At 46.1% G+C, this 121,896-nt stretch overlaps 25 protein-coding genes and 1 non-coding gene across 41 annotated transcripts in view; 11 read left to right on the top strand and 15 right to left on the bottom strand.

Annotated features, from left to right (window-relative positions):
* Positions 1-2,102: 2,102 nt before the first annotated feature.
* On the bottom strand, positions 2,103-26,522 carry LOC121589627 (Y+L amino acid transporter 2). 6 transcript variants are annotated; one of them, XM_041908692.1, is made up of 7 exons: positions 25,572-26,522; positions 10,343-10,384; positions 5,487-6,003; positions 4,840-5,190; positions 4,541-4,709; positions 4,090-4,290; positions 2,103-3,924 (listed from the first exon to the last, which is right to left on the bottom strand). In XM_041908692.1, the coding sequence occupies exons 3-7, from the start codon at positions 5,954-5,956 to the stop codon at positions 3,529-3,531; spliced, it is 1,587 nt and encodes a 528-aa protein (XP_041764626.1). In that variant the 5' UTR covers positions 5,957-6,003; positions 10,343-10,384; positions 25,572-26,522; the 3' UTR covers positions 2,103-3,528. The 6 variants fall into 6 exon arrangements, with proteins under 6 accessions (XP_041764626.1, XP_041764629.1, XP_041764624.1 ...); XM_041908695.1 differs by lacking the exon at positions 10,343-10,384; XM_041908690.1 differs by lacking the exons at positions 10,343-10,384; positions 25,572-26,522 and adding an exon at positions 7,738-7,789.
* On the top strand, positions 10,968-11,735 carry LOC121590716 (secreted RxLR effector protein 161-like). Its single transcript, XM_041910620.1, has one exon. The coding sequence runs from the start codon at positions 10,968-10,970 to the stop codon at positions 11,733-11,735; it is 768 nt and encodes a 255-aa protein (XP_041766554.1).
* Positions 26,523-26,762: 240 nt separating the features above from the next.
* LOC121591130 (catenin alpha) lies at positions 26,763-34,448 on the top strand. 6 transcript variants are annotated; one of them, XM_041911525.1, is made up of 10 exons: positions 26,763-27,471; positions 27,757-28,655; positions 28,757-29,593; positions 30,425-30,497; positions 30,643-30,710; positions 30,805-30,986; positions 31,086-31,326; positions 31,439-31,555; positions 31,930-31,935; positions 32,638-34,448. In XM_041911525.1, the coding sequence occupies exons 1-10, from the start codon at positions 27,318-27,320 to the stop codon at positions 32,800-32,802; spliced, it is 2,742 nt and encodes a 913-aa protein (XP_041767459.1). In that variant the 5' UTR covers positions 26,763-27,317; the 3' UTR covers positions 32,803-34,448. The 6 variants fall into 6 exon arrangements, with proteins under 6 accessions (XP_041767459.1, XP_041767458.1, XP_041767460.1 ...); XM_041911524.1 differs by having other exon boundaries at positions 31,086-31,332; XM_041911526.1 differs by lacking the exon at positions 30,425-30,497 and adding an exon at positions 29,930-29,996 and having other exon boundaries at positions 31,086-31,332.
* A 31-nt stretch (positions 34,449-34,479) lies between these two features.
* Positions 34,480-37,588, bottom strand: LOC121591133 (endoplasmic reticulum metallopeptidase 1-like). Its single transcript, XM_041911534.1, has 2 exons — positions 35,978-37,588; positions 34,480-35,902 (listed from the first exon to the last, which is right to left on the bottom strand). Exons 1-2 carry the CDS (start codon positions 37,442-37,444, stop codon positions 34,670-34,672), a joined length of 2,700 nt encoding a protein of 899 aa, XP_041767468.1. The 5' UTR covers positions 37,445-37,588; the 3' UTR covers positions 34,480-34,669.
* Positions 37,589-37,691: 103 nt separating this feature from the next.
* LOC121591132 (endoplasmic reticulum metallopeptidase 1-like) lies at positions 37,692-41,135 on the bottom strand. Of its 2 annotated transcripts, none has more exons than XM_041911533.1 (5): positions 40,908-41,135; positions 39,190-40,779; positions 38,603-39,127; positions 38,332-38,540; positions 37,692-38,226 (listed from the first exon to the last, which is right to left on the bottom strand). In XM_041911533.1, exons 2-5 carry the CDS (start codon positions 40,681-40,683, stop codon positions 37,740-37,742), a joined length of 2,715 nt encoding a protein of 904 aa, XP_041767467.1. In that variant the 5' UTR covers positions 40,684-40,779; positions 40,908-41,135; the 3' UTR covers positions 37,692-37,739. The 2 variants fall into 2 exon arrangements, with proteins under 2 accessions (XP_041767467.1, XP_041767464.1); XM_041911530.1 differs by having other exon boundaries at positions 40,913-41,135.
* A 1,196-nt stretch (positions 41,136-42,331) lies between these two features.
* Positions 42,332-43,424, bottom strand: LOC121591134. The gene is made up of 2 exons (XM_041911535.1): positions 43,210-43,424; positions 42,332-43,048 (listed from the first exon to the last, which is right to left on the bottom strand). Exons 1-2 carry the CDS (start codon positions 43,241-43,243, stop codon positions 42,810-42,812), a joined length of 273 nt encoding a protein of 90 aa, XP_041767469.1. The 5' UTR covers positions 43,244-43,424; the 3' UTR covers positions 42,332-42,809.
* A 1,592-nt stretch (positions 43,425-45,016) lies between these two features.
* On the bottom strand, positions 45,017-47,156 carry LOC121588838. The gene is made up of 2 exons (XM_041907247.1): positions 46,157-47,156; positions 45,017-46,056 (listed from the first exon to the last, which is right to left on the bottom strand). Exons 1-2 carry the CDS (start codon positions 46,947-46,949, stop codon positions 45,749-45,751), a joined length of 1,101 nt encoding a protein of 366 aa, XP_041763181.1. The 5' UTR covers positions 46,950-47,156; the 3' UTR covers positions 45,017-45,748.
* Positions 47,157-48,215: 1,059 nt separating this feature from the next.
* On the bottom strand, positions 48,216-49,645 carry LOC121589142 (protein apnoia). Its single transcript, XM_041907812.1, has 3 exons — positions 49,357-49,645; positions 48,742-48,875; positions 48,216-48,653 (listed from the first exon to the last, which is right to left on the bottom strand). Exons 1-3 carry the CDS (start codon positions 49,475-49,477, stop codon positions 48,522-48,524), a joined length of 387 nt encoding a protein of 128 aa, XP_041763746.1. The 5' UTR covers positions 49,478-49,645; the 3' UTR covers positions 48,216-48,521.
* A 3,556-nt stretch (positions 49,646-53,201) lies between these two features.
* Positions 53,202-55,902, top strand: LOC121589113. Its single transcript, XM_041907765.1, has one exon. The coding sequence runs from the start codon at positions 54,893-54,895 to the stop codon at positions 55,727-55,729; it is 837 nt and encodes a 278-aa protein (XP_041763699.1). The 5' UTR covers positions 53,202-54,892; the 3' UTR covers positions 55,730-55,902.
* On the bottom strand, positions 55,901-67,789 carry LOC121589112 (acyl-CoA Delta12-desaturase). The gene is made up of 5 exons (XM_041907763.1): positions 67,628-67,789; positions 61,684-61,880; positions 61,445-61,604; positions 57,171-57,693; positions 55,901-57,072 (listed from the first exon to the last, which is right to left on the bottom strand). The coding sequence occupies exons 2-5, from the start codon at positions 61,840-61,842 to the stop codon at positions 56,685-56,687; spliced, it is 1,230 nt and encodes a 409-aa protein (XP_041763697.1). The 5' UTR covers positions 61,843-61,880; positions 67,628-67,789; the 3' UTR covers positions 55,901-56,684.
* Positions 67,790-74,854: 7,065 nt separating this feature from the next.
* On the top strand, positions 74,855-78,469 carry LOC121589476 (TBC1 domain family member 5). Its single transcript, XM_041908420.1, has 7 exons — positions 74,855-75,507; positions 75,615-76,154; positions 76,228-76,278; positions 76,342-76,599; positions 76,683-76,825; positions 76,912-77,402; positions 77,481-78,469. Exons 1-7 carry the CDS (start codon positions 75,425-75,427, stop codon positions 78,078-78,080), a joined length of 2,166 nt encoding a protein of 721 aa, XP_041764354.1. The 5' UTR covers positions 74,855-75,424; the 3' UTR covers positions 78,081-78,469.
* A 35-nt stretch (positions 78,470-78,504) lies between these two features.
* On the bottom strand, positions 78,505-79,616 carry LOC121589477 (putative tripartite motif-containing protein 75). The gene is made up of 2 exons (XM_041908421.1): positions 79,370-79,616; positions 78,505-79,280 (listed from the first exon to the last, which is right to left on the bottom strand). Exons 1-2 carry the CDS (start codon positions 79,479-79,481, stop codon positions 78,961-78,963), a joined length of 432 nt encoding a protein of 143 aa, XP_041764355.1. The 5' UTR covers positions 79,482-79,616; the 3' UTR covers positions 78,505-78,960.
* A 264-nt stretch (positions 79,617-79,880) lies between these two features.
* On the top strand, positions 79,881-81,129 carry LOC121591081 (probable prefoldin subunit 5). The gene is made up of 4 exons (XM_041911450.1): positions 79,881-80,179; positions 80,255-80,385; positions 80,448-80,526; positions 80,617-81,129. Exons 1-4 carry the CDS (start codon positions 80,078-80,080, stop codon positions 80,797-80,799), a joined length of 495 nt encoding a protein of 164 aa, XP_041767384.1. The 5' UTR covers positions 79,881-80,077; the 3' UTR covers positions 80,800-81,129.
* On the bottom strand, positions 81,005-82,050 carry LOC121591079 (glutaredoxin 3). Its single transcript, XM_041911448.1, has 3 exons — positions 81,920-82,050; positions 81,410-81,844; positions 81,005-81,331 (listed from the first exon to the last, which is right to left on the bottom strand). Exons 1-3 carry the CDS (start codon positions 81,967-81,969, stop codon positions 81,154-81,156), a joined length of 663 nt encoding a protein of 220 aa, XP_041767382.1. The 5' UTR covers positions 81,970-82,050; the 3' UTR covers positions 81,005-81,153.
* Positions 82,051-82,296: 246 nt separating this feature from the next.
* On the top strand, positions 82,297-83,545 carry LOC121591078 (3-hydroxyacyl-CoA dehydrogenase type-2). The gene is made up of 2 exons (XM_041911447.1): positions 82,297-82,423; positions 82,503-83,545. Exon 2 carries the CDS (start codon positions 82,599-82,601, stop codon positions 83,364-83,366), a length of 768 nt encoding a protein of 255 aa, XP_041767381.1. The 5' UTR covers positions 82,297-82,423; positions 82,503-82,598; the 3' UTR covers positions 83,367-83,545.
* Positions 83,546-83,553: 8 nt separating this feature from the next.
* LOC121591075 (alanyl-tRNA editing protein Aarsd1-A) lies at positions 83,554-85,082 on the bottom strand. The gene is made up of 2 exons (XM_041911444.1): positions 85,068-85,082; positions 83,554-84,975 (listed from the first exon to the last, which is right to left on the bottom strand). Exon 2 carries the CDS (start codon positions 84,847-84,849, stop codon positions 83,587-83,589), a length of 1,263 nt encoding a protein of 420 aa, XP_041767378.1. The 5' UTR covers positions 84,850-84,975; positions 85,068-85,082; the 3' UTR covers positions 83,554-83,586.
* Positions 85,083-85,207: 125 nt separating this feature from the next.
* LOC121591082 (40S ribosomal protein S28) lies at positions 85,208-85,819 on the top strand. The gene is made up of 2 exons (XM_041911453.1): positions 85,208-85,540; positions 85,632-85,819. Exon 1 carries the CDS (start codon positions 85,289-85,291, stop codon positions 85,484-85,486), a length of 198 nt encoding a protein of 65 aa, XP_041767387.1. The 5' UTR covers positions 85,208-85,288; the 3' UTR covers positions 85,487-85,540; positions 85,632-85,819.
* A 1,166-nt stretch (positions 85,820-86,985) lies between these two features.
* Positions 86,986-88,207, top strand: LOC121591077. Its single transcript, XM_041911446.1, has 3 exons — positions 86,986-87,264; positions 87,353-87,805; positions 87,877-88,207. Exons 1-3 carry the CDS (start codon positions 87,245-87,247, stop codon positions 88,205-88,207), a joined length of 804 nt encoding a protein of 267 aa, XP_041767380.1. The 5' UTR covers positions 86,986-87,244.
* Positions 88,208-88,224: 17 nt separating this feature from the next.
* Positions 88,225-90,049, bottom strand: LOC121591080 (protein lin-37 homolog). Its single transcript, XM_041911449.1, has 3 exons — positions 89,961-90,049; positions 89,014-89,167; positions 88,225-88,942 (listed from the first exon to the last, which is right to left on the bottom strand). The coding sequence occupies exons 2-3, from the start codon at positions 89,054-89,056 to the stop codon at positions 88,347-88,349; spliced, it is 639 nt and encodes a 212-aa protein (XP_041767383.1). The 5' UTR covers positions 89,057-89,167; positions 89,961-90,049; the 3' UTR covers positions 88,225-88,346.
* LOC121591074 (transmembrane protein 245) lies at positions 89,374-94,492 on the top strand. Of its 4 annotated transcripts, none has more exons than XM_041911439.1 (7): positions 89,374-91,116; positions 91,185-91,436; positions 91,507-91,685; positions 91,748-92,148; positions 92,214-92,375; positions 92,559-92,606; positions 94,169-94,492. In XM_041911439.1, exons 1-7 carry the CDS (start codon positions 89,670-89,672, stop codon positions 94,362-94,364), a joined length of 2,685 nt encoding a protein of 894 aa, XP_041767373.1. In that variant the 5' UTR covers positions 89,374-89,669; the 3' UTR covers positions 94,365-94,492. The 4 variants fall into 4 exon arrangements, with proteins under 4 accessions (XP_041767373.1, XP_041767375.1, XP_041767376.1 ...); XM_041911441.1 differs by having other exon boundaries at positions 93,725-94,262; XM_041911442.1 differs by lacking the exon at positions 94,169-94,492 and adding an exon at positions 93,408-93,817.
* Position 94,493: 1 nt separating this feature from the next.
* On the bottom strand, positions 94,494-100,626 carry LOC121591076 (1,5-anhydro-D-fructose reductase). Its single transcript, XM_041911445.1, has 8 exons — positions 100,563-100,626; positions 98,001-98,111; positions 97,719-97,899; positions 97,297-97,481; positions 95,394-95,510; positions 95,159-95,274; positions 94,826-95,077; positions 94,494-94,744 (listed from the first exon to the last, which is right to left on the bottom strand). The coding sequence occupies exons 2-8, from the start codon at positions 98,076-98,078 to the stop codon at positions 94,714-94,716; spliced, it is 960 nt and encodes a 319-aa protein (XP_041767379.1). The 5' UTR covers positions 98,079-98,111; positions 100,563-100,626; the 3' UTR covers positions 94,494-94,713.
* A 1,353-nt stretch (positions 100,627-101,979) lies between these two features.
* Trnaa-cgc lies at positions 101,980-102,051 on the bottom strand. The gene has a single exon. It is a non-coding gene; the product is annotated as a tRNA-Ala (tRNA).
* Positions 102,052-106,095: 4,044 nt separating this feature from the next.
* LOC121588959 (homeobox protein engrailed-2b) lies at positions 106,096-107,953 on the top strand. The gene is made up of 2 exons (XM_041907440.1): positions 106,096-107,150; positions 107,252-107,953. The coding sequence occupies exons 1-2, from the start codon at positions 106,733-106,735 to the stop codon at positions 107,677-107,679; spliced, it is 846 nt and encodes a 281-aa protein (XP_041763374.1). The 5' UTR covers positions 106,096-106,732; the 3' UTR covers positions 107,680-107,953.
* A 1,018-nt stretch (positions 107,954-108,971) lies between these two features.
* On the bottom strand, positions 108,972-119,775 carry LOC121588236 (adenylosuccinate synthetase). Its single transcript, XM_041905955.1, has 8 exons — positions 118,871-119,775; positions 116,023-116,125; positions 111,744-112,023; positions 111,501-111,575; positions 111,227-111,357; positions 110,991-111,145; positions 110,726-110,910; positions 108,972-110,635 (listed from the first exon to the last, which is right to left on the bottom strand). The coding sequence occupies exons 1-8, from the start codon at positions 119,096-119,098 to the stop codon at positions 110,392-110,394; spliced, it is 1,401 nt and encodes a 466-aa protein (XP_041761889.1). The 5' UTR covers positions 119,099-119,775; the 3' UTR covers positions 108,972-110,391.
* Positions 119,776-121,006: 1,231 nt separating this feature from the next.
* LOC121589974 overlaps positions 121,007-121,896 on the top strand; it is a 904-nt gene continuing 14 nt past the window's right edge. Inside the window, exons 1-3 of the mRNA XM_041909279.1 lie at positions 121,007-121,193; positions 121,262-121,389; positions 121,471-121,896. The exon at positions 121,471-121,896 is cut by the window's right edge and continues 14 nt beyond it. Of these exons, the coding sequence (XP_041765213.1) occupies positions 121,190-121,193; positions 121,262-121,389; positions 121,471-121,695 (357 nt within the window). The 5' untranslated portion in view covers positions 121,007-121,189 and the 3' untranslated portion in view covers positions 121,696-121,896. The remainder of the gene's footprint in view (positions 121,194-121,261; positions 121,390-121,470) is intronic.
* The window catches only part of LOC121589973, a 4,927-nt gene continuing 4,418 nt past the window's right edge, over positions 121,388-121,896 (bottom strand). For both annotated transcript variants that reach the window (XM_041909278.1, XM_041909277.1), the window contains exons 3-4: positions 121,796-121,873; positions 121,388-121,726 (exon numbers count right to left, since the gene is read on the bottom strand). In XM_041909278.1, coding sequence (XP_041765212.1) covers positions 121,649-121,726; positions 121,796-121,873 — 156 coding nt within the window. In that variant the 3' untranslated portion in view covers positions 121,388-121,648. The remainder of the gene's footprint in view (positions 121,727-121,795; positions 121,874-121,896) is intronic.

Raw genomic sequence — 121,896 nt, 5'->3', positions numbered from 1 at the left:
GATCAGAACTGAAGCTTACGTAAAAACTCCCAAACAGTAATAATAAAATAATTTGTCTTGTAATGATTCTACAGTCATTGTTAATTTTGGAAGGTACAATTCACTAATTCGCTTGTAATTTAAAACTTAATTGAGGCATCCGATCTTTCAAGGACTGCTAATTTGTACACCCACCACCACTGTGAGGCTAATTGCCTCACCCTAGCAACGAGCAACAATGCCACTAAAATGCCAACGATCACCAGAACCAGATCACCAACGCCCCCACCATGCAGTTTACTTCTTTTGGTCGCATAAATCATCTCTGATTAACAAGATCGGTTTGTTTTTCCTTTCCGTGACTGTTCCATTCTCACTCAACCCACACGCTCAAGGATTGTTGCAGCGTTGACTTCTTCACGGCAATTCAGATTGACGGTCGTTTGAGCATGTGCCCTTTTTAACGATGAGACAGAACTCTTGAGGCTCACGTTTGCACGACGAAAGAAAAGAACAAATTATCGCCCAAAGGTGCGGTGGAATTTTGCATTGTTTCTCCCATAAATTCCCAACTGACACTAATCATCGCATGTGCTAACGAAGGTAAAGAAGGAGATCATAAAAAAACACATTGATGTGCTATTTCCATACTAGTTTCAAAGTAAATCAGTCAACAACATTATGGTGTATAGAGTTTCAAGTTGCATAAAATCCAATTTTATGTTTAAATAGTAATGTTTGCAGAAATGACGAACATTAAACATTTGCTCACAGATGGAGTCGCCTGGTGTATTACTGCAACATGCGATGTGAAATTATACTGTTGCTACACAAGAGAAAATGTTGTTATCTGTGGCAATACTAATTCGTTATCTTGTATTGGTACGAGTGATAGTAAAGACAACACTTAAGCTATGACGTAACTTCTTCTTCTTTGGCTCAACAACCGATGACGGTCAAGGCCTGCCAACCCACTTGTGGGGTTGGCTTTCAGTGACTTATTGATTTCCCCCCATAGCAGGATAGTCAGTCCTACGTATGGCTGCACGGTCTATTCGGGGCTTGAACCCATGACCCAGCTATGACGTAAACAGCGATAAAATTCCTATTTAAGATACTACAATGTGTAATGTATCAGTGAAAATTAATTTAGAGAAGTCACACGACTGCTTCAATCATTGTGTTTTAATCTGCCAAAACCACTTCCTGACCGGTCACATTCCCTACCATACCGTAACACGGATTGTTAAAATCTCACATTCAGCATGTTCGTGCCCGAGGAGAAAGAACGCCTGTAGTACTGGCCCGAACAAGCGAGAGAACAAATATTGCCATCCACACACGGAGATAGAGAGAAAAAGAGAGAGAGCACGGTCACCGTAAAGCACACAAACTGTAAATATTGTATTGTATTTTCAAAACCTCGCTCTGACCTACTGAGAGAACCGTCCACAATGTGGATCATGGCCGGATATGAAATACATAATGTTGCGTTCGCTTCATGGCGCAAACGAGGAGGACAGAGAAAAGGCTAAGCTGAAAAACATGAACCACGGCTGCGTTCCACCGCACCGCACAAACCAGGCCGGGACAGGAGACGGGTGTGTTTACACCGCGTACGGATAGCCACCATCGCGCGATGGTGCCCTACCCTTGACGGAAGACGCTCTCTCTCGCCTATTTGCACGGTATTTCTGTGCCTGCCTTTTACACGCACGGTAAGACGTCGTATCACATACATTTTTACACACCCAAACAGATATTTTCGCCGCTCGATAGTGGCAGCGCAACAGCGTAAAGGAAGAAGGACAGTACACGCCTCGACGAGGTCGATGGGGTGGTGTTGTGCTGTAACTTTCATAATCGATCGAAATTATCGCACACCTTATTGTATAGGCAAGGAATAGACATGGAGACATGTCAATAATGAATTGATCGGAATCGGAACCTTCGTTTCACTTGCATTTGAGTCGGGGAGAACTGTTTGGGGAGAAAACCTTTCGAACTTTAACAATAATTGCATGCATGATGTAAAAAAGCAAAGAAACGTTACAAAGAAACACGAGCGAGTACTACATTTAATTCATCAAAATCAACACAAATTGAAAATCAGCACAATAACGTTCCTTAACAGTAATTTATTTCCTTTGCACCATGTGCAGCATATCATTTGTGGACAAATACAGAGACATCTCCGCTGCGGAAGACAGATACAAGTGTGTGAGACAGCGGGAGAGGGTGAGTGTGATCGAAGGTTTAATCTTCTTTCCCGTTCCCCTACACGTGCTACGTCGCGGTCAATCTTTTGGCGCTTATATTGAGTCTCAGTGGTTCCCTTCAAATGTCTTAGCGTTACTACCCAGATTCTGGGGGAAAAATTGCTCGTTTCTCGATTGCATTCACCTTAGCCATTAGTCTTCCTACACATGAGCTGTTAACTTTTCTTTTCGGAACAAACGTTTGAGTACACATGAGAGTCTTGGTATTGCGATATCTAGCAGAGTTTAAAAGCTTAAGATAAACAGAAAACCTTCATACATTATTGCTGCCAATTATAATCTCTTACGTATCTTTCACGTTACCAACAACTTCTCCCGTCAGTTGTCGTGCTGTGTACACGTATGGCCAAACACACTCGTCAAAGAGTTGAGAATTATGTTTTCCGCAATTTCAGCAACACGCGAATGAATCTAATGAATATGATAATTTTACGTAGTAACACAATCAAGATATGAGCAAACTGCCGTTGAATAAAGTATGCATCTGTTTCTGCTGATTCTGTCAATGCAAGTCCCTGCCACACGTAGCCCTAGCAGTGCATCTCTTTGAAACCCATTTTCAGATCTTAATTTTGCACATTTTGTATTTTGATTTAAAATGATAGATGCTACAAGCGTTGTAAAAAAGTTTGTACGAAATTGGTAAATTAAAATCGTGCGGATTAAGCGGATAAAAAGACGGACGTAAAGTAGCTATGTTCAATACTATGTGGTTGTACGGCAAGGGTTGATGGCTGGAAAATAGTTCAGATTAAAACAACGTAAAAGAGACACAGTTGCAAAACGGTCATGGATGAGATTCTAAGGTTCTATCTTTAAGCTGTAGTCACAGTTTTTCCCTCTGAGATGTAGCAAGATTCCTTTTCTGAGATTAATGGATGATACATTCAACAATTGTCAAAATGCTTTTAAATGCTATAGTCAGTGATTGTGTCTTGCTATTGAATAAAAATTGGGTCTTTAAAATGTCGATAATAAATGCCAGCATGATAAATTCTAAGTGTTAAACTATAATAAGCATTCCGCCCAACTGCTGCTGCTGCTACAATGTTGCCAATCCCTTACACGCTAAGAACACATTGTAATAGATGTCTTTTCTCTCACCATGACCACCATCTGCTTCTACTATACAGTAACATATCCTATGTAAAACCCCAAACGTAGATAACACGATGCAAATCAAAAAGTGTCTGATTGCGCCTGATTGTTGCCGATGAACCGATATCTGGCCAGTAGTATTGTCAGCAGTAGCGGAATCTCCCGAATTAACTCACTCGTCCGCATCGACCTCCTCCTTGGCCGTCATGAACATTTTCTGACAAAATTGCGTTACCCGTGCGAGCGCATCCGTGAACGCTTTCGGCTTATTCTTCCAAGCCACTCCGACGTAGTACACCGGAATGCCGGCCAGTGTTAACGCGACGCCCATGCCCACCTCGTAAGGGGCCACGTAGCAGGGCACGATCAGCAGAAACGCGCAGATGATGACGAACACCGTCGGCACCCAGAGGGGCACCCGGATCGGACGATGGATGTCGGGCCGGGTGTAACGGAAGTACAGCACCGCACTGACCGACAGCATGATGAAGAACGACTCGACTATACTGCTGTAGGTGATAAGGACGTACACGTCGCTAATAAACAGATACAGCAGCGACAGTGCGCACTGTAATGACAGCGGGAGAAAAAAATCAGCAAACGAAGCTAGGAAAGGTACACCGCGCACGATGTGTGTCCAGAAGTGAAAGGGACCCTCCTTCTCCTCCACCCCAAAGGTACCCTCTCAAATCTTTTCCACCGTTTGCGCGTGCACGGGAATGTGTATGCTCACCAGAAACACGAGCGATGGCATCGGCGTGAAGCGGTTGACATTGATATGGGACAGAATTTCGGGCATGTGACCATTGCGCGCACCGACGAAGCACATGCGGGAAGATGTCATAATGTGCACGGAGAGCCCACCGAACGCGGCTATTGCCACCAGAATGGGCATCACAAACGCCCCATAGCTCATGGCTCGCTGGGCGAACGTCTACCGGAACATAATCGCGCCGAGCGACGAGGATCGCCCCGTACATCAACAATCGAATCCAATCGAAAGGAGACAGCGAGAAAGAGAAGGAAAAAAATTGATCAAAAACGGAAGACTCAGCAGCACCGCTACCTGCGCGGGGATGTCAGGTGGACCGGACCGGCTACACATAACATCAACGGAGGCAGCATATACCGGGTGAGTCTCGGTACGATTGAAGGGTTGAACAAAACAAAAAGATCGCACTTACCACGGCAATGGCGTCGGAGGCCAAAATGGCTTGCGGTGTCAGGACGGCCACGTACGCCATGTTTGCCAGCACATAGATGGCCGTCACCAGGGGCAGGGAAATATAAATCGCCCGGGGCAGATTCTTGTACGGGTCGCGCAACTCCTCGGTCATGAAGTTGAGATAGTTCCTACAGGTTGAAGGGGAGAGTTGGGTAGGGTCGATTAAAGTCAGCCGAAACGTTGAAGGATAGCGCGGGACAACGCAAGCCCTACTTGGAACACACTTGGAGCCTGGCCCTTCGCACACAGCACACTCACCAGCCAGCGTAGGAGAAGATGCCCGAATAGAAGGCAACTGAGATTTTGCCCGGGTCGGTTTCCGTGCCGTCGAACGCGTTCTCGAAATTGTCCATGCCACCTTCGGCCATCGCCATCCAGACGACGCCAACCACTATCACCAGCACCAGTGCACCGATCTTGGTGAACATGAACACGTTTTGCATCTTGGTCGTCACCCGCACGTCGTAGGCGTTGATGTAGGTGAGGGCGCAGATCGTAACGGCAGCGAACAACTGCAAACCTATCGTCGGGACGGAGCAACCAGCTGCGAACAGTGGCTGAAACACGTAGCTCGCAAACGTTAATCCCATGATCGCATTCGTGCTCGGGCTGGAGAAGCACAGCCGCGGTAAAGTGGCACGATCATTTGAGCAAGACGAAACAGATCAACGCCCCCCCGCAAATCAAGGACAGCCAGGGGATGAAATATAAGAAGAAGAAATTCGAACATTAGAACCAACGCGCTCACTACGCCACACGTTCCACTTTAGAGTCGAGGATCAGCGTTCAGAATCATAATATGATGCGGCTCGCAAGCTCACTCCACAGAATGGCACACACAATTCTTGTTCATGATCCTGGCTCTAAAATTCCGCTCATGCACCTTTTCACTATTGCACACTTACACAAATATCACAGTCGCATCCCAAAGGTAAAGAAAGGCTGGCAGCGGCCCGTAAGCTTCGTAGATGTAAGCGTAGTCACCGCCCGATTTGGGAATAGCCGTGCCCAGCTCGGCATAGCAGAGGGCGCCAATCATCGACAGCACGCCGCACAACACCCAGATCACGAGTGACGTACCGACCGAGCCCACCTCCTGCAGGACACCCTTCGGCGAGATGAAGATACCCGAGCCAAGGATGATGCCTAAAATGATGGCAACACCCTCCAGCAGCCCAAGCGATTTCTTCATCTTCACCTTGTCCGGGTCCGCCGGGGCGGACGATTCTGCCTTCTCGGTCGACGCCATTGTGCTGTGACCATCGTCCGTGATGGAACCGAAATCTGTTGCGACCGAGCCAACGCTCGGTGACACTAGCTGGTCCTCGGTCGGAGAATGCAGCTCCAACACTGCGTTTCGTTGCTTCAGCGGCATTGTATGGCCAACGTGGCGGAAACTACTGTTTGTGGGCTCGGGATATACTTCAGAGCAAGGAGAAAAAAATAATGAAAATAAATAAATTAACATAGAAAGCATAAACAAACACGGCACGGTCAAGTTTTGTTCAAGCTACGCACAAGTTTGCTGTCACAGTGTGCATTGCGCACTAGAGAACAAGTATAGGTGCGATGGGCTTCTGCACAAAACACTTTCGGTTGCGAATGACTTGAACTTGAACAAATGCTGATCTAACCGAAAGCTCGCGCAAAATATACACCACAGCACTACCGCAATGTACACTATTCACGAACCTACCCGAAAACTGTAACCGTAAACCAAAACCATAAACTGTCGATTCACAAAAGTTTGCTTTTTAGAAGAAAGGGCTCATGCATTACTAAACCATTCAAGCGAGAGCTAACGACACCAAGAACGTTTGCCACGAACAACGCCTGTTTAACGCGTTGTTTCATCTTGCGTTCATGACTACACACTGGTAGGCTTCTATCTCGCGGGACACTTAATTTGATAATTGCTTCCTAATCTTCTGTTCAGACCACATCATGCCAGATCGATGGCACGAGCGCCCGGCCAGAGAACACGTAAAGCTAGACAGAATCTTACGTCCTCGACCTTCCGTTTGAACCGTTTACAACTCTTCTTGTGTTGTCACTAGCGGAAGGGTCTGTCCTTGTACACTATTGCCTTATCTGCGCAACTCCGATTGTGCTCCGCACATCTTAACGTTAGACAGATGCAGAAACCTACCAGAAAGTAGAACGAAGAACAACCTGGGGATGTACGGTGATTGCTGGTTTCGATTGTAGAATGGCAATATTTTACGAATTCAAAATCCCAAACCCACCTTTACACGTGAGAAGTACAGCTCACACTGCTCAATGTGAGAGCAACACACTTGTACGTGATGTACAACGATAGCTGACAACACAGAATGTATGTACAGTGTTGAGCTTTGCCATTACGGGGTGCTAAACAGAAAGATGACAATGTTTGTTTCTACAACTGATTTCTATCTAATTGATATCACTTCACTGCAAGCGGACGTACGAACGTTCACAGTTGTGAAAACGAGGTAAAGCAATACAAGATCGTTCAATGTCTTGAATTTTGGCGGCAGTAAAGAGCGTACGGTTGAACATTATCAGATTCTTTTTTTTTTTCATTTAGGTTTTAGTACATTCAACCCACAAGACAGTTCCTGCTTTACTTGCGGCTAGACATAGCGTGTCTGTCTACCGGCAGGAACAATCTTTGCAAGACTTCATGCGCAGTGAAGTGAAGTGAGTGAGAACTTCCAAGGTCTCGGTCCCCCCTAAGTCAGCCAGCAAGACAAGCAGCACGGGAAAGGGTATGTTAATTGCATTTCTACTGAATCATACACAATTTCTATTTGCCACATAATTTGGCGAGTCAACTGATAAATTGGTTATCGCTCGGAAGCTAACGACGCATTGCTGGCGGCTAACAGTGTACGTCAAAAAGTGTGCCGAGATTAGGACATTGCATGACTCTTGATTGTTTATAGGTCAACCGGAACTTTTATTTCAACCAGAGAGAGGTTTTGAAAATTCAAAAAGAGAATATTTGATGATAACAGAGATTAAGCACATAAACGTGACACCGTGACACTATGCTAACTTTGCCCACTTGACGCAACAACACCATAACCAAACATAGATTCCAAAACTGAATCTTCCTGTTACAATGCACGTTTGGTAACGAAAAGATAACTTTTAAACTAAATCATAACTTACAAAAATTCATTAAATAAATACACCACACTTTCCACTGACGGTCGATCACATACTGATCAAGACATTTAATCAAGAAGCCTTCCCGCCCATCGGTTGGCAGCTAACAGTGGCACAGGGGTTGTTTGTTCAGTTTCAAGTTCCATCGTAGAAAGCAACGCCAAACGTTGTCACTAAACCACTGAGACCAATTAGGCAAACCAACAAATATCACAAAGTTAAATATCAGCTGTCAGCCGTTGGGAACACTGCTTCACTCTCACTGAAGAGAGTCAGGGCATGGTGCATCGTGTGAAGAATGGGATGAAATTCTGTATCAATTAAAAATTCCATTCACGCCTCAAGTTCGTGGGCGTGATGATACCGTGTGGGCCGACTTTATGAGACCTTTCATTCAAACTCACCATTGATGCCCCTTGAAGGGGGAATATTTGAAGTTGTGTTCAACTATTTTGCTGGAAACCTCTCAATGAGAAGGCAAGGTCGATTATTTGATCTCATTGATTTCAACGTTAAATAGTAGATATCAGTAATAGGTATTAAGACGAATGTTTCTAGGATTTAAAACAGAATTAAAAAATTAGTAATTCAAAAAGAAACACGCAAATTTATAAATATGTTACATAAACAAAACAGAAAAATTTCATGAATGAACGTTCCTTGAGAACATTCTTAGACCACCACTGCTTGAAGATCGATCATCCAAACAGGTCAGATCTAACTCAGCCATTTAGTTAAATTCTTTACCCAGCACTTTATCCAACGGTCGAGTAAAAAGGACGGAGAGACTGAGACCATACGGAAAATAGGACAAGGCTTTCTCCATGACCCGTTTTTGATTGCGCTGGTACGGTTTTCTTCTCTGTCAAATGAACGACCACATGCTCCAAACCACCCCACCGACTGCGATGTGATACTACGGGAAAAAATACACTTTTCGTAGACCATTTCACTGTGTTTAGATTTATGCGCAACATTCAACAGTGACACGTTTGGCAGCTTCCCTGCATGCGTGATTATCCGTACACCAACCTCCCACCCCATTGCTCCTGACTGCACAATGTGTATGCGCTCTGCCGTAATTAATTGATTCATTCCCTGTCTAGGTGTTTGTGTGTGTGTGCGTGCTGGGAAGCGATGAACAGAGGCGATGAGATGGAACGAGCATTTCTCGCTCGCGCTCGAAGCACTATGATCGCCGGATGCATACGTCCAATCAAATCGGTTCCGATCACCAGCCGAAATGCATACATTTCATGCGACCGCCGCCCACTCTTTACCTCCCCTGTTCTCAAGTGGACGCCGTGCCCGATGAAAGTGCAAACGCGGGAGTGGGTGTTGTAGTGGTGATATGAATTGCAAATCTACCTTCTACTAAAACAAGCACAACCCTTGTCTTTGTACACCACCCTCTCTCTCTCATTCTCTCTGTCACACACACTCTCCCTCATCCCCCGATGTCCATGCTTGGGCATCAATTATTCCGGAATGCACCAGCGAAACGGCAAACAAATGCATTTGTTGCAACAAGCTATCACCCACCCCCGACGGAATGACTAACCAAGGCTACCTCACCCATTGAACAAACCAATCGCTGCTCGCCATCGCTGAGTCCTTGTGTCCACAGCCACAGCATCCGTCCCGTGGTCGCCCTGCCATTGCCCTACAACCCAATAACTATTGCAAACGGGCTCAACGATGCAGTTATTTATTGCCGACTTAATTGCTGAAGTCATTATCATTGATTTTATTTGCATGCATTTATAATGCGCCTCTGTGTGTAAGTGAGATTTATCGAAAGGCAAAGCGATGGTAGTATGATCGTGTCAACACAGCGGGCGGCCATCGCAACATTGGCAGCGAATGTAGCGGCGGGCGCGCCCCGTGCGCCCAACACCATTGCTGCGGTGGCATTATTTATCCTTCGACGATGGAAAGGACCTACACCAAAAGGAAAGCAGCGAAATCAGCACCCTGACCTATACGGGTCTGGTGCTCCAACCTGCTGCAGTTTATCGTTTCCCATTCCCGGTGCGATTTCCCCCGTGTTCCCCGATAACGCATTTGGGGTAAAATTCGTTAATCATGGGTTGTCTTTAATTTGTGCTTTAGCTTTTGTTTCTCTCCGTGCCTTGCAGTCCCTGTCAGTACAGAATACTCGGTGCGCGCCGGAGAAAGCGAAGTGAATAAACATTCGTAAGGTATGAATAAATGACAGACATTCCTCCCGGTGTGGATACAAATTGGCCTCATTTGTTGAAACACTCTGAAACACTGACGATTAAGTTACAATAACAGCAGGTATGGGGGAGATTGTCAGCAAGTGCGAGGATGGATGCTTTTTAATAAATTATTATGATGCTTATGCAATTCCTTCACTCTTTTCATTTTCTTTTTTTTATTTTATACGGCCCAGTGTAGTTAAGATCGATGAATTTAATGATTAATATGTACTGACAAAACAGGAAAGATTGTCAAAAAGTAGCATAGAACATTATGATGTTAAATGTTCAAGACAAATAACACATTATGTTTGCTTGAAACTCATAGACCATACTGAGTGTTATGTACAGCAATAGTTAATATACAGTTTGTTTTATAATAATACCTGGATCTTTTCTGCAGTTTCCAATTCCTGATGAAGGTGTAGCTGTAAATGAGAAAACAAAGATCAGTAGAGGTTTGAAGATTATGATGAAACGTACGCTCCCGTGGTACGGTATTGTTCGCTGCGATACCTTTTTGCCCTGGCTATCAAGCATGATCTGATGATAGATCAAATGGATGCAGTAACAGCATTTCTGCAAGGAGATCTTGATGAAGATATTTACATGGAGCAACCACCTTGCTTCGTTGATGGACAGCGGAAAACGTTGGTATGTAAACTTAACAAAGCTATTTATGGTTTGAAGCAGGCGAGCCGAGTTTGGAACAACAAACTGGATGCAGCATTACAACGGTTCGGCCTGATACCAACTCAGTACGATCCTTGCGTGTATGTAGGTAGCGAAGGAGGTAAGATCATTATCGTTGCTATATACGTTGACGACATGATGATTTTTAGCAACGATGTGGCATGGAAAAAGCAGCTGAAGAAACATCTTTGTAGTTGTTTCCGTATGAAGGATTTAGGAGCAGCACAGCACTGCCTAGGTATAAGGATTCAACGGACAAAAGAAACCATCAAGTTGGATCAAGAAATCTACATAGAATCTATTTTAAAGAGGTTCAATATGGATAAATGTAAACCAGTGGCAGTTCCAATGAACAACAGTGAGAAGCTGACCAAGGAAGAAAGTCCGAAGAGTAACAATGAAACTGCTGCGATGAAAGATGTGCCGTATCAAGAAGCCGTTGGGTGTTTGATGTATTTGGCACAAAGTACTCGACCAGACATTCTGTACGCGGTGAACATGCTGAGTCGATTCAACAAAAATCCAGGACAAAAACACTGGAACGGAGTGAAGCATGTTATGCGCTATCTTCGAGGGACTTCTAATTTTAAATTGGTTTACAAAAAAAATGTAGATTCGAAAATTATCGGTTACTGTGATGCTGATTGGGGATCTGATCCAGATGAACGAAAATCCACCACTGGCAACATCTTTATGGCGCAAGGAGGAGCAATTTCATGGATGTGCAAGAAGCAACCGACGGTAGCCTTATCTACGTGTGAGGCTGAATACATGTCTGTATCGGCGGCGGTACAGGAAGCCTCATGGTGGCGCGGACTTTCTGCGAAACTGGCGAATGCGGATGAAGTGATTGAAATTCGTTGTGACAATCAAAGCTGCATTGCGATCGCGAAGAATGGTGGGTATCATCCACGAACGAAACACATTGATATTCGTCACCATTTCATCAAAGATGCTCTCAGCCGTGGGATTGTCACTCTAGAATATGTTAGCACGGAGGACCAGATTGCAGATGGACTTACTAAACCATTGCAACGGACTAAATTCGAGATTAGTCGCGAGTTAATGGGTATCTCTGAGGCTTGAGGAGGAGTGTTGAAGAGCAAGCCTTGAGTAAAATAGTAGGCTATGATTATTAATGTAAGATTCTAGAAATATAGTCTTGTTCCAACCAGCAACCTTTACACAGCTACTCTCTACAAATCCTTAAAATCCACAAGTTTATAGCCCATGTTAAATAAAACATGTTACGTACATTATAAAAAAAAACATTTTAATCGTTTTTAAGATCCCCTCCCTCTTGTTTCAAATGTTTTTTTTTTTGCAATAGTATTAATGTAAGCTGTAAGCATTTTGGCATTGGATTAATTTAATTATTTATAAACAAAACCTTTTGAATTAGGATGATTAAATTACCGACCAGCTCCATCCGCAGCATGCATGTAGCTCAATTACATGCTTTCATTGCGCTGTATCCTATTATCGCCCCGTTCTAAGTATTGGAAATTAGATCATACTTCCCTGAGCATTGAAAACATTACCACGATAGAGGCACCTGTGCTCCCACACTCAGATTGTAATCTGCGAAACGGCAAAGATATACCATAATCATCTGCTTGGCTTACTACTACCCTTGCAATACGGCAGATACTCAACGTCGTCATCAGCATCCTCGCCCCAGTGCGCTTGTGATGGGTGTTTCGAAGGGATAATTAAAATGTAAAACAGCGGGGGTTCGTTTTGTACCTTTCGCTGCTTTCATCTCCTTCTTCTACCTCGTCTGTCGTCACAGGATATCGCTATCTATGAAATGGGAGATGCCATCCAGCCCAAACCCCGACATGCCCAGCCGTGCAGAATGTTTGCGAGTACGCAGCAAAACCTGTAGCGAACGCCTGTCAGCATAAAACAACGGAACGGATTTACGTCAGACACGGACAACGTGAGTGACAAGCACTGGCGCTAGAGAGCGGCAGGACGACAGGGATAAGCGCGTTCTATTCCGAGAGCAGTTTGTCTCTCGGCCGAATTGGCATATGGTACCGTCGCGTGATGATGCTCCAAATCGACCCGTCAAACGCAGCCATATAATGGGACGTGTACATTCCAGCGTAGCAGGTGATTCCCTTGAAACGGAAGGTGAAGGGGACTCCTACGTACTCTGGTAGCCGTCGACAGCCGTCGAGTGCAGCCATTGCATTGCAAACATGCTCAAACCACAAACAGCCCATTTCACTGGCCCCAAGCCGAACACTTTCGTGCGGTTGACACCACGGAGTAATGGTGCACCGACGGCTATGCTAACGCCAGATATCTCGAACGCGGCAGCAACTCTGTTGTCGCTATGGTTCATATCTTTTTGTCGGTTGAATGATGAGTTGAAAATATTCGTTGAACCTATTGCTTCAGCGTACCGGACGCTTTTCGGCCAGTGGTGTGTCCTATCCGTGTGAACATGTACCGGCTCGATCGGTGAAGGCAATTTAATACAGGGATATGTGAACTTTGGTGGATCTGTACAGCAAAGTAAAGATAGTAGCTTGCATTTGGAAATGGAAATTAATCACACGTCCGCCACATCGATTCATTCGTATCGAAATGATGAAAGCGTCGAGTATGCATTTAAGCCTTTCAGTAGAAGGTACAGCGCCGCAGGACCTAATAACATGTCCGTCAAAACTTGTACGTGGCCAGGACGTGCTGACTATGACTTTTATGCAATGAGCGTATTTAATCAGCATTGTATAACTGACAAATAGATAGCTAGCCAAGCCTCTCCACAAGAAGCATAGACTGGTCGCGATCTAGATCGACTACGTTTATGTGATGTGATCCCAATCAAGATCGTTACATAATGATGATGGACATAATGATGGACGATGATGGGCCCACCCTTTCCTCATCATATGTTAGTGTAGATGTACCAAAACTATAATTCATATTATAATGAAAATAAAAACTAATGATTACGGCATACGCCGTGACACCAACCACTTTTCATCTAAGAAATTTAAAAAAAAGTATGAAATCAAATCGTATCCGAATTCTCAGAACCAGCCGTTAGCATGTTCCATCGTCTGGTATCGATATTTCTCAGAATTTCTAAAGATAGCCCTTTCAAGTGAGAAATAAAAAAGAAACATCCTTGGCAATCACCTTTTCCGTGTAAACGGTGCGTCCTCTAGCACCCGGTTGCCTTTACCATTTGTAAAAGAGCTTACTTAATTTTACGCAAAAATAAAATAAAACCTTCAACAGCAGAAAAACGGCGGCTTGCGGTTCTCAAAGCAACGTTCGCACACCATGCCCAACATCTCGGGCGTACACGTGCCAGCTTCTACTGTCTGGAACTCTGGCATTCCGGTAAACAGTTCCCGGAACATCGCGTCTTTTCGCGAGCAGTTGCTCACAGTGTTGTGTTTATATTTCAGCCTCACAGTAACAACCAACTGCTGGTGCCAACGGCAGCCGATGAAATGAAATTGGATTTATAGAACGCGTTATGTCAGGGAATGATGGCATCTGGCAGGCGGCGGCAACACACCGCGCCTAAATGTTTGTAAATTCAAGGCCAGGTAAAGGTCACAGCACATAAAAAAAAGGATCACACAAAGACGCTGATGTACTGGTACGAAGGCACGTGTAGTGGAAAGCATTCCGTGCTCCAAGGAAAAATAACAAATTGGTGTACTCTCTGCCTAAACATACGTTTTCACCTTTCCCTTTCTTACTGGGTTGTGTAACCTTTGCACGGTGTCAGCACGTGTCGGCCATAGCAGATACGCTAGATTTGCTAGAATTATTTTAGCACTTAACCGGAAATTTGTTATTTCCCTTTTACAGAGAGTTACCAATCTAAAATGGAAAATTGAAACTCGTTCTAGTGTCTAGGAACAGAAGTGGGCTGCAGTATGTTGCAATGGTTACAAAATTGTACCAATATCTTTTCATCTAACGACAAACGTTTGTGTTAAACAAACATGCTGCCACAATTTTCCTTGACTTTGTGGAGTTCGTTATTTGGACAATAGAATACACTAATGGTGCTGGATCTCTAATTCCAAATGGGTGGTGGTCACAGTAAACATAGTCCGATACCCAAAGGCACCATATAGCCTGCACAGTTCACCTTAACCTCACTAGGAAGGTAAACTGTTGTGTACACCACTTTGTACACACCGCTTCACTGAAGGGCACAAGGGCGGACACACCGTCGATAGACCACTCCACCGATACCTTTGGCGGCCTCCACCGACTCCACCAAACTCCAACGAACTCCTCCTCTTTCTCCACCCCTCAGTTACTACTCCGAGTGCGAGGGCATTCAATTCTCGATCGTCATAGAAGCGCCAAACGATGGGGGGAGGAGGACCGTGCCTGCCCGGTCCGGTGTGTATGAAGCGCGGGTTAACGCGTTTGCATACCCAAGCGCGAAGCACTAGCAGCGGAGGAGAGATGACCTCGACCTGGTGGTCTTTTTTTCCTCCCTCTTTACCCCACCACTGCCCCTTCGGGTTTGGTGCCCACCCGGAGGTGTATTACTGTTGCTCTGTCACACTCCCTCTGTCGTACGAAGTTGGAAACCTTAGCAGTGCGCAACCCTGAACTATATAGTCGGTAGAAATGCCATCAGCGACGTTTAGAGTTCGTCAAACGTGCGTTCATTTGCACTGCGGCGTTGGCAACCTCCCCCCATCTTGCACGCTGGGAACAATCAATGATGATGGCGAGTTAGGGGAAAGGCATCATCTCTAGCTACACATTTAGAATCGTAGGGCAAGTTTCATCAACCTCGCCCACCGTTTGGAGTATTGATTCACATCACAAAGGACGAGAAAGAAGAGATCCATGCGAGAGAGGTTTCGAAAAAATGCGGTACACGAGAGCCGTGAGTGTCTGCGGTCGCTCAACTCATCTCGGGCATGTGGTGGAACGGTTTTCGCTACAAATCTTCTCCAATGCTGTACTTTCTCCGGCAAATGTAACCTAGGTAAACAGTGTAAGCTGCAAACATGCTTTGCGCCTTGAAGTGAACCTTATGCTATTGGACTTTGTTATTGAGTATAATCTGATTCTATCGTTAGAATCGCTTTGAAATGTTAACAGCACGCGAAGTTATTATTCATCCGCAATGACTCAGCGCAAAACACCACTCGACTATCTAAGGTAGCCATCAAACCATCGAGATTGTACAGATGTGTAAGCCCACACCGCGCGAGTATGCAACGAGTGCAACGGTATGCTCGCACCCACACAGATGGGCGATAGGAAATATGTTTGATTGTTTGCATATGTACGACCCCCTTCCCCCGGAGCAGTGAAGCATGCTCCACTTTGTTTGATGTAGGTTTTCCGGATCAAGGATTTAGGCCTTACACTGTGCGGTGGAAGGCGAGCAGCAGAGAGCTGACAGGCAGGAATGGAACCAATGTCACACACCCTAACGAGTTGCGATGGGAGGAAATTTATAATTCATGCCTTTGTTAATTGTGCTTCATTGCATCCGACGACGAGAGCCGAGACAAACGAGAGACGAGCCGGTCGCCATTTCCTTGCTGCGAAATGCGACACACACGAAAGCTGTCAGAAAGGCAAAGGAATTTAAATTGATGGGTTATGTAATGTATGCCGTTTTAACGGTGGGTGAGCTATGAGATTTGCTCTGCGTTCATAGAGTCTTATTGGCGTGTAGTAGACACGCTAAAACATATGTAAAACGTTGCAGTGTAGACAGTTTTGGTTGGTTTAAATATACAATAAATCGAAGCTATATTTGATTGATTTCATTCCCAATCAATTAATCGCAACGCTATTTTGTTATTGTATTTAAAAACAACGCCGGTCTGGTGGTACAGTCGTCAACTCGAACGGCTTAACAACATGCCCGTCATAGGTTCAAGCCCCGAATAGACCATGCCCCCATACGTAGGACTGACTATCCTGCTATGGTAACAATAAGTCACTGAAAGCCAAGCTCACTTTCACTAGTGGGTACAGGCAGGCCTTGACCGACTGCGGTTGTTGTGCCAAAAAAGAAAAAAAAAAGAAGAAGAAGATTTAAAAACAACGAAAAGTTATACCATTTTTATCTACCGCCATGCGTTGGAGAAGCCGAACTAAGACACCGGAAATGAACGTTTAACCAGCAGACCTTACACACAAACCGGCTGCACACAAATTACGCACCATTCGTTCGGTTGCGCTCGGTAGCATCAGCACGTCATGTTTGCCGCCACCGCCGCCGCCTGTCAACCGAATTATGGTTCATTCAGATAAACCTTGACCCGTATCTGGACAGCGGGGAACAGCCACGGCGGAATGTCATCCCCTAGGCAAGCGGCAAGGCGCGCGGCAGCGGGTAGCGTGCAAGGACAAATTTACCATAAACGATACGATTACATCGCACGCAACACCGTTACCGTCAGAGATGGCAGCGTTAGTAACAGTCGTTTCAAGTTCCGTTGAACTTTTCCTCCGAAAATGTGTACTCAACTGCAAGTGAAAGCTTAATGAGAACGAACATTTACCACAGAACAGGAAAAAGAATGACTAACCAAGGGAAATCTACCCGAAAGTAACATGATATGTAGGGAGGAAGCAAAAAACTGATCGATTAAACATGCGCCCGAGGACGGAATGGAAGCATGTAAAGTGTAAAAAATGAGTCATGCATCGGAAATAAAAGCATGACCTTTTACACATAAGTCTCGATATTCCCAATGTATAAAAGACGAGTTGCCATTGTGAACGTAGGATATAAATCAAACCAAAAGCGTTTCAGTAAAGGACTCCAAGTGCTAAAGTAAGCAACTGCTTTTCGAACAAAAACTGTAACATCCGTTGATCGGGAAGCGCGATTGACGTATCTAGCGATCTAGCAACAGTCGTAAATCGTAGCCCACCCACAGAAGCGTGCCGATCATTAAGGTGACCATCATCAACGACACTAATTAACATGAATGGGCAACATTCACGCCGTTACGGCTGTTCTCTGGCTCACGTTCGAAACGAGTTGAGCGACAAAATCACTGACCCAATGACCAAAATTGGAAGTGCCATTCAGGACGTCCGTTGCATGTTTATTTTTTATTTTTTGCACACAAATGTCACACCATTTTGGTGATTCCCATTGATTTCCTTCACGATTTGTAGCTGAGCCGTAAATTAATAAAGGCTTTGCTCTCTGACAGGACAAGATGTAAAGTTAAAGTGACAAATGATGCACAACCGCAGATTCCCCGTCATTGATGAGTCGATGTAAGTGTGTTGAAAGGGGATTGAAGTCTACATACAGGTGATGAAGCTCATTTCTTATTACTGTCCATTGATTGTCATGATTACAAAAACATTCATAAAAATTGGTAAAATATCATATAAAAATTAATTATAACACTATCTGCACAACGCCTTGAAACAAGTCACCTCTTTATCTGTCCGATAAACATTAATTCACAGCAATGAGCTATTATTTTTTAGCCCTATATTTATCACCCGTCTGACACGTGGCGAAACGATATGTCACTCGAGTTCAGATATTCCCCAGTAAGTTATTTCACAGTCCCCATTTCTTCTTCTTCTTCTGCACATGTTGGGAGCATCTGTGACAACAATGACGGAGCGTCGCGAAAGCCGCTCAGGGGCGGCATAGCAAGTAGCATAAGCATCCAATTTAGACAGTCACCAAAAAAAACCCTGCACACACCGCGCCACCAGCAACGAGGAGCGGTTGAATTAAAAAATCATTGACCTAGTCTCAGCCTCAATGGCAACAACAGCAGCGGCAGCAGCAGCAGGCCCCCTCCTGACATTTTTCGTCGCGATCGTCGGGGCCCGATCTCCTCGGTCGTCGCTTTTTCGACAGGTTGCTGGCTGCTCGCTGCTGCGGACACCGTAGCGAACCGGTGCCGGCCTGAGGCCACGGCACGAGTCCAAGGCGCCGCCGTTTCATGCTGCCTTTCGCACGCGAGCTCCATTTCACGAACGTGGACATGCTGCAGCCATGTCGTGTACGGTCGGTGGCGGTGGCAGCGGCGGCAGGTCATTGCTAAATTATGTCGCCTCTTAAGTGAGTGTCCAAAATATTCAGCTGTTTGTTGTTGCTGCTGCTGAATAGAGTCCAAAAGAAAAGGGAGACAACATCAAAATGCAACGTACGTACCGGCGAGAATGGACAAGAAAAAGACAAAGAACCAGATACGCGAATCGAGCCGTGATAGAAGTGAATGTTTTGTCCGAAAATGTCCTTAAAATCAAACGTACATACGAGAACCGAAGAACAGGGGATGGAGGTAAGAGAGAAACCACATGAGATAGTAGCGCTGGCCTTAGGATCGCCACGAGGCCGTAACAAATTTCACAGATTCACACTATCAAATATATTTGAATGACGTCAGTCACCGTCTGATGATTAATATTAATTAAGTGATTTAAGATGATTGCGTTTCTGTGCAAATTAGGCGCATTGCTTTGCATCATTATGCATGTCATCTATCATGAAGCGCTTATCAAAATCGGTGATTTTATTTATGTGCATGTAGCAATGATTTTGTGAGGCATCAATAACTCATAATTCTATTTGTGTGTCTTTCTATTTCATAGCATTTTTTATTTCTCTACCGAATTGGCACATCACACAGTCTAGTCTCTTGTCGTGCACTATCAGACAGAAAAGTTCATGAACACTGTTCGCAGCTAATCAGTATGCACTTTCACCAAGCTATCCATCGCAAAAAGATCACTCAGAAAACGTTGCGAATGTGCAGCTGCAGGATCTTTAGCTACACCATCACCGCCAATCCAATCGTATGCCGGAAGCTTTCCATCCGAAAACCGGGGGCAATGCAAATATAGAGCAGCCTACCGCCCACCAAACTGCAATTGCAATCGTTAAGCAGCGCACCGGGCGATGGAAAGAACAATGTTGAGAAAGGGAACAACAATCCAACGCAAACGAATGGCGGCGGAGTGGTCGGGCATATGACGCGGTTTAAAATGGGAACCAATAATAACCACTTTGGGACAGAATAATTCGATCTCTGCATTTTCTCCCGCCGAGTGGCCAGTGTAGTACAAAGATTGGCTACTGTTTGGGTCAGTCCTACTTGTTACGCTGACTTTTACGGTTCGTGTGTTATTACAGGGGTCCCCCAGCACGATCGAGAAACACGTTGCAATGTAAAATTTTATTCAAAATACTTGTTTCTTAACCAAGCTGAAATGTTTCGAGTATCAAATATGCCAGCAAAACAGTGTTATTTTAGTGTTTTAAAGTAATTTGGAAATGTAAACACATGCTAAATAAAAGGCAAAAAATTAACCAAACAGGTTTGGCATAAAGTATTTTTGTCAATTGACAACTGCTGTCGGTCAAGGCCTGCCTGTACCACTAGTGAGCTTGGCTTTCAGTGACTTATTGATTACCCATTATTGATGTTGAGAGTCCTACGTATGGGGGCACGGTCCATTCGGGGCTTGAACCCATGACGGGCATGTAGGTAACATCGCAACACCGCACTATTTCAATTCTGAATACATGGATTGTATACTCGAAATGTTTACCAACAGTAAATGCAATCCCAACAACCCTGCAACCGTATCTTGGCACGCGTATTCGCAGGAGCGCGATTTTCGCGTGGGTGGCGCGTGCCAAGGCGCTGCAATGCAAGCAACGCCACAGATGCATGTTCTGTTATTGCCCTCACCCATCCCTTTGCCGCACCTCTTTCCTTTGTGCGCTCGTAAGAAACTCCCTTGCGCAGCGCAGCATTTTCGTTGTTTGATCTCGTATTTTAGGTCGATTTCGAAAGAACTGATCTACGAAAGAGGCAGCGTACGAGACACAGGCGCGCATAGAGCGGTGTGGCGCAATCATCTTGGTGGCTTGCCTAGTCCTATCGCAACTTGTCCCGCAACGCTGGAAACAGTACACCAGGCGGGGGGGGGGGGGGTATTAGTGTAAGCCTTTCCAACAAAAGACCAAACTCATTCCCGAGTACGGCAGCAGCGAGTGCAGCGAAAAGATTAAAGTACCCACCACCGCCGTCAGCAGCAGCATTTGCTCCGGCTTGCGACCCAAAATACACGGCTTCGCGTTCGGCTCGAGACCCGTGCCGCGCGGACCTCATCGCGAGCTATGCGCGCTACCGTATTTGAATTGGCCAATGTTGCAACGTTGATTGATTGAAATGCACATGCAGTTGGAAGCGGTTTGCGGTCGATTTGCTACGATTGTGCTGACCCGACCGGGGTAGTAGCGCAGAAAGCAAAACGGTGCAGCGAAACTGTGCACTGTTTCCTGCTCGCTACATAATTTATCTCACAACGACACACACACACACACACAGGGGCAGGGACGCATGGGTAGGGTGGTTGGAGATTTTGGATCATTGTTGGCGCGCGCACCAGACCCCGCCGTGTCGTGTGGGTCATTGGAGCAATTCATACGTCTAACGTTAATGGTTAATAGCTAATCTGGGTCAAACTAGCGCTTTCCAGCAAACATATAAAAAGGAAACAGCGAGATGAAAAAAACGAATGCATGACACATTACATAAGTGTAATTGAAGCGACCACGATAATTTTCTGTAATCCGTTCTCAGCATAGGCTGTCCTGGAAAGCACATTAAGCATAGAAAGCGTGTCGCATGATTGGCAAAGTATGGCAATCATTATGCGGAAATCAAGCGAAATACATGCCAGCATGTTAATAATATGCGTGACCGAAGTCGGGGACGTACGACGACAATACGATAGCTGATTGAGTAGCTAATCGTCTATCCATCTGTCTGACAAGGGACAATTTCCTCACCGCATGGCTTAGAGATACTACTAATTTTGTATCAACAAATAACTAAACCATCCGTTTTCAAGAACCTCATCGTTGATGGTGCTTTCATCACGACACAGGTGACCTCAATTCGTGAAATGACACTCGAGCTAACTTTACTAATAAGATCCGTGTTTCGGACTGACTGACTGATGCTGTCACTGATGCCAAACGGTCCGTCAGATTTCTTCATCGGCAGTATCCGCTTATTGGTTTATGTTTCGCGGCTCGGCATTGGGTTTCAAGATACACACAGGATAAGTCCGTGCATCGGTCATTTTGATGGTATGGCACATGTAGATTGCAGGGAGCAATAAAAACATACGCACCAGTCCTTTTCCTGGGCACATATTTGTTCCTGCCCCGCCGGTTGTTTCGCCCACTGGAGGGATGCTCTTGTGGCGCTCGTCAGTGGTTGTTGAGTGTACGTAACTTGTGACCTACATTTTACCAGCTGTTCATTCTAGTGCGGAAAATGTGGTGCTATGCTATGCACACAGATTTCCATGTACACTATTTATTCGTACAGTCTGCTGCCTAGATACGCGGTTTATGGCGTCTGCGTAAGTCGAATATTACGATGTTCGGCTAATACATCTGGATAAATGGGTATTTTTGATTGACATTGGTACTTTTGCACACTTAACCATTTAAATTCCCCGAAATACTCCATACTCGATATACGCGATTTCGTGATACGTGATATTCTGAATTTGACAGTTCGTTGAGCTAATTTTACTGATTAGACACATCAATTGTCAAAGGCAAAACAAATTTCTTTTTGGTTGAATTTCAAAAACCATATTAAATGACAAATTTGTAATCTTCGGTTGATATCGGATCCAATAACAAATTTAGTGACTAAAACCTACGACTTCAAGCAAAATTACACGAAAGATCGCTATAATTATAATTCGAGATACGCGATTACCTCCAGTCCGCATTAATAGCGTATATCAGGGAATAAATGAATTTAATACGATTCATGCAGAAGATGAAGATATTTTAGGCTTTTAAGAGGTTTAAAAATTCTGTCAAAAAAGCAATTTATCTTGCTCCTTTTCCCTTCTTTCAAAATAGCGAATTCCAATATGGAATAAAGTCCCAAACCTATTAATATAGTTAAAAAAAACACAATAGTTGTTAAACAAAAATCGATGGTAGGAAACCAAATAATTTTTTTTGTCTTAGATTTATCTTTCTTCGTTTATCTTTTTGTGGAATTAAACTGTTCGGTTAAACAGCGCCACCTGCCCTGCCTTGAAGTTTGACAGCGATACACAGCATGAACATAAGCAGTGTGTGTGTATTATAAAATTCTAAAATTAAAAAAAACCGCGTGCGCCCTCGTTTACATTCTTTTCAAAACTCTCCACGCGCAACTTTACTGCGCCCCGCCGCAAATCGGAAACCTACCACCACCAACCCCGGGGCATGTCAATCGCCCATTGATAGCGACCAGTGCCAAAGTGGCAAAAACAAAAACCTTCGATTGGAACGTTGCGCGAAGGATGACAAACGATCCTGTGACCTGTTTTTGCGATGAACCCGTGGGCCGTGGCGGATTAGAACTCCGCCCCGCCACACACTGACGGGGCGTTTGGATCCGTTTGACCTAATTTGAACAGCGACGTAATAGCCAAACCGGGAGCGACGTCCTCGAGAAAACATCGCCCCGCCGACAAAGTGTGTCAACTGGCATGGCAATGAGAAATCATGATTATTCTATGCGACGTACAGCACCACTGTTGTGATGGGCTGGGCGGTATCTATCGTTCTCGGATGCCGCTATCGATCCACAGTGCACGGTGGATTACAAATGCATGAGCAGAGTATTCGAAAAGGGAATCAAATTTACTTTCCTATTGCCGATACTGCGATAAGGGAGACGGGATGCTAGAGGATGCTAGAAACATTTGGCTGTTTTCAGCGGTGATACTTGTGTTGTGCCGATTTTGAGTTGATTTCTTAAACATATTAATATATTCTGCCATAACAACTATAGTCTGCAGGCTGCAAAACACCGCTGGAGCTATTTTTACATCCATATGTATCAGATTGTATAAACCAAATCACAATCGTTGAGCGGTCCTCCTTGACAGAAAAGTTGTGTATGTTGATATGTTTGCCTTCTTACCTGCTAGATTTTTACGATTGGTTGAAGTAATGAGGCTATAACAAAAATAACATTTATTATGTTTCTTGCACGCAGTGTTGTATTTACGAGCAGATATTAAAAGTGTGTCTGGATGGCTGGATGTAATGTCTTTTTACAGAAAATATCTCATTAACAGAAATATAACAATCTTAAAACAGTAAGAAAAATATAAAATTATCAGCCGCAAAAAATATATGCCTGCGCCAACGCAACAGACAAAAAATTGCATTCAACCGTAGGCTGCATTTAACTACAGGTTAGTTTATACGGCACATGTGTATGTGTCAATGCCCTTTTATGATACATCATTTGCCGTGTCTGTGCTTCCTTCTCGTGAAGCAAAACAAGCAGGAGGAGGTACATGCCAAAATCTTCTGCAAAACCGGTCTGAAAACGCTACATCTCCTGCAGGGTTTATGCATTCCTGCGCACTGTAATCGGAAGGGAATGGCAGTTCAACATCTGCCTGCAGGACTTTATACCTGCAAACGCTTCGTTTTAAGCAATAAAATAAAAAACAAGTAGACGGCGAACAAAATACTCCTTATTTTCCCTTGTCTGAATGAGACGCTCTAAAGGGAAGACAAAAATTATGTACGATAACTCTAGTGGCATTTAGAGGTTGCATTGGATGCAAATGCTGCGTGGGAATAACGCATTATCCATACATAGGTTGAATGTGCATTCAGTGTGTACATAATTCGCATGAAAATCGCAATACGATGTAGACGATACGACATAGGGTGGAATGAAACTGTTATTTTAAGAATAAGCTTGTTTTCGATATTTTTTCGCCATATGACAAGCGCTAGGTATCATATGGCGATTATATGATTCATACAATAGCGAAGTAATATCTAGTTCATCGGTTCGTTTATGCTCCTTGGTCAAATATAGAAACAGATGGATTTTTTTTTTTGTTTCTTTTTAATCCTCCTATGGGTTGCAGTAGCGTGGAAGAAGACAACAGCTGAACATATGTGGAGCTTTTGGTATTGTTTCATTCACATTCTGCTTCAAAATAGACAGAAGCACATTTCAATGTTGATCATCAGCAGTTTTGTCCTCAATTTAAATATCAGTTAGCAAGTATTACTACCACATTTTGTATAAAAACAAATGCAGGCATGTAAGATTGTTTCCCCGTGCGTATTGGTGTGATACATTGATTGAACTTAATCCCAATCTCGATTACATTGCCAACCTTGATAAAATAACACCCAGCGAGACCGTACTACATGCGTCAGAAAAAATATTCCCAGCGGTTCGATACGTAAAACGTGTCAAACCGGTACCGCGCCGGGGAATCATCTCATGTCTGCCGTGACAGTTGGCGCATGACCAATAGGGACCAGGAAATAAAAACGTTGGCTGCACCAGCCGTGTAATGACACCAACAAGAAGCATGCGGCAACCGCGCCATCTTCGCCAGTGAACCGCGTAGCGAGGTTGTGGGGGAAGTTTTAGCGATAGCTAACTCGCGGCCGCCAGCACATTCGTCTGCTTCCGCCTCGCGAGAATCACTTGCTAGAGTCAAAGATCAATTGCTTCTGCTTTCAATGCATTCGGACGTATGTATTTTCTTTGCCACTTCCTTTAACGGGACAAGATAACGCCCTACTATAGTTGCCGTGGGACCTGTGCATTGCCTTGGTACAGCAGTACCGGTTTGTTTACGGTGAGACACATTTGCCCTCGACCGGGTTCCAGGTGACCTTCCTACTAGTATAGTTATTGTTTCCGTACTACTACCGTAGGCCCTTTATGTGTATATCTGACTCTTTCACACGCTCTTTGCATTTTGCGCACAGGCCATCCTTTTCCCCAGGACACCGACAGACCGTTTTCTGCCCCAGCACCATGTGCTCTCGAATATCCTTAAAACACAATTACACCTTAAGCATAGATCACGATGCTAACCTTCTACACCAGCACTTACCTTATTATTTTCCCTGGTCTAGTGGGCTTTGCTCGTTCGGTTCGTTGAGTTGAGTTCTCACATGCACAACACTTTTACCCTTGCTAATGTGTGGCAGCAGTTCCTTTCGCAACTAGTATCAACTATTTGCGTGAGATGTGTTTCTTTTTCGCTGCTTCTTCTTTCCTTCGGCAAATTATACCTTTCGGCGCCGTAGACACGCAATGTTGCAAACTCACGGGCAATGAATTAAAATAAACCTTCCCGATGTCTGGGAAGGGGAAAAACTACTGAACCGCGTGATGCACCAGACGGACGATGGTTTTTGTGCTACGCGGGCCAAATGAATGAACAATCATCAGCGCACACACACACACCACTTTTCTACGCTGCAGCAGGTTCGCCGGCCGGGCAACTGTCCGTGCGCATCTGTCCGAGAAGAACGGAACGTCGGGTCGATTTTCTCACCTCGTCGCACACGGGTACGCACCTACGCAACCAGACTTCCCGACCGTTCCTGGCGGGGGGTCCGAGACAGTGAATGTGGCTCTCTTCTCTTTGTCGCCGTCCTGGATGATATTTGCACCGTAATATCACGGACCCAACGCGATCGATTACGGCGAGCGAGCGCGAAACCAGTCCAGACGCCACCCAAATCGAACGGGGTTCCTTTGATCCTTTATATGGAAGCGTTTTTCCTTCTCCTATGCACCGTTGTCGCAGAGCAGAATTTTCCTCGTGCGTTTCCACGCTTATTAGAAAGACGGAAAAGTGGTGCGGATTGCCCCACGCGGTACTTTTTCCGAAAAGGAAACACTTTCTACCACATTACTCAACTTCACGCCCCACACTCACATACACACACACACACAGTTTCCGGAAAGGATGACGATAGAATTTTTAACGTAAAGACTCCTTTTTCCGACTTTTCCGATTCTTTTTTTCTGAAACACGGCGCTTGACAGACGGTTGCATTTGACAGCGGTGTGTTGTGAAAAAAAGGGGAAACGTCAAACGCGAGTTTTGACCAGAACGATGTCCAGACCCACTGTCCAAGATGGCTGGTTCTCTTGTGCGCTGCTTGTGCCCATAGTAACAAACAGGAGCAAGCGAGAGGCCAAGTGTGTCAAACTGAGCTGGAGGATGATGATATTTTCACTACCTCTCTTTTGCTCCTCGCTAACGATGCTATCGCCTTCTCGCCTACTCTCGCAGCGATGACAAGAGTCAAAGTAAATTTCTCAAACCTTTGCTCCGCGTCACACCCTTGTGTTTGGTGGTGAAAAAGTGAGTTTTTAGGAAGCAAAACCATCGCGAAAGGTACTTTCATAGTGAAAAGTACGCAAATTAAAGGTTTGTGCTTCGATTAACATCAATACCCAGCGGTAGTAAGTGTTGGTCGCTGGTAAAACTCGGAAAACATAATCGCACAGAGCGCGCGTGCGTGTGTGTGTGTGAAAAAAGCATTCAAGCACAAGCATACAGAGAGTGTAGGAAGCAGTGTGCTGCTGCTGCTGGAGGGTGACTAATCTGATGTGAATTCTGCTGCATTTCGTGTGGAACGCGCTGTGCTGTGTGTGGGGGCAAACAAAAGCCCATCAACGTCGGTCCGAACGCCAGAGCTGAGCTTTGCAACAAAGGCGAGTGTCCGAGTGCGTGTGGGATTTCGGAGTGAAATTGTGACGGTCGCGAGTCCCTCCCCGAGAACACCACTTTCTCGATTAGACAACGACCACGACGACTGGTGGCAGAGGTGTTCCGGGCGCAATGGAAACGCTATCAAATTTCGGCCAAGTGGCCCTGAAATGGGACCCAAAGAACTTGGAAATTCGCACAATGTCGGTAGAAAAAACACTCGAACCGCTGGTACTGCAGGTGACCACCCTCGTCAGCACAAAGGGTCCGAGTAAGAAGAAAAAAGGTGAGTAACGGTTCGCCTCCCTCCGCCCCCCACATGAAGTGTTAATCCAGCTCTGAGATGGGCTTTTGTTAGGCTGCATTTGGAATCGCTCATGCGGAATTCCCACCCCACTCAGAAAAGGCTATTGATTGACATTTTATTGCAACATGGAATTGGATAGTTGCCATTGGTTTGATCCCCTCGTTAGTAATGTTCTGTTCTGGCTTTTTCTTCTTTCTTTTCTCTTCCTTTCTACACCCATCACCCTCCCCTACTGCCTGACACTGGCTGGCCCTTTCCCCACAGGCAAATCGAAACGCGCAAGTGCGTTGGTTGCTGCCGTCGAGAAGGCTACCGACATTTTCATCGAGCGGGGCGAACAGATTGCCTATGAAAACCCGGACATTACGCAGGAGATGCTGTCGGCGGTGGAGGAGGTCCGCAAAACGGGTTCCGCGATGAGCATTGCCGCTCGCGAGTTTTCCGAGGATCCGTGCAGCTCGCTCAAGCGGGGCAACATGGTGCGTGCGGCCCGAAATCTACTGTCCGCGGTGACGCGCCTCCTCATCCTGGCCGACATGGTGGACGTCCATTTGCTGCTAAAGTCACTGCACGTTGTCGAGGACGATCTGGACAAGCTGCGAAACGCTTCGTCGCAGGATGAGCTGATGAACAATATGCGTCAGTTTGGCCGTAATGCGAACGAGCTGATTAAGCAGGCGGCCAAACGGCAGCAGGAGCTGAAGGACCCGCAGCTGCGGGACGATCTGGCGGCTGCCCGGGCCGTGCTGAAGAAGCACTCCACCATGCTGCTGACTGCGTCGAAAGTGTACGTGCGCCATCCGGAGCTGGATCTGGCAAAGGTGAACCGTGACCACATTCTGAAGCAGGTGTGCGAGGCGGTCAACACGATAAGCGATGTGGCGCAGGGCAAGTCGTCGCAGCCGCAGGATGTGTATGTTGGCGCTGGCGAGTTGGCAGCCGCGTTGGATGACTTTGACGAGGGCATTATAATGGACCCGCGGGCATACAACGAGGTGCGCTCTAGGCCGTCGCTTGAGGAGCGGCTGGAGAGCATCATCAGTGCGGCCGCACTGATGGCAGACGCGGACTGTACGCGCGACGAACGGCGCGAGCGCATTGTGGGAGAGTGTAATGCCGTACGGCAAGCACTGCAGGATCTGCTTTCGGAGTACATGTCGAATGTAAGTAAGAGGCTCACTAGCTAAGACACTGGCACGTTTGTTTTACTACTAGAACGCTGTAAGGAATATGTAATATCGATTGTTTATTTCATGTTGCTCAGATGGGTACGAAGGATCGCACGCCGGAACTGGAGCGAGCAATCGGTCATATGTACCGGAAAACGAAGGATTTACGCCGTCAGCTGCGCAAAGCGGTCGTCGATCACGTGTCGGATTCGTTCCTGGAAACGAACATGCCCCTGCTGGACCTGATCGACGCAGCGCGCGGCGGCAACGAGAAGCTCGTCCGTGAGCGGGCCGATATTTTCACCAAGCACGCGGAAAAGCTGGTCGAGGTGGCAAATCTCGTGTGCAGCATGTCGAACAATGAGGACGGCGTGAAGATGGTTCGATATGCAGCGGACCAGATCGAAACGCTCTGCCCGCAGGTGATCAATGCAGCGCTCATACTGGCCGCCCGACCCAACTCGAAGGTTGCGCAAGAGAATATGGAAGCCTACCGGCAGGCGTGGGAGAACCAGGTGCGCATTCTGACCGAAGCCGTCGACGATATTACCACGATCGATGATTTCCTGGCCGTGTCGGAAAATCATATCCTGGAAGATGTGAACAAGTGTGTGCTGGCGCTGCAGGAGGGCGATGCGCAGGATCTGCGCAACACGGCCGGCGCAATTCAGGGACGTTCGGCGCGTGTTTGCAACGTGGTAGAGGCGGAGATGGACAACTACGAACCTTGCATCTACACCAAGCGCGTCCTGGAGGCGGTGAAAGTGTTACGCGAACAGGTGATGTCTAAGTTTGCGCAGCGTGTCGATGTGGCCGTTGATGCGCTGTCCTCGAACTCTCCAAAGGATGTGGATGAGAACGATTTTATCGATGCGTCACGACTGGTATACGATGGTGTGCGTGAAATTCGTCGTGCCGTGCTGATGAACAGGGTAAGTCAATAGATTTCCATTGCGCTTTTCCCTCCGTTACCCTTTCCCTAATTCACTACAACATCTCATTGATTTGTATTTCAATGATCTGAAGGTTTTAAAGGTCTGTAAAGTATGCTTAATGATTTGATTCATTACTTCATAGAATTGGGCCAATTATCTTCTTCATATTCACAACGTTCGTTCGGATGAATTATTTGATTCATTACTTCATAGAATTGGGCCAATTATCTTCTTCATATTCACAACGTTCGTTCGGATGAATTACTCTTTCTACAAAAATTGCCCATCTTTATAAAATCTTTTTTAATTATTCCCCAATATTTTGCTCTTAAGGACGAGGAAGATTTGGATCCTGAAGATATTGAAGACGAACAGTACACACTTGAAACTAGAAGCAAATGTAAGCAAAATATAGGCCGACACCTTCTTTCTAGTAGAACGAATGTTTACCTTACTGCCTATGTCCGTGTGTATTGTAATCTGTGTACTTAGTGATGATTTAAACGTAATGTTATTTTAGTATTGTTTTGTGATCCCCATTCTCAAGAACCCTTACCATTGTGTCACTATCTTTTACAACAATGCCATTTCATTATTGTTTATTCTTTTTTCGTTTCGTTCCATGCCATTGATTAAATGCATTGCCTGTGTATATCCTTCAACAAAACGTGTGGAAATCATTTCATTACTGCTTGTACTCTCTTGCAATGATTTTCATCCTGTTTCACGTTGTGTGTGTGTTCCTGCATTCGTTGTCCTTTGTGTGTGTTTATGCGTTTATGTGCCTGTTTTTGTGTTGTCTATGGTTACAATTGCATGGAAAACCAGAGTTCCGATGAGTTGGACACCGATACGGAATTCGAACCAGTCGAAGATATGACCATCGAAACGCGCAGTAGATGTAAGAACATGTTTTATGTGTTTTCTTAGCTAGCGTAATGAATGTTAACCCCCGTAGCATTATGTATGTTGCTTCTGCATGTTTAAATTCTATTATCATAGCTACACCAAAACTAATATGTTACACACTTCATCTTCCATGACAGCGAGCGCACATACCGGAGATCAAACTATTGATGAGTATCCAGAAATTAGTGGCATTACAACTGCTAGAGTAAGTTTTATTCTATTTTCTACATTAATGTTTAGTTATCGTCCATCGTTCGCAAATGATCTTACTAATTGCACGCTGATTAATATCTTTATAGGAGGCAATGCGTAAGATGAACGAAGAGGATAAGCAGAAGATTATGCAGCAGGTCGAACTGTTCCGCCGTGAAAAGTTGACATTCGATTCGGAGGTAGCCAAGTGGGACGACACTGGCAACGATATCATCTACCTTGCCAAGCACATGTGCATGATCATGATGGAAATGACGGACTTTACGCGGTACGATACGAAACCCATGCACACACATACATGTCACACTCACATCATCAGCGATCGATCTTGTTTCAACGATTTTAAATGACTTCCTCTCTTGTGCAGCGGACGTGGCCCATTGAAAACGACGATGGATGTTATTAATGCGGCGAAGAAAATTTCGGAAGCGGGCACCAAGCTGGACAAGCTGACGCGCGAAATTGCCGACCAGTGCCCGGAAAGCTCGACCAAGAAGGATTTGCTCGCCTACCTGCAGCGTATTGCCCTGTACTGTCACCAGATTCAGATCACCTCCAAAGTGAAAGCTGATGTGCAGAACATTAGCGGTGAACTGATCGTGTCAGGGGTAATGGTGAAATTATGTTCCGATTTTTCTTTAGTTGAACGATCTAATCTACCCTTGACCTCTCTCTTTTTTTTATTACCCGGTTTTTTGTACGCTCCGGTTCTCTTTACAGTTGGACAGTGCGACCTCGCTGATTCAGGCAGCGAAGAACCTGATGAATGCCGTCGTGTACACGGTCAAGTACTCGTACGTTGCTTCCACGAAGTACACACGACAGGGAACTGTTTCGGTAAGTGTGTTCATGGGAACAGAGTGATTTCTGGGTTTGTGGGAGGAGTGTTTCATACTAGCTAATATCGACTGAATTGTATCTGTAATCTGTAATCTGTCATTACCCGCGTCTCCTCGGTGATGGTTACAGAACATCATTTAACTGCTATCAGATTAACTCATAATACTTTCTTCGCAATTTTTCTCCCTTAAATCCGATCTGATCGTTAAATATTAAACAACCTCACCGTGCAATTCACGCAACTCGGCTCCTCTTTATACGTACATATGATGCGACATATTAAATTTCAACAATCTATCACAACTTCCAACCATACTAAATTGTGTGTTCCATCCATGGATGTATTTTTATGCGAAATTTAACAATTGTAGAATTACGTAAGTTCACACAATCATATCCAAAGATTCTCTTCTTGAGCGTACAGTTGATTATTTTTTTTTAATTGCTGTTAGTTTCGTCTGCTAGAGATGAAACTATATTTGTTCAAATTGCATACATGTTTTAGCTAATTCAATCTTCTTGTTCATTCATATCTACATTATTCCACCAAACCATCAATACGCTCATGAGTTGTCAAGATAATTGTCCATAATGTGGTGGAATATTTCTCCATATTACGGATAGTGATTGTTTCATTAATCCCTTGGTTGTTATTATAAAGTTAAGAATTTGTTCTAATTTGCTGTATAAAAAATCGCTTGTTTAGCTTCTTGCATTTCTACATACTTCTCACACAGAATGTCGCAAAGAAAAACATTTTCATCTCATATTTATTACTAGTGAATAGAATAGTATAGCTAAGAATTTTAAAGCATAAGAATCATTTTGCAAAGTATTGCATTTCCATTCATGATATTAGCTTGTGTTTTTTACAACTCACGCTTTGATTCATGGTAAAAATTTACTATTTCTCCAACATATTCATATTCATACACTTACGCTTTCCATTTGACTATTTTTTACATCTCATATCTCATGTCTGTTGTGTCCGATAGTGTGTTGAATGTTTTAGTCTTCTTTGTAAAAATTTCTTTTCTTTTTATTTATAATAACCGGTTTTATCCTCATTTTTACTACAGTCTCCTATTGTTGTGTGGAAGATGAAGGCGCCGGAAAAGAAGCCCCTTGTGCGTCCGGAAAAACCTGAGGAAGTGCGTGCCAAGGTGCGACGTGCATCGCAGAAGAAAACTCAAAACCCCGTACATGCACTGTCGGAATTCCAGAGTCCGACGGATGCCGTCTAAGCATGAGCAAACGTAAATGTTTTATAAAAACGCTAAAACTGAACAATGATAGCGCATAAAAGACAGGTAAAAAAATAGGCAGCGGTTGTTTTGTTACTTCAAAATATGCTACAACGTATGGCTCCATACATGGCTCCATGCATTTCATATTTGTTGTAGCAGAGAAAGAAGCTGTAGGAAGAACAATGTGTACGCGGAATAGATACAATACCACAGCACATGTTGAATTCATTTGTGTGAAGAAAAATGAAGAAATAATCAACCAAAAGGGACATTCGAACAGAAGGATCTGCCAGATCTGGCAATATCGGGAATCAAAAATTCTTCAACGAATTGCGTGTGACATGGTTGCCACAAGAAGATTTTCACTTTTTCACAAGCAACTTGGTCACCATTGAAACTAATTTTACGGGGTTATGTGTATTTGCAATTTTATCTTTTTATTTATTATCCTTTATTCGTTCCATTTTCTACATTCAATACGCCGCATGTGAAACAGAACACTATTCAAGGTAAAGCGCAATTGGTGACACATGCATCGCGTGAGAAGGGAAGGAGGAGTACACACTCGCTTTTATACACCTCTATTTTATTAGCAGTAAGAGTATATAATTATATCAGTATTGTCCCGTTAACACAGTCTCGTTAGTTTTGGCCCCATAAACGCCGCAACCATAAATGATAGAATCTGCACACAGGGAAGAGCAAGCGCAGTGTTTGTTGCGTGTAGCGCAAGTGTATGGCCAAAATTGATTAGGAATTATAATGAATTTCGCGGTAAAACAAAAAATATTCTAATCATCGAATGTGACTCTCTATCTCTCTGATGCTCACCGAGTCGCCGAGTTTGTAGAGGAATTGTTCCGAGGTAAGGTGAAGACAGCAACGCTCAAAGTACAGCACCAGAGACACGGGCTAGAGGATCTATACTATAATGTACATTGAAAACGCTCATCGAAATTATTGCATCGCATTTGCAAAACTCATAGTATTGGCGTGACGATGAAACACGTGCAGCAAACCCCAACATTTTAATGAAAACTACTAGAAACTCCTCAACAAGGGGGTTTGGGAGCGAGCACGCACTCCTCCCAATGCAGGCTTCCGTGAGGTTCGTGTAACTCATTTTCAACTACCACCATCAATTAGACCTCGAGATAGTATACACTCCAACGTTCCACAGCACTGTACGTAGTCGTATTTAGCCAGCAGCGTTCTAGAGTTTCCATATATACACACCTACTTCTTAAAGCTATGATATATACAAAAATATACACTACTCCTCCTACGGGTAGCATAAGCAGGCCCGAAGCGGTCGGGAGATTTTAACGACACGGCATTACCTACACAGAAAACAAAATGCATAAACATAAACTCTCAAATACACACAGACACATTCTATGACGTTATATTGACCGATTGTAGCAGTAGGCAGAACTCTGAAAAACTGAGCTGATGGGAGAGGCTGTGTGTTTGAAAGAGCTTTTATGTTAACATGTTAAAGGAGAACAAATGACTCTAACACTCATGATGTAGAACTTATTAGAGAGAAGGCAATGGTGCGCAAAGATGCATTTGGAAACGACAGCGGTATGTGTGTGCGTGTCTGGAAAATAAAGTGTAATTGAGTAACATGTTAGAAGAAATCTGATTGTTTGCAAATATTTCTCTTTATTTTCTTCATAAGCAGTGTGGGGTATTGAGCGCGCTCAGTTCCTTTTTTATTTCAGTCATGTGTCAGTCGAAGGTACTACTAGTTACTTAATTAACCCACTGCCCCCGGGATGAGAAAGAGTTGCGGTTTGCTTGAGCAAAATTAGTGTACCACTGTGTAACAATCCCATTTAAATTATATTTAAAAAATGTATTAAAAAGTGTAAACATTCACCACGGTCACGGCAGGTACAACGTGTGCCCAACTTGGGAACGATGCCACGAATCGACTGAATTCCTCCGTGAAGTGCTCATGGTACTCCCAGAAGTTTGATGTAACACTGATGTCCACCAACGGTTCTACCGTGTCCGACTTCCTATCGGTTTCCAGATCCAGTATCAATGGTACTGGCTCTCCGGCGAGACCATGGGTGATGAGTAAAAAGTACGCTTTGTGACCAGCGGCTGCCAACTTTACCGGCACTTCCGGTGTGAGATTCCAGCCAGTGAGCCGCACATTGCGTCTCGGGCGCACGAGTATGGTTGATTGAAAACTTCCGTTGAGACTGATCGTAAGCTTTATGCTAGATCCGTTTGCATTACGGCGAACGGCTTCCCAGCGATCGAGTGAGAGTTTCACCATATCCGGAGTGTGTGGACGGTTCGACTGCGGTGACCAAAGTGAGGTGAAACGTATAGCTGAGCCGGGCATACCGCAAAATACTTCCCGCTTGCATTCTGGCAGCTCAGTTGGCTCCAGCGCGCTGGCACCCTTCCCTGGTGATTGCTTTTCCAGCACATCGCGCACCGTACGCTCGTTGTGTCGATCCCACAGGCGAAACAGGTAGCCAGCGTCAGTCGAACGAACCGTTTGCGTGCTGTTGGGTTCGTGAAATTGACGTACCGTGTGCTGCACAAGAATGCGCTGTACCTTGGGAGCGTCCGACGGTGAGGTACCGGGACCGGTGTAAGGGAATCCGATTGAGGACACTGTTCCCAGGGCCAGAGCTGCCAGAAAAAGTACAAACAGCGTGCCGATGGTACGGTACGGTTTGCGCAGCAAGTTCACCAGCGGGACGAGGAAGCTGGTCGTGAAGATGGTACAAGCGGCAGCAACGATGCCGATGATCAAATCCGGATTGTCATTCGCTCCCGATCGGCCGGTGATGGGGATAAAGATGTTGGTGAAGATGTGGTAGAACTGTGTGGTCCAGAGAAGCGCTACGCTGTGCACGAGCAGGTAGATGATAAGCCAGTAGCCGCCTGGGAAGGATTGCAGCTTCAGCAGTGCGGTGAGCGTCATGCTGAACAGTGCTAGTGTAAGCATTATGGCAATAACGTAAGCTGAGCGGAGCCCATACACAGTGGCACCAATTGTAAGCAGTGCCCAGAATAGGAACACTCCTACAATTCGTGCCTGTACTGTGAGAGTCAGCGAAAGGACAGTCTGTGGAAAGAAACGTAATAAGATGAGCATCGGATTAATATTAACTGTCCCGAAGTTGTCTGGAAGCAAACGTACCTTCGACTTGCTAAACAGCCTGTGAAACTCACGGTGGGCGATAAACAGCAACATCATCACCGGCATGCAATACAATCCGACTACAAGCCAGCAGGAAGAGTACCACGACATCGAACGATCTACGGCACGATCTATCCCATAAGCCGTAGCCAGATTGAGCCCTACGCCAGCACCGGAACCGACCAACGTGGCCACAAACCCGTGCAACATCTCCCGTCCCATCGAGCGCCAGTTGCTCCAACCGACGACGGCCAGTACGCTCCAGCAACCAACCACAAGACCAGCGATTGACACCACAATGTTCAGCACCGTCCCCTCGATGGCCGTGTACGAGATGAAAAACAGACCCAGGAAGTCAAAAAACACCATGCTTCCTTCGGACCGACCGTCGTCCCCGTTTGCTAGCTGATTACCGTTCGCCAGTAGTCGCACCATCGACAGTATGTTGTCGCCCGTTCGCTGCAAAACCGCAGGCGAAAGGAACTGCACCGAATCGTACCGTGTGTGGTACCGGTATCCGTTAAAGATGTGCGCAAAGTCTAGCCCCGGCACGTGTCCAAAGTCGCGGAAGATGCGAAAGTCCGTGTCGGACGGTATGAGCCCGGACTGGAAGATCTCCTCGCCGATCGCCTGCCCGAACGGATGCCGGACGGCACGTGAGTACGCCTCGATCAGCCACGGGTGCTGGGGTCCGCTCTGGAACAGCAGTTCCTTCCCGCCTGATCCGGCCGACTCAAGGTTCAGAAAGGCACGCACCTCCCGTGCCCACCGGTGTCCCGTAATGAAACCGTGCGATGCTTGCAGTGGCGTCTCTTCCGCACCATTAAAAAGAAACACGATCGAGTGGCGGCTTCGTTCCGGGGCACGTGATAGTACGCGCAGAATTTCCAGCATCACCGCACAGCTACCACAGTCATCGCTCGCTCCCGGACTGCTGGCCACGGAGTCGAAGTGGCAGTTCAGCATCAGTGCATGGCGGTCTTCGGCACCGACGAGCTTCACGATCAAATTCTGCACCCGGCGGTACACGCTGGTCATCTGGCTGCCGAAGAAATTGATCCCGTACTGGCCGGAGACGATCTGCTTCTCGTACAGCACCTGCTGGGCGGGATGGTGCGATGCGTTGATGAGGGAAAACTCCCGTTCCAGCACCTCTACCGCACGCACTTCGTTCGCTCGTGAACCAGTCGTCTTTGGGCCGAGTGCATCCAGATGGGTCAGTGTGTCCCAGGCGCGCGCACCATTGAACGCAAGCGGTTGCTGGGCGAGATCGGCTGCGGTCAGGGCCGGTGGCAAGTAGAAGAAGGACCAGTAGCTGGCCGTACCGCAAAGGGCCACCAATGCAAGCAGCACCAAACCACCGTACCATGGTAAGCGGTGAATGTTGGGATCGTAGTTCGATTCTTTCGCTTTCATTTTGCGCACTGGAGATGACGACGACCGCGACAGTGGTAGCAACAGCGCCATCCAACAGCTTTCTAGGGTTTTTAGTGCAACACCATTCAAATTACACTCCAGCAGGGCGTAACAAATTATCCGACGAGACAATTGTGGACACGGTGGCTGTTTAGCAAGCGATTTGCTCGCACCCGGTTTGTTTACAATGGGTTGCGATTATGACAGATAGCGGATGTAGCGTAGTGTGCGTGAGTTGGCACTGTATCCCGAATGCTAGAATGTAACCATAGCGACCATCTTATACTGTTGGACCTTGTTAATATTAAAACAGTTTAATTGTTTTATTACATTACAAAATAATTCTTCAATGGGCAGTAATGTTCACAACAGCCACCGATGGGATAACGTGAGCCCACTCCGGGAACTGGTCGATTAGCTTCCGAAACTCGTCCGTGTGCTTATCTCCGTGCTCCCAGTACGTGTTTACCCAGCTCACGTCAAACAGCTTCGCGCCAGCGCCATCCGGCAGATGCTCAGGATCGTACTCAAACGCGAACGTGACTGTCCACGGTGCATCGTCCGCCAGGCCGTAGGTTATCAGCACAAAGTGTGCCCGCTCACCGTTGAACTCTATAGTGCCCGGTACCGTGTCCATCAGGCTCCAAGCCACCAGCTGGACGCCTGGCTTGGGAGCAATTATTAGTGCCGACTGGACGCAGGTCTGATGGCGGTGCACTATTTCAAAGCTATACTGCCGAACGCTGCTGGAATTCTGGTGCACTCTTACCAGCTCAAACGTGGGCAGAGTGTGTTTTTCTATCGCCGGCGAAGGTCCTTCCATCCAGTAGTTACTGTTTTCGGAAAGGGAGAAAAAAACGAAAAGGAAGCGGATCAACGGATATGAGGTAATTTTGGCAGGTAAGTGAACCAAAATTATACAGTTTTTTCCCACTTACTTGAATCGGATCTGATGCCAGATCGAATAAAATGGCACACCGCAGAACAGCATCGTGTGGCAGGACTCCATCTGGCGCATTGGAACGGCTTCGGCCGGTTTGGCCACTCCACGTATCACGCGCACTGCATTGCGGTCCATTTCACGGAACAGGAAACCAGCGCCTTCGGACACAACTACCCCATCACGATGTGCCACTTGGAGCGTGTGCTGTACGCCAAAACGGGAAATCAAGTCAAGAAAAGTTACAGAATAAGGGTTCATCAACGTACCGTAACGTAATGACGCTGAACCGACGGTTCCCAATTGCTTTCGTCCCGGTACGGAAAGCCAACCTGCGTGCAGCATCCTAGCAGGAACGCAATCATTGCGAATACGGTCATTCGTGCAGTTAGCTCGGAAGTGCCTTTAAGCAGTCCAACCAGCGGCACTAGATAGCTGACACACAGAAGCCCAAAGCAAGCCACCAACAGGGCAATCAGATATTCGGGGTTAGTACCGGCACCCATACGTCCTGTGATGGGTACGAACAGTTTTACCAGAAGATGGTAAAACTTGGTAGCCCACAGTAGGGTGGGAATCTGGAATGCTAGATGAAGGGCTAGCCAGCGGCGTGGCTGACCTTGGTATCCAAGCACGGACGTCAGGATGGTGGAGAGCAGTGAAAGCAGCACAATTACTGCGATGATGTATGCGCTCCGGATGTTCGCAAGGGTTAGCGGGATGATCAGTAGCGTCCAGAAAAGGTTCACACCGATCAGACGGGCACGAACCGTTTGCGTAAGGTTGAGCGGGGACTGAAAGATTGAAAAGGAAGAGCTATTAAACCCTAAATGAACCGAAATCGGCTGATCCATACCTTGTTATTGCTGAACCAATGGCTACATAAACGATGTGCAAAGCAATGCATCAAGATGACGGGACATCCGTACAGTCCCAGGATGAGATATGGCGTCGAGAACCATGACATTGCACGTCCAACGGCATCCAATCGGTTCGCCACGAGCAACACCACACCGACGCTCGCTGCCGTCCCACAAACCGTACCTAGCAGGCCGACCAGCGTCTGACTCAGAACGCTTCGCTCACCAACTCGTCGTACCTGGCGGCAAAGTTCCATCAGTGGCACCGCCAGCGACAGCACTGCAAGCATCACATTCACTATTCGCCCCATACTAGCACTGTAGCTGACGAAGAACAAACCCAGCACGTCAAAGAATACACTGTAACCCTCGGCCAAGTTCGGATCGCTGCCGATCCGGCCCAGCTCCTCGCCGTTGGCGAGTTCGCGCGTAAGCGCCAGTATGTTATCGCCCGTGCGCTGTAGTACCGGCAGCGTCAGGTAATCAATCGTGTCGAACCTCGTATGGTACCGGTATCCGTTGATCGTGTGCGCAAAGTCCATTCCGGGCACGTGGCCAAAGTCGCGGAAGATGCGAAAATCCGTATCCGACGGTATGATGCCGGACTGAAAGATCTCCTCCGAAACGGTTTGGGCGGCCGGATGGCGCACCGCACGTCCGTACGCTTCAATCAGCCACGGGTGCTGTGGGCCGGCTTGGAACAGTTGCTCCTTACCGCCCGACCCGGCCGATTCGAGGTTCAGGAAGGCACGTACCTCCCCCGCCCACCGATGTTGACTGACGAACCCGTGCGCTGCCTGCAGTGGCGTTTCCTCGGCACCGTTAAACAGAAACACGATCGAGTGGCGGTTGCGTTCCGGGGCACGCGATAACACGCGCAGAATCTCCAGCATCACCGCACAGCTGCCACCATCGTCGCTCGCTCCCGGGCTGCTGGCGACCGTGTCGTAGTGGCAGTTCAGCATCAATGCTGCCCGCTCGCCATCCTCCGTCCGCCCTGCCAACCTTACCACGAGGTTCTGCGCGTTCCGATACACGCTCGTTAGCGGGTTGCCGAGAAACGCGATCGGGTACGCACCGGAAATGGTCTGGTGAGCGGTCTCCACGAGTTGGGCGGTGTGAGCGGTGGCTTTTGCCTTTTCGATTTCACGCCGTATATAGTCGGCCGCACCGAGTTCGTTCGCCCGCGAACCGGTCGGCTTGGGGCCGAAATCGTTCAGCACCTGCAGATTATCCCAGGCGCGTTCGGCGATGAATGCGGTCGGATGACGATCGAGATCGGCCGCCGTCAGCGCTTCCGGCAGGTAGGTGCACAGATAGCTGGACACGGTGCCGCAAAACAACAGCAGCACAATGCCCAGGATGCCGTGCTGTGCTTCAAGCTGATGCAGATTCGCCACATCCTCGGGCGGGGAGTTCGTTCGACCGGAATCTTGCACACCTTTTGCTTTCATTTTCGACCGAGCACTACTGGTGGTACCGCCGGCCATGATGATGGGGGACGTGCTGTTGCTGCTTTCACCTTCACGTAGGATCAACGTTTAACTGGCCTTTGGCGTGGACCGAACGAGCAGTCCCGGTTTCATCTGCAGCGGGGAAGGTTGCGAGATAAATTTTGATGAACGATTGCACATGCTCGGTACGGCGTGTTGTCGTAGCTTATCAGCCAGACCACTACAGCCAGTTCAGCGTTATCATCGTCGCTAGCGCTTACTTTACCTCTCCCTTCCTGTTTTGTATCCGCAACTATCACTCTGATCTGTGCTGTCCGTCTGACGACTCCCGTACGGCGCCCGATTACCTAATCTGCTCAGTTCCTGCGTGTATCGCGGGAGCCACGACAATTAAGCTGTTGTCGTTGTTCAACCTTCTATATCTGTCCCGTACAAGACTCCACCACTGTTTGGCTCGGGGACGATCATCGGCATACGACCGAACGATGCGTTCTATCTTGGTGCTATTGGTGTATTGGTGGAAGAATAACGCCCGCACGAAACAGTTCAGAACCGGTCGCACCGGCCTCTTGGTTGCTTCCTGAGTATGGAAATGTATTCCAACATGACAGTCGGTACGGCGCGCGCGTTCTATCATGCTCGTTTGTACTTTCCAGCTGAGTTAGAATTCCTGTTAAATGATTCCAAGAATAATGCGAATAATATGGGAATGATGGCAGTAGGTTTAATGTATGCATTTGATCTAACCTTTAGTTGATGATCGTGGGTGTATTGATTCAGTGCTAGTAGCACTTAAACTTTTCTTAACTCAATATTGTTTTAGTGCTCACGTAGAAAGAATTGGAAGGAATTGAACGTTGAAATAAGCAAGGCAACTTAGCGGATTTTTTGTCATTTATCATGGTTTCTTTCAAGTGAGGTTCTTACATGCTTTCTTTCGGGTATTATGAGTAGTGGAACGAATGATATTATAGATATTTTATTTTTAAGATCGTTTTAATTTTTTAATTTCAAAATTTCACTAACCATCAATTGGTTTTTGCCTGAATAAGAGACAATTTACGGGACAAACATACCTTTCTTTGTTGGCCTGCTTTTTGAAGTTAATTTCTTTATATATTTTTGTTGCTCTGTTTTATTTGTTTCATTTGTATTTATATCACTAATAATAGTAAATGGCAAAGTAAGTTTAATTGAAACCACACAAAGGATTAATAGAGAAAATTATTTTAAGGATTACATTACGCAAGTTAGTACGATCGGTTATCCAGCATTTCCGTACATTAAACCGTTTCCAATTTTAAATGAACATATTTCTACACGATATCGATTCTACTGCTTTGTTAGATTGTATAGTTTAAATTAGGTTATAGTCACGTTTGCAATCACATTACAAAAATGAACGTTGCGGACGAAAAGAAATAACGATGATTCATCAATAAAGCTCCGCAAGCAGTGCAGAGCTTTCTGCCCTCTAGTGGCGGGAAGCATTACTACGTCCTTTTCAAACGATCGCTAGCGGTTTTCAAACAAACGTTGGAGCTACAAGATGTGAGGAATGCAAAATTCGGTATAAATTTAATGTAGAAAATCTGATTGCTACATTTCTACAGCAAACAAATTGTCCACACGATGTGCCGTAATATTTGGATGCATTTTGAACACAAAAAGAAACTGGTTCCAATTCATTAACCTATCTTTGCTTGTTAGCTTATGCGAAACTTTATTGACAATGGTGGTGATTGTGTGTACCTGTGCCAGTGATTTTACATTGAATATGGCAATTTCTTCATATTTCACATTATTCACATGGCTTTGCCGATAGCGAAACGTCACGCCCCGGTGGGAATGCGGGACTACCTAGCACTAGTCACCAGTGACTCACGGAACGTGGCCTTCGTTATCACCGAAAGGCAACACACAATCGACCAACCGACTATCGTTGTGATACCAACGTCAAGGTATCAGGCACAAGAGCTGACACAGATTTAACTCGCATTATCACCTACATGTTCACTGCACTGCTATTGACCGGGTTTCGCACGTACTTAGAAATACGAATAGAATAGAATAAAATAAGCTCACCGCCACGAACTTACGAAATGATGACGCATACCGTAAAACCTGCGATCAATTTATTAACTTGGGACTGTTTATTCTAGTTACGGGCTAGGCGGGGTAGCTTGTGTGGTCGTTTCAGGAGTAGGTGAAGCCGTTGTAGTAGTTTCAGGTGTCACAATCGTTGTTGTTGTGGAAGACAAAAACTCTGCCAGCCTTGCCTGGCACTCCTCCAGATCGCTCGCATTATTATTGTTCGACACTGCTAGTGCTATCACAGTGATCACGAACGCGAACAAGGCCACACTCAGGAAGGTGACCAGTTTATTGTTCATTACAAGGTCTGATGATGGCAATAGAGTTGGGTTGAACAAAAGGGATAGGGGAGAAAAGGAAAAACAAAATGAAGTTATCACATTGCAACAACGTAGAAGAAAAATGGTTAAAATCCTCTGCCCACGAGGCTTATCCGGTCGCATTACGTTCTCAATTGTTCAAACTTACCACCGAGATTACGCATGATTTCACTGCAGCCCATGATAAAGGTGTTTCTGATGGTTTTTTTGTTCAGGGGAAGTAAGATTGGTTTCTTCTTCGTCGACACTACGAGTCTACCTGGCACAGACTGTTAGTTAGCTGCTAATGTCTAACACTACTGCGGTAGGAGTTTTTTTAGATGTTTCCCGGCAAATGGCACTATTACGAATACTTTCGTCTTAGCGCAATCTGCGAACCCTACAGGTGGTGGGCTGCGTGCTATCACGCGCGTTAAACAAACTGATAAGACATGCCTATCTACTACAAACCCAAGATAAGGGCGATTTCACTGATCGATCCCGCTACGATGAAGTATGCAGGAAGGTGAGCTCTGAAATAGGGTTTCGGTCTCACCTGTGCGTCTGCCTATGAGTGTGCTTTTTTGTATTTATGCTACTAGCCAGAACGACCCAAAAAGTTACATTGCGCTTAACTCGCGTATCTCTCTCTCTCTCTGTGCATCTGTCGCGTGAACTACAATTAAAGGGCTGGTTGGAGAGCAGCCTTGGCCCGTTTCGCCCCTCTCAGGGCACACTCATGTTTGATGAGTCATACGATTCGTACCGCACACTTGAAGGGGTTGAGATTTCGTTAGAGAACATTTTTGTGTTCTCGTCGTAGGAGATAACCGTGCTCAAGTGACTTGCTCTGTGGCGCTTGTATAAACAACCACCGTCTTCGTAGCATTTGTCCATTACATGCATTGCAAAACATGGTTGGAAAATAGACAAAGATACGGTGATGTTAAATAGCCTGTGTCTGTAGTAGTGTAGTTTTTTGTTCTTGATGTTTGAATCTATTTTCTTGAGTTGCTTCTTATTTTAGGATATGTTGTTCAATCATCAATTTGGTTTTATTTATCAAGTATCTGATTATTTTGAGGGATGTATTTGGAACTCGAGGTAGTAAAGGAGTTCTGCTATCTCGTTACGGTTGTTACTTCGGACAGCGACATCAGCAGCGAAATCGGGAGACGCATTGTGTAGGGGAATCCTGCATACTATGGGCTTCACGAAGCCCGCACGAAATGTGAGATATATCGTACATTGATTTGCCCGGTGGTCCTCTATGGACACGAGCCTTGGACCATCCGAGCGGAGGATGCAAGGATGTTTGAGCGATGCATCCTCCGGACCATCTTTGGCGGTGTGTTCAAGCATAGAGCGTGAAGGAGAAGGATAAATCACGAGCTTGCTGAGCTATACGGCGAACCGCACAACCTGACGGTGGCGAAAGCTGATAGGATACGATGGATGAGTCATGCCGTGAGGATGGATGGGAGACTGCAGCCAGGGACCGAGCATCCTGGAGAATGATTGTTGACCGGCCCATGTGTGTGTGTGAGAGAGAGAGAGAGAGAGAGAGAGAGAGAGAGAAGAGAGAAGAGAGAGAGAGAGAGAGAGAGAGAGAGAGAGAAAGAGAGAGAGAGAGAGAGAGAGAGAGAGAGAGAGAGAGAGAGATGTGGAAAATATGGGGCTGATTCACTATGCAATTGTTAGCTATTGTAGTTAGCAACTAAAGGCTCATCAAACAATCATTTAGAGTTATAATAGCTAGATAGTCTACAACGAGTGACACATCTAGTCACACAAACATCCTATCAATCAGTACACAGTGACAAATTGCGTTTAGTTTGAAGAGTAAAGTTTTCCCCAAGTGAATCAGTTCGGATAACAATTCTCGATGCCGGGTTCAACATGGCGCAGGTCCTTGTTACTTTTGAAGTGTGATATTTTCAGTCGACACTCCTTAGTTTGGTAACGCTGAAATTCAACGAGATATAGTATCAATTATGCATGATAATATGGAAATGGAAAGATGAATTTTGATAGAGATGATGATTTAAAAGTATGGATTGCTGGAGCGGAGGCCTACTGCATTGAAAAGAAAAATCACCTTTGTATTCCACAGAATGAGTTTATATCGACCTCTATCTTTGAATCATTCCACGATTTTATCTGGTTTCTTACATATTAGTTGGTAGTACCGAAGGCCACGTGTTGATTTAGCAAACAATCAATAAAACTCAGCCATATTCACCACCCCCAAGCAGTAAAACATATCTCATCGTCAATTAAAGGGTCCGCTAGAACTGTTTTTTTTTTAATCACACCCTAACCATACCTCAATCTTGAAATGAGGCACGAAAATTGGGGTTCAATTAGGCCGTTGGCTGTTGGAGAGATATACTCCATTGCATTCGCCAAGCTTCGTTCCCATTCCGTGTACGAGCACTTAGCCCGGAAATGAGAACCAACGATCAAGCTACACCGTCCCTTGACCTACCTTCCTTCTAGCTTCGAGTTCGGATTCGATTACTAACCGAGTATCAACGTTGTTTGTTTATGTTTATTGTGTTTTGTACCGGCTTAGAGCCATGCTTTGCATTAAATCTACCATATTTCCTACCATAATACGCTCTTTGTCTACACACACACACACAAACTCTCACACACGCACAGTCATCGATCTGTTTGTCTGTCGCATAAATAGATTCGCGTGGCGGCTAATTCACCCAGCCGCTCGGCCGCCCCTCGGCCAGATAGGCGAACCCTTCGCTCGACGGTTCATACCGCCGGTCGGGCAGATCCTTCACGTACACGTCCCGGTCCTTTTTGGTAAAGTTTTTGAACGCCCCGAGCAGCAGCAGGAAGATGGCCAGCTTGCCCGCCATCAGCGACTTGAGCAGGAACAGCTTGACCGCCGTCAGCATGAACGGTATCACGGCGGACTGGATCAGGAAGGGCAGTATGAACAGTGGCAGCACGTAGCGAAGCATCTTCTTGCCCCCGATACCGCCGCCCGCCTCACGTCCTGCAAGAAAGAGGGATTGGGAACGAAACGGGCGCATAATGGTTAAAAATGCGTGTGCACATGCGCCCTCTTGCCAGTAGGCTTTTGTCTCACAACTTACCCGTGTTTAGCATGTCTCGCACAATGTCCTGGTTTAGCTTCACCTTGACAATGTTGTTCGGCTCGTCGATGGTCATATTCAGTACCGGCGGGAACGTGTACTGCTTAACGCGCTCGGTTGGCTTTTTCGCACCGGAGCCCGCAAGCTCATCCGTCGCTTCGTCGCGCCCTTCCCCAGCTACACGACCCTCCACCTCCTCCAGGATGTTTTCGATCAGATCGTACTGCTTCGCCTTGTCTGCATTCCAACCGAGCGGATCATCTTCATCCTCGTCGTCGTCGTCGTCGTCGTCTTCATCATCCTGCACGGTCGCGTCGTCGATCTGTATGTCGTCCGGGCTGTGCTCCAAAACCAGTGGAACGGCACGCACTTCATCATCTGCCTGTGGTGCTGGTGTCGTTACCACCTCAACAGCCTCGACCGCCTTATCCGGAACGGCCGGCGATCCAACAACGGTACCGTACCTGGTCCGCACACGACTGCTAAACACTGGCGCAGGCTTAACCTTAAGCTCTTCCGCCACTCGTACACTGTCGGTGGGGCTAAGCATCGGACCGGTCTGGCCGGTCGCCGCTTCCTGCACTGCTGACCGCGTTTCCAGTTCGCTCGGTTCCGGAGGCTTCGCATTTGGGGGATCTTCAAGTCGGGCCGCTTTCAGCAGCTGCGCCTGCACATCGACACTTTTCGCCTGCCACGATTTGCGCATCTCGCCCCGCGTGGACGGTAACGGGCAGCAGGCTAACACCACGAACAGTAGTGACACACTGGTGGTGCCAGACAACCTCCGTCCCATTGTTACCTTCTTCTCAAACCACTAAACTCAACGCCACAAAAAAAAGACAATTAATCGACACCACCAAACGAATTGCTTCTGTTAGATCCTAAAGCGGTTGTTCTAAACCACACTACGGCACTTGTTGGCAGCGAACCGGGAGCACTACCACCGGGAACTACCGGGAGAGCTGTTCGGAAAACCGTACCTCGACAGCTGCACCACACTGGACGGAATGGCGAAAACCGTTGCTCGGTGGATGATTATATTTTATTGAAAACTCTTGCCACAATTTTCCCATCTCTTTTTCCCCGGAGTCGCTCCGTCTCGATCTTGCTGCTTCCCGCGATCACTGGCAGCCAGTCCGCTAGTGGTTGTGTGTGTGTGAACCACTCGAGATCGCTTCAACGCACGTCTCCGTTCCTTTTCACCTTATTCTTCGTACGTTCCGTAGCCCATCTGGGCCTGAAGTTGTTATACTGGCATCCCGCGGCAGGCCAGTTTTCCTGCTCCGTCGGCATAGCCCCCCTCCCCCCCTTGCTGCTCCTTCTCTGTTTCCCCACCGAACGTCGCATATGTCGCACGCAGGCAAACTGGCACGGCAAAAGCCATACATTTGCTCGTCACAACCACCTACCACCATCCTACCATCCCCCCTTCGGTGGCTGTGCAAGATGCAATTTTCCTCCCCCACCCCCCACCCGCCCGCCATTCACTCCATACACATTCGCAACGCATCAAAAAATGCCCGTTGTTATCGTTTTATGATAATTTGCAGCCCGCGCGGTGTGCGTTAATTTGTGAGACGAAAGTGAAAAGCGCGCATCGTTAGGGGCGGTGGGGCAAAACTGCATCTAAAAAGTGCATCGGCCCTTATTGTTGTGCACAAAGCTAGAGCGAAAGAAAATGTCCACCAAATGAAGGAACCAAAAGAAAAATCGACGCATCTGCACTGCAAATCGCCGCCACTGCCTCTGCGCGACGGTGTGACACATTCGTTTGCCACACGAATGAGGTCCCTGGAATCGTCGCGTTCCAGATCTAGATCAGGTTCCCTTTTCTGGCGATCCTACTGATCTCCGTGGTTGGCTGAAGAGTGGGGGGGAGTGGTAGGGAAATGCATTAGTAACGTGTTTTGCGCTGCACAGACCCAATCGTGACTTTGGGACGCACGGGCGACAATTAAAATGGACGTGCGTGCGCGAGCTGCCCACAACGGAAAGGGCACAGAAGGGAGGCAGAAGCAACAAATGAAGAAGTTTAATAATAAGAAGTGCGAGACCAGAATGTTTAATTTCGGAGAAATTTATTGTCACAAACGCTCACAACGCCGAAAAGAAAGCAAAAATTAAAAATCGTAAGATTTGCTTAATCGTGACTCGTGGCCGACTCCGGCTCGATCGTGCATTATCGGTGGCCTAGATTTTCGTTTGCGTTTGAGGGAGGAGGGGGGGGTCTTCGTGTCTTCCCCCTCCCACATCCCCCGTCTCTAGATCGACCTAGATCGATTGGCATCGTATGCAGAAATAAATAAATAAACAGTTCATTACGCTCAACACTATGAAACTAAAGGTGTGGGGGCCGCTTCACTTTTCACCAGTCCTTGTACACGAGCGGTATCGGTGCCGGGGCGGGTGCACTGTAGGCAACCGGCACTGGGGGTGGCAGTGGCGCCGGGAAGCTTCTGGCAATGACTTGCGAGATGGTAAGCACCAGAAGAATCACCTGCAATAGGGAAAAGAGGGTAGTGAGCGCACACGTGTTACTGTTTTGTTATGGGGATTACTATCAGTTTTTTTTTTTTTGTACTTACACCGACACCCAAACCCTTCATCGAGACGACGGTCAGGGCGGACAGGAGCGTGGTGATGACGCCGACGACGAATGCGGCCGGTATCATGGCGAAGCTGATGCGCTTCAGGAAGTGGTGGCCAAATGTGCGTCCCTCTGGAATATGGGCGAAAAAAACGTAGCGAAAATGTTACACATTTCTTGCCAAAGAATGTCACGAAGCAGGACACTTTTTTCACTATAGATTAGTTCTGTGCTTTCTATTTAATTTCATTTTAAAAACCAAACAAACAAATCTTCAACGTCTTGGTTGGCAACAACACACGGCAGGTTTCGTTCTTGGCCGTTCCACATCAGTGACGAGTCGTGCAGCCTACAGCAACACTGAGCCGCCTTTGCCCTGGTCCCGTTTTGCAATATCGATCATCAATATCGACCGGCACACTGCACACAATGAGGTGATAAATTCGTTCCACACCACAGAGCCCGCCGGATCGGGTTGGAGTTGATCCGGAGTGGCACTGCGCGCTGCCCTGACCCATTTCACTCAGCGATCGTTCGCGATCCGTTTGCGTGAATTGTACAAAACAAAGCGCGCCAATCTGCTCTTGATTCGAGCAGCAGGGTACACACTAACCCGCGATATCGGCATCGAAACTGCTATCGGTAGCGGCACCGGCTTCAGCGGCACTGGCCAAACAGAACACTGCACACAGCGCGAGCGCACCGACCAGGAACGTACGGTAGAAGGAGGCCATTTTTCTGGGAGTTTTAGAATTGGAACCACTTTAAACACCACGGAGCGTACACGCACGAGCAGCTAGGATGCGGATGAACAAACGAGTGACGATGGACTGTGCCTGTCGAAAATCCGCTAGATCGTATTTAAATCGATCGTGTGTCGCTGCGTGGTGGGTCCCTCTACAAAAATTTGTTGGAAGCGGGCGTCAAATTCCACCCGCCAGCCAAAAATGCGATGACAACTGCACGATTCCATTGTATGCATGAGGGAGTAGGGGGGCCATACGTCGTGGGGTTCGATTTCCCCACAATCAACCGTCACTGGTAGCACGGTTTTATGGCTTTGCTTCCTACCTGGTGCGTCCGGCCGCTCCCATAATTCTCCCAATCGACCCGTTCCCATTGGCGCGGGCGTTGGACCACTGGTAAAGTTCTCCCCATTTTCGGAGGACGATTTGAGTGTCGCTAGGCATGCGCCACTGTCAGATTGCTGGCTGGAGATCCACACACACACACACACACACACACACACACACACACACACACACACGTACGTACGGCATGCGGACGTAACATTTAAAGTGCAAACCCCGGGTGCGATTTCACCCTCTACCATAATCGCCCGGACGTTCGCGCGCACGTTGGGCCGGGAAAACTCTCGCTTTCGATCACTTTCCTCGCGCGCCCATAAAAGGGAAACCTTCTTCCGGCCTGCCGGATGCAAATCAGCTAATCATACAACAGCTGGCTGACCCATTGACGGGTTGCCATGATAAGCGAGTACGCGCACAAATGCTGCTGGCAACAGTGTTGTGATGCGCCGATTTGGCACAGAATATAGCACAGTACACGGTAGAAGGGAAAAGATAAAAGAGGAGAAAAGCAACAACCTGATCTGTCACACACACACGGTGCATAGGCGAGGTCCAGTCGGGTGGAAAATGGCGCGAAAACTCGTCAAACGACCGAGCGAGCGGGCTGTCGACAATATGGATCAGATGGCGATCCTGTTCGCGATCTCCCGGTGGACCACATCCGCATTGGGCCACCGCACCTGGGCTAAGCGGTTAATTGCAGCCCACTGCACAGCCGTCAATTACAGTGGATGCGTTTTCACGGACCACGGCTTCAAGGGCACAAGGGCACTTTCCACGGGGGCACAACACCAGCGGAGCCTCTTGCTTTATCAGCTTTTCTAGCGCGGATCGCTCGACGAGTCCCGCGGTCTTGTTCTGCAGCTTTAGTTTCACTTTTCAATCATCTAGCAATAATGTGGCGTCTGTTTGATTTGCAGGATGATCGAGCGAAATGGAGCATAATTTTCGTTCATTAGCCCAGCGCACTGTACGGTTGATCTAACGCTGGTGGGGGGAGTTAATCAATGCTTGCACGGGTCAATTGTTTTGTGTGCAATGTGCACGGTTGCTCGGATGCACTCGATTGCACTGTAGCTAGGGGGTGGCACGTTTTCAAATGAGGCAAATGTCAGAAAACGATTTGTACGCATTAGCAACACGTTTGCTGGTAATTAGAAATGATTAACTTTCTAGCAGACAGACGATCGGCCAGAGCATATGTGTTTGGTGTGCTTTATGCGTGAAGCTTATGCTTAAATGATGTATAACATTGGGAAATGGTAACCTTTGCAAGAAATCAGACATCTTTGAAAACATCACTTAATCAATGAATCGGAAACATTCCAAAAACGCTTTTTTTGTTTGTGGCGAAAATAAAAACCTCTGTACTCCAATTGTTTTGTCGTAACGAGTGAAGTGCTTTAAATTGGAATATTGAAGCGTGTAAACCCATTTGAACTCATTTTCTAATTTGATTGTAACCCTATAATTTAAACACTCACTTACATTTCAATTTAAAATATTTAGATTCAGTTTTTGTACGCTTATCTATTCTAAAAAGTATCTGCTGTTGGTGAAAATTCTTAAGATCTTAGAAGGTATCTTTACAATAGTATGTAAGGAAGTGTACAATACAAAAATGATCACGATTTCTTATCGGGAACCAACATAAAATTGCTCGTTGTGCAAAATTGTACTCATTAAGAAGGGTATTTGTAGACCATTTAGATTCGATCATTATGCGAAAAATTCGTCATAAAGGGTACTCGTTATGAGGGGTTCCATTGTATAATTTGAGTATGGCTTGTTAAAATATACCAAACAAAAAAAAGTTTCCAAATACCAATTGAATTTGTGTATAGTAATTGTAAGTGATCCTTAATATTGGGGAAAATATTCAGCCACTTTCTCAACTTCGATCGAAGCCGAAACGATCGAAGCGATTGTCAAGATTGACATAATGTTTTTTGAACATTTTGCCATATTTTACGCATTACTGAGCAGAACACTGGTGAAATAAATTTGAGCAACCATTGTATGAAAGCAACTGCAACTACCGTTCCTCTTCGAGTTCGAATATGGGAAAGTGGACGAATAATGTCGCTGCTTGGTAGTCAATTATGACTTGATTAAAAAAATTATAGTGGACATTTTTAGTAACCTGGAATTGTGCTGGAATTTGGAATTTGGCCGATATCGTGGTACAGTAGCGTCAGCTCGTACGACTTAACAACATGCCCGTCATGAGGTTCAAATACTGAATGGACCGTGCCTCCATACGTAGGACTGACTATCCTGTTATGTGTAATGAATAAGACAATGGAAGCCAAGCCCACTAGTGGTACAGGCAGGCCTTGACCGACAACGGTTGTTGTGCCAAAAAAGAAGAAGAAGAAGAAGTAGAAGGAATTATGCTATTTCAATTATTAAAAATGATGGCTTTTAAGGTCGCTCCTCACCCCAATGACATCATTTAAGTGTTAGAAAACGTTGAGCACGAAGGAAAATCACTATATTCCTGGTGCTCTATTTACACTATTGGTACATTTGCTCTATTTTTGTACATTTCAATTTTTTTTTTATCATGTTTTATTTACATCAAACCTTCTTTTGCCGATGATCACGACTTGCTCATATGTTCTTTCTATCTGTATAAAGTAGCAAGCGATTATAGTGGACAGCATATTAAGCTGGTTTGCTTTTTTACATATTAGAATACCAATAATTTATATATGTTAGACTGTTGGCATTTGATTTAAGGGATAGAATAACTATGTCCCGTTAAACCGTTTCGTTCGTCTATAGGCGACAATAAAACGGTTCGTGTCGTCTAGCTGTCCGCCTGAAGGTATGCAATCTAATGTATGGCTGAATATTTTCAACAGTTTGGTTATAGAATTATTTATGCTATTGATGAGAAATGTTGTTGAAAATATTTTAAAATATGCATAATTTTACAGCATTTACATGTATTATTCAAACATCGTATTTTACTGTCGTTCTTGACAAGGCTTTATTAAAACAAGGCATGAAAAGGATGATTGCTTGGTCAGTTCAAATTATGTTACCATTTTGCTTATTTAAAAAAGAAGAACAATGCTTATCTTGCACTTTTACGATTGATTGGGATAAAATATTAATGCTTCTTCTTCTTCTTCTTCTTCTTCTTTTGGCTCAACAACCGATGCCGGTCAAGGCCTGCCAAACCCACTTGTGTGTGGGGTTGGCTTTCAGTGACTTATTGATTTCCCCCATAGCAGGATAGTCAGTCCTACGTATGGCGGCACGGTCTATTTGGGGCTTGAACCCATGACGGGCATGTTATTAAGTCGTACGAGTTGACGACTGTACCATGAGACCGGCTCAAAAAAAAAATTAATGCTATTTATATTAAATGGTATTAGCTACTACAAATCTAGGTTTTCGATGTATTATATTTGTTAACAGTTTATTCACATGCTTTCCTAAGCATGTAATAACTTATTTGAAAACAATCATTTCTGAGAGGAATGTAAGCACTTAACAAATCGTGTAAAATCCCGACACAACAAAAGAGGTGCAGTTACAATTACTTGCATGGTTAGTATGTAATATTTTAAACACAATTCATACATATTCCAAAAAATATATAATACTTTCGAATAGCACATAACATTTAGTGCTCGTCTTAGTAGAGGCGCTCGCTTTAGAAATGCGTCCCCACTACCCATCTCGCTAATTCTAAGACGCAATTACCGGTGCAGTGAAAACGCACCTTCTTCTGTAAAACCTGCTCGGCAGGTCGGATCAGTCGAATAAGCAGAGCAAAGCTGCCCATGATGATGCGTTGTCGATCGCGATAAGTGTCGAACCGAACATGCATTTCCACTCATCAGCTTCATCCCGGTGACGAAGTGAGCGAAAGAAAGTAAATAGCTCCCTAACAGATTACTTACCGTTAATAAGTGCGCGTCCGCTTATCGTCTCCCAGCTCCCCAATCTCATCAACAGGTCTTGCTACCTCGCTTCCGACAAAAACGGTTTTGAGATTCCACTTTAATCTCCCTTCAGGTAGCCGCGCTGTCACTTTTTTTCCGGCTGCTGCCTCTCGCATCAATCGGCAAACCCATGGAAACTGCGCAAAGTACCGCGCGAACGCCGAATGTAGCGTCACCTGGCAGACGCATCGTTTGCCTTATACAGTGCGTGTCTGTACCGGCACTCGGGGCAAGCAGCATACGTACAATTCCGGCATTCTATCGATCGATCTCGGGAATCGAGTGGAAAACGTTCGCATCCGTGCTGACAGTGTGTCGAAAAAAAAAATAAATCCAAAACAACAGCAACTAGAAAAGCCCCTATCCCGAGATGAGCGCCGAGGCGGTGGAGAATTAACTGTAACTGGTCATTTTCATCCGCTCGAAAGATGCGTCGAGCGGTGCGAATGATGAGGCAAACCCGTTTCGGAAAAGGGGGCCCGAGAGTCGGATAGGAAATGGAACAGCACTTCGCACACGCTCGCACGGTGACCGACTGCCGGGACCCAGATTCGCGCAGGGACCGGAAGCAGGACGCACCAGCAGCGCGGTATCCCAGCAGCGGGAGAAAAGAAAAGAGTTGTGCGGTGCTCCACGCACGTAAAGGAAAGTGATCCATATTCTAACTCCTTCTGGTGTGCGCTGCGAAGACTGCTGTTTGAAAATGCACCACCACCAGCACCACCGCCATCCGGTCAGCCTGCAAATTCCGCGGGCGGAAGGTTACATCTTTGCAGCACGGGGGAGGCACGGTGCGGGAAAAATTGCGGTACTGCCTAGTGGTGGAGTGGTTTTTCCACTTTCTTCCGAGCGGCGATCGTTTGCCGCACCGGCGAGAACAAGACATGCGGCTGGTAGATGCTGCCAGCGCTCAGTTATTGCTCAGCTTCGCGCGAGTTAAGATCAACTGCGTTGTGCTGCGAGCGGTTCCGAGTTGCACCGAGCTGGCAGCGAATTTAAAAGCCGATACCAAAGGGTTTGCTGTACGGCGAGTGAAATAGCAGAAGTGAATTAAGCCAGCACAGCACGCCATATTGTACGCCAACCGCAACCCGCAAGCATGGCAAGACGGTGCGCTTTTCTGCTGCTAACCGTAACGCTTTTGGCGCCAATGCGCTGCGAAACGCGCAAATACTTCCACAGTCGTTATTCGAGCAGCAGCAGCAGCAGCAGCAGCAGCAGTAACGTGCACCGATCAAGCATCACCGATGGGTACGACAGCACCAGCTCCAGAGCGAGCAGCAGTGCCGCGTACATCAAAACGATCCCGTTGCGACTGCTCAACTGCCTTCAGCACGTGTCGCTCCTGGATTGTGGTAAGCTGTACCTTCTGCAGAACATGGAAGCGCGCGCCTACCGTTTCCCAAACACCGGCAACCTCACGCACGACGTGCAGGACGTGCTGCTGCCCAGCTACCGGAGCGCGGACAATCGGCTCTTCGCCGAGCGGCTGCTAGCGCTGAACGCAAGTGACGTCAACGAGCGGCTGGCGCGTGGTTTGCGCCTACTCTTCAACGAGCGCCTCATCGATCTGCAGCTGGTGCCGGGTGTGGCCGTACGCCTTACCCCGAGCGACACCAACCAGCTCGAGTTTTCCATCCGCAAGGGCATCACGGCGACTGGCGACGGTGGTGCTCCGGACGGTGCGGTCGGCCGCGACAAGGCCAAGAAGGGCATCCGGACGGTGCTGCAGCTGGCCGTGCCGCTCGTGCTGCTGCCCTCGATGCTGCTGGCCGGCGTGCTGCCGATGGTGCTGCCCGTCCTCAAGTTTGCCACCATCTTCTCGAGCATCGTCAACCATGCGGCGCTGGCCGCGGCCATCATGTACCTGGCGCGGCAGCACGCCGCCGAGCAGGAAAGCAAGCAGACGGTCTACTTTAACGCCGGCTACAACTAGGACGGCGCCCGTGGGCGTACGAGCACAAACTCCGAAACCAAAGAAGTGCTTCCCCACACAACGCTTCGCGACGACTCTTCGAAGAAGCTGATAAGGCTGCTGGCTAGCTGCTGGCAGGACAATGGGCGGGAATGGATCGAGACCCACCCATGATGGCGAGTGTGTGCTCGGTTCTGTTTCTGTGGTCTTTTTTTATTTTATTTAAACTCAAGCTTAAGCTAATTACTAAGATAGCGATAGACAAATAAATAAACGCGAACACTCCCGTTCTGCCCGGTTGCGATCTGTGCCCTGTGTGTTCTCTGTCGCGTTGGCCCACCCGATTCTGGCGTCATGTCATTGGTTGTTCGTTTAAGTTCTTCCCACTGTTCACTTTCGCTTCCGCTTGTCGCAAATGTCGCGCATTGGTGCAAATCGCAAAAGCGTTTCCTACTGATTCAGAGCGGGGGAGAGAAAGGATGCCTTTAGGAAAGGTTTAGACCTGCCTAAAAACACTCCCACAGCCTCCCACAGCCCCTTTTCACATCAAAAACCAAGCTCGAAAGCATTCACACTTGCCCATGTCAAGTGCACTGTTCTAAATGCAAGATCGATCCATGTTTTTTTTTTATCGCTCAAGCAATTAAGAAAGAAAGGGAATGTATGTGTGTGTGCTCAAGACAGAATGAAGGTGAGAGAGATATAGGATAGAAAGCGTTAAAACAAAAAAAATAGTTAAACATAACGTAACACCATCTCCCTGTGGTGTGCTTTGTGTCCCTGTGGCTCTCCCGTGCTATACAAACGCACACGCCCAACACTCATCGAGCGTATGTCCTTAGTGTGTGTGTGTGCGCCGCCCTCCATCTCACCCTGAAGTTGTGCAATAATGTGCTTCTCTCTAGCTTCTATCTCCTAATCCCCATATCCCTCCCCCCCCCTCCCTCCCCTTCTCCCTCTCCCTCCATTGCTTGCACTAATCGGCCTTATTTCTGACGGTGGCATCCTGGCGGTCCTGCTCGTTCATGTCCTTATCGTCCCAACCCCATACCGCCTGCTCCGACTCGTGATCGAGCTGGTTGACGTAGTCGACCATGCGCGCCTGCAGCTCCTGCTCGTTGTACTGGTGCGTACCGTCGCCGGTGCGCAGCACGCGCTTGCGTATCAGCTCGTCCGACACGGACTTCAGATCGTACGCCCAGCCGATGCGGGCGAAAAAGTCGATCGCCGCCGTCGTAAAGTTCGTGCTGTACGTGCCCAGCTCGGACGTTTTGTAGTCCCACGGGAACACGTGGTGATAGTTGTGCCAGCCCTCGCCGTACGCCGCGATCGCCACGAACGTGTTGTTGGTCGGCGAGATGTTGCTGCACAACGGACAATTTCGGAGAAGGTGGAACGTTAGTCAAGACTGTGAAATATAGTGCGAAAACAAAGAAAGCACACTCGCGCCTCGCATGCTTACCGATCGTACGGCTTCGTGCCCCAGATGTGGGCCGCACTGTTCACCAGCCAGGTTGCGTTCAGCGACAGGACGTACCGGAAGATGGCCACCACGTACCAGGCGTTCGAGAACGTCTCGTCCAGATAGTAGTAGGCAAGGAAGGTCGGCAGGACGAAGCAGAACAGCGGCATCAGCAGGGCGTAGTAGCGCTTCTGGAACATCACGATCCCGTCCTGCTCGAGGTCGCTCATGTCGACGGCCCGGCCGCGCGCCTTCACGTCCGGATGCTTCTTCACCATCAGCCAGCCGATGTGCGAGAAGAAGAAGCCGCGGGTCGCATTGTGCGGGTCCGCATCGGTATCGGTGAACTTGTGGTGAACGCGATGGTCCCGCACCCACTCGTACACGCTGTTCTGGAACGCTAGCGTCTGCGCTAGCATCAGGAACAGGCGGAGCGGCCATTTCGCCTTGTACGCCCGGTGCGACCAGAGCCGGTGGGCGCCGGCCGTGATGCCGAGCGCACCGCACGAGCCCAGCGCGAGTGCTGTCCAGGACGAAGAGCAGAGAGAGAGAGAAAGAATAAGAGAAAGAAGAAACGAATAATAATTAATACCGGTGAGCAATGATCGGTAACTGTGAAACGCGCAACGCACAAACACTTTTGTGATGCCCTTCGAACGGGGCAGCAGTTTTTACTTCCTGGCCCCTAAATTCCCACTCCCTCCGTGTGGTGTGTGATGTGCCAAAAAGTGCTACCGCTGACTTGCGCATAGCGCGGAAGATCGATAGCGCATTATCGACGATGATCGGCCCAATCTAAGTGAGTCGGTCAGTCGTATCGCGTGTTTGCGAGCATGATTGGACAGATTGTTTTGCAATGGTTGTGTCGTTCTCCCGGCCCAGCCGGCTATTTTGCAACACACTCCTAGATCAAACGCCGCTTTTACGCTTTTTTTACGTGACGGCGCAGGAAGTGAAGGTGCCAGGCGTACCTATTAATCACGATCATATTAATAGGGGAACGCAGCATAAAAAAAAACCACGCACATCGCAATGGAAACAATAACGAAAGCACACCCACAAAAAAAAAACAATCAATGAACCCTCTGCCTGTCCGTCCCGCTAATGATGCGCGAAGGGTGTCTTCAGCAAGCTCATTTCTTCTGCGTCAATTATTGTATTGTGTGGTTCGTGTGCATTTTTTTTATTATCATTAAGGTTTTGTTATTATGTGCCCGCGATGTAAGTGATCTTCTCCGTGCAGCTAAGCGGCGTTTGAAATTTTGCCCATTTATCGTATTAAGCTGGGGACAAAAACTCGCCACTGCCCTCACGTGTATGCGTGTGACCAATTTTGCGAACGATTCCCCATGACATTGACTGCCATTGGCATTGGCGTGGACGGCTCACTGGCGATGCGCAGTGAGTCACGCGCACCCGTGACGTGGGCCACCCCGCTGCCGACCTTTGCCCATTAAATCGGCTCCGCAATTGTCGACCGAATCCAGCGCCGGGCGACAGTCCAGCGCCGGGCGACTAAGTTTTGCTAATGGTCCTGGTCTCTCGCGACCCGAATTTCGGCGGCGAGCCATTTGCCCACCAGCAGACGAGGCGAACGAACTCCCGCCAAATGTCGTGTGCGTCATAGCGCACATGGCAACAGCGACAGCAACCCATTTCGACGTCCGCTCGCCGGCCATTCTGTAACCCTCCCGAACCCTCCCGAGCGTCATTAGCATTAGCGTTCTCCTGTGTCCCCGCCACTAACCAACGAAACTGGACTCTCCGAGGGTGGACCACGTAACGAACAATAGGGTGGACGCGGCGGGGTTTTTGCGTGTTATGCATCCACAATCCCTAATCCTGACCGCTGGATCTAGAACGGGGAGAGAAAACGGTTCGCAAAATAATACCGTGTGCTAAAACCACTGCCATTCATCAGGTCCGGCCGTGACGAACTGTCTACCGATCGTCGATCGCTTACGCAAGACAGCATTGATAGGGCGTTAGCAAGACGCTATCGACTGTCGATGCACGGTAACAGCTACTGATACCGATCCACTGTGTTAATGCCTGAACCCAGCAGACTAGTGTTGGGTGCTATAAATCTTTCGTTGAGATTCATTCATATGAATTTGTAGTGATGAGCGATTCGAATCTCGAATCAAATCTTCATTCTTCTATTCTTGAATTTGCAAGGATGCATGAATCTTCAAATATGCATGAATCTATCAAAATATTGAATTGGCGCGATCCCGCCTAATAAGAAGCCTCGCATGGTCCATGGTCTCCCCGTAGCATAAGAGACTATCAGGCTGCGTGGTACTTGCCAAGAAGTTTCGAAAGCCTTTATAGGCTGGCATGATGATAGGATCTCACGCCAAGAAGAAGAATAATGAAAAGCTCAAGCTTGATGAATAATTGGAGATCTCTTGAAATTCATAAATCCCTAGAGATTCATGATTCTTTCGAGTTATACTAATCTTTCGAGATTCATGAATCTTTGGAGATCCACAATTTTTTGGAGATTCATACATCTTTGCAATCGAGATTCAGAATGATTGAAACATTTCAAAGATTCATTCAGATTCATGAATCTGAATCAGATTTACCCAACATTACAGCACACATAACATGCTAGATAACATGCACTGCATAACCATCACGGCATCGCTGTGTCGCTTATCGATCTTATTTGTGTAATTAATCTTTTTTTGAGTACATTTCCTCCCCACACACACACAAAACTTTCTCAAACACGTCCCGCCACGCGATGCACGTTCCGGCTTCTGGTAAGCATTAATTGCGCATTAGACGTTGCCTTTTTGCGCTTTGTTCAACTTTCCACTGTAGATGCTCGCCCGGTTTCTGTGGACAACCCTTTCGATAGACAATGACTATCGCTGACAGGTGGCAAGTGTTGGGCACTCCAAAGCATCGACTCGCACCCGACACCCGATTGTTTGCACTTTCCCTACCAACCTGCAAACTGGCCCGGCAGTGTGGCTGGTTGCAAAAATCGATTTGTCATTTACCACCCCGGTGATGGTTGACCCTACCGCGCCAATGGCACGGATGTGTGGCGACCCTTCATGCGATCGGATCCCTTTTATGCCCTTTTTGCAAAACTTTCTCTTTCCATTTTGCCTATGCTGGCGCTACAACCGCATTACCGACCGAGTGCCGAGGAATGCTCGAACTGGCCTTGCCTTGGAGCGTTCGGCGATTTATTTCCGGTTTTTATGCACGGAAGATTCGATTGCCTCTGCTCATTTGTGTGTATGTGTGTGTGCGTCTGTGCGTTTGTGTTTGTCTCCGGGCGGACGTAATGTAACGTCCCTTCGCGCGTCATAAGCGCGGAGCTTCATTAGCGCACGGTGCGGCGGCTGCCCACTACCAGTTTTTCGCTGCATTTCGTGAACCCTCAGGAACAATGAACCAACGATCGCACCGCCACGATAAGACAAGGGCGCGGCACCGGGAGCAACGGCAACACCCGTATTCGGATGCGGAGCAATACTGCTGCGATCGACGGCACATCGATCCACCACGATCGAATATTTCCGTCACGTCGCTGGACATTGTCTTGTGCTCGGGGGTTCTCCCCTCGATCGGTCGGGGACGATGACGTTGGTAGAATAAATCATTATCTGCCTCCGGTCCGATCCGGCTCGTCCCCCCGCTCCCCGATCGGTCCCGAATGTGGTTCAACACTAAATCTCTATGTAGATATGAATATGTTTTTTGAGAACCCTGCGGCACAGGTATGTGCCGAGATGTTTTGCATGCCGGTCACCTGGGAGGACCATGCGTCAGGAAATGGTCGTAAATTCCACGCCACGGACCCCCGGTTCAATTCGTACACGCGAGATTCGACTCATTATCGGCTCATCAACCGGAACGCGACCTAGGCACCCATAAAGAGGATGATAAATCTCGGCCAGTAGACGCATGACAATCTTGGGCCGTTTTTATATGCAAAGCTGCAACGCAACTATTGCTATCACGCTGCACTTGGTATGAATGGGGACAATTTTTTCACTACGGAAATGCAATGCCCTTTTGTGCATGAGAACCGATTGAGCAGATGCACATGCACTGAAAGAGTATCCGTCAAGGTTAAGCCCTTGACCATGTCCGTTCAACATTTAGGCAAAGAACCATAAACCCCCGTCGATCGTATTAGGTGCTAGAACATTCAAAAGTCCTTTACTTCCTACATTTAGTGTTCTATTCTAGTGCACCTACATCCCCTAGTACCATTCGATTGATCATCCCCTTGCTGTCAAACTTACCAAAGAAAAATGTGCTCCATTTCGCCGACGTGACCAGCAGGTAGCTGCCGTACAGAAAGCCCAGATGCAAATAGATGAACGCAATGATGTTACGCCACACGTACACATGGTGATACCGGCGCTCTCTACTCGCTATCGCAGCTTTCGTGGCATCTTTTGGCTGTTGGGGAAAATGAAGAGCAAAAAAAGGAATCAAGCAACGGTAAGCAACGAAACCCCGGGCTCTGTCCGCTGCATACCTTAAGCTCCTCTGTAACAGGCGCCGGTTTCGGCGCTACATTCAGGAAGGATTTGCTCTTGTACTGTTGCGTGCCAATCGATGCGTTGTTGTTGTTGTCCTCCTGCTCGATGCAGGCCTCCGCCAGCAGTATCGTGTTGCCGAGCACGTTCGGTGCCATTGCTGCTGCTGCTCCTGCTGTTGTCAAAAGTCAGGCGCCTGCAAAAAACGAAAACGAGGGGTTAATCAAAACCATTTATGAAAGAGTTGCATCCATCCAGTGCATCGGTTAATTGGTATGGTGCAGTCGCAGGAGAAATTAACATGCCCTGGTGATGCTGCCACGGAAGGGGAAGGATCACGAAAACGAAGACCAGGATGAGCTAACCCGGACACACCCTGGCAGACATTGGGAGGTATGTAGACAAAATCGCAAATAGGGACAGTGCCAAAATATTGGAGAAAGTTTCTGCAACCATCCATCGGGGTTAACCTCTGAACCGGTTATGCTATTGTTCCTGTTTTTACGGCGACGTTCGATGCACTTTACACTTCCACCCGATGTCGTCCCGATTCATCAGTGAAAACTGGACATGAAATCTGGCCTGCCACAAGTGAGAGTGAATCCGCGATCACTGCATGCCCTGCATGCGATTGCGTGTGCGTTTTCGTGTTTTTCTCTTCACTTTTCGCCCATTTTTTGGTCCTTTAGTGGCAATAGCGCATCACAGCAACTCATCGCTTGTTGTTGTCCCTCCGAGCTTTGGTTTTGCTCCGATCACACCGAAACACTGAGTCACTTATTAGGCACTGGTCGGGTACGCCAAAGTTATCCATTATAATCACGTCCCTTTTCAGTGCCAGACCCAGTTCGCCACGGTCTCTCCCGGGCGATGACGAGTTTGAGACATTCGACTGTTCTTTTACGCCGCGTGGAATGAGGAAACGATCGGTTCTCAATATTCCACGTCGCTCTGCCGCGATCGTGAAAGGGTAGAGGGTGACGGTGCGTTTGTTTGGTTTTAGGCAGGCCCATTTTAAAATAAGGGACTTCCATTTTCTAACCCACACCTAACCTACCCGGCGCCGATCTCGCTTTGTCTCTTGCCCGTCATTGGTATTCTTGCGTGAGATAATTAGGAACGCGTTATGCGAAATTCTTCGTAGAGGTTCGCCTGAACGGTGTTTCCCTCCACGTTTCCGTTGCGCGTCCGCCTCAGTATGGCTGAATATGGGAGAATTATTTGAAGGTTTTTACGATCGAATTGAAACAATTGACGAAAACAATTTTACGACCCAAGGCGGCAGAATGGGCGTTTCGTCAAGGGAATTTCTAATGGTGTGCTGAATGTAAGCAAATGGGCCACGAGGAACGGCTGGTAATGTGGTAATGTTGTGAAATTGTGATGATAACTTTTGCCCGTTGCCTTTTTTCCCTTGTGAGAGTGTGCACAAATGGTCGAAAAAATCGCATTCCAACACTATTACACTATTGGTTTGTATTGTAGCATCATAATATACGATCATACAATGACCATTTGACAATGAAATTCAATTGCACTAGTTCTAGATCGCCACTGTAGCCAGATGCGTCGAAGTATACCCAAGCAAGGCCACGCGACCAGGCTGTGCCTAACGCGCGTGTTAGCGAAACGAAACAAAAAACTTCAACATACAGACGACGAACCCCCGGTGCGCACCCGCAGCTAGACCCACTAGCTCCTTTGCAATGTGGGGCGCGTGTCTTTTTTTATATGATCTACACTGTTAAGTTTCCTCACCCAACATTGCAATTGTATGTAGTGTTTGCGTCGCCGTGTCGCCGTGATCGTCAGCGAAATGGGCTCCGGTGGCGAAATAGGGTCGCGTGTGACTGTGGGATCATAACCCAGTCCGGGGCGGCACTGATGCGGGTGTCGGATGCAATTGAACTTTTACGTTTATTAGTTCACCTGCTCGAAGCAGATTTGCTTTACGATGATGACACTTCCTCTGGGTGTGTGTTTTGGGAGGTTTGGTGTATGGCTCGAAATGAAGATCGCTATCGATCTGCCCGACCTTCGCGTTGCTTTGGTAGTAAATCACCGCTTGCTGAAGGTCGTCTCGAACCCTGGCGATCGAATATAGCCTAAACCACCCAAACTACTAGGCTCAACTTGCACACTAGCCGCGATATTGCGGCGTACGCAAGTGAGAATACGCGGTTTCCCTTCATTGCTGTGGAGTAGTTATTACCCATTATAAATCGTTACCAACCAACCAGCTGGGAGAAGCAAAAAAACTCCACCAACACACAGTATTACTACCTTGCCGACATTCGTCTCACTGGCGGGTCGCCAGTCATTGCCACCGGTTGCACACTTGATCTTGACCATCACTCCCCGGCGAGCGTGTGCGTCTTCGTACGGCCGGCTAACCGACTAAGCTGATTGCGTTGGCTATGGTGATTTCAATTAGAAGTGTAATGCAACTATTTATACCTCCGTGTGTGTGTGTGTGTGTTTGTGAATGTCGAGCGTAGTTACTAGTTTTTATCTGCACACTCCTGCACACAGCCTTGCGCGAAATAGAACCTGCAGCCACAAAAAGCGAGCCACGTGAGCATAAAAGTGGGGCAAACATTCGCGCACTCGCGAGATTAGCTCGTCGATCCGTGTTGCGTATGTTGTAATACGGGGCGGTTTGCTTTCACCCCACCCCGAGCGGGCACACATACCTTTGGCGTGGCGTGCGGAATTTCGCTCATTTCCGTTCCAGCGTGCCTCCAGGGGCACGCTTCGGATGTTCGGATGTTTTCCGGAATTCCGGAAAACCACCCGCACCACAAAACAGGGGCCGGTCTGCTTGGAGAATTTGACTCGTTTGTCCTCTCTACCGGTAGAGAGCGTACCACCACAGCACCACCGCCAAATTAGAGACAAACACACGCACACACACACACACACTAACTACCCCAAAAGTTCTACACACTACACTGGAGACAGGTACGGTCACCACCGGGGCTAAAAGGCGATTTACAACGGCACAGAGCCGTCTTGGGACACTGGACAATGGTGGTGGTAGATCGGACGCAAGACATCGAAGGAAGCAAGCGTACCACCCGTATCCGGACTGAACTGGTATGTGGATCGGCCGCTGCTAGGTACGTGACTACCGGCACGGCGTGCACGGCTGCAGAGGGCAAAGATTAGGTTTTATTTTGGAAAGCACCCCGAAAAGTTGTCACAGAGAGGACGGCCCAACTTTCCGCCCCTCTATCTGGTCCCCCCCAATGCGCTTCCCCCGCTTGCTGGCAGGAAAACGCAACGGTACCGAAATAGCTCGCGTACATGCATGCACCAAGAGTACAAGCTCTTCTCCGAAAGCGAGCTTTTGCGGCAGCGAAGGGTGTCGCTGCGCAGGGGTCAACGACGGCTACGAGCGGCTAATTAGAAAGAGCTGTGGACTGGCCCGCAAAAGTGTCGCACAACGGGACACACTCAACAAGCCAGTGTGCTAACCCGTCAAGGTCGGGGTGTCTGGGGTTTGGGCGATGAGTGATTGTGTTCTAATGGATTGCTTAATTTTCGCTTTGCAACCGATTTGGCTGCAATCTGCAATGCAAAACCATGATTTCGGGCCTGGTTGGTACGATTGACGCGTGGAGGCGTTGTGATGGAAGGGGCACGCTTAGCTCATGGATTTGGTGAGTAATTTGGGTTGCTCTTTGACCCAAACACAACATCCCCCCCGCTGTCGTCACATCCTCGTTTTGGGATATCATAACTAGTAGCGCAATAAAAAGTGGCTAAGTGCTGGGGTTGGTTTGTTTTTTTGTTGACTTGCTTGCTTGCTCGCTTCAAACAAAATCTCATTTGGCACAGTGGACGGGTACTGTCTTCACTTCAAATGGAGCCCCCTCCAAAAGTGACGTTGCCATCCACGCAAGGTTAAAAATTTATTTCCCTGCTAACGAGAAAAATGGTGGTACATAAACACACACACACACCTTCCGGTCAAGGTTCGGTTGGAAGGCGAACAGTTTTTCTTAACACAAAGCTACCGCTTGTTGTGATTTAACGCCTATTTTGAGGGAATCTGTTCAAAAGAAAGGCTGGAAGGAAGACACATCCATCTTGCCCACCATCTCTGTTAAATAAAGCCCACCACTGTCATGCGTACATGGAGCTCGAATGTTTGTAGATTCAAGAAGAGAAGCAAAGAGATGCTGGAGACCCAATTACCGACAAAGGTCATACCACCTAGTCCTGTGTGTGACCCCGACGACACACCGAAGACGCCGTTTTCCCTTGACACAGTAACAGGTTGACCCACCCAGTGGAACATCCCCTTTTCGAGCCGGTGGTGCCCTCTAGTACGGCACAGGGCCATGGTTAGGAAAATCGACCACCAGCTTCCAGGGATAATGCGAACGAGTAGCGACAGCAGCAGGTTTTGCCTGGCCCGAGGACACACCCGGCCCGGTTCTGCTAGAACAGGTTTTATATGTCATGCCGCGGCATCCTGTGGCTTCTGCAGTCGCCTTACCATGAAAGGATTTGCACTGCGCCTCCCGCATGACCTTCGACCGCGGCAGATGAACAGGTTGACCCTGTCTGGGGGAGGGGAGATCACTAGATCACTGCAGTAGATCATGATTTTCTTCGCTCAATTGAACTCAATCCTCACTTGTAGCCAACCTGGATCGATTTCTGTATGCTATACATTAGCTAATAGGATGATCATTTTCCGACTTTAAGTCACACACATTTATTACCGAAAGCGCTCGCAAACAACCACCCAGCCAGTGTCAATCTGTTTCCATTGCAAAACAGGCGGGAGCAGCCGAAACAAAAAAAAATGGCAAAACAAAAATTTGCTGTGCTCCAAAAACCGTGACATTCGCAACACATGTCCCAGCGGGCCGTGAACGTGATCGACGGTAAGGAACGTGCCTGTCCGGTCAAGCAGTTGGTAGACCATTGGCCAGGTGTGTATGCGTGCGTGTGTGTGTGTGTGTGTGTGTGTGTGTAGTCGCCGACTACAACCTGGCTGGCTGGAAGTCAAAGGGCACCTCTAGTACGTTTGCGCCGTTGTGACGATCAGCAAAGTTGGGGCAAATGATGAAATAATGCATCAGAATATGTTTGCCAGGCTTAGAGTAGTGACATTCAGCCAAGGTTAGAATTCTGCTTTCCAATTTGGCCAAATAGCCACTGTACCGAACCTCGGCAGCTCACTCGCTGTAATCGAACGCATTCTACACACACTGTGCGCGCCCTGGTGTTGTGCGCAATGAACCATATGCCCTAAACCGGGCACGAGAAAATAACACAGGAAAAACGATATAAAAATATAAAAACAAAATCAAACGCACACACACACACTAGGGACACGTACACACAAATACACACAGCAGGTGAACTAAAAACAAAAGGTGTGCTGCAAAAATTGCTGACCAAACGACAAAGCACTGCAGAAGCGCCGACCGAGCGCGGAGGCCTAAAACGTGCTCGGTTAGGTAAAAATGCTGCCCAAACACAGGCGACACGGGTTTGCGGTGGGTTTAAAATTAATTGTAACCAGCATATCGGTATAGTTGGCCGAGGATGAGGAGGGCTGCGAGCAAGTTGTCTCAGCAATACTTACACGCCGTCCAATATCAAAGCGTTCGATGCGTTCAAGCAAAACTCACCTAAATTTCCACCAAACCAAAGCTATTTGTGCCACAAGCTTAACACACTAGGGATTAGATAGCTACACTGGGCCCCAACTGGAGGACCTTTGCACCGGCAAAGGGCCACAAAAACGTATCCCTTACGAACACACTCCACACACTCACAGGCGTTTGGTGTCAACACCGTTCACTAGGCTACCTAGAAGGGGAGCACACTAGGACCTGTCCAGGGATCTCTGGACGTCGGCAAAACAACACTTGGCACTTGGGACACAACAATCACTACGGTATGGGGACGTTGGTATATTACCTGCTTAGCGCTGCTGCTGCTATTGCTGCTGGGTGTCGAAAAATGCTCGAAATGCTGTTTCCGGTGCGCTACGAACCGCTCGGTCTGCGTTCAGTCAGCGCAGTAAACGACGCACGGTGGCCGCGACGGTCTTTTATAAAACTTTTCCCTTTAACCTGCGCGTCGCCTGCAGTTCTCCGGCCAGGCCCTTGTCTGCTGCCCCTTGCTTCGTGGGCCGATTTTCCCTCTCCCGTGCCCTCCCTTCCCCGGTGCTAAGCGTACCAAGCGTGTACAGAGCGCAAACGTTCTTCATGCGCGCTGTACATGCGCTTTCGGCTCGGGCACACTCTCACTCTCTCGTTCTCTCTCTCTGTCTTTCTCACTCGTTCTCTCGTTGTGCTGCCGTCCAAGTAGGTTCGCTCGTTCGCTCTTCCTTCAATCAGTCACCTTTGGCAGTTGTCCGTGCGGCTGGACAGAAACCGCGTGCTAACGATCCCTCCCTAACGCATCCCAATCATCATCATTGCGCGGGGAGCATTGACAACACACGCATACACATTTTCCGGCTGCAGCATATGATATTGCCTTCCCAAACCCCCAACTACATCCCCCCACTCCCCTATTCCCTGGGTCACACCTGATCGGGACGGCAGCGATGCGGACGGCCGGCACGTAGAACCTTTACGCTGCTGCTACTGCTGCTGCTTCTCCGTATCGATTCGCATCGATCGAACAAGATCGCGCTGGGAAGGTCCTCCAGGGTGACCGGTGATGTTGCCCTACGCTCATACTCGAGCTCCCGGAAGGTGGGAGTCGGGGAAGTTCGGCCTTTACCGTAGACAACGCAACCGGATTTGTTTGTTCGGATTTTGGGCATCCAATACCAGCGCACAATTTGTCTATTGTCTTTTCGGTGTTACCAGCTTGTGTTGAATGATTCATCCGTACCGCAAGATGGGGAGTGTTGTAGTTGTGAAAAAATATAATTACAGGTTTAAGTTTAGTTTTTGTCACGCTAAGAGAAAAGTAATCGCATCCTTCTTGTCGTTTTTACGCATCGGCTCTTATGTAAATGGTCTTTTGCATACAATTTTTAGAAGGCTTTTAACTTATTGTGATTTACCCTTATCACGTACATATACTTCCACGTACTTTAGGAATCGTAAGTTGCTTTAAGTGTCAGACCATTTTTGTTTATGTTTCCACGGGGGCCAAGTACTTTAGGTTTACAGTTTTGATGGCTATCATATAGCCAGAGAAGCGCTATTGAAATATATTTACTAAAAAGTTATGGAAATAATAAATGTTTCTTTTACCTTCTTGGAATGTTTTTGTGTGATTTTCGCCTTTTATTTTCGGAGTTTTGACATCAGGTCGGAAATACTACAGTTTTGTGTTGTATATGGATAGGATTTCAACTAGATGTTTAATTGATGAAATTGAAATACCAATCATGTAAACAACGTCGAAGGTCAACTATTATTCTTGGATTATTGAATAATATAATAATACGGTCATTTAGCATTTTTTTGCATATTGTTACAAAACTTCATGATAGAACGGTTTTTCTTCTAGAAGAAAGTTCTATTTAAAATCAGTAATCCCTAGCTATCACACATGGTAGCCATGGCCATGGCCAGGAAACATAACTGGCTATCATACCATAATTTATCATGATTTTACTTTAGGACTCATAAGTTGTCTAAAAACAGGGTTGGTTTTTGAACGAAGCACATTTAATCAACTATTTATAATTTAATTTAATATTTCTTCGTTTCAAAGCTACTAAATCTACTTCGCTTTCGCTTGCAATTTTTGTGATCATTTAAGGTGATTGCTGAATTGAACAGTTGTTGTCTGCGTCATTCGCAAGACTACCGAAAGGCCTTGCTCCATATGATGAAATTTGATGCACAGCAAGAGCATTTACGGTTGTATTGCATTGTTTTTTTTTTTGTCGAAGATTAGACGGTGTATTATGTCTAGGATTGGTTATTTTGATAGAAATAAGACTAAAGATGTATGTTTCGATTTTTATATAAGGTTGTCCCATGCCGTAACATAAATAATAAGGCTAGTTTTATTAGAACCAGCCTTATATATTATTAGAACCATTATTTTTATTATGTTGAATTGCTATACAGTATTATAATATTATAATGCAACAACATGCCCGTCATGGGTTCAAGCCCCAAATAGACCGTGCCGCCATACGTAGGACTAACTATCCTGCTATGGGGGGGGGGGGAAATCAATAAGTCACTGAAAGCCAACCCCACAAGTGGGTTGGCAGGTCTTGACCGGCATCGGTTGTTGAGCCAAACAAGAAGAATGCAGCTTTATGACATATTATTTTTTTGGTTGAAATTATTTCCTGTTCAAATTATTTTCGAAAAAACTTGCTTCTAAACATGTTTAACAAATACAAATATTAAAATTGCTCCATTAAAACGAAAATGCGTCTAATCCGACAGCATAAGAGCACTTTGCCCAACACATATTATTACTAAAGAAAACAATCGAAAAAGAATGATTGTGTTTCGCCTGGATGTCAGCTGTATTTCGATTGGAAAGTTAGTATATTTTGTTTGAAAAAAAAATGCATATCGGGTTTATGTACCACTTCATATGTCACTTCACTTCATGTCATAATTATTCATATTTATTTAAGCACTACAAACACTTAATTTTATTCCTATTTCTCTAACAAACAAGTGATCCTAGTGATCGCACTCTACCAGAAAACATCTGATACACGGTATTTCCCTGCATAAATCAGTCAGATGAGGAACTAGATATAACTCGATCGTATATTAACCGAGTAACATGATGTGTGCAGATCTTCATTTTTTCTTCTTCGCTTATTTCAATGACACATTCATTCTGGGAAGAGCGACTTGTTACAAACATTGACCGTCACATCCATACTACTCAGTCACTAGAATCGGTCCCTATATATTAAACATTTACTATCCAAAGATTACTAACCTTCGGCATTATTCAACAAATCATTTACTAGCATCAACTTTCATCGCGCATTGGTCGCGGTGCAAAATTTCACACTTGCACCGCGTGGCGAGGGCGATCATCAGGGCGGCTGTGCAGGGTGTGCTGATTGTGGCCCTACGCTAGTATGAAAACAATGACAACAAAGAGGCGAGAGGAAAAAAAGGGAAATGCAATGGCGAGAGATGGCCCACCATACACTATTTGCACACATTGTCCGGCTTCTCCCGTTCCGGTTTCGAGGCAGCCAAACAAACTTTATGCGCGCGGCAATAAGGGTTCAAGAGATGGGCAAGAAAGGTTTAACCATTGATCAATCCGGTCCAATAGGCAAAAGGAGTGCTGCACCTGCACCGTTGCCCTCCGTAGCCACCACCACCACACGCCACCGGTCGAACGCTGTGGTAAAAGTTTGCTTGACGTCAGCTGTGTGCTGTGTTTGTGTGCGCCATTGTTGACGTCGGGCCGGTGGGTCCTTCTTTGGGCCCGAGAGCCCACTCTTCCCTAATTGCCATTTGCACACACGCACGAACCATTTGACGTGACTCCTGGAGATTTTTTTCCCGCTTGCTTGTGCTTTTTTTCTGCACCGTCTAATGACTGATGCGCTTGTGGGTTGTACTTTTCACTCACAACCCCGGCGCTACTATCAACGAAGCAGGGGAAAAGTACTAAACTTATGACGGTGGTGGCATCGCGCGGTGTGACTAATTGGAAATTCTAGACGCATACGTGCTGATGCTTCTGGTGACAGCTGGTGGGGGGCCCTGTGCCTTCCCACGGGACCGAGCCAACGCGATACGATCGCACCCATTGACCGCACTAAGCCTACTCTAGTTATTAACCATTTTCAATGCGATCCTCTCAACATGGCTACTAAGATTTGGCGGTAGCTAGATAGTTTTTGTCGGCGACCCGTTGGTGTTGTTTACCCGGGGGCTCTTCTGATGCATGTGCGCTGTACGCGTCATTGCGAGCAAATGTAAGTGAAGGCTAGTTGCTCGGTGCCGGTTGGACATGGAGAATTATTTACACCTAATCGACCAGCGCTGGAAGAACGACGCTGAGAACGTTGGGAGGGTTTCACTTGTGTGTTTTTTTTTCGTGCTCCCATCTTGCGCTATCGACTAAATTCAATGTTCGTCACACACAATTCAAGGCGACCTCAGCGTTTGCTGAGTTAGATTGTCACACGCTGGTAAGACGGCCCCACGCACACGCTGTCTCTCTCTCTATCTCTCTCTCTCTCTCTCTCTCTCTCTCTCTCTCTCTCTCTCTCTCTCTCTCTCTCTCTCTCTCTCTCTCTCTCTCTCATCACGTTACACGTGTGTGGATCTGCATTTAAGAGGGATGGGGGGGCAAGATTGGTATTATAGCTCTATGGAAGCAGAAAAAATCCTCCTCCACTACATCATGCCCACCATGGACCATCACGGAACTTCCGATATAAGCAGTTAGTAGACAAATTGAAGTTGTGCAGTGCAGCAAATTGGCCGAGATTATTTTCGACGGTTTAATTGCACGGGGATGAGTGGACGAAACCCTGCAGCAAATTGTTGTGCTGAGAACAACGAGAACCAGTTTAAGTTTATGTGGTGCGAAATCACATTTTGCAGCGGCCCTTTTTTGTACTTTGCTTCTGGCAGAAAGATAGACTATGCATTATAGTTTCTCTTTGAGTGGTAATCTTCCTAAAATGAAATATCAAATTATTCTACAATGGAAAGAACTTTGTTAATCTAGTTAATAAATTAAATAATCTTTTTTTTTCTAAATGTAATGCATCATATAAAGTGAGTCACAGTCAAACGAATGTGTAATACCCTCTTTAAAAACGTGTTAACCAACTTTTTCCGTTACTGTTTTACTATTACAATAACAACACACACACGTGCCTTTCAACGTTATAAGCTGCTTAGCCAAAAAAAAAAGAGGGGAACATACATTTATCACTTATTTTTTGTTACTTCTAAACTTGCTTTTCTTACGATTTGGCGTTAAAAACCGTCCAACTTCACGCTCATTAGCTGAATGTTCTGAAGTACGCAATGATGGATGTAAATGGGGGTTGTAAAAAAAAACAATTGCTACCAAAAAACAAAAACACACACACATAAATGTTTAGTTAAGAATCACACGCCACCAGATGAATGATTACACAAATGTCTCTTTTTGTTGGTCTGTCGCTCTACCGATGGTCGTTACATCCATCTGCCTTGGCTTGGTGAGTCTTGAAGAATATAAACAGCGATATTACGACGGAAATTTCAGCACGCGTAGAGCGTATGGCACTTTACCTTAGGATAAGTCAAACATGAAAATAAGATTATGTCAGCACTTTTACTGGTTGATCTTTCAACCCTTTGTGTGTGGATCGAGTATTGAATAAAATGTTATTTTGATCGTCAATTTGATCGTCAATCAATTTCGAAACACTGTTTCTTTTATTTTATTGTTCATGCTTTGAAAATGAGCTGAAACAAATAGGAATAGGCTTCCAGTTCAACTGGAAATCGCATACACAGCATATCAATTTATATAATCGTTTGAATCTTTGTTACTTTAGCTAAAAATCCGCTCTAATACAAAAACAGTGTTGATTATACATATTTATTTGTTACCTTGTATCCCCAATAGGATTATTCATCTTTGGTATTTGCTCTTCGTCGGTGTTTACTCTATCGGTTAGCTCAACCGATTATGTGATTTAATTTATCTATTTTGTACGATTGCTACTCTGTTTACAAACTGTAACCATATTATGGGATATTTGGACTTCTGCTAAAGAACGAACGGAGTTATAAGAACTGTTAGAAGTACATACGTCGTCAACTCACACAAGTTAACAACATGGTGTACCTCGAATGTACTGTGTGCCTATATGTAGCACTGACTATCCTGCTATGAGTGAACAAATACGTCACTGTAAGTCTAGTCCTATTAGTAGTACAGGTTGGTTATAACCGACAATGGTTGTTGTAGAAGAACTAACAGAAGAAGAAGAAGAAGAAAAACAAAAAGAAGAAGAAAAACAAAAAGAAGAATACGAAGAAGAAGAAGAAGAAGAAGAAGAAGAAGAAGAAGAAGAAAAACAAAAAGAAGAATACGAAGAAGAAGAAGAAGAACATACAATATTCGCTTAAGTGAATATTACCTCTTAGCCTTAGTCAATTGATTTTCGTTATTCGTATCTTTTTTTGTCGAAGTCTTTCAAATTCTTAGTATATTTTTTAAATCAATCATGTCATTTATTACTCTCTTCTTCTACTTTTGGCTCAACAACCGTTGTCGGTCAAGGCCTGCCACTGTACCACTTTCTTGTGGAGTTGGGCTTTCAGTGACTTATTGATTCCCCTCATAACAGGATAGTCAGTCCTACGTATGGCGGCACGGTCTATTTGGGGCTTGAACCCATGACGGGCATGTTATTAAGTCGTACGAGTTGACGACTGTACTACGAGACCTGCTTCATTTAATACCATACTAAATTTATTTCTAGTCTCCTTCCTTTTCTTTTAATAACAAAGTTAGGAATCATATTACTTTCTGTTTTGTGTTTAGTACGTCCTTAGTATGGCAGATGTATGATAAAAGATCAGTTTATTAGCTTATGAATGCTACAACTAACTGGTAGACTTTACATTTATTGACTTTTTTTGTACATCTTTGATTTTGAATAATGTTTGCGTATGATAACAATTAGATTATAATTGTTTTTTTTTTTTTTCATCTCTCATGCTTGCCTAGAGGAACTTCTAAAATATGAAGGAAAAAAATAAATGTGCTTCAGTTCAATAATAAACATTCCGATCTTGATTTTGTTTAGTTTAGTGTTTATTAATCGATGGACAATAAAGTCCAGTCGAGTCATATTGTGTTACTAGTTTTATATGTTATGTATTGTTATGAACGTGTTGAGTACGTTAGATGATTCATACTAATTATGCTTTCTAGCGCTACACCCTGATTATATTCCAAAAGTACAAATTTCACGAAACAATAATGATAAGTTTATTTTCCTGTTACACAGAACATAGAGACAAATTAAGCAAAGATGTTTAAAGCCTCTATAAGCTCAATAACCAGCCAATCTGGTAGAAAATTAACAATATTGGAGGAAACTTCAACGACCATTTGAATTCAAAAACACCTCAACCGCTTTTCATGTGAAATATTTCATTGCCACTAAATGGTACAGCTTTTTCACCGGTGTGTGCAGTCTTTCAACAGAACGAAAGGTTGCTTCAGTACTGTTTGACAGTAGGTACGCAAGCCGATTCTGTTGTGAAAACAGCTGCTCGTCGATGCGGCGCCGCTGCTGGCTTTCCAGTGGGCCTTTCTGTTGTGTGTTATTGTGCTCTCAACTATCAAATTCGCTTTCCTGCTGCCGTCAGTAGACCGTAAAAGAGATAATGAGGGCTACCGTCCCTCTCTGAGCGCTTTGTTATTTGTTGCCCAAAGATAAGCGGGCTGGCGGTGTTTACGGTGCCGATAATTTTAACCATTCCCTTTTCCCGTTAGAACGTGTCACATTCGATTTGGACGCGGGTAAGAATGCATTTCTAGCCGATTGCATTGCCGCTCGCTTGCTTCTAGATGCTGTATTGGCGTTTAGATACAAGGCAGCGCGTTGCCGAAACCCTTCGGTCACGGTGTAGGTGTAAGTCCCACAAGTGCAATTAACCTCAATCGCGAAAAACACAACAACACCAACAACAACAACGCTATCCCAAACTGCGGTCAATCGAATCGGGCCGAGCAATAGGTTTGAACTTTCCGAAAGGCGCCAGCAGCAGTACGGTTTCTTCTGCGATGGTTGTTGACCTCGATCACCAGGAAGCGGAACCATCGTCGGTGACAGCTGGACACGGACGATCTGGTGTAGCAAAGTACGAGTAAAGTATCGAGCCAATATTTAACCATGATCGTGTACACCCTGATAAGGGACCGACTATCATTGCTTAGTGCGCACTGACCGTGCCGTGGCGTTTGTTGTTTGCAGATTAGAATGGAAGAACATCTTGACGATCGCGCACCAGTCCGACATGCCGGAATTGAGGCAGCTCGCCGTCCGGGGCGAACTACGTGCCTCGCCATTCCGGAGCGTTTGCTGGGCCATATTTCTCGGCGTGCTTGAGCCACCCGGCACGGACCAGACCTGGCCCCGGCAACGGTCCGATGCACGGGCCCACTACCGCCAGCTGAAGGAACAGTTTGTGCTGAATCCACACCAGCAGACCACCGACGTGCGGGACGATCCCCTGTCGCAATCGAAGCAAAGCCTCTGGAACCAGCACTTTTGTGATCAGGAACTATGCGCTGTGATAAAGCAGGACGTCGTGCGCACCTTTCCCGGGGTGGACTTTTTTCGCAAACCGGCGATACAGGAGCTGATGACCAACATTCTGTTCTGCTACGCACGCCAGTTTCCGGCCATGTGCTACCGGCAGGGAATGCATGAGATACTGGCACCGTTAATATTTGTCATTCACAGCGATCAGCAAGCCTTGGCACACATACAGGAACTGCATCCGGACATTGAGTATGATTTTTATGCAAAGCATTACTTATGAGGGCTTTTTACCGTCACATGATCCATCTTCTTTTACTTACAGTCAAAATCTGCTGACAATTCTGGACCCACAGTATCTGGAAGAGGATTCCTAGTAAGCATGAAAGGGCCAACACCGATTAAGGGCAAACATTAACCATCCTTCTATTACTTGCAGCGCATTATTCGCCAAAATTATGTTCCAGATAGAATCTTTCTATCGCATCACGGATGTCGTACCGACGGCGACCGGTTACTTCCCTACGCAAACCCCGGGCAGCCCGATGAATTCCAGTCCGGCCGGTACTAAACGGAAGCCGGAAGTGGAGGTAGTGGAGCAGCTGAACTACATCAAGGACAAAATTCTCATCAAAGAAGATCTCCATCTGCACAACCATCTGCTCAAGCTCGACATTCCATTGGCCATTTTTGGCATGTAAGTTACAGTAGCGCGGAATGTACGCCTGGCCTTTTTTTGGTAATGATACTGACACTGCTCCATTTCCCGCTGTGCTTTAGCCGATGGTTGCGTCTGCTGTTTGGCCGGGAGTTTGCGCTACAAGACTTGCTGCTGCTGTGGGACGCAATATTCGGCGAAGGGGACGATCTCGGTCTGATTAACTACGTCGTCGTAGCGATGCTGATACGCATAAGAGATAAGTGTTAGTGTCTTGATGTAGATTGAATCCTCATCGTCAACACAGATGAATTAATGGCCATTCTGTACTTTTCTCCTTACTAAAAACAGTAATTTATAGCGACTATACAACCTGCCTTTCGTACCTGATGCGGTATCCTACTAACGTTGACATCGCGCTCGTAATACGCCACGCGCTGCACATGAAATCGCCCAAGGTGTACGAGCGACCGGCCGGAGCAATGATTTTCCTTTCCTCGCCGAAACGCCAAGCACACCATCAACATCCGCAGTCTGGTGCTATTGGAGCGCGTTCGAAAACGGGGGAGCTGCCGCAACTGAAGTATTCGACACTGCCAGCCGTTCATCAGCGCCGCGGACAGGTCGTGGTGGATGATCATCCGCTTCGAGCAGCTGCTGCCGCAACGGGGATCGACGATCGACAGCGAACCAGCTCACTGCCGAGAAACAGTGGCTCGATGCGAAAGGCTACGGCAGTCGAGCTGCGCCAGGTGGCCCATCAAGCCACTAAGAAAGCGATCACGGACTCTTCCCAAATGGAAGTTCGTGACCCGACCGTAACCGATGGCTACCGTGAGGATGTACGCTCTTAAACCCGTACCCAAATTGCCCTTCCCTTCGTTTTCTAACACACCTTTCCCTTGCCGCTTCGCTTGCAGGATCCCGAGCTGTTGCGGATTGAGCTGCAGAATGCGTACAACATTATGTCGGTCGGGCGGGCAAAGTTGCTACAGTATTTGGCCGTGCTGCGACGCAACATCCGGCCAACCAATCCCGCGGGCGAGCTGCAGCAATCGCTCGAAGGGATAGAGGAAATCTGCTCACTGCTGAAACCACGCTATGATACCGTATTTCGCGTACCGGCACCGATCGATCCCGCTACCGAAGCGAACGAAGAGCCGCAAAAGGCCAGAAAACCGTTGCCGGGCGGGGCGAAATTGGTGCTGAGCGAACAGCAGTTGCAGCCGCGCCATCCTAGCAACGTGCAGCGTACGCAAACGCCACCCAGCAGCCTGAACCTCATGCGCTCGTACAACTATGATCTGGATTGTAGACGAAACAGTGCTTCACAGCCAAACATCACACAGTACGAGATCCCGGAGGATCGGTACAGCAAAATAGCGACTAAAAAGCTCGCCAACCGGAAGGAGGTAGAGATGAACGTGTTTACGAAGGATTTCGCCGATCGGCATCGACGCGTGGATGATAAGGATCTGCCCAGCACGAATCCGCTCGGCAACTCGGAACGGTCGGAATGACGATTCTGAGCGGACGGGCGCTGTTATGATGGTGGTGAGGCATTTTTTTTATCCCGTACTATACGTTACACCGCTTCCATGCATCTTATTTGTATTACGCTTTTATTGGACAAAACACTGTTAAATGAAGCTTGTTTTTTGGATGGAAGTAAAGAATGGGTTTTGCAAAATGCTTTAATTCTATGCTGAATTGTAAACGCCAGTTGCCGTTTCGGGTTTCTTGGCGCAAGAACACGTTCCCAGAGATCTTGACGACTCACAGAAAAGGAACACCGAACAGCAATTACAACGATGGTGAAGTTGTACGGCAAAATGATGTGATAAAAATAATCTTAACCGATGGAATATGGCCTGTAGTTTGAGAAATATAAACATATGTGTTCATGCAGTAGCACAAAAGTGCCCACTTTTATTATAAACAATATTTTATTGTAACATTCGTGCTGATGACGAGTATTGTACCTTTAATTCCTTAGCATAACGACGAACTTACGAAGCAATGAAATCTGTTCGTAATTCAAAGTATATCATCTGGTGTTGTTACTCTCTCTCTCTCTCTCTCACTTACAACAGTACTCGAGATGGGTTTGAAGATTCGAGCGCATTAGCTCCATTCCTGAACACTTACACTAATTTACAATGCAACTAGCTCCTTAAATTGTATGAATGTTTAAACACCGCTGGAATCACACCGGGAAATAAATGCTATCACACGACCATGACAAACAATCAAATCATTTGAGTGAGTGTGTATATATATGAACTGAAACAATATAGCTATGATATATATATGTACATCAGAACAACAATGCTGCGGGTGGTTTAGCAAGAGGGAAGCAACATTTCAACAGAACCCTTTTGCACTACACCCTGCTTTATCTTACACAACCGTACGCCTGGCTACCTTCTGGAGGCTGGAAGAGCCGGTGGGTTTTGTATTCGACGCCACAGTTATACTGCTGCTGTATTGTACCGCTTTCCCCGGGGCAATATGTCGCGTGTATTCCGTATCGTAGATGAACAAGCTTTTCACTAGTTGTTCTTTGCAGATCGGGCAAAGGGCGAGACCAGCCATCTTGATGCACTCTTGGATGCAGACACTGCAGAACGAATGGCCACAGTTTACGATCACCGGTGCACTGTAATCTTCCAGGCAGATGGGACATTCGGAGTCCGAAAATTGTACATACCGCGGAGGACCTAGAAATGGCAATTGGGGGCTTTTCAAATTATTCCCACAGACATGACCGGTTACTTTCGCTAGCGCGGGTGCTTTCTACGATGCTTACCTTTGCTTCGCAGGTTGTACTTGTGCAGGGAGGAAAGTGATGCCGATGAAGAACCCGTGGAAACAGTCGAATCGATCGATTTGCTTCTATTGAGTCGCTTGTTGGGCTTCATCTCGATTATCTGAACACGTAAACTGCTGTTGTTAACAATATCGATACAAACTGTAGTCTTTTGCTCTTTGTTGGCTTGCGGTTGATTTTACGACTTTACCAATATGCGGCGACTGGCGGCAAAACGAGCTGTTGTTTTGACAGATGTTCGATGACAATCGGGATTGTCAGATGCCGTAACAGTGTTCCCAGTCGAAACCAAAATGTTTGAACCATTATTTTATATGAATGATGACTTTGGTTTTTTTTTTTGAAAATATCACCGAGGATATTAAAATGTTTTAAATCATTTTAAAAATCTTATTTTTTGGCTTTTTTCAAAGCTCTGTTTGGACAAAATTAGTTTGTCCGTTTATAAGTGCAGTTGCGTAGCTGGCAACACTGGTCGGAACGCATGCAGAAGATTTTGACATAGAAGGCCATCGGAAGATTTACAGCGATTTGTCGTCGAGCGGAGAAATCAGTCTCACGAAGAGGAACAATAATCTTCCCTTAACGGGAAGTTACCGCCCACGAGCCGACAGCAGCCACCCTTTCTATCCACTATTTGCATTCTGCCAGCCTCATATCACACGCCGCACGAGCAGAACTAGCACGATGGCACAGATATCCACCACCGAAAAGCCGCAGATGCAGCAGATCGACCTCAACACGCTCAATCTGCAGCAATTGACTCAGCTGAAAAATCAACTAGATCAGGTAAGTCCGTGGGCCGTGGTTTTCCGGGTGTTCCGAATGGCGATTAATGTTTTGCGAATACAACGCCCGTTGCAGGAACTGTCCATCTTTCAAGAATCCCTGAACACCATCAAGATGGCTCGGTCTAAATATTCCGCCTCGAAGGAGGCTTTGGAACAGTTTAAAGGGGACTGGAACGAGAAGCAGATTCTAGTACCATTGACGGGGTAAGTATGGTGCGGAACCCTAACCAGGACGATGTATAACGTACAAGCATTCCATTCCACAGGAGCATGTATGTCCCCGGGACGATAAAGGATGCGAACAATGTTATCATCGAAATCGGCACCGGTTACTATGTTGAAAATGTAAGTTGATCATACCATGAGCAAAGCAGCACCGTTTGGCATCATCTAACTGTGACGTCTCTCTCTCTCTCTCTCTCTCTCTCTTGGCAGGATCTCGATAGCGCGAAGGAGTTTTTCAAGCGACGCATCGAGTACGTGCAGGAGCAGCTGGAGAAGATTGAAATGATGGGCATCGAAAAGTCGAAAATTCGTGACACCATTCGCGAGGTGATGGAGAAGAAGCTGACGCAGTTCAGTAAAGAGCTGCAAGCGAAGAAACGCGAAGCCGAATAGTCTGTGTGCGAGCGCGAGTGTGTGTGTGAGTGTAATTCTCAAGAGCTGCCGTTTGTTAACTTATAACATCATGTGGAGAGTTCCGTTTCCTTTTCTGCATACCTCAAAGGATTTCGAAAATCAAAAAAATCATAACGCAATTCACCAGCTGATCATGTAAGCAAAACCAAAAACCCGATTGGTTTATTTTGCTGGAATTTCTTGGTTCACATTTCCTTCGCGTCCGGGTAGCGTTTCATACAACCATCTTTACACCGAGCCTTAGTTAAGCGTTGGGGAGTTTTGCGCCTGCATTTACGCAATAATAAATTAACCAAACGAAAACGATAACCATCGTGTGTCCCTTCCGCTGCATTACGGGTTTAACGTTTCCTTCAGTTCGCCTCCCTCCAGCAGCTCCTTGATGATGTCCAGCCCGCCGATAAGCTCGCCACTCACGTACACTTGCGGATAGGTAGGCCAGTTCGAGAACGTTTTCAGCCCTTGTCGCACAGCCTCATCGGTCAGTATATCGAACGTGTCGTATTCAACGCTGCGAAGCAACAACAAACGCATCGATTTGCATTACAATGCCCAACGCTCTGCTATTCCCCGGAACCGCGTTACTTACCCGGTATCGTTCACGATCGCTATCAGTTGCTTCGAGAATCCGCAGCGCGGCGTATTTCGGTCGCCCTTCATGAATATCATTACCTTCGAACGGTTTATCAGGGCTTTCAGGCGTTCCTCTAGATTGCTCGCACCATCGCCGGCGGGGCTCGGTGTCGTCGGCATGCCGGCATACTTTTTCGCCTTCTGCGTTAGCATCCCCACATCGACGCCATCGATACGATCAACGGCCGTGCCGGCGCGCAAAAACAAAACGGTCGGAACGGAGTCGATTTGGTGGCGCATCGACAGCTCGGAAAGGTCCTCCGCCGGCACGTCCAGGAACTGTAGCGATTTAAATTCCGCCTGTTTGGCGAGCTCGGTCATCACGTCGCTGATTTGTTTACACTGTTCGGCCCATTCGGCGGAGAACAGCACAACCGACACCTTAGTGGCGCTGAGGGATGGAATGTATGAATGAGATTATTAGCATGATGTGAAGCCTTTGTTTCCATTAGCCACCAATTCTTACCCAATCAGCTGCTTGTACTGATCCTCGGAAGTTACTTTCGTGATGGACATCTTTCACGTCGAAGAGTGCACTCTATTTTAGCGATAACCTTTCTTCCCCGACCGCAATGAACAAGGTAGAGTTTTTTTTAGCTGTTTGTTGCTGTCAGTTGGTTTTGACAATCGCATCGCCCGGTGAAAATAGCTCTAGAATTCTAGGAGAAAATTCGCTCACGAACGTTTTTCAAACATCTTTACCAATTTAATGTTTTTATGTTGCTCTGCAGAAATTTATTGTCCTTTTCACAACGAAAAGACCTTTTTTAAAGCTCAATAACATTCTCTTTTCCCTAATTATTTGCAAATTAATTCCGGAAACAATTTATCTGTCAAACTCAATTATGTCAACTGTGTACGTTTTTCCGTGATGTTTTTGTTATTTTTTATCGGTTTGTAATTTTTACTCTTTTTGTTTCCCGTAAATTGTTCAGTGTTTCTTATTTGATATTCAAATCATATTCAACCGGTATGAACATTTGTCAGTTTCATGAAGTTCATTGAACCCTTCACGTTTGATAACACGATTGCATAACAACACTCCGTAGATCGTTCTCGGCTTCGCAGGAACAGCAGCAGGGTCTGATCACCGATCCGTAGTGCGTGAACGTTTCAACCACATTCCACTTTCGAAGTAAACTAAAATGCTAAAAAACGCAGTCGCCCTAGTCACTGGAGGTGCGTCGGGACTTGGCCGCGCCACCGTGGAACGATTCGCCCGTGCCGGGTATAACGTGCTGCTGTGCGATCTGCCCACCTCGAAGGGCAACGACGTCGCCAAGGAGCTGGGCGAGAAGGTCGTGTACGTGCCGGTCGATGTGCTGTCCGAGAAGGATGTGAGCGGTGCGCTGGAACTGGCGAAAAGCAAATTCGGCCGGCTGGATGTGTCGGTGAACTGTGCCGGTATAGCGGTAGCCGTCAAGACGTACAACTTCAACAAGAAGGTCGCCCACAAGCTGGAGGATTTTCAGCGCGTCCTGTTGGTAAACACGGCCGGAACGTTCAACGTGATCCGGCTGTCGGCGGGATTGATGGGTGAAAATGAACCGAATGCGGACGGTCAGCGCGGTGTCATCGTGAACACGGCCTCCGTGGCCGCCTATGATGGCCAGATTGGGCAGGCTGCCTACGCCGCATCGAAGGCGGCCGTCGTTGGCATGACGCTACCGATCGCTCGCGATCTGAGCACGCAGGGCATTCGTATTGTGACCGTGGCGCCGGGTCTGTTCAACACTCCGATGCTGCAGGCCCTGCCCGAGAAGGTGCGAGCGTTCCTGGCCAAGACGGTACCGTTCCCTCAGCGTCTCGGAGAACCGGCCGAATATGCCCAGCTGGTTCAGGCCATCGTCGATAATCCCATGCTGAACGGGGAGGTTATCCGTTTGGATGGAGCGCTGCGTATGATGCCTTAAACGACGATGGACGAAATGGCTCAGTAACGGATGCATTTATTCAGAGTACCTCACAGATGAGTCTTCCAACAGGGAGAACGCTATCGTCAAACGATATGCAGCAAAAGTGTAAAATCCGCTTTGTATTGCTCTATTCTGCCATCTTTTAATAAACCTTTTAGCCTGTTTCTAAAACATCACGAACGTATCACTCAAAGCAATGCTTTATTTCGTTTTTTTTTTACTTCTCAACAACGGCAGCAGTAGTGCCACCATTACAGGAAGAAAAGTATTCTTGGACTAGCTTTTCGCACTGTGGTAAATTCTTCAACTTATTCACCTTCGCGTTGTAGCGCGTACCTTTCCCGTTGCCTTTGCCTTCCAGCAACGTGCATATCTCCGGTCCTAGCTTCGCCACATCGTCCGGGCGGCCCTGCAGAACGAGCTGCCCTTTGCCGCTTCCATCCGTGTCCGCGTTCGTGAGGAAGATGAAGCAATCCGGCAGCTTCACCATCCGCAGAAAGGTGTTGATGAAATCAGAATCTTGACCGTCGCTTCTGTGAAGCGAAACATGCTTCGGAGCACTGCCGCTGTCCCGCTGTTGGTTTAACTTTTCCGCCTCGGCAGTGGCCAGCTCGGTGGTTAACTTCTTCGCAATACGCTGGGTGGCCCGTACGGTCGATTGCAGCTTCTTTGCCAGATCGATGTGTGAAGATGGTCCACCGTTTAGGAGGGTGTTGAGTTGGACCTCCCGATCGTAGCATTCGGACAGCTTTCGCAACACACGGCCACCCACCAGGAAGTGTACCAGACACTTACCCTTCGCTTTCTCCACGCTAAGCAGCTTGACGGATTGCAGCTGGCCTAGATTACGGACGTGCGTTCCGCAGCACATGTTGCTTTCGATGCCTGCGATCGTTACCACGCGCAACGGACCAGACACATCGTCCGGAAGGCCACGAGTTGCTCGCGTAACATCGGACTTGAGTGCCGGATCGTCCGGTTCGTATACATCCACCCTGACGGGAGTACAATCGACAATCAGCTGGTTGCAGATGCTTTCCACAATTTCCAGCTGCTCGCGAGTTACGTCCTTCGCTTCGAGATCTATGTACGAGCTTTCCGTACCCAGCCACCAGGATTTCGTGTTGTACTTGAACTCGCGATCAAATATAGCCGTTATGAGATGCTGGCCAGAGTGTTGCTGCATGTGGTCGAACCGGCGGTTCCAGTCAACGCATTGGACGACTTGCTCTCCCGTTGCGAAAGGCTGGCTGTCGTTGCCATCGTCTTCTAGGAAGTGGATGGCCTCGGAACCCTTTCGGACAACCGATTTTACCGCCCGCCCACCAACCGTTCCGTGGTCGGTAGGTTGTCCACCTCCCTCGGGGAATAGGATGGTATCTTCAAATATTACATTGAAGCCGCCTGCAACTTTTTCGCAAGACACTACCTTTGTTTGAAATTCCTTCAGAAAACTATCCTCCTGGCATTTAAAGACCATTTTTGGATCAACTGCTAAGCTTTTTCGGTATTTTTCGTGAGCGGTCCCGAAGAGCTGTAAATAGATCGATTTTTTCCAATGTCAACAATAACAACCGGCACCCTGGTATGTCACATGACAATTGGTCTGGAATACAAAAGAGTTCCAGTAATTATTGTAAGCAAAAGTAACAAAAAGAAAATATAGCGTATTGAACAGAATTAAATCTTTTTTACAACATTTTCCAAATAAATTCCACTCGTTGAACAGTTTTTCCATCCAGGAGCTCCGATTGTGAGAGGTTTTCCACCGGGCTACTTCCTGTCAACCGTCACAACAGCGGTCGCACCGTTGACAGCTGACATTTCGCTAGCTGCCAAAATTTCTTTCTTTCTCGTGTTTTGTCTCAAGCAGATCGCTTGTACGGAAAATCGGTGAAAATTACCGAAATTAGCTGAAAATGGACAAGACTTTTGTGCTCGCGCGCGTCACCAAGGTTCTGGGCCGTACCGGATCCCAGGGACAGTGTACCCAGGTGAAGGTGGAGTTCCTGAACGAGCAAAACCGTCAGATCATCCGCAACGTTAAGGGACCCGTGCGCGAGGGCGACATCCTGACCCTGCTGGAGTCTGAACGTGAGGCAAGAAGACTCCGGTAAATTCGCTCCACTTCGCAACGCTTTTCCACGGACTGGACATTCCGGCACCTTCAGGTACGATCCACCGTCACCGGTGCGGTGATTACGGGTAACGACTGTGGCGGAGAGCGTTGTACTGAATGCTTCGTGTTTCCCTTTTTTCTAGGTTATGTTTCCGTTCTGTATACGTCGCGGTGTGTGTACCACGGCGGGGATCCTCAACTAGCTGACGACGATGACTCGTTGAAGAACTCATCCTTGTGCGGCTAAAATGAACATATGTCGGTGAAACTGCGCGTTCGTGGAAGAATGAGAAGTGCAAGCAAATAAATCGCGAGTTTGGAAAAACCACAAGAAATACGAAGTTAGTTCTATGGCACTAGAGTGGTATAGTGAGATTGTAACGAGCAATCGTTGTTTTATAGATAGTGTTGCCATCTCCCCATTGAATGCATTTTCAATGTTGCCATCTCCCCGAACAAAGGTGCGGTGTTTGAACATGTTGGTTTGGTTTTCAGATGAAGTGGATCCAAGGTGGGTTCATATGAGGGATAAACTATCCTGCCAGAACAATCAGCCACACTAAGCCCAAAAGTGGTTTGGGCATATGAAAACCATAAACCTGCTGTTGCGTTTGACACGCTGGATGTTTCTCTTGCACCGATCCAGACCGCTAATGAATTTTGAATCTATAAAGTTTTCCCTTTCCTAGAAAAACTTACGCTTTATAACGATGCTAACGCCTTGAGCTTTGTTATAGTCTACCACATGACTATATGACTGATATTTATTTATTTTTGGAAAATTCCCCGGCAGTCTTGTTGACCGACGTATGCCGAAGTTACTGGTTAGTGGGCGAAGTTTCTCTGTACGAATTTCCTCCAACGGAACAACCATACTCCGAACTTTCTCGGGTTTATCTCCTGTTCTAACGACTAATTGCACCGTAATTTTTACCAATTGATTGAATGAAATGAAATCGGAAAGAAAAAAATATTGGAAATGCGGTCAACGTAATGCTTTGAAAGAAAGTAACTTTGCACACACATGCGAATTAGCATCTTTATTTAGTTTCCCGAGAAGAATGTTTCTCTTTGAATTCCGAACCCTAAGCTAGCACATGGCGAGATGTGCCAAAATTCGAATGAAAAATATCACAGCTGTTTGAAAATCTATTTTGGCTTGGCAGATTAAAAGCCATCGAAGAATATAAAAATGAAAATTTTACTTTTCAGGAGATTTTGAATGAAATGTGCTGTTAAAATGCTGGAATTTATTGCATTTTTGAGTACATGCTCCGTACAACGCGGATTTGTTATAGAACCAATTAACCACATAAAGCTGAGCCAATCCCTTCTACATCACCTAGCCAGCAAATAAACTAAAATCTGAAACTACTAATTGAATGTCCGCAAAAGTGCCATTTTCTGTCCCTATTGTTTAAAAATACGGCATTCGGGCAAAATTTGTACAACGCTCAATCGATCTTTTTTGTTATAACGATCTTGTATTCCAAAATCTAACCATTTTGACGTTTGTCCAGTTGTGACAAGGGCACGCATACACGGCATTGTGTTTTGATCTTTCCGCATACGTTCAACCGACAGACGCCCGAAAGAACCGCGCGAAAACTGTTTGGGGCGCTTTGTTTGTTGAATATTAAACGCGAAAGAATCTTTTCGGCCATCGTGGTGACAAGGTGACGTGTTGAGATTATACAACTTAACAGTTTTGGACGCTGTTTGGGAGTAAAGACCGGAAGGAAGCAAACTTTCAGCAATGCACTCCAACTTGCTGGTGTAAGTATTGGTGTGGAACATGAACACTGGATGGGCTTGATAGGAGATGATTTTTGTGGGCTAAAAACATATGCTTTCCCCTTTGCAGGCCCTCACTCAACGAGGAATCGTATTGCCATTTCTGCTTCGGTGGCGTCAATGTGCATGCCGTGTTTCCGCTTGGCCGACCGGACCTGCTTAGCATTATCGATAATATTATCGGAATCCATCTCACGCCCGAGGCGGACGAAACGTTCAGCTTGTGCGATGGGTGCATCGCAACGATGGAAACGTTCGTCACATTCCGCAACAAAAGCCGCTCGAACTATGAAACAGTGCGGGAAGCGAAAATCATGAATGAAGCAATGAAGCGCCTTCAGCCACTACTGCAAGCAGATTCGTTCAATCCGATAGTGAGCAGCAGTTGTCCGGCGAACGGAGTGCTATCGAACAGCGTGAACACCGGCAGCGAGGAAACGCAAGCTCATTTAAATGTTGCGGGAGCAGTGCACAGCACACCGGTCCGTGCAAACGAGCCAGCTACTAACGGGATGGATGGAAGGTATGTGAGATACGCCAGCTGGTTCAACAGATACAAGGAGAGTTTTCATGAATTGTTCTTCCTTCTTGCAGCTCTTCCGTGAGAAAACGCTCATTTCATCCACAGAACAGTGATTCGGTGGCTTCAGCTAAGAAGACAAAGATAATCACTGAAAAAGTGGCAAAAAATAAGAACAAATTCCACCACATCCGGGAGATCATGAATCGCTTACGGATCAATCGAATACGAGAGAAGGATGTGTTAAACGATGGGTTGAGGTCAGCGGACAGCTTTGTAGAGAGACAAGAGAGTATTAGTAATGGTTTCGCTCCATTAGTCAAACAGCAGGCCGAAAAAACACACGTGATAAACTGTAAGCCTTGCGTGGTTGTGCTCAAAAGAATTCTGATGGATAAAAAATGATAGAACGTCCTATGAAATCCAAGGATTCCTAAGTTTATTGAATTGAATTGTACATTTAAGCCTTTACTTGATATACCACAATAAACTGTGCTCTCTGTTGTTACGAACTATTTTTTACCACCCCAACCCGGCCAAGGGTTCACTTTTTCAACGCTTCGAGTAGCTTGAAACTGGTGCCGTACCGTACTTCGTTGTACTTTTTTCTGTGTGCAATACACGATTCACGAATTTTCTTCCACTGCTCCCGATGCTCCTCGATCAACTCTTCCTTGCTTTTAGACGACTTGTCAATATCAAAGTCACCGACCGGTTCCGGTTTTACCGAAAGGAAAGGCTCCAACTGCGTCGATTCTGGCCGTGGCATTTCCGTTATTTCGAGCAACTCTCCGCTCACGAACTGATTCACGATATCTGGATTGTGCTCGCGCTTGATGCGCCGTCTCGGTTCGGACATTGTCGCTTCTTCAACCTTCTCCCGCGGGTTGTTCTTCACCCATGCGCGGCACAGCGGATAGAGCGGGGCATTTTCCCGGAAGCGGGCCACATCGATGCACCGGTTGAAGAGCGTCAACGGGCACGACTGATTAATTGCCGGTGCGTCGATGCGTTTTCGCTTGACCTGCGACTCTTCCTCGCTATCGTCGAAGCTGGAGTTATCATCCGACGATTGGTTGGCGGTTTTCAGCGCCCCTTTCAGCCGACCCCGTGCCAACGCCACATTTTGAAGCGCTTTACCTATGGGAATGAATAGTCCACTTTAGAATGCTGTAGCTGGCAATCTACTGATTATCACACACTTTACTTACGCTTTTCGTCCGAATTGATGAGGCTTCTCCGTTTGGCAAGCATTTTTATCAAACGTATTCCGCAACTGTAGATTATTTACTTTTCAAGCCAAGCGAAAACACCAAACAATCACGATTTGATTGACAGCACATAGCGTCAGCCGTTTTGGCCACTCTAGATGACAGTTTCCAAATTGATGAAATTGAAATGAAAATATTTAATCATTTTTTATAGAATATTCCTAAAGTACCAGGCAAAATTAAAAACGATTCAAAATGCGTGATTTTAGCCGCAATACGTTTTAAATTACCGAAAACCATAAAATCGAAAATAAATTTTCCAAAAAATAGCGCCAACAGTCTGGCCACCGTAACCCAATCTGACAGCTGTTTGTTGTGATTTCATCGCTAAAAATATCAGCGGTTTTCCAGCAAAGGAGCAAAGTTTGCTGCCTTGGTGCGTGACGAATATGTGCCGAGTGTTTTCCTTCTAGCGAATCATCCACACCCTTTAGTGGCAACTCGCTGGCCATGAAATAATCGTACCTCTGCAATCGTGCAATCGATCCGAACAGTGTGTGTGCGTGTGCGTGTGTGGGCAACTGGAACAAATGCTCAAACTACGCCACTAGTTTGTTGTTTTGCTGCACAGTACGCGAGCGTCGATCGAGTGGAAAATGAGTACCCGACCAAGCCCTGCACCCTTCAAGCGATCGATCGATGGGCTGTTCAACGTGTGGCTGAACCTGCGGAACCAGGGCCACGAGAAGCCGCTACGCAACGCTCTCTACAATGTGCTCGTGGTCGGGGTGATCGCGGTCGTGATCGGCGTCACCCTGGTGCTGGCCCCCTTCTTCAAGCCGCTACTGTGGGCGTTCCTGTTCGGGGCGGTGCTGTTTCCGGCCAAGAAACGGCTCTCCGCCTCGCTCAAGCGCTGGATCGAGAGAATCGAGAAGGATGACAAATACCTGTTGCTGGGTGTGCTGAGTGCGCCGCTCTGCTGGGTGGATTCGCTGGGCGAGTTTCTGACCGGCTGGCTGAAGGAGCATTTGAAAATAATCACCGGACTGGTCGGTGGGCTGGTAACGCTGCGCTTCATACTGTGGCTAACACCGAGCGAGGTGTTTTTCTCCATCTGGAACTTTATCGTGTGGATCCATTCGCTGTTCCGTACGCTGCTCGGATCGCTCTCGCTGCAGATGGTGGTCGTGATACTGGTCGTGTACGTCGTCAGCGTATACTTCCTCTGGACGCCGGACCATTCGCTGCCCTTCCTGGTGATTGGACAGTTTCTGTGGATGGTTATCGTCGGGTACGGGAGCAGCTTCCTCGGAGCGCTGCAGGTACCCGTATTTCTCGGCCTACTAACCTACGGCCTGATAGGGTTGATTTACAACCTACAGAAAGATGAGCGCAACGTGCGCTTCATCGACAAATGGCACAGCCTACTGGACGTGACCAGCTACCGGTTGGACGATTCCTCCGTCGCCATGAACGCCCATGCCCATCCGGAAGCATCGAGAATAGAGGAAATTAAAGCGAAACTGCATCTAGACGTTTCAGCGACCCCGCAACTTTCCAGCACGATGAACGAAACGCCCGGTCACGGTAGTACCTATCCGGCCAGCATGCTAACAAACGTGGAATCGCTCGAAAGCGACACCTACTTTCGGCTGCTGTTTTACGCGTGCGGTGCCACGCTTGTTTGGATGCACACGTGGCTACTGTTTCTGTGCTGTATTCCCATCTTCCTGCACATCGTACGGAAGGCGGCCGAATTGTTGGGCATCGTTGCGTACGTATCGCAGCAGGCCGATCACTACTGGCTAGTGCTAAAGCTGTGGCTGTTTCCGCGCCATGCTGCACTGCTCCCGCTCTGCTTGCCGGGAATATTACGGCTGAACACAAACATTCACCGCTACGCTTGTGCAAAGCTGCGTTCGTACATTGACGACATCACTTCGATCGTGATGATCGGCTTCCTGATCGTGCTCGTCATGCTGATCAGTGTGTTTGCCTTCACACAAATCTACTCGGAAGCGATAGCGGTCGCACAGCTAGGCTCGAATCTTGTCAACCGCACGCTTATACACCGACCGGAACTGATTGAAATGTTACCAATCGGTGAGAAAAACAATAATCAAACATTGCATTACTAAATCAGTAAACTAATCATACCTTCTTTTCTTAAGACATGCAATCGATGGACAACATCATCGACAACGCGTACAAGTACGGTCGTTCACATATCGAACAGTACGTCGATGGTATCTTCAACGATACCGATCCGACACAGGCAATCAAGCTGAAGATGCAGATCCTTAGCGTTTGGGACCGGCTGATACAAAGCTGGATGGACCGGAGCAATGGCGAGGGCCTGGTGGGACCGCGGGTTCCCGCCCAAGCCATTCGCATGACAATAGATGAGATTTTTATAAATCCAAGTAGGTGCAATCAAGAACTGGGAAATATCCCTCAGTTTAATACGTTTTATAACATCTAAAACCATTCTAGTCACGAAAGCTGGTCTTATTGGTTTCATCAAGAGCAATTTCGGGATGCTCTGGGAGGTGGCTGATTCGCTGTGGATGCTGTTGCGAACTAACCTGACGCTGCTGCTGTCCGCGGTCGGCACCCTGGTGTCGGCCATTCTAGGCGGTGGGCATGCAGTTTTGAAATTTTTATTCCACACGGTAAAGCTTTCCATTTCCCTCTTAGAAGAGCCTTTTTTTAAAGGATTTTTTTTGCTTTTTAGATAATTTTCTTCACCACCCTGTTTTACCTGCTGCAAAGCAGCCAGGATCGATACGCACCAACGGCCATTACAATCAACAATTCATGGGGCCCGCGCATCATACAAGCGCTGGAAGATTCCATATCGAGCGTCGTCGTAGCCACGCTAAAGCTGGCCCTGTTCCATGGACTGTTTACCTGGCTGACGCATACCGTGTTTGGGGCGCACATCGTCTATCTGCCGGCAGTGCTGGCCTCAATATTGGCGGCCGCCCCCTTCCTGGAGACGTACTGGTGCAGTGCGCCCGCCTTTCTCGATCTGTGGCTGTCGCAGGATCGGTTTTGGCTTGGCGTCACGCTGGTGCTGATACACTTTATCGTCCCGTCCAACTTCAATCCGATCATACATTCGGAGATAAAAGGGTAATCATTATTCGCGATGAACTTTTGTGATTATGAACACGCTGATTTTCCGGTTCTCCTTTCAGTGGTGGCCATCCATACCTGACGGGACTGTCAATTGCCGGTGGAATGTACCTGTTCGGGCTTGAGGGAGCATTGTTAGGGCCGCTATTGCTTTGTTTGCTAGTTGTTTTGTTTGAAGTTACGATTAGCGCTATCCGAGATAGCCCGGCCACGCCGCAAACCAGGTAAGGAAGATCGGGGGCTTTTGCTTTTTTTTTTTTTACTTAAATTTCACTAACGCATTCATCGTGTTGTCTGTTCTGTCTGCTTTTTTTCCTATGCAACTTAACTAACTTGCCTGGGCTCCCACGTGGGAATGTGGATTGCTTAACCGTCCTTTTCTTACAACGAACGACTTAAACTCGCAGAAAATCTAGCCTAGACACAAACAACGATATCTATTCACCAGCGACGACGTAAGTACAAGGGAAGGTGTGGCAGTGCTTTAGGCCAGTGTTGTGTTAGTTGGTAGATGTTGATTAATTTAACTGTTTTCGTTTAAATTGGCCGTGTATTAATTCAAGTAAAGGTTCATTTAACACTCCTAGCATTCTCGGTCAATCGGAAAAGAGCGAAGGAGAGCTTGAATGAACCTTTATCATCGGATTGTAATGTAATTTGTACTACACAATCTGTGTTTTGAACTTGTTTTAACATCGTTTGACTTCTTAAGCGTGATAGGTGGCGGTTGTAGTGTAGGAACTTAGTTTGAAACAAACCTAAAATATTATCTAACAACTAATTCATGTATGCCAAAAGTAAAAACAAACAACAATCTAACACAGCTATAAGCTATACACAGACCACTAGCTAGCTAGTTTATATGTTCGAATGCATTTTTGTGCTGCTGAACGAGTCGTTCCGTTCGTGCACTTTGTTACCGTCGTACAAAGTATACAGTACCTTAACGTTAATCGTAAGTTTTATCGTGTGTCCACAATCGTTGCTAATGTGAGACAAATAATTAAATTCCACTTCTGTTTCCTCTTATTACTCTAAATGTAGTTGTTGCGAAGGGATTGAAATAGAACGTACCGATTTTCATACAATTTTGGCATCTTTCTTTCTTCCCTCTTTTACTATTCGCCCACATCACTTAAATGTGTCGTTGTGTAATTGCCATCATATGGCTTTTAATCTTTCCAACTATCTACTATACAAATAAACAAACAATTTCTACAACGTCCACACACACATACATAAAAAATAATCTTCAGTTTGTGCCAAGAATGGCAACAGTTCGTTAGCCAAGGGGATTTGTAAGTAGCAAAAGGTAGGGTAGGGTAGTTGAGTAGTGTAGTTCCAGGTTCGTGGCCAATCAACTGACAACGCTGCAGCACCTCGCGCGCAGTCGGCTCCTTCTTCTCTGGCGCCTCTGTCCTTCTTCAATCCTGAAATCGTAGCATGAGCATGAGTTGAATGTTTCTTTCGTAAAATCCCTACCATCTAGCTAAGCCATCCACACTCTTGCTATCCGTTCATTTCATTTGCATTCTCATCGTTTAATTTTCATCATATACCATATCACCGTTAGCAAACCGACCACCGCTCCATCGGCTGCCTATTTGATGCGGACCAAAGATGGCAAGTTTCTAAACTCACCGCTGACCATGAACTGCACCACATCGCCCATGTGCATGACCGTGCGCGGCACCCCGTTACACTAACGCGCCTCCTAACCGTAACTGTGCCCCGTAACCGTTCGCTTGGGTTGGTGTGCATCAACTTCCTTCCCCGTTTTATTCCACTAAACAGCTCATCTTACCATTGACACATACTCATCCGATGCTTTGTTTGGCTTTAACCATACAACGAGCAGTACTTGTTGTTCTTTATTACCTACCGTGTGTATTTTATGCTTGTGTATCCTTCACCCCTTACCCCATTTACCTACCACCCCCCCCCCCCCCACTCGTTCCGTTGTGCATGGAATTGCATTCCGCAACCAATCATACCCCTCCCACCAATGTCCCAGCAGCAACTTCCGGTACGCCGCATTCCAGGAGCAGATGAGCGTGGACGGACGTGGTGCTGCTGGTGCTGCTGCTGCTGTGGCACCGGCGTCGTCGGCAGCAGCGGCGGCACAATCTGGGACTGGAACGACCAATGCTGCCGGGGCTGATTGTTCCGTTGTTGATCGGGCCACGCTGCAATCGCCACCCTCCAGGACGTAGGACGTCTTAATGTGTGCCCTTGCTTAATGTATTAATCAACCGAGATGAATCTGATAGACGGAAGAAAGGCTTACGCGAAAGGAGGGAACTTGTTGTGATAAAAAAAGAACAATGCATACAAGAACACACTCACAGATGGCTATACTATGTATGTAGGGTTTATTTATGTTTACTGCTGGTTTGGTTTTGTTTAACCAACACGATAGAATAAGCGATGCAGGCAAGCTACTAACGCGCGCGAAAGAGTATTTTTACCCAAAGCGAATTTAACGTGTGACCTAACCAATTCTAGTGTAAGTGCGCAATAAAATGGTAATGTATGGAGATTTAGCTGTCTGTGTGTATCTCCTTAAAATGGGAACTCCGGATGCTTGGTAATGCTGTGGCGGAAGGAAAGAAAAAGCGGTTAAGAAGCGATGTTACCAAGATGGCACGTGCGCGCGCCACCCTTGCCCACTTACCCGGGAAAGAAAGCAAAGTCGCAGATGCGAACGTTTTGATCCAGCCCGTTCAGCTGGGTCATATCGGCATCGCTCAGCTCGAAATCGAACAGCGCAATGTTCTGGCGCAGCCGGTCCACGTTCGTGCTCTTCGGAATGGTCGCGATGCCACGCTGCAGCAGATGGCGCAGCAGTATCTGTGCCGGCGTCCGGTCCTGGCGCTGGGCAATCTCCTTCACTACCGGGTTGTCCAGCAGGTCCGGCACCTCACGGCTGAAGGGAAAATAAAGGAACACAGTTTTACGGTAGACCCTCGGGGACCACTTCCACCACCATCGTCCGTTCCACACTTACTTCAGCAACTTTTCGATTCCTTTCGAGCCGAGCGGCGAATAGGCGGTCACGGTAATGCCGTTCGCTTTGCAGAACTTGACCAGCCCGGTCTGCTGCAGATAGATGTGATTTTCAATCTGTGGGCGTAATGGGCGACAAAGAGGGAAAGTCGAAATTAAGTCCGGCGCACCCTCAGTACCGTGGTGAGAAGAGTATCGTGAGCCACTCCCATGTGGCCATGCTGCCCCACTCTTACCTGCAAGTTGGCCGGCTTAATTCGGCAATTATCGAGCACTCTCTGTATTTGCCGCTGGTTGAAATTCGATAGCCCTATGCTGCGTGCCAGACCGGCATCGGCGATCGCTTCCATGCCCTGCGACAACGGTGGAAACGGAGGAAAAACCGACAAACAAGAAACAAATTAAGATCACAGCGCCGCAACACAATATCCTAGCACCTTTTTTGCCCTTCTGCCGTATGTCCCGCGGGTGCCAAGTGAGTGGAAGAGATAGGATAGGGCTTAACAGCAACAAAGTGGCTATTACAATCCACCACTACCGACAGCGGGCCACGGCACGGGATAATGGGATGGTTTTGCTTTGCTTTGCCGTTGTTTTCTTCCTTTTGGTTGGCCAATTGTTCTGCGGTAGTGTGCAAAAAAAAGGTGATCCCTTTTTGCCAGGAAGGGTGTCTTTGCTTTAATTCTTTTTCCTATTGCCAAGACGCACCGGTTCGCTCTTCACCGCCGGCACACTCAACACCGGCGTTGTTGCGCTTGTTTGTGTTTATATTTTGGGTGTAAGATTGACTTTTTTCCTCGGGGTGCCTTCATTTTGGCCCTTGGAGAAACTGTGCCAAACCGTTCTCCGGAAGTGAGTTCTCCCGAGTTGAACTGCTGCTCCTGACGTAAGCTGAAACCGATGGGATTTGTTCGGGTGGATTACGGGCACCGGTAGCTCTGAAATGGCACTTTTGCAAACGAATCTTCATGGGAATCGGTAACCGGAAGCGAAAGAACCCCATTGACGATTGTAGCTTTTGATTGTTTGTGTGCCCAAGTGGTGCGCTCAAAAATTAATTAACGAAGTTGATACACGCTCGGGAAGAGCGGCACACCAGCGGCATTGAATTATTACATTACAATTAAAATAATATTATATTGTTTTTCGTTTGCTACGAGCTACACATTCCAAAGGTCGCGCAATCAAGGTCACACGCTTTGCCGCTGTTCTCGGCGATGCAATTGCCTGTTGGAACCTGTTTAATTGCATGTTGTAAAGGTAAAGTGGGGCAAAAGTGTACCGGGCGCGTAGCTCATTGTCGCTTACCGGAGATAATCTTGCGTTTGGTGGATTGTTGCGCCTGTTTATACGCATACAGTGTTTAGCGTAGTAGTAGGAACACCTATTTTTGTGCAAACTTTATTTTCTTCTATAAAAAGATTCGTGTTGTTGGAGTGAACCCCCCGAAGGTTGATGTAAAAAGGAACATTATTAATGACAGCAAATATGCCTATTTTTTTCAATTTTTGGGGGTTTCTGTTAATTTTGTAAATTAAATATGATATAATTATTGCAATTTTTATACAAATACCTCTATTGGGATGAAAAATCGCCCACATTTGTTCTGTATCTTAATGAATTCAACTTAAAATGATGTCAATTAAAGAAAGAATTCCAATTCCAAAGAAGTCAAAAACTCTAACATCTCGCTTCCAAAACGGTGTTTACAGTTCCTTGTCATGCTTTTTTGTATTGTAAAATTGAATGCTACAATAGCAAACACTTACGTTTGTTCGTTTTAAAAAGCTTGATCATTTCAGTTATTATTTCATCGCTTTCAGTTATTATTTCATCGCTTTCAGTTATTATTGCGTCGCTGAATCTTAGGTGCGTATCTTTGCCCCGCTTCACTCTAAACGTGCGCCATACGAAGCCATTACAGGTTTTTGAGCGATCGATCGTTTGAGGCATAAATTTGGGGATGCGAAGAAGATGCTCAATTTTAATCATTTATGATAGCGCAACCGTTGGGTTAAAAATCGAAACTATGGCGCTTTCACCTAATTAGTGCGGGCACGGGAAGGTTGGGAACATTTACATAAAACGATCCCCGCACAGCAGCGCAGGGTGGCGCATCTGCGCCCCGCCAAAACTTACCTTCCAAAGGCTGACATGGTCCGTCGTGGTTTCGAGTACGATTTCCCCATTGTCGTCGGTCAGGAAGGGACCGTCCACTTCGGGCACAGTAAACGGGACGTGCACCAGGTACAGATCGACGTAATCGAGCTGAAGATCGGTCAACGATCGTTTAAGAAATTTCTCAACCGTTGCGGCCCGCGTACCTGTGTGGTTGACCGATAGCATAGTGTGTTATTAAGAAGCTTTTGTACTTGTACAACGCGACTTGGGGTGGTGAGGAAGGAATGTTTGAAAAGCAGAAGAGAGTTAAAACCCCCGCAAGCACACACGCGCACACTGCCGCGGTGACTGACGTTAAGTGCTGCTGAAGTGCAGGCCGAAAAAGTGCTGACACACTGCATTCGACAAGCAATTGGTAAAGGGAAAAATTAGGCACCTACCGTGCGGCGGCAACTTGGTGACGATGAAAAGCTCCTCGCGCGTCACCCGGCCACTGTCGATCCACTGGCGCAGTACGCGTCCGATCGTTGGCTCGTTCAGATAGACCGGCGCACAGTCGATGTGCCGATAGCCGGCCTCGAGCGCCTGGTTCAGTGCTTTCTCCACCTCGTCGTCCGGAGCCTGTAGGTTCCAAACAAAAAATAAGCCCCCAAATACACCAACCCGGGCGGCGAGATAAGTACGATTGCATTGCTCGCACACACGGACACGCTCACACTTACCCGCCAGGTTCCGAAACCAAGGGCCGGCATTTTGTGGCCATTCTCGAACGTCAGATCGATCTTGCAGGCGGCTGCCATGGTTTGCGCTTGTTGTGTTGATGGTCACTAACACTGTACGATTACAAAAAAACAAAAAACAAAACAAAAAACTCACTTAACAGAGACACACACCGTTGGTAGGTCTTGCTTTGACCGTGGCCTTCCCAAGACTGTAGCTACGATATGGGAGCGCGTCCCGTTTTTGTCCCACGATCAAACTGCCCGGTCAAAAGCTGGACTCCACCAAGATCGGGGGAGATCGGTACGCAGGGAAATATTCTCTCTTTAAAAACCGGTCACCATGGTGTTTTCTCTCTTTCTCTTTCGAGGCTTTGTCACGGGGGGCTTTGCTCTCTCACTCATATGCACACACACACACATGTAGATCGCGATGCATTTGTGGGTGCATTATCGTGGGTTGAACATTTTATTAGTTTTGTTTTTTCACAACCTCAACAAACGTGTTTTGAGAAAAATAGTTGGGACTTTTTTGGAAATATGTTCGAAGCCATCAACGTTTACTGTTCGTCACGATCATTTTTACACTGATCGTTCTCGAATGCATCCTCAAACAAATGTGTTGATCATCAAGTTGAAAACACACAAAAAATGAGACAAAGAAAAAGAGAATGGAAAAAGGCGACGTAAATAAATATTTGCTGTAAATCCCATTACATTCCTGCTCGGCTTTTACTTTTAAATGCACGATCAATGCACACCAAAAGAGTGTTTGCGAAAAATGATTTCAGAGCAGTGTCGGTGAGAGACAATACAATTGCATGCTCTTGCGTGAGTAAATACAACGCGCGCAGTTGAAAGGAGAACTGATTAAATCGTATTCTAGCCCCTTTAAATACAGTGTGGGTAATGATTGTTGCACATGGCGATGTAGTAGTGAATACATTTTCATGCATTTCTAGCAGAGTTGCGTTTAAGGAATGTGGGTTTTTTTATAAGAAATTGATTGTACATAGATTGTAAATAAAAGAAATATAAAAGATTACTATTTTGTACATTATCGTTATGTATGTTAATTGTGATATGGTAGTGTGAATGAGGATCTTGCACGTAACGTGAGGAAAATATGTCTGTTATCATTTTTATCGTATCTTATGCAATAATCGTTTTAATGTTTTTTTTCTCTTAAAAATATTGATTATGATAGCAAACGTACTAAACATTTTGAAATGTTCACTCATGTAAGCCAGCATTGCTTTTGTGGGTCGTTTGGTTATTGTGCAAAAATACCATCGTTATCAATTGCAGTTGTCGTATTACAACTGTATTAGATATGACTGTATTAGATATGATTATTTTAAATTTTAATGATAGAGGTGTTTTATTGTACAAAACAAACTTCTACTTCTCATTAAGCAATGGAGCAATGGAGCGGTCAACTTTTCACTGTTATAATTTTATAGTTCTATAGTTTATATTCAATTACTGTACATAGTACATACTATAAGGCGCCATCCATCAATTACGTAACGGTCTTTACGATTTGTTACATGGGGGAGATGGGGAGTACAACTTTTGTCATATAACGCAAAATAAAAGATTGATTTTTTAAAATTAACAAATGAGAAATAAACGAACATTCTTCGTGTTGATTTAATAACCTTCACCTCGCTACTTTTTATGTACCACGCACCCGAATAGTCCATCATTGCCAGGGGGCTGGTTCATATAAAGATTGAACCTTTCGACGTAATTAGGTTGCCACGGATGGACGGACGGAAAATGTTACAAAAGAATCGTCGCAGTAACATTGTATTTCGTTACTGCGACGACCGCAATGGCACGCATTCTTTTGTAAAATCTCACATTTACAAATTGAGATGTTTGATTGGGTTCTTTTACGTTCTGATTTCTGTACAAATGTTAATTAAAACACTTAGCAAATATACAATTGTATAAAGATATTCTATCAGTAACTAATGCTGCATTTCTTCAACATTTAATCGATTCCAAACAAAAATATTCTCCCTTTTATCATTCACAGTATTGAGCTCATATTGTTTCACAAGTGGTTTCTGCTGTAAACTATAGAAGCGCAATCGTTAACTGTGTGTATTTAAATTTTAGGCAGAAAATGGAATAAAACCTTGATTTAAATGATCGAAAGAGAAAATAAAAATGGTTCTAAAAAAGTATTTTCCTATACTGAGCCGTATTAACTAACGCAATAACTGTATTGAGTGAAATGAATAATTAATTAAATTGATTTCTCCACGACGGAAACATCATTTATGTAATACACTATTTCATTTTCAGCAAATCAAATTACTGATTCCTATGCCCGCGCACACGTACACTTCAATAATTGCGAATATGACGATTGTTATTTTTGCCCAAATGTGGCCTGCGGCCGCCAAATGCACTCCATCACAATTGTTTCGCGCGCAACGCAGATCAAGCGAACTTTTGCAGCCGCTTGAGAGTAGTTCCCTTCCCCCGGTCCCATATTATTGCACAAAACCTCCCAACGTCCCGGTACAAGCCGTCTGCAAACAATCAACAAACCTTCACAAACAGTAGCTACTGTGTTGTTGCTCGAGGGGAAGCAAAATGTACTCTGGCAGTCCGGTTCTTGCAGTGCGGCGCCATTAGAAGAGGGATTGTCATGCTACCCAAAAGGGGCGGGAAGGCAAACGCGCTGGTTGGTGGAGGATTAGGCATTTGGTAGGATAATTTTCCTACGAGCAAATTATCGATTGCAAATGGCCGATCCAGCGCAGCGCGGCACCGTAATTTGAGACGTTTTAATCAAACTTTCATGTAATACTATCCCTGATGGGTTTGGTTTGGTTTGGCACACGATGACCGTATTCTCACAATATAAATGAAGTACCCGTTAGTTCACGTCACGGGTAAGGGAGAAATGATGGGTGATCTAAATAATAAACCAACTACCCTATCTGGCCGGAGTTGTTTGTTAGGATTTAATTAAATTTACTCTGAACCACCATTAAGCTCGGGTGACTGTTTCGTTCGCTTCTGTGCATTAGTGCCGCCTCTTGGCGCGATTACTTGCCTTCTCGGCAGGATCCACTCGAGGTGCATTGGTTGAGTGGCGTCATACGGGCCTGTTGAGGTTTCATTACGGAAGCAGTTTACTGGGATTCGACCTGGGAACCGCCCTACCTGGCCTGGTCTGTGACATCTTCTTGCTGAGTGCTAATCCTTTCCGCATCTGTGTTCGATCGGGGATGAACGGCAGTACTGGGGCCAGAAACACTCTGCAGCAGCTCAGTCTGTAGAGATCCGACAGTTAGATTGTTCCGGTCGGTCGTATCTGTGTCAACTGATCGTTCAATTTTCTGTAACAGTCTGTACATGGTATTTTCACCACGCTTGCAGCCTAATAGCCGTTGCCGTTGGTAATCATCGCCTCCTCCTTCGACAAGGATATATTCTACGAAAACAAAATGCGCACTTGAATGTTTCGACAACCGTGTAAACGGTACCAGATCAAGATCGGCCGATTGTCGACCACGAGGTTGCGGTAAAGTTCAGAGAGATGCCGCAGCATGCTTCGGTAATAAGCCATTAAGAGATGGGATCCGTTTTTGTCCCGATTTAGCTCTAGTCTTAGTATGACAAGCGGGTGGTGTGATTTTTTTTTTCTATTGCAGGATTGAACACAAGACAAAAACATGACTAACAAAACAAGACTAAAGATTCATACTAAAATATCACCAATTATGACAACAAAACTCAATATTCGATTTGTAACATAAGTATATCTACAATTCTAAACGCATTAAATGAATTGCACATTTCCCTACTTCTCACTTACTAAATGGATTGAATAGCAATATCGCAACGGTTTTAATAAAAACAATCATTTACGACTCCATTCACACAGAACTGTGAAAAAAAGCTTATTAAAAGCGCACCCTCACCCTCCCCTCCTCTGCTGGAGAGTTGGAGCGAATCCTGGAGATGCCGGGGATTGAACCCGGGACTTCTCACATGCGAAGCGAGCGCTCTACCACTGAGCTACATCCCCATGTGATAGGGAACACATTCTGTAACACCCAGTACGCACCCCAAAATAGTCATCGATAGCGGTAATGAACGACGGATCGTATGGAACGACTGATGCTCGTCTAAGCGCTAATCGCTTATCTTTGATGGCGCGTAATTCTAACTTCCGTGGGACCAATTGTTTATTAGGTATTAGGTACTCCTATAAGTATTTTTAATTGCAACACATTTTTTCAATTATTATTTATTATCTCGCTTCATTTATCAGCATAACGTCTAATATAAACAAATATGAACCATTTATATTCATTCATGTTTGTATGGAAAAATATTATACAACATTTAAAAAACCCTCTCATTTATCTTGAAAGAACAAACAAAATTATTTATGTTTTAAAACTATCAATAATTGATCGATGTTTCATCAATCAGTATTTCAGTATCAGAAGTATTTTTGTTTTGTGCAAAATAAGATTTTTTTTACCATAATACAAATAAATATGATGTGAATCAAGAATATGGATCACTCGTGTAGAAACATAATTGCTTTAATTCAGATTTATTCTTATAATAGCCGACGGACTTTTTACGCCCTTTGCTTTAAAAGGGACCGAACGCCCATGCCCATCATGGGTTCAAGCCCCATATGAACTAAGTTCTCCCCTAAGCAAGCAATAACTAATCCTTATCCTATATACGACTTTAAAGCCAACATAGACCGACTAATGTTATCGCACCAATCAAGAATAAATCGAGAATATACAAAATATTGTCATTCCAAAAAAACGGCACCATAGTGGCTAAAGGTATTTTTCCTTTGGATATTGACCTTATCACGGGCATGTTCGGTTGAAATAACATCATTTGTGCGAAGACTTTCAATCCCGCTGTAGCGATTTCTTAAAGACATTTGAACTGCAACACTATTGTAAGATAGAAAACATTAAGTAATGTTCACAAATCGGTAGATTCATGCTTTCATACTGTTTTTGAAGTAATGAGCAAGGAAGTGATTGTTTGAAAAGAACAGTTACAACACACAACAAACCCCGAACTCGGATGTCTACAACAAGCCCTGGAGGCGCATGTAAAAAAAATGGACAAACTTCAGTCCCAACCATTCAAGGATCTCGAGATCGAAGCCGATCAATGGTTGAGCGCAGCTAATGCCCATCCAATCGGTACACATCCGCTTTGCCACTTCACCATATAAAGAACAATCCTTCGGCTGAATGGACGGATTGTGTACGTCTTGAAGTGTACTGGTATTGTTCGCCCAGGATACGCACAAGCTGGAAAGCGACCAAATGCGCCGTAGAGCGAGCCAAAAACGGCCACAGTACGGCAAAAGGACATCCTGAAGATCGCATTGTTTGGCTGGGCTAAGGAAATAGTTTAATCTCTCCCATTCATCCTTCATTTACGGTGACAATCCGTTTGCCAATATTTGGTACCCCCGAACGTCTTTCGTCCATTCGAGAGTGGCGCAGTTTCCGTTTCCAATCCTCTTTGCAAGCTTCCAATGCGGGTGCTTCAAGCCCAGAGCAGTGCACACTCGTCATAAGCAAGGACACTGTTTACCCAGCAAGGTGGGGCACAATTCGCTAAAGCTAACAAAAGTAAATCAAAACAATCGTAAACAAGCCCAGCACCACCGATCCGTCGTCCGGCGTGGTGTGCCCTGTTCGGTTCGACCGACGGTCGGACGACCATTCCGACCTCCCGAAACTTACCCCTTTACCGACGGAGCTCCTCGGTTCTTGCGCCTCGAAATCTTGAGCTAAGCTGGCAGCTTTGGTACTCGATGCCAGTGGCAGCTTTATCAGCATGTCTCGAACGGTAGCCACCTTGCAGCGTGAACGGACTACCGTGACCGGACGGGCCTCTGACGGGTGGCAATGTTTCGAATGATTACAAGGATCGCTTGCAAAACAAACCACACTAAGCACCACAAACACGGTCCCACGGTCTGCGGGAAGGTGGGCTGCGGTATAATCCATCCATCTGTGGCTGTGCGACCAACCGCTCCCCGGGCAAAGCAAAGCCCCTGACCACGGCTCACGGGTCTGTGCCGATTTTTATTTCATTAGCCTTTTCAAGTGTGCGCCTCGACGGCGTGGTGTAAGCGCATGGATGTTCTTCCAGAAACAACAACACCGATCGAGGCAGGCGTAGCAACGATCCACCGAAAAGGGATGCGACGGGCTCTTCGCTTGCTGAGATTATCCTATACTGCAAGACACAAAGCCGGCTTTGTTTGTGCTGGTGGAAAAACGATCGTTCGCCACAGCAAGTATGGTCAGCGTCTCGATCGTGTGCTGCTGCTGCTGCTGCCCGTTTGTGTTTATGCTCACAGTAGGGACTGTTTTCCTTCGTTTCATTTCAAGCCAAATGATGGGTAAGGTTTTGCGGCGGCGAATTATGTAATAAGGATTAGCATTAGCATCCTACTGTGCGCCGCTGCCGCTGCGGTTCGATTGATGAGAACGGTTGAGAACGACGGTTGAGCACGTAATACGGTGGCAATCCTTCGGCACGGGGCGGGGCGGTATGGGTGGGGTATGTAAATATGTTATTAAGCGGGGTAAGATCAACCAACCTGACTTTTTTGTTGTTACATTGTGCAGCTGTTATTTGAAGTAAGATACCAAATGTAATGAACTAGTATTGATGTTTTGATTGATTTTTTGGCCATTTTTTTAACACGAGTAAGTTATGAAATTAGACATTCTTCTAAGCTGTATTGTGAGCTTCTTTGGTCAACCTTTGAATGAAAAGATACGGTTGATTTAGTGAGTTTTGTAAGTCATAGTGTACTGTCCGTAATTTGTAGCAAACATACATTAAATTACAGGCATTAAATTGAAGTGGATAGCAATACGGTCGAAGCCGTTCTTTCTGAATCAAAAAATTGAAGTGGACAAAGTTTAAAACAAACAGCTAAAATCGGCAAGTATACTCCAACCACACTATAATAAAATATTTTTCTATTGATTGTACATAATCTATCCTTTATTGTTGACGTAAGGCCAAATTTTGCTTCAAACAAAATTTTGAATCGCTTTAACAATGAAAAATGGAATTAATAGAACGCTTATGTGAAGCATTATGTAAACAATTTATCTCCAATGTTATGTGTTTGACTCAAGTATTCAAAATAATTTATTTTTATTTTTTTTATATTCACATACGTCTTCGGCCGTATTTTCATATTCAAAATAATTATCCCGAAAAAAATTGGTTAAACAGCTCACTCATATGAAATAGATTTCTGCAGATGCTTAGTGACGAGGTGGATTATTTTGAGCTTTTCCAAAAATAATTAAATAATTGAAAATAAATTTCCCAAATACATATAACAATTACTTAATTATTTAATTTAAATTTTATTTAATTAATCCAAGGCGTATAGTCCAATCTCGCGGCGATAAGGTGTAGTTCATGGCTTATTTCAAGTCTTTAATATACCAAACAAGCAAACCGTTTTATATACTTTGTACTCGCAAGTACTTACGTTTCTAGATTACTTTACGTCCATTTTATACAAATATCTTGATTCTTACTTCAGCCGTTTACTCAAGCTTCATTATCCAAGACTTGTCCTGCAGGCAGTTTCACGATCTTTGCACCGGAAATTAAACTGTTACTGTACTGCAAGTAACGAGCAATATGTGCAAGTCCTTTTGCGCTTTAGTTATATCTGCTACCGTTCTAATCCTACACCGAACGATCCCAACGATTCGCTCCAAAATCGCACTCTCTCTCTCTCCATTAGCTAATAATGTCAACCCCTAGGATATTCTAATAACACGATACTTGTATACCTCAATTTCGGGACAATATTATTAAAAATTAGTCTGATGTTGTCGTCAAAAAAAAGAGGACCAAATTGACCCACCCAGCTTCTGTCCCATTATGCCGTATTTTAACGTTTGAAAACACACCGCAGCCGCCGTCCGCCATCATCGCCAGCTGCAATCTTTCCGCCTGTTGATATAATCCATCTCAAGTGTCCTTAAGCAAGAATCGAAAGGACGATCTGTCTCGTGGATGGAATAAAGAAGAAGAAAAAAACGCTAGTCATTTATGCAATTGTCATTTAATTATCAACCACAGAAACTGATGAGAAACGGATTGGTAGCTAAAATGGTGCACGAAGAAGAAGAAACAACGGGAAACACTAGAAAGAAATCAGAGTCGTTCGAATCTCTGTCTGTTTGCGGCGTCCTTCATATCCTTCATTTTCTGCACAAAAGGGAAGCGACAAGAACGGGGAAGTAGGAAGACCTGGCACACCGCAACCAGCAGCAAGCGGGAAAACGCATAGGGGGAAGAATTCGACCGCACACACGCACGGTGTCCTCGATCCTTCCTCTGCTCCGGGATAAAGTGGGAGGAGTTTTGGTTTGGCTCTGTGTACCCCTCACCATTGCTGGCAGGTTTTGGGCCCGATTTGTGGGCAAAGGGAAAGAGGGCGTAAATATTTGGACAGGGATTCAATTTCACCAAAACAATCTCCACGAAAAGGCGGCAATCTCGGCCATGAAAAGAGAAGGCAGAAAATAAAAAGGATGTGATCGGCCGCTACCGGCGTTCAGTGTGTGATCGGTGCGGAAAGGAACCGGACCTCCGTGGCGAGTGTATGTGTCTGTGTGTGTGTTGTTGGCAGCAGGACTACCACCAACTGCGTCAGTGTAATTATAATGGCGGCTTCGAGTTGCAAGAGTGTGGCGCCCTTGCGGCAGAGTGACTTCAGCATTGAACATATCCTTACGCGTGCTGGCGAACGGTACAGCAAGCGGCGCAAACTATCGAACGAAGTAGGCGGCTGTCGGAATTGTTGCTCCACTAACAGCAGTAGCAGCAGCAGCAGCAGCAACAGCAGCCCAAGAAGTGTCCATAGTGAAGAGGGCGAAGGTGATGATAATGATAATGGTGGACGGTTGCGTGACGAACCCGGTACGGAGGCAGACGAGGAACTGGACGAAGAGATCGACGTGGGACAATCCGTGATGCAGCATCCTGGGCAGGAGGCTAGATTTTTACCGACGGCACCCAGTTGCGGTATGCCCACGTTCGATTGGCTCTACTACACACGGTATCATCCACCGAAGCTACCACGTAAGTATCTATCGCCCTTCGGCTGCAGGACTCGGAGCAAGAGACTCCTGTTCGGTCAATGGCGGATCAAAGCTTACCACCCTCGCACGTTCGTTCTTCAGGTCCTCAGAAAACGGGTCCAGTCAAGCGAACGCCCGGACGTTTGCCGCGTGTACCGTTTACGCCTGCACAGCTGAGCGCCCTGGAGGACGCGTACAAAGTGTCCACCTACCTGAGCTCCGAGGAAGCGAACCAGCTCGCCTACAGTCTCGAGCTGACCAACACGCGGGTGAAAATTTGGTTCCAAAATCGGCGCGCCCGAGATCGGCGCGAAAAGCGGGAAGCATCCTTGTTGACCGGTGGGGCGGCGGCCACGTTCACCTCCGAATCGCACCCAACGCACTGTACGTTGCTGCCACCACTGTACGCCACTGTAGGAAGTACGGCTAGCGGCTCCCGTACCGGCAGCCATCCTTCGTCGCCGTCCAGCGTGGAAGCGTCTGCCGGCGGTCGGCAGAGCCGAAGTCCCACCACGGACCGAAGCTATTAGAGCAGCAGAGAGAGCTTTGAAAAGCTGTTTTACAGGCTACCATGGGAGGGTTTAGCACGTTTTTTTGTGATACCTGCGATCTACGAGACCTGTGTGCGATCGAACGAGTGATCGAAGCGCGAGGGGACACTTTTGTACAGTGATTATGTGAATAAGATTTTTGACTAAGAACATGCACATTAATGGATAATATAAGTGAGAAGAAGTATGGTGAGAGAGTGCTGAGATCGTGTTTACCATGCAGCAAGATTTTTGGAATAAAAAAGAGATTATTTACACGCACTAAGCCAAGTTTGTTCTTTGTGTTAAGCATAAAGGCCATTGGGTTCAAAATAAACATTTAAAAAAAATAATTATTTACTTTTGCTGATTTTATTCATGGACGCAGCTAACGAATATTTAAAAAAAAATGTCATCACTGGTAATAAAATAAAATTATTTAAAACCATCTTTTTACTTATTATTTCTTTTATAGCATTACTTTGAATTCCTTTTGCGGTACCATAATTATAATATTTTTTTGTTTTAACACATCGCATTCCTTTCTGTTGTTGTTATTGTTGCAGACAGCGGATTGAATTGAATAAAAACATCTTTGAAAACTTATCAATGTATCCCACCCTCCCACTCACCCACTTTCTAGGCCTTTTTTTGCTGGGAGCATCTTCAAACATGTTTCTTCCCCTCTTGTTTCAAACGAAGGGACGAGCGTGGGAGGAGGATCATGCCCAATGCTGGGAAACAATGGGAGGATAAAAATTCTGGCATAGTGTCTAATATGCAGTAAACATAGGACAGGATTATACTAAAATTATTTTGTATAAAAATTAGCATTAAAACCTTACATACTGTTTAAGCCTTCCAGTATATGCTGCAGTGAATACAATTGCTCCACTGTCGGTGGCACTCTGAAATCATGCTTTTTTAATTTACACAATGTTGAAGCTATTTGTCACAAAGTGTAGCACTTTAACGATCGATACGTTAACCCAAACTGTCGTTTCAAACAAATGTGCTTAAAAAACGCAGTTTGCCCACCACTGAGGAGGCGCAACAGTGCGTCCGTGTTCAATTACCGGGTAGTAGCACTGGGAGAGGTCACTCATCGAATTGCATCGAATCATTTTTACACGATACAGGTATTTTAAACATAACCTAAACGATGGGTAAAGGTGGGGTTGGGGGATGGGTGTTAAAAAACAGAACAAACAAACAAAGGAAGAAGAGAAAAAAAGTCAAACTGTTGTTAACGTTACGTTTACATTGTTTCCGTTTTGCAGGAAGTCTTTTGATCTGTTGCAGCATCGTTCCGCTACCCGGCACGCTTCACTGGCTATCCATATCAATCCCACAACACTGAGCAAAAGTGGTTTGTTTAGTTTTTTGTTCTGTTTTTAATCGACACGTTCGTTACGATATAAGCTACGTTCCTTTCCTTGCAGCATCATATGCTACATTGTGTGTTGAGCGAGCACCCGCTGTCGGTTGCTCTCACCTTGCGAGCCTTCTGTAAGCCCTCTCCTGGACAGTCCTTTAAAACACATACACACACACATGCAATATTGAACAAATTTCTATCTATTATGCGCTGTGCACTTTTGTTTTTTTACTGTTTTTTTTATGGTACAAGTGTTATCTTTTCACACCGTACATTTTAGTGTTTAGCCTTGGTGTGTAGTGACGTAAGATTGTGTTGTTTCTTTTTTCTAAATTATATGTTTATGCGCACCCCTTTAGCTTGGTTTTAGCCCAATAGCTGCACATTCCATTTACCAGTGCAGTAGTAAATGGATAAATAAGCGTCGTAAGCTTTAATAATTCGGGTTCTTTGTGTTTTTACTTTGTTTGCGCATCCTTACCATTGATCTATTGTTATGCGGAGGTTGGGGAGTTGTGGGGGGAGGATCCTTTAGGCTTTGCTTCTTTTCACTTCACATTATCCATCTGTCTCACTCTCTTTATCACTCTCTCTCTGTGTGCCTGTGTGGAGGCTTATTTCGCTTACAATACGTTGTGCGTAGGCTTTGCCACTAAACTATTTCGCTCTTGCCTTTGGGGGGAACTTCTTGAGAAGCTGCTTTACATTTCATTTATTTTGATTTCTCTTTTCTTCTTCTGTTTTCAAACAACACACACACACACATACACACCGATATATGTATATATTGTAATGGGCTCTAGCTGGGTGGGCACGCAGCAGACACTTGTGGGAGTTGGTTTTGCTTAGTAAATCAAATAGGTGATTCAACCATTAAATGGTTGTGTTTTTGTTGTTGTTGCGTATACTAATCACACCAAAGCACCAACAATTTCCAAACAATATCCATCTCACCTCTATTCTGCCTCATGGGCACTTTACATGGTTCACGGTTTACATACCTGCTGTTTACAATACGTGTTGATTCTTACTCTTTTTCTTACAACCATTATGTGTTGCACAACTACTTTTTTCGAGTAAGCATTCTGTAAAGCCGAACATTTCCAACAGTAATATAACGGCAACTCCCTTCCGTGTTACTAACTCTCTCTCCCTCTCTAACAAGGAGAACGCGTGGGAAAGAATGAAGCGATCGCGACACAGCAACGATGGATAAACGGTTACTCCTCTGCCTGTGCGGACGAATGGTGATGTGTTTTGGTAAGGATGGAATTGAAAAATTCATGTGTATGTGTGTGTAGGTGTATCTGTGTGCGCGCGTACGCTCTGCGACTTTAATCCTTCACGCAGATAATGGATTCTCGGCCCTTGCCGACACCGATCCACTTGACCGGCACATCCAAATCGCTCTCGATGAACCGGATGTAGTCTTGGGCCTGGGGCGGCAGCTCCCCGAAATCGCGCACATTCTCCGTGCACTGTAGCCAGCCCGGCACGGTGACGTAGTTCACCTCCACCTGGCTAAGGTCGGTGATCGAACCGGGGAAGTAATCAATCTTCTTTCCGTTCAGATTGTAACTGCAACGTAAAAACGGCGGAGACACAGGGCGAGGATTAGAACGGACGTTTAAAAGTGTCGTTTCGCAGAGGACGTTGAGAATGCCTTACCTGACAGCCACCTTAATTTCCTTGAGCGTATCTAGAATGTCTAGCTTGGTCAGACAGATAGCGGTGTATCCGTTGACCATGGAGGTATATCTTAGCAGGGGCAGATCGAGCCAACCGCACCGACGAATTCGCTGTGTTGTAACGCCAACCTCACCACCACGCTTCTGCAGTAGCGATCCAAATTCCTAATATAAAAGAAGGACGCAAAAACATGATTCGCTAGTTGCCAAAAGAGACCCTCGAACCCAAGGGCGCGGCTACTTACATCGAGCAGTTCCGTCGGGAAGGGTCCATCGCCCACGCGTGTCGTGTACGCTTTGACGACACCGATCACCTCACCGATCGACTGCGGTGGCAAACCCAGCCCCGTCAGCACACCACCGATACTGCAATTGCTGCTCGTCACGTAAGGATAAGTGCCTGGAAGGTAAAAAGGAAAAACCAAACCGTGGTATTATGTTGAGTTGCTTTTGCACCCAGCCCAAGAACAAGAAAACCTACCAAAGTCAATGTCCAGCATGGCGGCATTCGCTCCTTCGACCAGTACGCTTTTGCCCTCCTTGAGCGACGTGTGCAGGTACGAGACAGAGTCGCGCACCAACGGTCTCAACCGTTCGGCATACTCGCGATATCTATGTAACGGTGGTAAGAAGCAAAGGTCCAACACAAGTCCATCTGATGTCATCTTCCTCCGTCGTCCTACGGGCCGCCCAGGGCCCAGGGCAGACCAGCAGGTTGACAGAGGAGGACGAGCGAGTGGCCAACCTTTACTTACCGTGCGAGTTCCGCATTTACGTCCACCGAGAAATCGGGATACAATCGTTTGTACATTGCTACCAGTGCCTCAAACCTGATACCGTCGTCCAATCCACATGCGCAGGAGGGTGGTGATGATCCGGCGCAATGAATTCCCCGTGAACGGAAGCGGTACGATTGGGTTAGAAGAATAATGATACAAACGAAAGTGAATTTACATTACTATTAACACCGCGTGCGTGTTTCGGACGGTGCTGCTTACTTTTCACTGAACATCTTGAAGTCACCTAACAGATCCGACACGCGAATTCCATTGCGGGTTGCCTTGCTGGAGTAGCACGGCCCGATGCCTTTCTTGGTCGTGCCGAGCGATTTGCCACCCTTTTCCGCCTCCTGCAAACCATCTACCTGCTGGTGCAGGTCCAGCACCAGGTGAGCGCGGTTGGAGATGATGAGCCGGTCGGTCCAATTCTTCAATCCCTTCGCCTCGTTCTTGGCCAGCTCCTCGAACAGGCCGGGCAAGTGAACGACCACTCCATTACCTACGGAAGACAGATTAGAACGCAAAACATTGTAATTAGATTGGATTTTGGTTGGTATTATTAGTTCGTATTGTGTTTAGTGTAACAGAGAAAATTCGCATCAATTGATCGTGTTTTGACGTAAAAAACCCATTATTTAACATTTTTTTCATAATCTCCCCACTAAACTAGCCTTCATGCATGCAAATAAATATCGTTATTGGATCACAGCGAAAACTAAGGCCTGTTTAGCGTACCAATAATTGAAAACCGCCGGACCCCCGGCCGCTCGCTTGGTGAAGTGGCACGGACCCTCCTCTCCGTGGAAAGTTCGTACTGTGACACACGTGCCACATCAGTTCGTGACTCAAACGATAAAACAACCGCTGTGCTACCCACCCAATCGATCCTTTGTGAACGGGGTATATGCCCGCCCCGCATGCCCGCGACTTGCCAACTTGTTTGCGAGACTTATCAGGCATAGGCCGCACTACTCGCTACTCGCTATCTATATTCGTTTGTGTTGTGCTGTGCGGATGTATTTTGTTGATGAGCTTAAAACAAACTGCCTCCTTCCCAGCACTTTTTGCAAGGTCAAATCGGTGTTGTGTACGATCAAAAACAAAACAGAACCGCAAATGCTTTATTATAATGATTGTGTGGATGTTATTTGTTAGTTTAGATTTGGTTTGGGTGGTAATATTTAATCATACATCCTAAATCATAAAAAGGTAATGGATAAATAATGAAAAATCTAGTTCATGGTTTGTAAACGATAAACAAATACAAGAAAAGCCATACCAAACACAAACTTAATGAAAAAAAGTATAAAAAATGATAAAATAAGCACTAATCCAAACATGAAACACATAGATCATAAAACCTTGAAAGCAAATAATTCTTACACACCCACCCTCTTCCCATTGAAATTATGGTAATCAAAACTTTGACCCAAACTTGGAACATTTGATCGATAAACACATTTTCGTCATTTTTTATGCCGATTTTAGGTTTTTTTTGTCCATGATTAAATTGCCAAAAAATGTCCACAGTCGTGTGTTTCTGGTTGGAGCCAAACAAGAAGAGGGGAAAAAAACCTGAACTACGGAGAGGCCTTTCTTAATACCTCGAAGGGAAACAACCTTGAGCGAAACGCAAAACTAACTCAAGGATATAGTGGTGTTGTTTGCTCAAGGATATAGTGGTGTTGTTTGGTGTGTGTGTGTGTGTGTGTGTGTGTGTGTGTGTGTGTCTCGTTCGGTCGGTGATTTCGCGGTTTTGTTCACCACCGATTGTGAAGCCTAAAGGATAACGTGACTGACGCATCGATGACACAAAGTTTCCCGCTAAATTGTTGGGCCAACCCTTCCTCCCTTCCCTACCCCACCATTCCATTTTTGGTACAGAAATGGGTGATTAATTGTTTAGATTACCGACAACCGAAACATAACGAACGCAACACACACAAAGCGCCATAAAAAACCGAGCAGAAAAGTGTATTATTGCCACACAGCATTACATTCCCGCCCTGAGGATTCGTTTAGTGATCGTGTAAAAATGAGCGTGAAATGTGTTGATGATTGCTTACAAAATACACATCTAAATATAGCGCATTCCATACAAACCGAAGGCTCATTATACAGTCAAACTCTTTACAATGTTGACTACAATAAAAAAAAAATTATTTAATATATTTCTCGCCATTTTTCAACGAAATCTGTGAACGTGAATATTTTGAAAAACGAAATAAACGTGCATAGTGTAGAAAATAACATAAATATTTTTAGAGTTTGGTATTCTTTCTTTTGTGAAAACACAAAAAATAACATTTTACGATCCTTATTCACTCGATCACTCAGTGGACCTTAAGGCACAACAAACTAACCCGAAACAATGACTAAATGTTTGCTCATTTGTTTGGTTTTGTGTGCTGAATAATAATGGGCAAAGTTTGAAAAGCAAAAGTTTGTTTACAGCAACGCGTGTTTTGAGCTGTGTGTGTGTGTGTGTGTGTGTGTGTGTGTGTGTGTGTGTGTGTGTGTGTGTGTGTGTGTGTGTGTGTGTGTGTGTGTGTGTGTGTGTGTGTGTGTGTGTGTGTGTGTGTGTGTGACCGAATGGTTTACAATCGTCATACACGAAAGGGCTTCAAACCGTTGCCGATACAAAGTTTTATTAATTGAGCATTAAAGTTTTCATTCCAAACCACCCACCACCAAGCGTCAATGCTTTTTTTATCAATGAAACGCAAAGTCTGCCACTGCCAAACACTAAGCCACAAAATAAACAACAAAAGGCAAAGAGTACCGTCAAAAGTGCTGCAGTTATTACTGTGATCCCATTCACCACGCTCATTAAGCCGCAACTCACAATATTGCACCAGTTGCAGTTGCAAACGGGCAAAGGCGTTACGAGGTAGAGAAAACGTGTGCCAATATTAGTTTCTACCCATTAGGCAGGAAAAGGAATTTAAAAAAAAAGGAAAACTCTCGATCAGCACGAAAAGCAATCCATCTCCCGCCGGGCGAACTCGACGATCACGTAAATTGTCATGTGATGATAGAAGACGCGGCAAGATGAACACACGATCCACCCTTGCTTCCACACACACACTACCGTTTTGCACCGCTTGCTTTGGTCGAGAATTTGAAATGTAAGCGTTTCTCATCTCGTAGATATCATGCCGTTTTTTGCTAACGAACACACCAACAATACCTCTAGGCTAGGCAAGTAGATAACGACGACGACAACAGCGACGTTGAGAATTGTTTGTGAGAGGAAGGTTATTAGAAAGATACTCGGCGCACCATTTGCTCATTGCGGACACAAGACAAACCGCTGCTATATCACCACCACCATCGAACAGTAGTATCTATTTCTATTGGGTGGCACGACCTCAACACACGGTGCCAGTCAGCCACGATACCATGCACTGTTTCGTCTCAATGGCAGTAGGACGACTTTTGCACTTGAAATTTGTGCTCGCAACACGATCGCGACACGACACACAGCGAATAACCAAGCCCGGCTACCGAGGCTACCTGCTTACACCCTTCACCCATGTCCTGCTGTGCTGACCTTAGTATGCCTAAATAGAAACATGCTGTTCGCACTTCAAGGATGTTTGGGGCCCTTCTGTGTGTGTGTGTGTGCATAGCGTTTTATTGACGCACACGGTTGATAGATGAGAGGCGATCGATGGATCAATGCTCAAACTATATATTTTATACGTGCAAATATTAATAAATAATATTTCAGGAAAATGTAATTCTCTTTTCACATGGCCAAATGGTCACGTTCACATGGTGATTATATTTTTTATTTTAAAAATTGATACCAACAACATCAGTACTATGGATGTCATGTCACATCCGCAGTCGATTGACGAAACATGCAAGGCATTTTTTAGCGTGAATGCAGCTGTGAATGCAAAGATTTTAGATAAAAGTTTATCGTGCTGATAAGCATTGCAGGCTTTTGAGTGCGCATGAGATGTCCCACGAACGGAAGGAAAATCGCATTGGTATAGTTAGTCATGCCGGCCTATAGAGGCCTTCGAGACTTGATAAATACCACGCAGCCGGATAATCAGTCCTTGCAATGGAGCGGACGGTTCATACGAGACTTGAACCTACGACGAGCATGTTGTTGACTATTGCTATTAATTGTAACTCAAATTGTAAGAACAATTAACCAAATAGCTGTGTTTTTATTGGTTGTTTGAATGCAACGAAATCCTCAAACAAAACACACACGAACGTAGCCTGATCGCCGAACGCAGCCTGATCGTACGGTTAGGTTGTATAAACTGTATAACTAGATAGTAAAACTATGTGCTGACATAATGTATTAAAGTGTCTACGCGAAAATGGAACGATCATGAAAAGTTAAAAGTGTTCGTAATCCTGCCCTGAGAGCGAGAGAGGCGTTCAATCCATTATTGGATTATTTCGCGACATACATTTGGTCCTAAAACAAACCAGTGCTTACTTAAGCTTAAGCTTTTTGCAATTTTACACTTACCAATAATAGAAATACATTTCTCGTGAATGATCCCACTGGGCAGCAGGTGAAAATCAAAGTCAACGCCATTCACCACCACCGTATGGCCGGCATTATTTCCACCCTGTAATGCAAGAAGAAGAGAATACATTATTGATATGGAAAATGATTTTAAACAAAAATGCAATACGGCCAAAACCGTCTCTCTTAAATACTTTTAGCAATTGAAATGTGAAACTCTTAACGATACAATCATAGCGTATGTTGAATCGAATGTATTGCTGGTAAGCTATCGTTATGCCAGTCCCGTGGTACAGTCGTCTTCAACTCGCACGACTTAACAACAACCCGTATGAATCCAAGCCAAGCTCTTAGACCGACTACGGTTTTTGCGCCAAAGAAGAAGTATAACAAAAATATCGTAGTAAACATACTACACAATTAAGTAAATATTGTTCACTATCATTGAAAAATCAAATAAAAATAGCTTTTTTTGCTTTCGCTTAATTATTTGTAAACATCGTCTAATGATTACACTGTGCAGCTGATCAAGTTCAACACACCAAACGATCATGGCTACTAATTAAAAGCGATAATAGCGGACATCCTTTGCGCATTCTACTTTCTCTGCGCCACACACCCGAAAAAGCAACAGCAACCTGTTTAAGATCGTGTTTGTATGTGGTTGTCTGTGGCGCGGTTCGATCGACGGTAACGATTGTGCAGCAAAATATTTTTGGCATTTCGATGGTATTGCTATCATGGGCGGTGTGTGCACGGAGCTGGGGCCAGCAGCTGTTTCCACCCGTGTTTGCCGTGTTTTTGGGCTCCTTCGTTCCCTCAATCGAACGTGATCTCCCGTGTGTACTGCGCGGGTGGATGAGAGCATGATCATTTCAGTCTATCTTTTGGGAGGTTTTTGTTGCTGTTGTTGGATGTTTCAAGTGCAGCAACGGTTGATGAAGACACATGGCGCCTGCGCCTACCGTATACCACCATCGTCGGTTTTCGGTAGAATAGAAGAAAGTAAAAATTAACTAGACCAGCGGATCCCCCTAGTATGATGATCGTTCTGTATGTATGAACGAACCATTCGCCAGCTTGCTGCTGGTAGTAGTGGTCACCTTGGTCCATTAAGAGGCGCGGTAGTGCTCTACCACAGCGTCTCGGTTCTTTCCCACCTTTCTCTCACGAAAACAGGGAGCAGAAAGGCAGGGACTAACCGCCAGTGCTATTCTTATCGATCGTGTTAACATGCGCAAATTTCAACTGACCGGGTCATGTGATGGACGTTTTTTGAGGGGCTGAATAGACACGACAAGGGGGGTAAACTTTCCCTCCCCATGACCTCTCATCTCGCTCTTCGAGCGGTTGCAATTTCCCTCCTGGCCTAGGCGGTGTCCTCCTGAGCCGGATGGGGTAAAGAAAAAGCGAGAGAGAAAGTGTGCAATAAATTATGCTTTAAGCCGATGCTAAACACAGCACAATGGCAACCGCAGAAACAAAACAAACCACCGTAGCGGCGGTGAGGTGAAAACAAACACATTGCGTGGGGATATTTTGGGAAATTTTTAAATATTTCCATTACATCATCGCACCACAGCGAAGGCTCTTGGTGCGCGTGAGGTTTGGTTGTATTTACAGCTGGTTAGAAGTGGGATCATTTTTCTAAGAATGAATTGACAACGCAGTGCGACGGATCGCACGACAATATGACGGAATAACACACACACACACACAACGGCAATCGCATCCCGTAATTGCATCAATTGCTATTCTATCGATAAAGAGAATTCGCTCAGTCATTGCATTGAGGTGTGTAAGCGTAACGCAACAAGCCACAATAGATTGTACGTCAGCAGCAGCAGTATGGACGGGCCCTCTAGGAACTATGTATTGGCATCTCGTTGATTGTTATTAGTTCAAGGGAAACGACTGAGAAATGCGCAACGTTGTACGAAATCATTTTGGCCGTGATTACACGCTTCCTTATCAGTCTCCTTAACGAAGAGCAGAAAGCGGGTGCATGTTGAGCCCCTAACACTTTCATCTCAACCGAACGCGACACACACGCCACACATACGTACGCAAATGACGCGTGGACGTACCACATGACGCAGTGAGCCCGTGGCAAAAAAAAGGCTTTGTGTATCAGTTGACCTGCGGTACACGGGCTGGGTTGGTGTTAATCGGCATGTGATTATGAATCAAAATATACGTTCCCCCCCCCCCTCCACTGCGGAACGACAGATGTTGGCTTTCTGGCCGTATTGCGCGCAATACGCCACCGTTTGGTGTCTGTTTTTGCCATGCTGCTTATCTTATCCTCACGCCAAGTGACTAGACACCCGAACGCTCTTCAAGTTAATCTCGGTTAAGTGTGCGAACAAATCAAGGAAAAAAACATACGAAACACACCCAAATGTTACGCGATATCGTCGCATCCACGAGTCGTGCAAGACGTGCAATGCAAAAAAAAAAATACTGCACCAGCCGGTGGTTACACTCGGAGGTACAGAATTTACAGCACCATCAATTAAGACCCGAGTGAAAATGGTTCGAATTCGTCCCCGTGACCCAGTGCCACTGCCTGTGGAAGAACGATGCGCTTGTTTGCACTGGGAAGATCACCACTCATCACTGTCGGTGATGAGGGGTGGGGGTGGGTTTCGTGATTATGAAACATCTTGCAAAGCTTGCAATCGTAGTGTGTAGCAGGCCATGGTGAAGAGCATGAAACAGTGAGGGGGGGGGGGGGGGTTTCGCTTCATCATCACGGTCACATGTTGATTTGTGCGCTACGTGTGCACTTCTATAATGGAACTGGCAGCAATTATTACCCATCCGATGGTCACCCCAGCACACTCACCTGACAGCGGCACACGATGTCTGCGTCGGCGGCCAGCATATCGACCACCTTGCCCTTGCCTTCGTCGCCCCATTGGGCACCCAGCACCACGGTCACCTTCTGGGTGTACGGGTTCTGGCGTCGATTGTGCATCTGTTCGTGCGTGTTGTTTGCCGCAGTGTGATTACTGTCACTGCTGTTGTGATTGGCCGTGCCGTTCACAGCCATTTGGTGATTTGCTGCCGACATACTTAAAGGAAAAGTGCTTTCTGCTGCTGCGCGGGTGTTGTTATCAATGATGCCTTCCTTTGCTGTTCCTGCTGGTGTGCGAGTGTGTGTGTGTGGCTTCGGCCAACGCAATTAACACACGTATGTAAACCACCTGGTTGTGCCGCCTGTTGGCAATTATACGGGCGGTTTTGCTTGCAGGACCGAGACGCCGTACCGAGAATGATGGCAGGTTACCGATTACCGAACACACTCGACTTCCGGAAACTAGATTACACAATCCACTTCCGGTGAAAGAGCACTAAAGAAGGGCGATCCGGTGCGCGCTTCCAATCGACCCACCGCAGGAAAAAGGATGACAAATTGTCGACACTACGGACACTTCCTCACTAACGCGCCGCGTAAAGCGAAACGAAAACCACGAGGTGTTGGGTAGAACAGACACCCTTTTGCAGTAGCGCACGGCGGCAACTAGCTGCCCACAGGATTACGCGAACACGCGAACGGCGGTAATAGTCGCGGACCCGAAAGCGCGGACACTTTGGTCACCAAAGGTTTCGACCAAGATCAACGAGGAGATCTTGTAACAACGCCGCCAAGCAGTCGTCGCAAAATACGCGAAACGCCGGAGGAAATGCACCCGAACCTCGTGCGGTTAGCACACCGAGAAAAAAAACAATAAAAACAATTTGACAGCTCGCAAAGATTGCGCTTCAATTCGCTGATTGACGTTTGACAGTTGGCAGCAAGATGTGTTGACAAATGAGCTAAGTGCGGAAGAGAATTATATCCGTTCAAAACTGCAGTAAACGGTTTGTGAAATTTGGTGTATTTTTCCGGTTTCTGTAGGAAATTAAAAATATTCATCTGATCCATAACTAAACTTATTTTAGACCATTTATAGAATAAATCATACAGATTGTAGTTGATGTGGGTAAAGGAGCAAATTATATACGGTTGAAACAATATTTTTATTTTGCTAGTTAGGATATTGAGCTTACTTTTTTTAGAACTCGCAAGGCATCAATTTGGCGTATCTCTATAAAATCACCAGCCATTTTTCAGAAAACGATAATTAAAAACCCAAACACCACAGATCGGGAATGCCAGCGCTGACGTTTGATAGCTCGTGTGCGTGAAACTTCATATTTTAAACGGCAACAATTTTTTTTTTACCGTTCAAATAGACATAGAGTGACAAAGACTCGCGCGACAAAAAGTAGCTCAAAAATTCAGTCCGTGTAGATCAAAGTAGCTCATTTGACCCAGTCAATGTACATGTTTTTTTAATGAAAAACATTGAAAAATAAGTTACAATGTATTCAAATTCATTTTTTGAGTTTTGAATTAGTCTGGCTCGTAAAAAACTGAATAATTCAATTGTGGATTGATGGATATTCGGTGGAGGCAGAAATGTCACACGAGACATGTAGCTCTGTTTGCTAAATTGAGCTACTTTTTGTCACGCGCGCAACGTTGTGTTTTTACGAAAAATACATGGACTTTTACGAAAACTTTAAACATTTCAGCACACCGCCGGCCGGCAGTCCTAATTAAGCTTTTACGCCTGGAAATTTAAATGTCATTCCTCAGGAATCAAAAAGGGTGTTCCAAAGAGCCACAAATGCACTAAGGTAGCGGTAATCGCTCCTACCGGCGTGCGTGCGGAAACATTAAAACTGTGGCGTCATCTGAGCCACAGCCAGCCAGTTGAGCTTTTCTTCGCTTTTATGACTTTCACGATCTCTCTGTACTGTTGTATGGTTTCGCATTGAAATCATGCTTCGCTAGAACTAGAACGACAATACGATTGTTTAAATACAGTCAGAATTCAATACTTGAACGCTTTTTGTTGGTCAGAGCGCTGCCTCACTACCATTTCACACAGCAACGGTTTTGTGTAATCGACCCCTATGGATACCTTTTCGAGCAGTTTGAATGAAGACTCACAGCTCTCAAATCATCTATTATAAACGTTGTGACATTTCATTGCGGACTGACCGTTTGTGTTTGATTATGTTTGGCTCAGCTTCAGATTGTTTGGAAAGTAAACCCTCAACAATTCAATATCCAGAACTCGTTCCCATTTCTGGGCGTTTGTAGTTTACTAAAATGGGTATGATACGATCAAAGATTAGTACGACGTTGGTGCATAAAATTATAATCAAAGCCATTCCGTTTCAGAATCAAACACTGTGGTGTCGGATGAAATTCGCGAGTTACAGGATGCCGTCGTGACCTTACGGTTGACTATTCCATCGCTCTATAAAAAACTTTTGCTAAAAGAATGTGAAATTGAAAATCAGCTGATTGTAAGTATGCATTATCTTTATTGCACATATTTCGTTGTGCCTGACTGTGTTTGTCTTTGGTCCTGCTTGCTTAAAACATAGAATGATACCGATGTGTGTGTGCCGAAACAGCCGGTCCAGGAATTGAATAAGATAGAACGGATACCGAAACAAATATTTCCCGCCCCAGATGCAGCAGCTGGCGTTCAGGAGGTGCACAATTTACTAAACATAATGCACAAGCTCTCCCTACGGAACAGTAATGGTCGCCACCGGCTCGTCAACAATTCTGCAGCTCGAGAACGGAGTGAAGCTCGGTGTAAATAATTTTCAGGCTTGGAAGGGCTGGTTTTAGTTGCTGTGGAAATGACAAAAAAGGATATGAGTGTGGGAGAGATAAGGAGATCAATAGAAGTGCTGCATTTACCTGCAGAAGCGTTATAACAGGCTTCTTCCGAAATAAATGCCCCTTTGTAAGTACTTGCAGCACGAATATTACTTTAAGCTAGAAATAAAAAAATATATTTG

Source organism: Anopheles merus, chromosome 2R, assembly GCF_017562075.2.
Source record: "Anopheles merus strain MAF chromosome 2R, AmerM5.1, whole genome shotgun sequence".
Taxonomy (NCBI): Eukaryota; Metazoa; Arthropoda; class Insecta; order Diptera; family Culicidae; genus Anopheles; species Anopheles merus.
Note: the sequence above shows the minus strand (reverse complement) of the source record. Positions and strands in the feature narration are given on the sequence as shown.

Excerpts from the sequence above, each read along its gene's own strand:
- LOC121591075 (XM_041911444.1), bottom strand. The coding sequence starts at position 84,849 with ATGGTCTTTAAATGCCAGGAGGATAGTTTTCTGAAGGAATTTCAAACA.
- LOC121588959 (XM_041907440.1), top strand. The coding sequence starts at position 106,733 with ATGGCGGCTTCGAGTTGCAAGAGTGTGGCGCCCTTGCGGCAGAGTGAC. Across the intron at positions 107,151-107,251 it reads TCATCCACCGAAGCTACCAC|GTCCTCAGAAAACGGGTCCA; the intron begins GTAAGTATCTAT and ends TTCGTTCTTCAG.
- LOC121588236 (XM_041905955.1), bottom strand. The coding sequence starts at position 119,098 with ATGTCGGCAGCAAATCACCAAATGGCTGTGAACGGCACGGCCAATCAC. Across the intron at positions 111,358-111,500 it reads GTAAATGCGGAACTCGCACG|ATATCGCGAGTATGCCGAAC; the intron begins GTAAGTAAAGGT and ends ACCGTTACATAG. Across the intron at positions 111,146-111,226 it reads CATGCTGGACATTGACTTTG|GCACTTATCCTTACGTGACG; the intron begins GTAGGTTTTCTT and ends TTTACCTTCCAG.
- LOC121589627 (XM_041908690.1), bottom strand. Across the intron at positions 5,191-5,486 it reads GATGCGACTGTGATATTTGT|CCCGAGCACGAATGCGATCA; the intron begins GTAAGTGTGCAA and ends GTGCTTCTCCAG. Across the intron at positions 4,710-4,839 it reads ATCTTCTCCTACGCTGGCTG|GAACTATCTCAACTTCATGA; the intron begins GTGAGTGTGCTG and ends TTCAACCTGTAG.
- LOC121591080 (XM_041911449.1), bottom strand. The coding sequence starts at position 89,056 with ATGCTTGCCAAACGGAGAAGCCTCATCAATTCGGACGAAAAGC. Across the intron at positions 88,943-89,013 it reads CATCAATTCGGACGAAAAGC|GTAAAGCGCTTCAAAATGTG; the intron begins GTAAGTAAAGTG and ends TCATTCCCATAG.
- LOC121590716 (XM_041910620.1), top strand. The coding sequence starts at position 10,968 with ATGGATAAATGTAAACCAGTGGCAGTTCCAATGAACAACAGTGAGAAG.
- LOC121591078 (XM_041911447.1), top strand. The coding sequence starts at position 82,599 with ATGCTAAAAAACGCAGTCGCCCTAGTCACTGGAGGTGCGTCGGGACTT.
- LOC121591081 (XM_041911450.1), top strand. The coding sequence starts at position 80,078 with ATGGCACAGATATCCACCACCGAAAAGCCGCAGATGCAGCAGATCGAC. Across the intron at positions 80,386-80,447 it reads ATTCTAGTACCATTGACGGG|GAGCATGTATGTCCCCGGGA; the intron begins GTAAGTATGGTG and ends TCCATTCCACAG. Across the intron at positions 80,527-80,616 it reads CCGGTTACTATGTTGAAAAT|GATCTCGATAGCGCGAAGGA; the intron begins GTAAGTTGATCA and ends CTCTCTTGGCAG.
- LOC121589476 (XM_041908420.1), top strand. The coding sequence starts at position 75,425 with ATGGTTGTTGACCTCGATCACCAGGAAGCGGAACCATCGTCGGTGACA. Across the intron at positions 76,279-76,341 it reads TATCTGGAAGAGGATTCCTA|CGCATTATTCGCCAAAATTA; the intron begins GTAAGCATGAAA and ends TATTACTTGCAG. Across the intron at positions 76,826-76,911 it reads GATACGCATAAGAGATAAGT|TAATTTATAGCGACTATACA; the intron begins GTTAGTGTCTTG and ends TACTAAAAACAG.
- LOC121591132 (XM_041911533.1), bottom strand. The coding sequence starts at position 40,683 with ATGGCCGGCGGTACCACCAGTAGTGCTCGGTCGAAAATGAAAGCAAAA. Across the intron at positions 39,128-39,189 it reads ATTGGTTCAGCAATAACAAG|TCCCCGCTCAACCTTACGCA; the intron begins GTATGGATCAGC and ends TCAATCTTTCAG. Across the intron at positions 38,227-38,331 it reads TGGCATCAGATCCGATTCAA|TAACTACTGGATGGAAGGAC; the intron begins GTAAGTGGGAAA and ends TTCCGAAAACAG.
- LOC121591082 (XM_041911453.1), top strand. The coding sequence starts at position 85,289 with ATGGACAAGACTTTTGTGCTCGCGCGCGTCACCAAGGTTCTGGGCCGT.
- LOC121591130 (XM_041911524.1), top strand. The coding sequence starts at position 27,318 with ATGGAAACGCTATCAAATTTCGGCCAAGTGGCCCTGAAATGGGACCCA. Across the intron at positions 28,656-28,756 it reads TTTCGGAGTACATGTCGAAT|ATGGGTACGAAGGATCGCAC; the intron begins GTAAGTAAGAGG and ends CATGTTGCTCAG. Across the intron at positions 30,711-30,804 it reads GTGGCATTACAACTGCTAGA|GAGGCAATGCGTAAGATGAA; the intron begins GTAAGTTTTATT and ends ATATCTTTATAG.
- LOC121589113 (XM_041907765.1), top strand. The coding sequence starts at position 54,893 with ATGGCAAGACGGTGCGCTTTTCTGCTGCTAACCGTAACGCTTTTGGCG.
- LOC121589112 (XM_041907763.1), bottom strand. The coding sequence starts at position 61,842 with ATGGCACCGAACGTGCTCGGCAACACGATACTGCTGGCGGAGGCCTGC. Across the intron at positions 61,605-61,683 it reads CTGTTACAGAGGAGCTTAAG|CCAAAAGATGCCACGAAAGC; the intron begins GTATGCAGCGGA and ends TTTCCCCAACAG. Across the intron at positions 57,694-61,444 it reads ATGGAGCACATTTTTCTTTG|CACTCGCGCTGGGCTCGTGC; the intron begins GTAAGTTTGACA and ends CGTCCTGGACAG.
- LOC121591134 (XM_041911535.1), bottom strand. The coding sequence starts at position 43,243 with ATGGGCTGCAGTGAAATCATGCGTAATCTCGGTG. Across the intron at positions 43,049-43,209 it reads AATCATGCGTAATCTCGGTG|ACCTTGTAATGAACAATAAA; the intron begins GTAAGTTTGAAC and ends TGCCATCATCAG.
- LOC121589142 (XM_041907812.1), bottom strand. The coding sequence starts at position 49,477 with ATGGCCTCCTTCTACCGTACGTTCCTGGTCGGTGCGCTCGCGCTGTGT. Across the intron at positions 48,876-49,356 it reads TTTCGATGCCGATATCGCGG|AGGGACGCACATTTGGCCAC; the intron begins GTTAGTGTGTAC and ends CCCATATTCCAG. Across the intron at positions 48,654-48,741 it reads TGAAGGGTTTGGGTGTCGGT|GTGATTCTTCTGGTGCTTAC; the intron begins GTAAGTACAAAA and ends TCCCTATTGCAG.
- LOC121591079 (XM_041911448.1), bottom strand. The coding sequence starts at position 81,969 with ATGTCCATCACGAAAGTAACTTCCGAGGATCAGTACAAGCAGCTGATT. Across the intron at positions 81,845-81,919 it reads CAGTACAAGCAGCTGATTGG|CGCCACTAAGGTGTCGGTTG; the intron begins GTAAGAATTGGT and ends TCCATCCCTCAG. Across the intron at positions 81,332-81,409 it reads GCGATCGTGAACGATACCGG|CGTTGAATACGACACGTTCG; the intron begins GTAAGTAACGCG and ends GTTGCTTCGCAG.
- LOC121591074 (XM_041911439.1), top strand. The coding sequence starts at position 89,670 with ATGAGTACCCGACCAAGCCCTGCACCCTTCAAGCGATCGATCGATGGG. Across the intron at positions 91,117-91,184 it reads GATTGAAATGTTACCAATCG|ACATGCAATCGATGGACAAC; the intron begins GTGAGAAAAACA and ends TCTTTTCTTAAG. Across the intron at positions 92,376-92,558 it reads CCGGCCACGCCGCAAACCAG|AAAATCTAGCCTAGACACAA; the intron begins GTAAGGAAGATC and ends TTAAACTCGCAG.
- LOC121591133 (XM_041911534.1), bottom strand. The coding sequence starts at position 37,444 with ATGGCGCTGTTGCTACCACTGTCGCGGTCGTCGTCATCTCCAGTGCGC. Across the intron at positions 35,903-35,977 it reads GGCTGTTTAGCAAGTCGAAG|ACTGTCCTTTCGCTGACTCT; the intron begins GTACGTTTGCTT and ends TTCTTTCCACAG.
- LOC121591076 (XM_041911445.1), bottom strand. The coding sequence starts at position 98,078 with ATGGCAGCCGCCTGCAAGATCGATCTGACGTTCGAGAATGGCCACAAA. Across the intron at positions 97,482-97,718 it reads CACCAAGTTGCCGCCGCACG|GTACGCGGGCCGCAACGGTT; the intron begins GTAGGTGCCTAA and ends TCAACCACACAG. Across the intron at positions 95,275-95,393 it reads TTAAGCCGGCCAACTTGCAG|ATTGAAAATCACATCTATCT; the intron begins GTAAGAGTGGGG and ends TTACGCCCACAG.
- LOC121589477 (XM_041908421.1), bottom strand. The coding sequence starts at position 79,481 with ATGAAGCCCAACAAGCGACTCAATAGAAGCAAATCGATCGATTCGACT. Across the intron at positions 79,281-79,369 it reads GTACAACCTGCGAAGCAAAG|GTCCTCCGCGGTATGTACAA; the intron begins GTAAGCATCGTA and ends TGCCATTTCTAG.
- LOC121588838 (XM_041907247.1), bottom strand. The coding sequence starts at position 46,949 with ATGGGACGGAGGTTGTCTGGCACCACCAGTGTGTCACTACTGTTCGTG. Across the intron at positions 46,057-46,156 it reads GCGAGACATGCTAAACACGG|GACGTGAGGCGGGCGGCGGT; the intron begins GTAAGTTGTGAG and ends TCTTTCTTGCAG.
- LOC121591077 (XM_041911446.1), top strand. The coding sequence starts at position 87,245 with ATGCACTCCAACTTGCTGGT. Across the intron at positions 87,265-87,352 it reads ATGCACTCCAACTTGCTGGT|GCCCTCACTCAACGAGGAAT; the intron begins GTAAGTATTGGT and ends TCCCCTTTGCAG. Across the intron at positions 87,806-87,876 it reads ACTAACGGGATGGATGGAAG|CTCTTCCGTGAGAAAACGCT; the intron begins GTATGTGAGATA and ends TCCTTCTTGCAG.